This window comes from Sminthopsis crassicaudata, chromosome 6 (assembly GCF_048593235.1).
Source record: "Sminthopsis crassicaudata isolate SCR6 chromosome 6, ASM4859323v1, whole genome shotgun sequence".
NCBI lineage: Eukaryota > Metazoa > Chordata > Mammalia > Dasyuromorphia > Dasyuridae > Sminthopsis > Sminthopsis crassicaudata.
In genome coordinates this window covers 243697549-243817323 of record NC_133622.1, presented here as the reverse complement: position 1 = coordinate 243817323, position 119775 = coordinate 243697549, and the positions used below count along the sequence as shown (strand labels likewise).

General features: G+C 45.6%; 4 protein-coding genes across 15 annotated transcripts; 2 read left to right on the top strand and 2 right to left on the bottom strand.

Annotated features, from left to right (window-relative positions):
* Positions 1-5178: 5178 nt before the first annotated feature.
* On the bottom strand, positions 5179-21255 carry SMTNL1 (smoothelin like 1). Of its 8 annotated transcripts, none has more exons than XM_074274420.1 (9): positions 21185-21255; positions 19930-20024; positions 11242-12053; positions 10837-10930; positions 10652-10682; positions 9465-9623; positions 8386-8500; positions 8021-8172; positions 5179-5565 (listed from the first exon to the last, which is right to left on the bottom strand). In XM_074274420.1, the coding sequence occupies exons 3-9, from the start codon at positions 12049-12051 to the stop codon at positions 5421-5423; spliced, it is 1506 nt and encodes a 501-aa protein (XP_074130521.1). In that variant the 5' UTR covers positions 12052-12053; positions 19930-20024; positions 21185-21255; the 3' UTR covers positions 5179-5420. The 8 variants fall into 8 exon arrangements, with proteins under 8 accessions (XP_074130521.1, XP_074130519.1, XP_074130516.1 ...); XM_074274418.1 differs by having other exon boundaries at positions 11242-12098; positions 19930-20056; positions 21185-21254; XM_074274415.1 differs by having other exon boundaries at positions 19930-20056; positions 21185-21254.
* A 7474-nt stretch (positions 21256-28729) lies between these two features.
* TIMM10 (translocase of inner mitochondrial membrane 10) lies at positions 28730-32878 on the top strand. Of its 2 annotated transcripts, XM_074274412.1 has the most exons (4): positions 28730-28845; positions 29181-29333; positions 31748-31864; positions 32589-32878. In XM_074274412.1, the coding sequence occupies exons 3-4, from the start codon at positions 31794-31796 to the stop codon at positions 32788-32790; spliced, it is 273 nt and encodes a 90-aa protein (XP_074130513.1). In that variant the 5' UTR covers positions 28730-28845; positions 29181-29333; positions 31748-31793; the 3' UTR covers positions 32791-32878. The 2 variants fall into 2 exon arrangements, with proteins under 2 accessions (XP_074130513.1, XP_074130514.1); XM_074274413.1 differs by lacking the exon at positions 29181-29333 and having other exon boundaries at positions 28758-28845.
* Positions 32879-34487: 1609 nt separating this feature from the next.
* SLC43A1 (solute carrier family 43 member 1) lies at positions 34488-58381 on the top strand. 4 transcript variants are annotated; one of them, XM_074274408.1, is made up of 15 exons: positions 34488-34717; positions 36065-36231; positions 41879-42065; positions 44976-45031; positions 45265-45341; positions 48910-49002; positions 49430-49563; positions 51348-51526; positions 52204-52350; positions 52491-52526; positions 53165-53303; positions 53799-53940; positions 55895-55968; positions 57060-57183; positions 57655-58381. In XM_074274408.1, exons 2-15 carry the CDS (start codon positions 36078-36080, stop codon positions 57793-57795), a joined length of 1683 nt encoding a protein of 560 aa, XP_074130509.1. In that variant the 5' UTR covers positions 34488-34717; positions 36065-36077; the 3' UTR covers positions 57796-58381. The 4 variants fall into 4 exon arrangements, with proteins under 4 accessions (XP_074130509.1, XP_074130512.1, XP_074130511.1 ...); XM_074274411.1 differs by lacking the exon at positions 34488-34717 and adding an exon at positions 35218-35289; XM_074274410.1 differs by lacking the exon at positions 34488-34717 and adding an exon at positions 35351-35556.
* Positions 58382-72444: 14063 nt separating this feature from the next.
* On the bottom strand, positions 72445-90047 carry RTN4RL2 (reticulon 4 receptor like 2). The gene is made up of 3 exons (XM_074274406.1): positions 89614-90047; positions 83049-83530; positions 72445-73899 (listed from the first exon to the last, which is right to left on the bottom strand). Exons 1-3 carry the CDS (start codon positions 89642-89644, stop codon positions 73147-73149), a joined length of 1266 nt encoding a protein of 421 aa, XP_074130507.1. The 5' UTR covers positions 89645-90047; the 3' UTR covers positions 72445-73146.
* Between the last annotated feature and the right edge of the window lie 29728 nt (positions 90048-119775).

Genomic DNA, 119775 nt, shown 5'->3' with positions numbered 1-119775 from the left:
TTATTTTCCTGGCAGGGCTGAGGAGTTAGGCTGAACCAGTTTTGTTTTCCTCTCTCCTAACCCAAACGTGAAGAGAATTCCCATTTAGAGGCTTTATTAATATGATGTAAGATGCTCTATGAGATACAAGGTATTATTCATATAACACCTTGTGAGAATCATCTTTTAAGACTCAATTCAAATAAGTATCATCTTCTCCTCTCCTCATTTTACAGATAGGGAAACTGAGGCACAGAGGGGAGGAGGTACTTTCCTAGCTGCGATCGGCTAGTGTCCGATGCTGGATAGAACTTAGGTCTCCTTACTCCAAAGTCAGAGCCCTTTTGACCATATCACATGGCTCCTCTTAATTGGAGGAGGGAGAAATGCCCTGATGAGTATGAGAATGACTTTGGCAGTACATTTCTTCCAGAACCCAGATCTAGAACTGAGAGAGGCTGCAAGAAGTTATCTGGTCTAGCTTCTCATCTTGAAACAAATAAAAAGATTGTTTTCCCTGCCTGACAAAAGAAGAAACTGAAGTTCTAAGTGGTTGGGGTCAGATAGGGAGGAGTCTCCAGATCATCTTTCTCTCTTCGTTTTTTCCCCCTCAGGTTTTATAGGCGGCAATCCCAGATGTTAGCAATTCCACTTCTCCAGTCTCTGTTCCCTTTGCTTGCAACAGGCTCCATAACCATCTCCCTGGACTATTACTGTTGCCTCAATGGTCTCCACCCATGGATCCATAGACAGAGTAATGACAGTAATCTATTTTCTGTATAGATCTATTCGGGTCACCCAGGGCCATCTTCCTAGATGATAAAGTCCCGTGGATCCCTATCATATCCAGGGCCAAACACAAAATCTTTTGCTAGCCATTCTGAGCCTTTCATAAGCCAGAGCTCCCTCACCATCTTCCATTGCTCACCACTGCCCACTTCTTACTTTCCAACCCCTTCCATTCACGACTCCTCCGACTTCCTGGGTGTTCTATCTTTCTGCTCTGGGTATTTTAGGGGGAATTTTGTTTCACGCTTGCAATACGCCCATTTTTTTTTCCTCTCTGTCTCTTGGCTTTCTTGACTTCCTTCAAGTCACCTTATACTGGAAAGCTTTCCAAACCCCTTTTAATTCAAGTGCCTTTCCTCTGTTAATTATTTCTTATTTATCCTGAACTGAGCTTGCTTTGTATGTATTTGTTGGCTTCTTGTCTTCCCCATTAGATTGTGATCACCTTGGACTATCTTTTGTCCAACATTGAGCACAGTGCCTGGCACCTTGTAAGTGTATAAGAAATACTTTCTGACTGACTAGATCTGGTTATACCGCTCCTTTGCTCAATAATCTTCAATGGCTCCCTATCACCCTTCTGGGGAAATCCAAGGTCCTCTGATGATTTTTGCAAATTACCCTCCATAAGCAGCTGCCTTTCCTCCTTCATCTTCCTCTCATGGTATTCCTCCAGCTGTATTTGCTGATAGTTAGGAGGCATTTTTAGGAAGCAAATGGTCAGACTGCAGTTAGAGGGAACCTTCCAGAACTGGCGGCAAGAGGTTCTTCCTTGCCGATCTTTCTGGTGAGGTATTGGGGGATCTGGTCTTCTGTCTCCTTACCTGGGTCCTTATCATGAGCAAGTGTGAACTGGAGAAAAGGGGAGGGAAGCAGAAGGGAGCTCTGGGAACATCCCCTGCTTTTTGATGGTAGGGCAGGTGGCAGGATGGGTAAACAAAGTAAGGAGCTCTGATACTAGCTACGGTGGAAGGCCACCAGGAGACACAGGGGATAGGGTGCTGGGCCTGAAGTCAGGAAAATCCATCTTCCATAATTCAAATCCAGTCTCAGACACTTCCTAGCTGTGTGATCTTGGGCAAGTCACTTAACTCTGCCTGCCTCAGTTTCCTCATCTGCCAAAATGAACTGGAAAAGGCAACTGCAAACTACCCTACTCTCTTTGCCAAGAAAAACCCGAATGGGGTCTCAGAGAGTCAGACATGATCGAAGCAGGACTTAATAAGTTATAGTGGACAAGTCATTCTATCCTATAGAATCATAGATTAGAACTAGACGACCTTAGAAACCGAGAATGATTACTTTAGAGGTTGAACACGACTTCATTTTGGAGACCAGGAAACTGAAAGGCAGGTTAAGAGACATGAGTCAGGAAGTCATCAGTAGGTGACTGTGGTAGAATTTGCATTCTGGTCCCCCCACACTCAAACCCCATCATGCTTTATCTTTTTTGCCTCCTTTTCCTGATCTTTAAAATCTAGATACTGAATACCATTGCAGAATGGGATGACATAAGCATAGTGGGGGATGGAGGATGGAGTGACCCCTCCTCTGTTAATTAATCATTGGAGGCAGCTGGTCCAGTGACAAGAGTGCCAGTAGGCTGTCTTAGAATCTGTGGCCTATATGGAGTTAAGAACTCTGGTTTCCAGCCCTTGGAAGACCTTGACCTAGTGGCCACCTCTCGTTGGACCTCAGTTTCCCCTTCTGGAAAAGAAGGTTGGACTGGATGATCAGAAACTCAATCCTATGTTCCCTTTGGCTCTGCCCTTCGATTGCCTCTTTTCCAGGGCCTGGATCGAGATAGGGGCAACAGCTGTTCTTGCCTTATGCCTTCCCCCAGTCCTCAGTGGGACCCCTCCCAGTCCCAATCTTTTTCTGGAAAAGCTATTCCTCATCCCTCCCTCCTGCAAAGGTAGGGGGTGGGGAGACTACACTTGTTGTTGACACTCAGACCCTGACATTTCCCCCCTAGCTACTCATTGTTGTGTGGAGAGATCCCTTGGAGATCCAGGAACGTCCCACCCCGGAATGATGGAGAGTCACTGCTGCGGTCTCTCCCCTCCTCCCTAGGCCACCCAACCCTCAGAATCTCTCCTTGGGTGGAGGCTGCCAAAGTAACTCCTAATCCTCCCCAAGGAAGGCCTGGGGATCTGTTTTCTCAGTCCCATCCTGTCCCTTTATGGTTGTAGAAGAGGCTAAATGATGTCATCTCCCATAAGCAGCCTCTAGAAGCATCGAGAGAGCCGTGGAAAGAGGGCTGAATCTGGAGACCTGCCACTTACCACCTCGGGATCTCTGGAAATCATTTTACATATCTGGACCTTAGTTTCCTCATCTGTAATATAAGAGGCTATTTTTTTCTTGAAATCTTCAAGTTTATGATTTACCTGAGACTCATCTTTACAAATTTGTCCTCTGACACTTTCTAGTTAGGTGACCCTGAGCAAGTCACTTCACCCAGTCTACCTCAGTTTCCTCATCTGTCAAATGAGCTGAAGAATAATTATAAATCACTTTGCAAGCTTTCAAAGCGAAAACCCTATATAAATGGTAATTATAACCTATAGTGGACACATTATTCTACCCTATAGAATCATAGATTAGAACTAGAAGACCTTAGAAGCTGAGGATGATTACTTTAGAGGTTTAATTAATAATATTAATTAATATTAATCATTAATAATTATTATCTCAGGTCCTTTGCAATTCTAAATCCTCATGACTACTAGTTCAGGGATGGATAGGATCCCTATCCTTGGCACTTGAAGAACTGAAGGAATATGGAAGGAAGGTTTTAAAGAAGTTTCTGCCAAGGAAGAGTGGAGAGGGGGAATGTACCTCTTCCACTCCTCTATTGTTTCTACTTTGGAAAATCCAGTTTCTGATAACTGTCAGTGTAGAGCGCGCCATTTTCCTAACAAATACATAACTCGAAAAGTTGAAAGAATGAATGGCATTCTGTGATTTGGAAGGAATCTTGACCATTTAGCCCAACCCCCATCAGGAATTCCCTATTGCACCCCCACCCTCACGAAATGGTCATCTGATCTCTCCTTGGAAACCTTCAGGGGGAGATAATTACTAGTTCCCCAAAGAGCTCAATCCAATTTTAGGATACCTCTAGTCAGAAGAAAGTTTCCCCTTACATCTAATGATTCTGCTCATTTCCCCACAACTACCCATTACTCTGCCCTCTGGGGCCACACAGTTTCCTATATGTGAGTATGATTAGCCATTTTTCAGTCTTGTCACATTCTTCATAATCCCATTGGGTTTTTCTTAGCAGAGATGCTCGAATGGTTTGCTATTTCCTTCTCTTGACAATTTGAGGAAATTGAAGCAAATAGGTTAAATGACTTGTCCAGGGTCACACAGCTACTTCGTTCCTGAGTCAAGATTTGAACTCAGATCTTCCTGACTCCAGACGCAATACTCTAACCACTGCACTATCCAGCTGTTTCTTTTCCTACATAAGATCCATTCAAATACTTGAAGAGAGATATTAACTCCCTTAATAGTCTCTTTTCCAAATTAACCATCCTTATTTCTTTCACTGATCCTTCATAAAAGGGTCTTCCCTCCATTCTGACGCCTCTTCTGGATCCACTCCAGCTTGTCAGTGTCTTTCCCACAATATGGCAGCTCGAACAAGCACAATAGTCCAGACATAGCCTGGGTAGAGTACAGAGGGACCACTGTGCTCCTAGCAGTCCAAGCTCACACTAGTTTTTTTTTTGGCTGCCAAAAAAGATGGTTTCATATTGAATTTGCATTCCATGACAACTCTCTATATTTGTCAGATGAATAGTGAATGAATGGATGATTGATTGAATGAATGAATGAATGGATGGATGGATGATTGATTGAATGAATGATGAATGAATGGATGGATGATTGAATGAATGATGAATGAATGAATGAATGGATGGATGGATGATTGAATGAATGAATGAATGAATGCTCCAGAGGACATTTGTAAGTGGCTACAGAGATGTAGCCTAAGTTCAGATTGATGGGAAAGCAGCCATTTCCCATCTCACTTATTGTTGGGGGGGTGGGGAGGAGGGAATTGGGATTAAGTGATTTATCCAGGGTCACACAACTAGTAAATGTCTGAAAATAGATATTACATAATAGAAGTTCCCTTTCTTTGCTCCCAGAAGGTATGGTTCCTACTATGGGCTAAGAATCTATGAAAGAGCAGAAATGTGAAAGGTAAAGGTTTTCTTTTCAGACCCACCCCCAAATTAGCCGTGTGATCTTGGCCAACTCATTTGCCCCTTAGTAACGCTTGGCTCCTCCTCTGTAAATTGGGGATACTAAAACCTGTCCCACGGACCTCCCAAGATTTGTGTGGGATGGAATCGGCTAGAGAGACGATGTAAGAAGTTAAGCAGACAGGCAGGAACGTTCTCAGGAGTTTGTTTGGCCTGGGGGGCTGTTCCTTATCTTGGGGTGGGTGTGGGGTGCTTGAGGGCGTGTTTCCCCAGAGCTCCAGACTGTGACTCTGCTGTCCCATCTGCCAGTTTCTTCCCCGTGCCTTTAGTCTTTTCCTAAAGACCTAAGGGATGCCCAAGAGCAAGAAGAAGCCCCCTGGGTATCCACCAGCTGTCCTTCTGGGCTGCACCTGCAGGGGGTGCCCAAGTTCCTTATTTCTTCTTGGTCTTCACCAGTCCCTTCTGCACCAGGCTGCGGTACAGCTCCTGGATGTAGGTGTAGACGCACTTGGAGTCAGGGACGCTCAGCCGGACCATGTCATCAACTTCCAGCAGCTGGGCACAGTCGGCCAGGTTCCTGAAATGGAAGGGCATGAGAATCAGTGTGACGGTGGGCAATGGCTGCCGGACAGAGCCCCAGAGCGCTTGGCTCAAATGGCAGCTCTCCTCCTCCCGTTGGGGGGGGGGAGGAACCATGTCTCTTCCCTGTAAGCGAGGAGGCTGCACTGGGTGCTCTCCAGGGTCCTTTCTAGCCCTAAGGCCTAGGACAAAGTGCTACCCAGGTTACCTACAGATTATATGTGGGTATGTGTGAGAGAGAGGGAAATAGTGACAGGAGAGAGACAGAGACACTCAGAGAGAGTCAAAGAGAGGCAGAGAGAGAGACACAGAGAGAGTGACAGAGACAGAGAGAGACAGAGACACACATAGGGAAAGTCAGAGAGACAGTCAGAGACACACAGAGAAAGACAGAGACAGACACAGAAAAACCCTCCAAGTATTTTTTCTGCCTTTAGGAGAGTTCAGTTCCTCAGAGTTGTAACATAAGGCTTGTACACCTTATTGAATTTCTGAGATATACCTGGATTCATCAGTTATCAGAGAGTCAGAGATACATAGAGAGTGTTTGAGACAGAGAGAGATAGAGATGTTCAGAGACAGACAGAGATAGAGAAGCTCAGAGACAGACACATAGAAATAGAGAAATTCAGAGACAGAGAGAGACACTCATAGGGAAAGTCAGAGAGACAGTCAGAGACACACAGAGAAAGACAGAGACAGACACAGAAAAATTCTCCAAGTATTTTTTCTATCTTTAGGAGAGTTGGGTTCCTCAGAGTTGTAATATAAGGCTTGTACACCTTTTGAGTTTCTGAGATATGCCTGGGATTCATCAGTAATCAGCGAGTTGTCCATTTAGCAATTTTTAATTGTGTTTTTCTTCTGAGCGAAGTCTAATCAACAAAGAGGTGCGACAGGTCTAAGGGGCTGTGTAGGACAGTTCTGACATCTTGCCCAGAGTGTCCAGCAACAGCTAACAGTAATTATTCACTAATTCACTAGTATTCCTTTAGGCTGTCTCAAAAGTCATAAGCTTGAAGAGTCTAAAATTTTACTATTTTTAGGACATTTTGCATAGGCTTTAAAGTTCACAAAATGCTTTTCTTGTATTCTCTTATTTGGTCCTCACAACAACCCTGTGAAGTAGCTGTTATTTTCATTGCTCTTAAATGGATGATGAAACTGAAGCTGAAAAGTGACTTGTTCAGGATTTCACATTTACTAATTATCTGAGGAAGGATTTGAATTCAGTACCTCCTGAAGCCAAGTCAGGCACACTACCACACTGTCAGTAAGTTTGTTATACAATTCTAGAGCTAGAAGGGAACTTAGAATTCAGAATGTTAAAGCTGGAACGTAGAACACAGAATGTTAGATCTGGAGGAAACATTAGAATATGAAAAGTCAGCTCTGGAAAAGATATTGTTACACACAATACTAGACTAGAAGGGATCTTAGAACCTAGAATGGTGAATGTTAAAGCTAGAACATAGAACACAAAATATTAGATTTGGAAGAGACATCAGAACATGGAAGATCAGCTTTGTAAGGAACATTGTTACACACAATAACAGAGTTGGAAGGGAACTTAAAACCCAGAATGTAGAATAATGTTAAAGCAGGAACATAGAACATAGAATGTTAGACTTGGAAGAGACATTAGAATACAGGTTAGCTCTGGAAGGAACATTGTTACACACAATACTAGAGCTAGAAGGGACCTTAGAACCCAGAATGGTGAATGCTAAAGCTGGAACATAGAACACAGAATGTCCGATCTGGAGGAAACATTAGAATATAGAAAGTCAGCTCTGGAAGGGATATTGTTACACACAATAATAGAGCTAGAAGGGAACACAGAATATTCAAGCTAGAAAGGATCTTAGAATACAGGGTTAGAGTTAAGTAAGCCTTGAATACCATAGTATAGTGACCTTGTTGTGTATCTGCTTATGATAACTGATGTTTATAGAGAACTTTACATACTACACACATTTCTCATTTGGGAAATCTTGGTGTGTGAGCTTCATAAGATATTGTTACCTCCATTTTTATGAAAAAAAGGAAAAAGAGAAAAAAGGAAAAAAGAAAAAAGGAAAAAGAGAAAAAAGAAAAAAGGAAAAAGAGAAAAAGAAAAAAGGAAAAAGAGAAAAAGAAAAAAGGAAAAAGAGAAAAAAGAAAAAAGAAAAGGGAAAAGGAAAAGGAAAAAGAAAAAGAAAAAAGGAAAAAGAAAACAAAACAAAACAAAACAAAAAGAAAAAAAAAGAAAAGAAAAGAAAACTAAGGTAGCTCACTTACCCAAGCTAGTAATTCTCAGAAGTGGGATTTGAATCCAGTGCTTTCTGGGTCCAAGTCCTACACCATCTACTTGACACACATGAGCAACTGAAAGACCCCCCACTACTTTTTGCCTTTGCATCCTCCCATCCCAAGTGAAAGAACCCCATCCTTTTTTGAGTTCCCTGACTTACTCAGCTGTAGAGAAAGCCAGGGTGAAGTTTTCCCGGCGCTTCTTGGGATCGAGGGTGGTGTAGTCAAAGGCATCGGGGAAGAATTTGTGGATGAGGGCACAGAAGGCCATTCCACTGCTCCAGCTGGAGGAGAAGTTCTGAATGTCCACGTGCTATGAAATTGAGGAATTGGCTCATGTGAGTCCCTCGCTCCTCTTAGCCCCATTCAGAGAAAGACAATCCTGGTCTCTATTGCTTCCTCTGCACTGGCTCCTTCCACCTCTAACTCTCAATTGCAAGTACAGAAGCCATCCTGGAGAAGGGGCTTCCTGCCCTCCCCTAGGAGTCGGCCCCGATCTTTCCCCTGGCCCTGTTGTGGCTCCCACCTCATAGTTTCTGGTCATAGCCCGACACCACTCAAGCAGCATGTTCCTGACGCTGCCCACAGCTGCCCCGGCTGCCTTGGCATTCCGGAAAAGGGGGGCAGCACCCGTGGCTGCTCTGTTTGGAAGAAAGGAAGGTTAAAGGCAAAGAAGGGATCGAAGATCAGAGAGTAGTCAGATGGAGAGGGAACTCCGGCTCTCTAGTCTTTAGCACAAAGGACTCTGGGATTTAAAAGTGACCCTGGGGAGGCAGCTAAGTGGTACAGTGAACAAAGTTCCAGGCCTGGACTCATGCAGACTCATCCCCCTTGAGTTCAAATCTGCCCTCAGACACTTAAAAGCTGTGCACCTTTAAGCAAGTCACTTAACTCTGTTTGCCTCAGTTTCTTCATCTGTAAAACATATTTTCCCCCAAGAAATCCCCAAAAAGGGGTTAAGAATTGAACAACAATAACTAGGGAGGGCCCCCCCATGTTTTTCCATTTTACAGATGAACAAAATGAGACCAGAGTAGTGATATGATTTCCCTAAGATTATAAGGGATTTATAATAATACCATTTAGAGAAGTGCTTTGAGGTTTGCAAAAGGACTTTACATAAGTTATCTCATTTAACTTCACTATAATTGTATAAAGGAGGGTCTAGCATCTCCAATTTACACCCAAGAAACTGAGGCTGGGGGTTAGGGAACTTTTCCATGGTCACAAAGCTACCAAGTAGCTAAGCTAAGATCCTGACTCCAAGCTCTTTTCTCTGGATCCCTGGCTGCCTGAGCAGGGGTGGGGCTGCCATTCCAGGTTTCTGATTCCCAATCAGGGCTGCTGTTCTTTCACCACATTGCCTCCTGTCTTTCATTGTACAGAAGAGGAAACTGAGGCAGAAGGAAGAAGATAGCCTGCTTTAAGTCTTAGAGTGGTGCAGTTGGGACTGGAACCTATCTCTCCTGATTATATAAGTATCAGGGAGCTTTATCCTGGACCTCATTTCTCCTTTCATCAGTCCAACCCTGGCCCCCTGAAAGGAGATATCCTGGAAGCTCCCTCTGTATCTTGAGCTTGGCCATCTGTGGCCCTGTTTCTTACCCCCCAAATTTGTCCATGATGGCCTTTCGGTTCTGAGCCCTGGGTCCTCGGGGTCGAGCTGGAGCGGAAATTCTGTGTTCCGACGGTTTCTCCTTCTTCTTCTCCTCAGAGGGTGGGGGGCCTGTGGGACTCTGGGGCACATCACTGAGGGAGGACTCACTACAGACAGAAGGAAGTCAAGAATGAGATCTGAAGGTCTGGATCCTGCAAGCTGAGGGGACGAGAGAAGTCTCCAAGGTTAGAGGCTCTTGGGGGAAAGGGGGTTTGGGGAGAGGAAGGCTTTAAAAAAATCAACGAATCAACATTAAGTGCCTCTTACGTGCCAGTTATGGTGCTCACTCTTAGGGATATAGACTGATGGGAAATAACACCTGGCCTCAGGGAGCTTAAATTCTCTGTGAACACACTAGTCAAACTGTCCTTGCTATTCTCTAAACTCAACATGGCAGAGTCTGCCTCAAGAATCAAGGCAGCTACATGTCACAGCAGATAGAGCACAGGAAAATCTGAACTCATTAACTTACCACTTGCTAGCTGTGTGACCCTAGGCAAGTCATTTAACCCTAATGTCTTGAAGAAAAAAAAAAGATAGGGACTATCTTTGCCCCTTTTGTATCCCTAGAACTTAGCACACTGACTGGCACACAGTAGGGGCATAATAAATGTTGATTGATTGCTGCCTTCCATTCTTCAATAGTGGGAATGCTCTCCTTTTTACCCTTTGCCTCTTAGAATCCCTACTTCCCTTCAAAATTTAGCTCAATCTCCAACTGCTCAAAGCCTTTTGCTTTAAATTATCACCATGCTTATCTCTTTGTACTGTTTTACCTGCTCCCTCCCCAACAGAATATAAGCTCATTGAAGTCAGTTTGCGTTTGTTTTTGTATCCCAGAACCCAGCAAAATGTTTGGCATATAATGGGTACCAAACGAATAGTTGTTAGATTTATTTGGGACTCCTGAGTCCTCATTAAAAAAAAAATCCTCATATTTAAAGGGAGTGTAGTCTAAATTGTATTGTAACCAAGGGCAGGGGGGGTATTTGTCACTGGGGATTGGCATGATTTATGTCCAATCTTGGCCTGATGGACTTAGAGAGCAGGAGATGGAAGGCTGACTTATAAAAGACGAGCGAGAATCAGGGCTAAAGCTTTGCGGCTTGGAGACCACCCCAAGACCCAATCTTACCTGGCTGTTGGGCTCTCTGGACCAATAAAGTCTGAAAAAAATTAAAGGAGCCATCTGTGGCTGTTGGAAAGGTTCTTTACCTCTTCTTTCTGTCATTATATTTTCCTCCATCCTCCCCACCCCCTGCACCCCGATTTTGCCCTCTTCCACCCCACAACTCCATTTACCTGGGCTGAAGTGCTTACCCTCTCCAGTGGGGCTCTCCGGCCACTCTGGTGAGCTAGGAATTGCTCCAGAGCCTTCTTGCTCCTTCTCAGCGCCCTCAGTACCATCTACTTCCTGAGGACATAGCACATGCATAGGTGTAGCCAATTCCCAGGAATCCACCCACACAAGTTGTTTGGGGAGGGGGAGTTAAAAATTGTGTCCTTAATTAGAACAAAAGGTTTAGCAATTGTCAGTGTTGTAAAATTGCCCGTGCATATATCTGGTAAATAAAAATTATTAAAAAAAAAAAAAAAAAAGAAGAAGAAAAAGTTGTGTCCTCTCTCCCCTATTGTCCTGTAGCCCCCTGGACCAGATTACTCTCTCTTTGGGGCTGAGTGAGTGAGAAACAAGACCCCCAAAATGGAAAAACGGAGCTTCCTCACCTGGGTAATCTGAGTGTCAGAAATGGTTTCTGCCTCCAATTCTGAGCAGGAAGTCTCCTTATTCTCTTTCTCAGACTCCTTTGTTGTCTCTTCTATTGAGTCACATTTCACTTCTCTGTCAGCCTCTGTTTTGGTTTCAGACTTAGCCTCCTCTTTCCTTTCAGCCTCTTTTTTGGTTTCAGACTTAGACTCCTCTTTCCCTTCAGCCTCTTTTTTGGTTTCAGACTTAGACTCCTCTTTCCCTTCAGCCTCTTTTTTGGTTTCAGGCTTAGCCTTCTCTTTCCCTTCAGCCTCTTTTTTGGTTTCAGATTTAGACTCCTCTTTCCCTTCAGCCTCTTTTTTGGTTTCAGACTTAGACTCCTCTTTCCCTTCAGCCTCTTTTTTGGTTTCAGGCTTAGCCTCCTCTTTCCCTTCAGCCTCTTTTTTTAGTTCAGACTTAGTCTCCTCTTTTCCATCGCCTTCTTCTTTGGTTTCAGACTTGGCCTCCTCTTTCCCATCAGCCTCTTTTTTGGGTTCAGACTTGGCCTCCTCTTTCCTATCGGTCTCTTTTTTCAAGTTAGATTCAGTTTCCTTTCCCCCATCTGCTTCTCCCTGAGGTATGGGTTTAGTCTCCTCTTTTTCATCAGCCTCCTTTTTGGGATCAGATTTGGCTTCCTCATCATTCTCTATCTTGTCTTTAGACTGGGCCTCCCCTTTTCCATTTTCTTCCTTCTGGTCAGACATCTTCTGCTCCAACTCTTTGGCTAAGTCTTCCTCCTTAATAGAGGCAGTGGTCCCATCCTGAAGGGACTTCCCATTTTCCTTTTCCATCTCTAGAAGGAGACAACACACAGCAGGATTTGGCTACTTGCCTACCCCTGCCACGGAGCAAAGAATACAAATATTTATTAAGCACCTACTGTGTGTAAACCAAGATGTTGGAAAAGATTCAAAGTTTAAATAATAATAGTTAACATTTACCTAGTGTTTTAAGGTTTCCCAAAGTGCCAACCCCTGCCACAGAGCACGGAATTCAAACATTTATTAAACACCTACTGTGTGTAGAGCTCAGTGCAAGATGTTGGGAAAGATTCAAAATTTAAGTAATAATAGCTAACATTTATGTAGTGTTTTATGGTTTTCCAAAGTGCTAAGCCCTGTCACAGAGCAGGGAATACAAAATATTTATTAAGCACCTACTGTGTATAGAGTTCAATACAAGATGTTGGGAAAGATTCAAAATTTAAGTAATAATAGCTAACATTTATGTAGTATATTTTCAAGTTTCCCAAAGTGCCAAGCCCTGCCTTCAAGCAAGGAATACAAATATTTATTAAGCATCTACTGTATGTAAAGCTCAGTGCAAGATGTTGGGAAAGATTCAAAGTTTAAATAATAATAGTTAACATTTCCATAGTGTTTTAAGGTTTCCCAAAGTGCCAAGCCCGGCCACAGAGCAGGGAATTCAAATATTTATTAAACACCTACTGTGCAAAGCTCAGTGTTGGGGAAAAAATTCAAAGCATCAATTGTATGTAAAGTTCAGTGCAAGATATTGGGAAAATTCAAAGTTTAAGTAATAAAAGCTAACATTTATGTAGTAGTTTTAAAGTTTCCCAAAGTGCTGAGCCCCGCCACGGAGCAAGGAATACAAATATACTGTATACATATACTGTGTATAAAGTTCAGTGTAAGATGTTGGGATAGATACAAAGTTTAAATAATAATAGCTAACATTTAGGTAGTACTTTAATGTTTCCCAAAGTGCTTCACGTGGAATTATTTATTATCTCATTTGATTTTTATAGCAGTCCTGTGAGGGAGGTACTATTATTTATCCCTTTTTATAGATAAGGAATCTGAGGTTTCGGAAAGTTAAGTGCCCAGGGTCACACAGCTACTAAGTGTCTGAGGCTGGATTTGAACTCAGGGTTTCTTCATTCTAAGTGTAGAATTTCAGCACCTACACCATCTAGATGCTTCAGAGGGAAGGAGAAAGTCTTTGCTTTTTCAATGGTTACAACTTTGTAAGGGATATGATGTATACAAAATAACTATAATTGATAATAAGATGTGATTGGTGCACAAAAGAAGAAGTGTGGCGGGGCATGGAGAGATGGGGAAGATCCTTGGTGGCCATGGAGTCAAGGACTGCATCTGGGTTGAGCTTTAAAGAAAGCAAAGGCTTTCACCAGGGACAAAGGGAGAGGGCAATGGGATATTGGGAAGAAGGCTGGTTTTGGAGTTGTAGGTCCTGAATTTGAATCTGCTGCCTGGAGCAGTCACTAGTCCTCTAAGGTCCTCAATCTCCTCTACTATAAAAAGAACTGCACTAAGGAGTTGACCTCAAGATCTGTGATTTTCTGAAGGCATTCCAAACAGAGCGAACAGTTTGAGCAAGAGCCCGGAGAGAGAGGTAGGGAAGCATGAGATGGAGGAGAGAGAGAAGGGTTAGTCAGGGGGATCAAAGGATTTGAAGCTGGAAGGATCTTAGAGATCACCTAATCCAAGCCTCTAAATTTTGAAGATGAGGAAACGATAGATGCAAGTCGGAGCATCGGGAGGAGGGGAAGCACAAGCCCCTATGGGAAAGGCAGGTTGGTGCCAGTCTAAGTGTTCATACAGGTCCTATGGACCAGCCGTGACTTGGACAAAGTGTCTGGGGCTTTGGATTGAAACACATGATGTTTCAGTGTGAACCCAGGGCCCACATCCATAGTACGGTTAAGTTTAGTTAAAAAATTAGTTTCTTTGTAGAGTGAAAATCTTATCCTCTAGGGGCAGAGCCAAGTGGCAGAGTAAAGGCAAAAATAATATTCTCTAAGTGGGATCTCCAGTAAACTGCCCTCTTGAATTTTAAGACAGCCAAGAGCTTTACATCATTTTTATTGGTCGGTCATTTCACTTGTGTCCAATTTTTCGTGACCCTACTTGGCTCTTTCTTAGCAAAGATCCTGGAGTGTTTTTTTATTTGAGGAAACAAATAGGGTGAAATTGCCCAATTTCACAAAGCTAGGAAGTGTCTGTGGTGGGATTTGAATGCAGGATTTCAGGTCCACTGCTCTACCCATATATACACTGTATAACTGTCTATTCCCTTCCCTTCCCTTGATATAATATACAGAATATTGGGTCACCCTTAACATGATAGAGAGTTATCCCTTTCACATCTTCACTCTCTCCACTGAGGTTTTGATACAAGGACCGGCATAAGAAAGTAAATGAGAATTTGGGGGGCATGTATAGAAGTTTCAGATGACGTGCAAAGACCAACAGAAGACACAAAGTTTAGAAACTCAGAAACACACAAGATAGATCTATAGTAGTGTATAATATCCCTATATTTGATTTTTTAATACTATAGTAATTAAGACTTTTCTGGTATAAAGGGAGGGTCAAAAAATCTGATGGGGATTTTCCAGATTGATGGAGTGCCATGCCCCTAGATGTGGAAGGAATAACTGTCAAATGATAATAACAGTTAACATTTATAAGGTATATTTGGGCCAGGCACTATGCTAAGCACTTTACAATAATTATCTAATTTCTTCCCCAAATTGACCCTGGGAGGAAGGTGCAACTCTTATCTCCATTTTACAGTCCAGGAAACTGAGGCAAATGGAGTTTTCCAGGATCACTTAGTCAGCGTTAGAGATCAGATTTCAACTCAAGATTCATAGACACACACACGCACATGCACACACACACACATACACACGCACGCAAATATATACATATGTATATATTTTTAGTTTTATATATACCCATATATATATATATACAGATGTGTGTGTATATATATATATATATATATATATACACAGATGTGTGTGTATATATAATGTGTATATATGTTTTAGTTTTATATATATATCTACATAAGTATATATACATATATAAACATAAATATATACATACATGCATGTTTTATATATACCCACATATATACAAATGTGTATATATACATATGTATATATAAGCACAAACACACAAAATATATGTGTATATGTTTTAGTTTTATATATATCTACATAAGTATATATACATATATAAGCATAAATATATACATATATGCATGTTTTATATATACCCACATATATACAAATGTACATAAGTACACATAAATATATACATGTGTGCTGTATATATATGTACAAATAAATATAAACACATATGTTTATATGTTTAGTTTTCTCTATACCTACATACATACACATGTATATGTATACATATATAAGCACAAAGATATACATAGGTGCATGTTTTATATATACCCACATATATACTAATGTGTATATATATATGTATATATAAGCACAGACACACAAAATATATGTATATATGTTTTAGTTTTATATATACCTACATATATACATACACATGTATAAACATACAAAATATATACATTTGTGTTTATATATACATATACATACATACGCATGTGTATATACACAAACACATACACACATACCTATTATTCTAGGTCTGTCCAACTTCCAGTGTTCTGGTCAGTGCTAATGAGAATCCTCTAATTAGATTTGTGAGACACGAGTTTTCTTCCCTCAAGTTTTCCCGGGCTCACCCCAGCTGTGGGGTTAGTTCAGAACAAGTCAAAATAAGGAATACATACAATTAAGCTGGGGCCTATTTATTCGTGGTGTCCTGAACATATACTTACTGTGCTATCTATGCCTGGACACATGCCGGGGACAGTTTCTCCATTCCCTTGTCCCTCTTGGGGGTCATGTTACAAACAAAACAACTCTCAAGTAGGGTCCCTAGTGGTGTCTCAAGAGGAGGAGGGGCAGGCAATCACATCACTGTTTAAAAATACATCCTGACCTTTACAAAGCTATCTTCTGAGCTGAGAGCACGCCGGGCACCTGGATGTACGTATGAGCTGGAGATGGGAAACAGGAGGGAGGCTGACAATGGATTCCACCAACCACTCCGGTTCTCATTGCACGGAGGACCAAAGATCCCAGCTTGTTGAATGCTCGAATTTTACAGGAGGAAAAACAGGGCTCAAGAAGATGATATAATTTGCCAAGATCACCTTGCAGGAAAACTAGGATTTGAATTCAGGTCTTCTTTCTGAATCTAGCCCTTTCCCTGCTTACCTCACTCCCATCTAAGGATAAGGCCCATTGGGCTTAACTTTTCCTTTGGGTACCTTAGTAACCAAAGGTGTTTCCAATGCTCTTGGGCCTGCTTGCCTTCTGTCTTCAGTTCTCGATGGTTTCCTCGCCAAAAGTCTACTACTGCCTGCTCCTTCCTGTCTGTTCTATAATGGGGATTGCCCAATCTAGAAGGAGGACTGAAATGGCTTCAGGAGATGCTAGCACCAGCTTTGGAGCTAATTATTAGCTCCAAATTATTTTCCCTGAGCCTCTTTTTTTCCTCATCTGTAAAATGACAGGTTGGACTTGGGTACTTCTAATGCTGCAGTTTTTAACCTGGGATTCATGGTCTCTCACATTCTCAAAGGGGACCATGGAAAGATTTTACAGGATCTGTGAAAGTGAATGGGAAAAATATTGCAACTTTATTTTCACTGATCTCAAACCAAATGAAGCATTTCCTTTAATCATAAATGTAGGTAAGAGATCATTATTTTGAGCATAGGTCCCTAGGGCTTCCCCAGACTGACAAAGAGGTCCATGATACCAAAAAAAAAAAAAAAAAAAAAAAAAAGGTTAAGAATCCCTGTTCTAATTCCTTATCCAGGGATAATGTTACATTTTCATGATTTATCCAGGTCCGATCTTCTTTTTTTTTTTTTAATTTATAATTTTTTTTCAAAGTATATATGCATGAGTAATTTTTAAAATAATATTATCCCTTGTATTCATTTTTCCAAATTATCCCCTCCCTCCCTCTACTCCCTCCCCTTGATGACAGACAATCCCATACATTTTACATGTGTTACAATATAACCTAGATATAATATATGTGTGTAAATCCAATTTTCTTGTTGCACATTAAGTATTAGATTCCAAAGGTATAAGTAACCTGGGTAGATAGACAGTAGTGCTAACAGTTTACATTCACTTCCCAGTGTTCCTTCTCTGGGTGTAGTTGTTTCTGACCATCATGGATCAACTGGAAGTGCAGCTCCGATATTCTAAAGTCCCTTCCAGCTCTGCCATTCTATATTCTAAGCTCCCTCTAGACTCAGCCTTTCTTCTAAGGGATCTCCCAGCTCTGATATTCTATGTTCTGAGATCCCTTCCATCTCTGGAGTTCTAAGCTTCTACTTAGGGAGATACTACTATGTTCTAGACATCCCAGAGCCATATAGAAAAATATGACAGTTTCTGCTCTTAAGGAACTCACAGGCCAGGTGAAGATAAATCACATATGTGAAGCAATAAAAATAATATTCATTGATAAAAATAATTACATGCTATCAGTAAGAAATCCATGCATAATAAATCAACAGCTGGCAGTTTTCCAGGATACACCTGTCTGGTACAATTGCTTTTTTCTAATTCAGCCATCTGTTCAACCCAGCCATACTTGCCCTTCCAATCACTATATGCACATCTATGTATACATTGCATGCTCACACATATACTAATCCATTTCCACCAATGATTTTCTGAGATGCGTCTGATGAAGAGATTCGCTAAGCCTCTGCCAGCAGACGTTCCCCACCCTCCCAAACTCTGTTAGGTTCGTGGAACTCTAGAATGTGTTTGGGAAAAAAAGCATCCCATACCTGTTAGGAATCTCTTTCTGCAATACCCCAAAGTTTTCTTAAAGAACTTAGTGGTAGAAAACTCACCACATCCTCTTCTTCTTTGAGATACCTCTAAGTGGTAGAAGGCGTTTCTGTACATGAAGCCAAAGTCTACTTTTTCCCATAAGTTCTACCCACTGAATTACTTCTGCTTTAACAGGACCAAGCAATTAATTTTTCTTGGGACAGCCCTTCAAATACTTAAAGATGGCTACGATGTCCCTATTGAACCATCTCTTCTCTAAGCTAAGCCTCCTTAATGTTGTTGTAATTTGTACAACCCCTGTAATTTTTAAATGGCCAGATCTCCTGGCCCCTCACCTGGTTGCCCTACCCTGGATGTACTCCAGCTGCTCAATTACTACTTAAAATGTGGTACCCACAATTGAACACACCATTCTATATGTGGTCAAACTAGGGCAGATGACAACAGGAGTTCGGTGTTCTGGACATTTGGTCTCTCTTAATGTAGCTTAAGATCCCATTAGCTATTCTTGGCCGCCATATTGCAGTGTTGACTCATTTTGAGCCCAAAGTCTATAGATTATTTTGTATTAACCTCTGGTGAGCTGCAACTCCCCCACCTTCAACCCATGAGGTTAATTTTTAAAATCTAAGTATAGAATTTTGTATTTATCTCAATTAAATTTTATCTTATTAAATTCAGCTCATGAGTCTAGTTCATTAAGGCTTTCGCTTGTTTATTTTATCCTATCATCCAATATAGTGGTTTGGATCTGGTAATCAGTCAGTCAATCCACAAATATTTATTAAGCACCTACTATATGCATTGTACTAGGCACTGGAAATATAAGTACAAAGAATGAAACAATCATGACTGATCAAAAGCTTAAATGCTTACAAGAGAGATAAAAGACAAATATATAAGTGTGTATGACATAAATTTAAAGTTAATAAATGGAACTATCAACAAAGTAGCTGAATATAAAGTGATTAGAGAGGGGCACCTAGGTGATTTGATGGGTAGAATTCTGAGCCTAGAGTCAAGAAGATTCATTTTCATCTGGTCTCAGACACTTACTATTTTCGTGACTTTGGCAAGGCACTTAACTATATTTACCTCAGTTTCCTTATCCACCAAAAGAGCTGGAGAAGGAAATGATAAAGCATTCCAGATTCTTTGCCAAGAAAACCCAAGATTGGGTCAAGAAGAGGCAGACGGGACTGAAATGCCTGAACAACTATAAGAGCAACATTTTGAGAGGGAGAGACTCTGTAGGTCTGTTCTCTAGGGACCACCCTAGCTAAGAAGAAGGAGAATCACTATCCAGATTGGCTACAGGTTGATTGATTTTTGGCTACCAGAACTCTCAAAGATCATCTTCTATTATTATTATTATTTTAATTTTATAATTATAAAATTTTTTGACAGTATATATGTATGAGCAATTTTTTTATAACATTATTGCTTGTATTCATTTTCCCAAATTTTCCCCTCCCTCCCCTAGATGACAGGCAATCCCATACATTTTACACGTGTTACAGTATAACCTAGATACAATATATGTGTGTAAATCCCATTTTCTTGTTGCACGTTAAGTATTGGATTCCAAAGGTATAAGTAACCTGGGTAGACAGACAGTAGTGCTAACAATTTACATTCACTTCCCAGTGTTCCTTCTCTGGGTGTAGTTGTTTCTGTCCATCATTGATCAACTGGAAGTGAGTTTGATCTTCTTTATGTTGAAGATATCCACTTCCAAAGATCATCTTCTAAGTCATGGAGGGCCACAAGCTACAAGCCCCTCCAGAGAAGGGATGAAAATGGAAATCTTTGGGGATGTTGAAATGGCAAATATATGCACATACACAGACATATATACCAATACTCATACGTCCTTCTCCAGGCCCACATTTAGTGAATTTCCTTCCTCATCCTCCCCAGATCTGCCCACAGACTGACAAAAGACCATGAAGCTGCCCATCTAAGGATGTATCAAGAATACCTGGACAAAGCAGCGATATCTGGTGATGAAGATCCAATGACCCCTTCTGCTCTCCTCTTCACTGTAATTCTCTAAGCCTCTTCTATCTCCACAGTCTAGGATGAGATGTGGGGATTGGTAGCTAGGTCTAGATTTAGGAATTAAGGGGCTAAAGTTAACTTCCTATCTTTCTTCAAAGAAAGTCCTTTGTTCTCCCACTAAACACATCCTTGATACCAACCACTTCTCATCGCATCTTGGCTTCCTTGGAAGAACCCCAAGGAGAATCAAAGAATTTTTTTCCAAAGTCAAAGGAGCATAGGCCATCCCTTAGGATGCCAAACATCTGATTGGAGTGCAAACTTCCCTTTTATCTGATGAAGCTTCCCAGCTGGAGGCAATCTTGGGCCACACACCCTTTCTGATTGACCCATAGATGAGTTCTCTTTAAAGATTTTCAATGAGCAGACAATCAAGTGGGACTTAGGGGACTCTCTGCTTAAATGCTAGGTCCTTTAGAAGGCTAGAACACCATTGTCTCTGTCTAGATCACTGAATCTAGAATCTGTGTTTGCCTCAGTTTCCTTATCCACCAAATGAGCTGGAAAAGGAAATGATAAATTTCTTTGCCAAGAAGACCCCAGATTGGGTCACGAAGAGATAGATAGGACTGAAATGACTGAACAACAACAAAAACAACATTTAGAGAGGGAGGGACTCTGTAGGGGTATTTATTGATAGTCCCAGCATTGTCAATGATTAAGCACTCGGCTCTGGGACATTGACTTCCTCTCCCTAGACTTCCTCTACTGTAAAATGGAAAACTTAGACTAGATAATACTCTTCTTGACTGACCCACCGTTGAGTTCTATTCAAGGATTTTCAATGGGAAGACAATCGAGTGCGACTTAGGGGGCTCTCTGCTTAAGTGCTAGGTCCTTTAGATGACTAGCCCCTTGGAAACACCATTGTCTGAAAGACCACTGAATCTAGAATCTGAAAGATGGGGTATTGATAGTCCTAGCTTTGTCATTGATTAGACAATTGGCTCTGGGACATTAACTTCCTCTTCATAGACTCAGTTTTCCCTACTGTAAAATGGAAGTTTCCTTCCATGAATCTTCTCAGAGGTCCCTTCCATGAATATATGATCAAGTCTGTTCTGTTTGTATATCGAACCTCTGGACCTTGGGAGTTGACAAGAGATTGGAGTGGGGGAAGCAAGAAGAGAAGGATAGAGTTAGGGGGGGAAGGATGGGGCTGGTGTGCCTCCTACCTGCTGCTGCCCTAGTATGTGCCTCTGTCTGCTTCTTCCTTCCTTCCTCCAGCTGTACTGTCTCACTCCCCTCTTTTTAAGCCCATAATGTCTCTTGCTCTTAACTCTGGCAGAGGAGTCCACCTCCTGCCTCCTCCGTGATCCTCCCCCCGGGACTCTAGCCAGCCAGGGCTCATTGTTTATGGCTCGGTTGGTACAACACCCGTCTGGGCTTAGAGGCTCATATTTCCAACAAGAGACTGACAGGTGGCATCTCTTAATCTCCCCTCCCCCCTTTAGGTAGCCCCTCCTCTCTTCTCCCCTCACTCCACTCTACCCCCTGGGATGCCAAGCCCGGAACCACCTCTCCAGGAGGTAAAGAGAGCCAGAGGGGCAACTTCTTTGGATTCTGCAGGAACGTCCCCCCTATTTTCCAGTCAGTCCGCAGCCTTTCTATAGGATCCTGTCCATCCTGAAAGACTCTTGGCTTCTTTTCCCTTCCCAGACATTTCCCAAGTTTCCCCTTTCAATCCCTTTCTCCTCCCCAGAGAGAGGCAGCTGCACGAGGGTAGATTAGGGAAGGAAGTTAGAAGCAGAAAGATTGCTGCCAGCTTCAGGGATCACATCCTGGGAAATGATGGATGATATTAATAATAGTAACTGACATTTACATAGTGCTTTGTGGTTTATGAAATGCTTTATATAGATATTCCCTGATTTAATCCTCACAACCATCCTGTCAGGTAGGTTTTACAAGTGGAGAAACTAAGGCTCAGGAGATAAATAACTTCATAGAACCAAAGAAATCTAGATTGAAAGGGTCATTAAGGGACTTTCTCTTCCAATCCATATCCCATAGTTCCATTATCACTGGGGCAAGGGTCCCTAATTTCTTAATAATCTTCTGTTTGGCATCCAAAGTTCTTTACAAAATGGGTCCACAGTTCCAATGGTCTTGTGATCAAAAGATCCATCTACATCCAGAGAGAGACCTGTGGGAACTGAGTGTGGTTCACAATGTAGCATTCTCACTCTTTTTATTGTTGTTTGCTTACATTCTATTTTCTTCATCATTTTTTTTTTCTGTTTTGATTTGATTTTTCTTGTCCCGCAACATAATTATATAAAGATGTATACATATATTGAATTTAACATATATTTCTACCATGTTTAACATATATTGGACTAATTGCCATTTAGGGGAGGGGGAGGGAGAAGAGAGGAAACTGGAACACAAGGTTTTGCAAGGGCTAATGTTGCAGAATTATCTGTGCATATGTTTTGAAAAATAAAAAGCTTTATTTAATTAAAAACCCCCAAATGAGTCCAGTCCTTTCAGAATTTATTACATATTATCTTCCCTCATATATTCTATACTTTAGCCATAGCTTTAATGTCGATCTCTCAACTTTGTGCCTCTGTATTCCTGCCTGAAATGTTTCTTCTCTTCATTTTCATCTCTTGGAACTCTAGCTCCCTTCAGGGCTCAGATCAATGTTAATCTTTTTCAGGCTGAGGGACTATTTTCATTTGTGCCTCTTACAGTGCCTGCCTGGCACATAGTAGGTACAGAAGAAATTGTCAATTGATGACAGTATGAAAGTCCCTATCCCTAATAATTGCTCATCCAGTCTCTTTTTTACTCTCTCCAGTGATGAGGAACTCACTATTTCATAAGTCATACTAATTCGTTTCTGGACAAATCTTTTATTAGAAAGTTTTTCCTTATTTTGAGTTAAAACTTTTTCATCTTCAACTCTTCTTCCTGGCATTTCCCTCTGGGAGTTAATCAGAATAAATCTAATCTGTATATAGCCATTCAATACACTTCAAAAAAAATGTTGTGGTGGTTTTAGTTGTTTTTTCAGTCATGCCCTATAATTCATAACCTCATTTGGTGTTTTCTTGGTCAATATACTGGAGTTGGTTTGCCATTTCCTTGTGCAATTCATTTACAGGTGAGGAATGGAGGTTAACAGGGCTAAATGATTTATCCAGAGGCACACAGCTGATAATTGTCTGGGCAGGATTTGAACTTGGATATATGGGTCTTCCTGACTTTAAATCCCACCTTCTATCACACATCACCACCTAGCTGGTTTTTTTTCTTTTTTTCTTTTTTGTTTTTTAGGTTGGGGTTAAGTGACTTGCCCAAGGTCACACAGCTAGGAAGTGTTAAGTATCTGAGATCAGATTTGAACTTGGATCCTCCTGAATTCAAGGCTGGTGCTCTATCCATCGCGCCACCTAGCTGTTCTAACCAACCTAACTTCTTCAGGCTAAGTATCCCCAATCCTCCTCCTCCTCCTCTTCCTCCTCCTCCTCCTCCTCCTCCTCTTCCTCCTCCTCCTCCTCCTCCTCCTCCTCCTCCTCCTCCTCTTCCTCCTCCTCCTCCTCCTCTTCCTCCTCCTTCTCCTCCTCCTCTTCCTCCTCCTCCTCCTCCTCCTCCTCCTCCTCCTCCTCCTCCTCCTCCTCCTCCTCTTCTTCCTCCTCCTCCTCCTCCTCCTCCTCCTCCTCCTCCTCCTCCTCCTCTTCCTCCTCCTCCTCCTCCTCCTCTTCTTCCTTTTTCTCCTCCTCCTCCTCCTCCTCCTCTTCCTCCTCCTTCTCCTCCTCCTCCTCCTCTTCCTCCTCTTCCTCCTCCTCCTCCTCCTCTTCCTCCTTTTTCTTCTCGTCCTCCTCCTCTTCCTCCTCCTCCTCCTCCTCTTCCTCCTTTTTCTTCTCCTCCTCCTCCTCTTCCTCCTCCTCCTCCTCCTCTTCCTCCTCTTCCTCCTCCTCCTCTTCCTCCTTTTTCTCCTCCTCCTCCTCCTCCTCCTCCTCCTCTTCCTCCTCCTTCTCCTCCTCCTCTTCCTCCTCCTTCTCCTCCTCCTCTTCCTCCTCTTCCTCCTCCTCCTCCTCCTCTTCCTCCTTTTTCTTCTTCTCCTCCTCCTCCTCCTCCTCCTCCTCCTCCTCCTCCTCCTCTTCTTCCTCCTCCTCCTCCTCTTCCTTTTTCTTTACCTCCTCCTTCTCCTTCTCCTTCTCACCTAAACAGCATGCAATCCAATATAGGTTAAACATGTGCAGTTCTTCCAAACATATTTCCATATTCATCAAGCTGTGCAAAAAAAAAAAAAAAATCAGATCAAAAGGGAAAAAAACAAAACACGAGAAAGGAAAAAAAAAAGTGCATGAACAACAGTAACAACAAAAAGAGTGAAAAGAATAAGCTTTGATCTACATTCAGTCTCTTTAATTCTCTCTCTAGATGCAGATGGATCTTTTCATCACAAGTTTATCCAGTTCTCTTGATGGACACATTTTATGCCTCTAGTAGTACTCTTCAAGAGTAGAGTTGGCTTTTTGTTTATATCGCTGTATCTGCCTTGACTAGCACAATGTCTTGTGTACAATATGTTTTTCAAAATTTCTGAAGAATTTCAATTGAATTGTTGAAAGCCATCTCAGTATCCTAATCATATTCCCAACTTGGAAAAAAAAAATTCTTCCTAAAATGGAACCTCCCCAAGGCTACATAGTGAAGGGTGATGGAGCCAAGATCTGAATTCAGGTCTTTTTTTTTTTTTTTATGAAGAAATGCAGTGATCTCCCTCTCTACTGCATCAGAGAAGGCAAAAAGGAAGGGTTGGGAGGAGGAGGGGAGGAAAAGCAAGTTGTTGGCTTGTAAGTTGACTTCTTGTGCTTCTTGCCAACTCTGCTGCTGGCCAGCTCCAACAAACAGAAGACCAGAATCCACTTCAAGAAGACTAAACATTTATCCCTGCCTTTGTCCCTGGTAGAAAGATTATCATTTGCATTTTATAGATGAGGAAGAGAGGAGCATGTGATGTGCTGAATTGGGACTCAAAAGCCTGGTTCAGGTTCTACTTCTGACATGCATTAGCTAGATGACCAGAGAAACACTATTCCAGCTCTCAATCTCAACTTAATTCTAAAATGATGTAATAATGAGTTGTGATCTGGGTAGAGGGCATTCCCACAGGTCTGGGGTGTATTGACAGTTGAGGAAACTGAGGCTTCAAGAGGTTGTCATTTGCCTGGACACACACAATCGATAAGTACCTAAAGGCTCCTGCTCCCTAGACCTGTTGTCTCCATGTTCCTGTGCTCCCAGACAGAAAACTCTTCCATATGTCCCAAACTCGCCTGCTGTCATTTAATCACATCCCCTTTTGTTCTGCCCTCATTGGAGATGGAAAGCAGCTGGTCACCATCTTCCCTTCTAAGTCCAAAGATATCCACTTTTTAAACCAACCACCTGCTTTCTCATCTAAATACAATGCCTCTTTTTGAGTCCGATTCCTCAGTCTTTTCATCACCTTAGTAGGGGCTTTTTCTAGATCTTCTTCAATTCCTCCCTTTCCTCTTTAAAATACAGGGAGCCCATGGAGGCTGGATAAATGTGTGTGTGGGGGGGAGCTTGACCGTGATTCTTTGATCTGAGATGACTGTGTCATACTCTTTTCTCATCTTGAGCCTGGTTTTCTCCATCTAGGAGAGAACAATACTGACCCCTGGTGAAATACAATGATAAAACTTCCTTCCATGAAAGGAGAGAAGATGGAAGCATCTTTGGCAAAGTCAGGTAGGGAAAAGGAATCTGGACAAAATACAGGAGCAAGTGATTGTTTAGAGGGAGTGTCTGGGATGGCAAATGGTGGAGATTGAGGAGAGAATATTAGGTTCATAACTGGACTTCTGTCTGGTAAATCTCCTACTCTTTTTGAGCATAAAATTAGGAAGTTGGGCTAAATCATTTCCAAGGTCTTCTCCCCTAGATCTATGGATTCCATAAGAAATAAGAGCTGAGGAGAAACAAGACTGTCTACCTGAAAAGATGGGAAAGAGATGGAAGGAACAGGTTTGGGGAAAACATAGCAATTCCTCTCTGAACCTTTCAGAAACAAGGTGGTAGGAGAAAGCCAGTTGGCCTAGCCCAACCCCGTGAATCCATAGTAAAACATTTAAACTATCTGCCCACTGGAACTGGAATTTTAAGCTTGAAGGAGCCTGAAGTGATTGGTCCAATCTTAGATTTTACATATGAGGGAACTGAGACTTAAAGAGGTGAAATGATTTGTCTGTGATCACACTACATGTTGATGGCAGAATTAGAAAAAGAACTCAAGTGTAGCCTTGTGGCTGAGACTCAAGAGAAAGCCATGATGGGGAGGAAGTAATAGCTTAAAAATCCTCCCTTCCTCTCCCTTCCTGACCCTTCATTTCCTTTCCCTTCTCTTCCCTCCATTCATCCCTCCACCAAGTATTTATAAAGGACCTACTATGTGCCAAGAACTGTGCTAGGTCCTGGAATTATAAAGATTAAAAAGAAATAGTTCCTGTGCTTGAGGAATTTACATAGTATCAGGGTAGACATTTGCCACATGTACACATACAAGTATTGACACAAAAGTATATAAAGTAAAAACAAGGTGATTTTAGAGAGGTGTTTCCTAATTATGGTTTTAGATCATTGTTTAACACAGGGCCTGTTACATAGTAGGAGCTTAACAAATGCTTGTTGACTACCTCTCAGTGAATCAAAGGCAGTCATTTCTTTAGGTGTAACAAAGAAATCGGACTGTTTCTTTTTAGTTTACATTGTTGCCCTCTCTGTGTCCTTTTCTCCTCCAAGTTAGTAAAAATCCATCCATTACAATGATAGATTTAGAGCTGGAAGTGACTTTGAGCAGGCCTCTTCCTTTCATAGATGAGAGAAGTGAAGCCCAGAGAGTAGCAGACACAGTTAAAAAGTAGCAGAGTCGGGCTTCTAATAACCACACGCGTCAGTTTCCTCCTTTGTAAAATGAGAGGGCTGGACTATATGAGCTATAAAGTGCCAGCTCTTTGGTTTCATGTCATAAAAGACTCCTTCCAGGCCTAAGGTTCCATGGGTCTGGAAGGGGGTTTTAAAGAGTCAAAGGAAGGAAGGAGTGGCTGAGATCAAGTCTAGATTCGAATTCTTTGGAGAAACTAATACCAGAAATTAGGTAGTAAGTAATATTATTGCCTACTATTACTATCTGTGCTATTAGATGCTATTACTTGGTGCTATTATTATCAGCTCTCACAATTGGTCAGTTTCTCCCATATGGTAAACCATGTGGATGCAGTAAGGTAGTATGTTGTGGTCGGATCAATGATTTTTGTCACAAAAACAGGTTGGAAATTCGGAGGGAAAGTGATGTGCTCCACCAGGACCCAGAATCCTTTGGGCAACCTCTCTGACAAGTGCTCTTTCAGCCTCTGTTGTTTGTTTGAAGACTTGGTAAGGAGCATCCTGTCGTGTCAGTCAATAAGCATTTATATTATGTTATCTACATATATATATATATATATATATATATATATAAAATTATATTATGTTATTATATATATTATAAGCACCTACTGTACCAGACTAATGGCTCAGAGGATGGAGTACTGGGACTGGAGTCAGGAAGACCGGGGTTCAAATTCCACTTCAGATACTCACTAGCTCTGGGACCCTGGCATAGCATTTAAGCCACTGAAGAAGGAAATAGCAAACCACGCTCTTCGCCAAGAAAACCTCCTGTGAGTCATGAAGGATCAGACGGGACTGAGGAAACAAACCAAAAAAACGTGCCAGGTACTGCCGCTGATTCCTCCGTTGGCTGGCTGGCATCCACGCTAAATGTTTGTTTACATAAAGTCTAGATTCGCTTCTGCAGCTTGGGTTTTTGCCCCAGTTCTGTGTTCTGGGGACAAAGACAGGCCCGATTCCTTGGGTCTCAGTTTCATTGGAATAATTGGAGTCCGCAGTTCATTGGAATAAGCTGCCTTTTCAGTAAAGACGGTCGGGGTCACAAAGTGCTGCCCAGTCTGGGCGCGCTCCCCCTCTAGCCTCGGTGGGCTGGGGAAGGCCTGGGGGCTGGGGGCTGGCCTCTTCTCTTGGGCCAGGTCGCTATGGAAGGAAAGCTAACGGGTGGGAGGGAGAGAGAGAGGTGGGACTCAGAATTTTACAAAACGGACGTTGAGAACGCTTTACACGGAATGGGGAAAATTAAACACCATTGAGAATAAATGGTAAATTTAATTGAGTATCAGTTTTTTTTAAGAGTTATATTTTTGTTGGGGTGGGAAGGAGGAGAGTCGGCAGAGGAGAGTGTCAGGCTTTGCCCGTGATCCGTGGGAAGACGGCACCACCTCAACTTTCTGTATCTGTAAAATGGGTACTAGGATGAACTATTCATAAGGGGGGAGGGGAGGGCTCTTCTAGGCCGAGGTTGGCTTGTGCTACACTTTGTACCCGCAGCGCTTCGCCCGGCACCCAGTAGGAAATTAACAAATGTGCGTGCGGCAGCCGCGCGAGAGGCTGTAACCGCGGGGGGCCGTGGGCTCTCCTCCGTCCCGCCCCCGCCTCCCAGCAGTCAGGCGGCTTCTGGGCCCCGGCCCTCCAGCCCACGTGGAGGGCAGCAGCCCGAAGCCCCGCCCCTGTCCGGCGTCTGTGACGTCACAAAGGCTCGGTCACTTGCATCTCGCGCCTCTAGCCCCCAGCTTCCTGTCCTTCCGCCCGCCTTTCCTCTCTATGGTCGCGGCGCCTGTCTTCCTAGAGCGGACTCGGATCTTCCCCGTTCCCCCACCCCCACCCTCCTCAGGGGCAGGACTTCCTGCTTCTCCGGAAGTGACCCAAGACTTTGGCTGCCAAGGTCCCACGCTTCTCCTAGGTGAGTCCGTGTTGTTGCCGGGGGCGCCTGTTGGTCCTGGGCCCGTAGTGAGGGGACTCCGAACGTCGGGGTCTCCTGTGTGTCCTTCGTCACCCGCTTGGGGGTAGAGGGACGAGGACGGGAGGAGGCAGCAATGTACTGACTCTCACCGTGACCCATGACCTAAACCCTCATCGTGACCCCGTGACCCTCCTTCCTTTTCTCCCTTGACCAGCTGACTGGTCATCTCTTGGGGGGGCCTCCGTTCCACAGCCAGCCCCTAATCCTAACTCGACCTGCGCTCCCCGCTGACCCTGCAGCTTTACAAGTGGCTCCACTTCCCGGTTTGTCCTTAGGATCGGGAGTCTTCGGCCGGAAGCGACCCCAGAGGCTGCCGGGTACAGATGCGGACATTGAGGCTGGCTGCGGCCCAGTGACTTGTCCCAGCATTCGAACGCGGGTCATCTGCCTGCGGACACCGGGACCGGACGCCGCGGAGGGCAGAGCGGGTAGGGAGTTCTGGGCGGCCTAGCTCCGTGCCTCAGTTTCCAGATGTGTCCCGCTGGTACCGCTGGTGTCTTGGGATGTCGTGGGCCTATGTCCCTCTGACTGGTTTCCTTTGTAGGCCTGTGTTTATTTCCCCCATTTACCGGCGTTCAGCACAGGGATCCGGGGGCTGCTGGGCCCAGGGGGGCCTCCACACGCTCCCCTGGACTTAGAGAGCCGCAGGTCAGCGCTCTCTGTTTATTTTGTTAAACGTTTCCCAGTCGTGTTTTAATCCGCTCTAGGGCATACCTGCGACCCCCCAAGCTCTAGAAAGTTCCATGAGTATAAATTACAGGGAACCCGGGCGCTGGGGGCGATGGAGGGCGGGCCTCATGCTGATCAATCCCTGTGGCGGTGAAATCATTTCTCTAACTGGGCATGGCCTCCCTGCGGCGGGGGAGAGCACGGGCATGAGCGTGGATGGGGTCCGGCCTGCGTGCGGCCTGCTTGCGGGGCCTGGCAATACCGACCGGAGGCCTGCCCTTAGAGAAGGAAGCTTCCCCAGTGGGCCAGTACTGTTGTAAAAGTCACGTGGTCCTGATGGAAAAGTGTTTTCCCTGAAGGTGAGAGACAGTTTAAAGTTTACCAGGAGCCATGATCCAGCACATCGGCGCCGCCCCTTCCGTTCTATATGTGAAAAACCCAAGGCTTGTAGAGGAGCGACACTGACTCGCTCTAACTCTCCGGATGCTCAACAATCACAACCACCCTCTGCATTCGTACCCCCTGTTGGTCTTACTGCTCCTTGTTCACAACACTCCTGTCACCTCCCATTTCTGTGCCTCCTGACTGGCTGTCCCTAATGCTTCCTACCGCCGGCTGCCTCATCACTCAGCTCAGAATCCTGCGCTCTATGGCAGGCCTGTCATCCCTCACCTCTCCAGCTGCTGCCCTCTGGGTGTATCTCCTCGTGTTCATCTCCCTCATTAGATTGTACGGTCCTCTAGGAAATGGACCATTCCCTTCTTTTTCTCTGTGCACTCAGCCCCAGGCACAGCACGAAGCAAGTGCTTACTAAGTGACTTAACCCGTTAGCAGAGCTCGCACTCAACTGGAAATCTTTGAAAATCTTGTTGCCCAGAAATCATTCACATAATCTTCTGTTTCTCTAAATCATAGTTGTTCTCTGGGAGCAGATCCCGTGGGGAGCTTCAGGAGGCAGCCTTCGTTTCAGTCCAAATCCTTTATTGTGCCCTTCAAAGTCCTGAATCTTTTCCTGGGCCCGGTTCGCTTTCTTAGGGGCCTATCTCTCTCCTTGGTTCCAGAAAGCTCTTGTCCCAATGTCTCCAGGCAACACTAAGGTTGAAGTGGGACTGAATCAGGCTCCGCCTCCAAGAGTGTGGGATTGTGGGTTTCCCAGAAGTCAATCCTAGTTGTGAATCTCCCATGGTCCTCTCCGGAAGTTCTCTCCTTAACTGAATCCTGACTCTGAATCTCCTCCCACTGGGCTTGTCCTTTTATATGCTCTCTAAAGGTGTGAAGTCTATCTTGTGAACCAATGATCCAGCTCCTTTAAAAGTTCATAAGTACCTTATGAGAATTCTAACAATCCACCACCTAGTTGTAGTGGAAGCCCAGGGACACACTGTCCACCAGGAGTGTACAAGACCAGTCTTGCTAAGTGACAATGGCTCATCCCTCTGTTGCCCATGGAGTGATGAGCTTTTCAGCCTCAGCTGATTATCATCCTGTGACATAAAGGGATTACAGTAGAGTTGGAGGGAGTCAGTTATATTTTAATCTGGTTCCTGGTTTGCCCCTCCCTTCTCATAGATTGTGCTTGGGAATGGTCAGGGCTGGTTAGATCCTTCCAGTTTGGAAAGATAGACTTATGACAATCTGTTTGTCGATTGATTAACTTGTTAGGAGGCCAGTCTAATTAGGTTGGTGGACAATCATCACGGGAGGTAGGCCAGAATTTTTCTAGATGTGGCAGTTTGTGAAGCCATCTCCTTAGGGCAAGAAGTCACTGAGATCTCTGAGGTTAGGGTCGTAGCCCTAGGGATGAAATTATGACTCAATCACTAAGTAATAATTACACCATAGTTCTGCCTTTGGCGTAGTGTTTGACTGTTTATAAAAGACATTTTCTTTTTCGAGCCCTGTTGTCCCTCTTTTATAAGCAAGACCTGAAAGAGTTAAGTTACATTCCTGAGATGACCCAGGATTGTGACTAGACCCCAGTGCCTCTGACTCTGAGTTCACTATACTTTTTATGTTACAACACTTCCTAGTTGGTTTTAAACTGGGATGGAAGATGGAGGGAAATGGATCGTTAAAGATGGGGAACAAAGGAGGCCACACTCTGATCTTGGGGTGAGAATCCTCTAAAGGGTGAATGGGTGCTGATAAGTTATATTTCCCTTCCTTCCACCAGCCCAGGACCAAAGAAGCTGGGAACCACGGTGGTGTGAGAGACTGTGATGGATCCAGTTAGAGCCCAGCAGCTGGCAGCTGAGCTGGAGGTGGAGATGATGGCCGACATGTACAACAGGTACTGACGGAGATTCTTCTCCCCGACACACTAGGCTCGCCTGCTAGTATTTGCTAGATTTTCTGGACAAATCCAGGAATTCCTTTATGTTTCTTTAAGAAAGAAGAAACTTGCCTAATCAGATGCAAATTGCTCTTTGTGTGTCTGTAGGGAGGGGACCCTTCTCCCTTCCACCTCTATATCTGTTCACAGGCTTGTTTTAACTTAAATGCAAACAAAGCCAATCCTAGTTAGAATAAACTCACAAAACCTAAATTGAATCCTTCAAAATTCAACTGGAAATATATTCAGAATAACAACTTTGCAAATCACAAGTATGCACATTTGGTATCTGTGCAGATGTTAATATTTTTTTAAAAGTCACAGTTGGCAAGATGACATCTTTGCTTGAAAACATTTTCTAGAGTATGAGTTAGTGAGACAGCATTGAGTTAGAGCAAAAGAGAAAGAAAGAATGGGATAGAATTCAGGGAGTGTGTGGCCATGGCTGAGAGGGACGGGATGGGTAAGGAGGGAATGGCTGCTGTTTTTTGTTTGGGGAAAAAGGCAGAGAGTGAGTTCAAGGTTGAAAAAACTTTGCACAACTCAGTGGTATATGCTTCCTGTGAGCTCAGTTCTATGTCCCCGCCGGAGTGTATGACCAAGTTGTCAGTGGGCCCTCCACTGAGTGGATAAGGGGCTCTTGAAGCATTGCGGATATTGAATGGCCTCTGGCTTTCCCCAGGATGACCAGTGCCTGCCACCGCAAGTGTGTCCCTCCCCATTACAAGGAAGCAGAACTTTCCAAGGGTGAATCTGTGTGTCTGGATCGATGTGTCTCCAAGTACTTGGACATCCATGAGCGAATGGGTAAAAAACTGACAGAGCTGTCCATGCAAGATGAAGAGCTGATGAAGAGGATGCAGCAAGGCTCAGGGCCAGTGTGAAGGCCCTCAGAGACAGCACCCACCCAGCCCTGGACTGCAGCCGGAACCCTTTTGCACTTATCAATAAAAATATTGGTGATTGTATGAATTGATTGTGAGGAATGGGTTATTTCTGCTGTCCTCAGAGAGCCTGGGCTCATTGGGAACTTGCTATTGTTGGCAATCTATCAGACTGTTAACAGTCCCTTAAAAATATTGGCCAGGGGACACTGTATGTTTGACAGCCTGGATGAGCCTCAATGTCTGTCTCTGTACCACTGTCTTGAGGCATCTAGGAACAACAAAGTGTCTGGATTGTGACCAGCAGGTAACTGGATTCCATTTCTTTTTCCTCTGTCATGGGTGAGGGGAGCATTGTTCTGCCAAGTCCATGCAGACGCTGGGTGCAGGTTTCTGTCAGCAGATGGCGCTCTCAGCTCATTGAGAGCGTCGGCTTATTTACATCTGGGACAAGTGGCAGAATGGTTCTATTTCTCCCAGGATCGTTGGAGTTTTAAAACTTAGAGTAGCTTCTCTTCCTAGTCTGATGGGGACATGATGTGTTGCTTCCTTGTGTGATCTCTCTTGGGCAACTGATACAGTGAAATGGACCGATTACCCATTTTGCCCAAAATTCTGGGCTATGAATGGAAATATTAATAAGGTTCATAGGCTTTAGTACTGTCAAGGACTTAAATCTGTTCAAACCTGCCTAATATACAGATATAATTTAGGTCCACAAAGGATCCGTCTGAGTTACATTGGAAGTAAGTGACCAAGAACCAGGATGAAAATCCATAAATCTGCCCATTATACAGATATAATTTAGATCCACAAAGGATCCGTCTGAGTTACATTGGAAGTAAGTGACCAAGAACCAGGATGAAAATCCATAAATCTTTTAACCCCAGATAGATTCCCCCAGTTATCCCTGAAAGCACAGCTTGTCCTCGGGGAGCTTGCAGTCTGGTAGAGGAGAAAAAACTAGGAAAAAGTTATTCTGAGGTAGTCTGGGAACACTGCCCTCTTGAGTGACAAGCAAACTGCTATCAGGGGTGGAAAGTGAGCCACCTTCCATATATGTTTCTCTCTGATAGCAGCCCAAGTTGGCCCTCAGCACTGTTTTTGATGGGGTGTTTTGGAATATGACCCACCTGAAAGAGCAGAAGACTAATAATTATAGCTCGGGTCATTCATTCACGTGTTGAGATAGGAGAAAAGGCCTGTTCTCCTTACCCGAGAAACCCTAAGCACCTGGCCCTGGCAGTGGCCCTGAGATCCTTCCCATGTGAATTATATCGCAAAGTTTAAGGGATGATGGGAAGAGGAGAGATTCGGGAACTGAAAATGATGTTTCCTTAGTTCATGGAAGTAGAAAAGACTTCCTCAGCGGAGTGCCTTCAAGGTCTCGGCCACAGTTCCTGCAGGACCTTCCCCATCTGAGCTCATTTTATTTTGCAATGGGTGGAGCGGGCTGTTGACTTTCTTGGGGGCCCGGATTGAGACTCCTTTGGGGGGTGTGCTCGGAACGGGTGAACGATTTGGAGCTCCGGAGATCACGTGTCGGGGAAAGTGAACTAAGGGCGGAGAAAGCCTCGGAAAAACGAGCTCCTGGCCTCTGGGGGCAGGCTGGGAGGGGTGTGTGTACCCACTATCAATTCTCTGAGGTCCGATTGGTCAGACGGGGAGGCCTGGGGCCGGTCCGGCTCCCTGACATCACTTTCAGAGGTGGGCTCAGCGCTGCCCGTCCGCGTGCTGCCTACTTCTCAGGCCGGCGTGGACGCGACCCGGGGGTGCCTTTAAAGGTGGGAGGGGGAGCCGCTCGGCCGGACGCTCTTCACTGAGGGAGGGGCAGCGTGGCCGGGGAACTGAGGCAGAGCGCAGGCAGAGTGACAGGGGGCGTTGCAGGCGAGCCCCCCGCGGGGAGAGCGCCCGAGTGAAAGCCGAGGTGAGTGCGGGGAGTCGGGGTGGGCTGCGGGCTGGCAGGGGGCACTCCGACGGGGCCGCCGGACAGCCCGCCCCCTCTCTGCTCCGCGAGCGCTCTCCTGGCGCTTTGCACAGCCTCGCGGCACAAAGTCCGGGGAGCTGGATTCGAATCCCACTGAGGCTGGGGAGGACTTGGGGCGCTCCCCGCCCTCTCTGGGGCCGGCTGCCCGCCGTGCCCTGAAAGCGGGGAGCCCGGGGTGGGGGCGGGGGCGCCGGAAGGTCACTGAAGTCCCGCGACCCGCCGCCGCCTTCTTTCTGCGGCCCTCCCCGGGCCGTCCTGCCCGCTGAGCTGCCCCCCGTCCCCGCCCCCGCGCCGCCCCGCCGCCGCGTCCCTCCGCCCCGCACGGCTGCCCCGGCCCGGGGAGCCCTCCTCAGCTGGTTCCCCTGCCTTGCACACACACGCGCGCGCACACGCGCACACACACGCGTTATCTGCGCCTCTCACTAGTCCCAACACCCTTATAAAGTCAGCGGCTGACAGACTTCCTGCCCCGGCCCCAAACCCCCGGCCGGCCGAGTCGGATAGCACAGCAGGCAGGGCGGGCTGAGGGGGTGGGGGAGGGGGCGGAGAACTGGAGTGGGGGGAGGAGGAGAAGCCAACTTGGGTCTTCATCCACGTGGCAACTGCAGGCTCAGCCAGGGGAAACTTCACCGCTGGGACCCGGGGCTCCGAGGGGCAGCGAGGCAGAGTTTTCCGGGGGGAGGGGGACTGGGGGGGGCAGGAAGGCGCTGGTTGGAGGGGGAGGGGGCCCTCGGGTGCGGAGGGCCGACCTGGACAGGAGCGAACACACTTGGAGGAAGGTGCTGCAGCCCAGGGACAACAGGAAGAGGGGGCTGGGACCCTCCCGGACTTCCCTTTCCTTTTTGTACTTGCCTTTTAGGGGTGCTTCTGGGTGAGGGAGTGAAAGGCCCAGCCCTCTCTCTGTCCCCTGTTGACCCTTATGGACTGTTCCCTCACGAGGAGGGCCTCTGGGTTTCCAGAAGTTGGGGGGACTCCACCATTCTTCCGGGGAGGAGGGGGGCAAGTCTCCAGGGTCCTGGGAAGCCCCCCATCATTCCTGGGGGGAAGGGGATGGCAGAGTGCCAGAAACAGGCACACAGGGCTGCCTTTATCTCAGAAGGAGTCCTGGAGAGGTCCCCGCTCTGGCATTGGCCTGGCTGGGAGGCCCCGGCTCCCGAGAGCCAAGCAGAAGCTCTAGTTCTCTATCAGCAAGAAGCAGGCAGGATCAGCCAGCCGGGCCGCTATGATCGGGGGACACTCCCAGGCCGATCCCAGAGGCCCCGCACTCACTGCCCTGTTCCTTGGCAGCCTAGAAGCCAGCATGGCTCCCACGCTAGCCCAGGCCTACAAGCGGCGATGGTGGATGGCCTGCACGGCCCTGGTGGAGAACCTGTTCTTCTCCGCCGTGCTTTTTGGCTGGGGCTCCCTGCTCATCATGCTGCAGAAGGAAGGCTTCTATTCCCAACTTTGTCCAGGTGAGTGGTAAAATCACAACCGGTGGGGCCCGGCTCTGACCACGAGGACTTCCTGTACCTGGAAGATGAAGGTAAGGTGGAAAGATGATTGGATTTGGAGTCAAATCCTGGGTTCAAATCCCGACCCTCCTACTTCTTTCCTGTGTGTCACTTGGACAAGTTCTTTTCTGCTCACAAGCTCTAAACCTCTGATCTCCTTGAATCTTCATAAGATGACGTTTCCTAGGAGCTGAAGGCAGGGAGGCTGAAGGAAAACGGTAGAGAAGGAACATTTTGGAGTGGCCGGGGGATCCTGATGAGCAATTTAGCAAATGCGTGACCCTGAGCAAGTCACTTAACCTCTTGGGCTTCAGTTCCCTCTTGGGTAACCTTGAGGAGGTTGGACTTTATGGATTGGACTTTATGGACTCTTAAAGTCTCTTTTGATTCTAAATCCATGCTCCAATGAGGGGATCAGGAAGGAGGGTGTTGCAGTGGTCAGAGGTCCGGAAGCTCTAGCTGATGTTATATATCCAACGAATAGTAAAGAAGGTAAAGTGTCACAGTGGATAGAGTGGCCATCCGTGGAGTCAGAAGGACTGGAGTTCAAATCTAGCCTCAGACACTTAGTAACTGTGTAATCCTGGACCAGTCACTTAATTCTGTTTGCCTCAGTTTCCTCATCTGTCCAATTTGCTGGAGAAATGACAAACTGCTCTATTATCTTTGCCAAGAAAACCCCAGATGAGGTTGAAAAGACTAAGAGATGAGTAGAATCGGCTAAACAATAACAATATCCTGCTAGCACCCTTATGAGATTGTTGTGAGTGCTTTAGAAAAGCTTGATTCCAATATTAAGCCACCAGAAATAATCCCTCTTAGAGAAATAGGTTTTTGTTTCTGCAAGATTTATTCAAAACAAAACTAGAGGGCCTCATTTCTCTTCCCACCCCCACCTTCCAACTACCACCTTTCACTTTTTAGCTATGTGACCTTGTCCAAGTGACTTTTAGCTTTCTGAGATACCATGGCCTCATGAAAAATGCAGCGAATAACACTGTGCTACCAACCTCTTCCAATGCTTGAGTGGAGAATGCACTGCCTGGTTTAAGGATTTCAGAAATACCGATTGTTATTCTCTGTGTCTTTTGGATTCAGTGCCCAAATATAAGCTCCAAGGACTTCCCGGTAGCTTCAGAAGCCGGGGAAAGGCTCAGCATGGAAATTCGCTGTATTTCAGTTGAGAGAAGCTCAGCTAGGGACTGTGAATTTCAACACTAGTTAGCATAGGGAATTATGGGACATCTGGCTTTTCAGATGGACTTCGAGGACAAGGACTGGGCTAGGTGCTACCTGATATTCTAATCTATGCTCTAATAATTCTAGGAAGGGGAAGGGAATCCTCAGTGAGGGAGGGACTTTGTATATGGGCAGCTGGGTTTTGGAAATCAAGATGGTCTGTTGGGACTGGCCCAACCATCACCTACTTTGCTCCTTCCCAGCTTGGGACCACTCCCCAAGATACAGGAAAATGGGCTTGCTATCAGAAAACCTTGGTTCCCTTTCTAACTGTAAAATTTACAAACTATGTGAACCAGAATAGGTTGCTTTCCCTCTCTGGATCTGAGTTGCATCTCTATCGGATGATGGTGTTATGCTAGGGGATCTCCCAGAGTCCCAGATTCTCTAACAGTCTTTGGCCCTTTAAATTCTAAATCCTATGTTCATTTCCACACGCATCCTTTAGCCAGCTCTTCAGTGATAAAGCCTATAGCAGTGGTCCTCAAACTTTTTAAATAGGGGGCCTCAGACTGTTGGAGGGCAGGACTATAGTAAGGACTATACTAAAAACAAACACACTCTGTCTCAGCCCATTTGTCATAACCCTGCGGGCCACATAAAGGTTCTCAGCAGGCCGTAGTTTGAGAACCCCTGGCCTATAGATTTAGATCTGGAAGGAAAGGACCTCAGAGACCATCTAGTTCACTCCCTCTCATTTCCACATAGGAGGAAACTGAGATCTAGAGTCTTTAATGGGCTTGCCCCGGATCATGTGAATAATAATCATTCAAGATGGGATTATATTGTGGGCCAGAACTCTGAACTTGAAACAAAGGATTCTTACAAGGTAGTGGAATTGATGAGACAGTAGTTTAACATGGTTCAGTATGATTGATTTAATCTTACAACAAATAATGGTTTCCTAGTGATATGATATATAAGCCGGGAGCCTCAGCCAGGATTAATTGGGGGAGATTCAGAAGCCCCAGAAGACAGGCGGGAGCTCAAGCTCTTGGAACCAAGAAGAGAGATGGGCCTTTAAGAAAGCTAACTGGGTCCCAGGAAAGGAGATGAGACTTTGAAAGAGATAATAAAGGATTTGGACTTTACCCCCTGGCTACTCTTGTGGTGATTACTCTGACTGAAAGGAAAGACCCCCAAGAAATCAAACCAGAGAACATTACAGGATTGGAATCCAGATCCTCTGAGACCAGTCACATTGCTTTATACCCTATGTCTTCAGTGCAGTCTGCTATAACAGGGACTCTTGTCTCTTGTATGTTGGGGGAAAAAAATAAACAACTCCCTCTTCTCCCCCTGTCTCCAAGCTCCTGGAGAGAGGTGTGTGGGAGAGATAATCTTAATCTTCCTCTTCTAAGACCTCAACAGCTCCCACTCCACCCTGGGGGGTCTGATCTTGTTGCCCAACCACTTACTGGGGTTACACAAGGAAAGAGCAGGTGGAGAAGGGGTGGAGACTCTGACTCCTGGCACAAATTGCAGAGTGATAGGGGGAGAAGGAGGGATAGAGATTAACACTGGCTGCCTGCCTGCAGTGTTATTGCCAACTAGGGCCAGTGAAAGAGGGCAGATTGGACAGGGAGAGGTTAGGTCTGAATTGCAGAGATAGGGGCCTAGGGAAAAATTAGGGTGGCTCTGAGTTTCTGGGTGTTTGTGTTGTGTGTGTGTTTGTCTGTTAGGGAGAAGGTTAGTGGGAGAGTTTAGGAGGAGGAAGGGTCAGGGACCCGTTCCCACATGAAAGCGTATTCCCATGTCCTTGGTCCAAAGGGCTCTTCCCACCTGATGTTCCCTTGGGCTATCCAGATCAGGCCCTCTGGACCAGCTCTCCTATAGCTTCTCTTCTTCATTCTTAAAACATTTGAGGATCCCCAGAAGTGGGATGGAGGATAGAGCTACGCTGCTGTGAGGGGTGGCGATAGGAAAAGTAGCTTGTCTTCTTGTGCCACGGGGCCTGCTGGTAAGAGTATTCTTCCAGGCGCCAACAGTTGTCACTTTCCAGGTCTCTAACAAATCCCTTGTGTGCCCTCAGGCAAATTCATTCTCCTCTCTCCAAATCCGCTATGTGTAAAATGGAGGAGATACCATCTTATCCTGACTCACACCGAATGAATAAAAGGAGATATGAAAATACTTTGGTTAAAAAGTGGAAAGTAGCTTCTGAGAGTCACAGTCACTCATTTTACAGCTAAGGAAATGAAGACCCTAATAAGGGAAGTGGCCTATCCAAAATCACAAGACCGTGAGGGGTGTCCTCTACCTTGGAACCTAGGATTTTTCATTACATCTTTATCATATGATATTAGTTATCATTATTAAAATCCCTTAAGCTCTCTTTTTTATATATGTAATCTAGATATAGATATAATGGCTAGCTGTATGAGCCTAGGCAAGTCACTTAACTCCAATTGCCTCATTGTATGTATAGATCGAGTAATTGATTGATTGGAGGAAATCTAGTTTTATCTTAATGATTAGAATATACCCCATGGAGTTTGCTTAGCAGGGTCCATGGGTGTTCTCTAATCGGAATTGATGGGGTGATTATATTAGATACATAAATATATTAAAAAAAACCCCACCACCATTATCATCACTTTCCAATGATACCTTCCCCCCAGCTTCCCCAATGTGTTCTTCTTTGTTACTGTCCCTCCCTTTTTTCCATTTTTTTGCGGGATGGATGTTTTCTTCCTGGTGCAATACCATCATTCCACAATTGGGGTCCAAGGTAGAAGGTGACTCTGTTCTCAGAGTTTGGGAAGAATGGATATCATAAGGTTCAAAATATAATTCACCAGCCCTTTATTAAGCTCATGTGTGCCCAGCACAGTACTAGGTGGCAGAACAACATAGAAAAGATTAGACTAGTGTTCCTTAACCACAGAACAGCTAGGTGGCACTGTAGTGCATAGAGCACTGGGCCAGGAGTTAGCAAGACTCATTTTCATGAGTTCAAATCCAACCTCAGAAACTTAGCAACTGTGTGACCCTGGACAAGTCACTTAATCTTCTTTGTCTCAATTCCTTGCCTATAAAATAAACTAGAAGGGCAGCTAGATAGTGCATGAAGGGTCAGACCCAACTATAATGACTCAGCAACAACAAAATGAGCTGGAGAAGGAAATGGCAAACCGCTCCAGTAGCTTTGCCAAGAAAACCCCAAATGGGGTCACAAAGAGTCAAACGTGACTAAAAAAATGACTAAACAACAAACTTGACCTCAGCAGGCAAATTTTGAAGAACAGTGAGTGGAAGGCCAAAGCTACAGATTTCAGCTTGATGGATGAAAGGTAAAAACAGCCAAGAAATTAGAACTGGCCCAAAGTAAAATGGTTTCCCCCGGAAGTCTCTGTTCACTAGAGTTCTTTAGTCTCAGGCTTGTTGAAGCAGGGATCTCTTCTTCCGGCGGGTCTCGTGGGAATTGTGCTCAGTGTGTTCTGAAGTTCCTTTTCAGCTCAGTGATTCTGAAGTTCTGAGCTTAGAGTCTAGGGGAATGGGGGAGATAAGGCAGGAAAAAAAATACTAGAGGACATTTATAAGGCAAGGTATAGCTCTGTGTGTGTGTGTGTGTGTGTGTGTGTGTGTGTGTGTTTATGGAGGGAAGGAAAAGTTGGATCTGGCAACAAGTTACCTGGCTGTGAGATAGGAGATTTAGGTCAAAATCCCTGCTCTTTCTGTTATTGTTGTTATTCAATCATGTCCGACTGTTTGTGATTTCCTTTGGGATTTTTTTGGCCAAGGTACTGTAGTGGTTTGCTATTTCTCTAGCTCATTTTTACAGATGAGGAAACTGAGGCAAACAAGATTAAGTGACTTGTTCAGGGTCACACAGCTAGGAAATGCCTGAAGATAGATTTGAATTCAGAAAAATGAGTCTTCCTGACTCCAAGCCTGGCATTCTATCCACTTTATACCTAGGGTGAGGGTTGGGGGGGGGTCAGATTTGAATATTCTCTTTGGTTGCAACTTGGTTTGCTTGGCAGCAGTTAAGTTCAGGAACCCAGCTCCTTAATCTATGTCCCTTTGGGGTGGGGTAGCAGAGTGAAAGGGGGAGATATGGAATCGTCTAAATTAGGTTCATAAGAATCTGACTAATAAACCAAAGGACCGACATTGAAGTTAATGCTGAAAAATCTAAGTGTTGTTCAAATAGGAGAATAAGTCAGAGCATCTTCTCTCCCGTGGCAATAGAGAAAAGGAAGTCCAGTTGTCTTGTTCTTCTCTATTCTGAATACACAGAAAATGTCAACTTTGGGGCTTCAGGGACTCTTTTCCTTTTTGTCTTTGCTCCCTCAGTGCCAAATATTGCTTGTCAGTGCTTTAATGTTTCTTGAAGTCTTTGAATGGCTCTTCTTGTCCTTCCCAGAGAGGAACAGCACCAACAGTAGTGAGCTTCAGTTTCTGACTGATCCAGAGTGGCCCACCTGTGAAAGCCAGGAGGAAATGTTGAACTTGGGCTTCACCATCGGCTCCTTTGTTCTGAGTGCTACCACCCTGCCCCTGGGCATCCTCATGGACCGTTTTGGGCCCCGCCCCCTTCGTCTAGTTGGCAGGTAAAGAAAGGGAAGGGAAGCACCGTTGGGGGGAGGAGGGAAGGAGAGGCTTGAACCTTGAGCATTGAGCTTTTGTTCCCAAGACTTAGATTTGAGCCTTTTCTAGGTTATAAGATGTGTGATAGTGAACAAATCACTAACTCTAGGACCATTGTGTAGGACCAATTTTTTTTTTCCCTTTAGAATTCAGTTAACTCAGCTGCAAAGTGAGGTTAGAAGAACCCATGTCTAACATATGGATTTCAGATTTGGGTATAGCAGTAGTGTGTGAGTTGAAGATCAGACTAATGTATTTCAGGGAGCTGTATTAGCAGAAGGCTGGCTACCAGATGATTTAATCCATCAAATATTCATTACTTTGTTATTATCTTTAAGGATGTTATCACCTCCTAGGTGGGATGAGGCTTATGTAGAAATAATCCATAAAGTGGAAAATGCATAAAGGCAAAGGAAAAGTCAAAGAGAATTGCCAGTCTGACACAAGCAGGGAGGGGGCAATGAATTTTTGGCTTCTGCAATTCTGAAGGCATAAAAGAGTTCTAGCTGCAACAGGGACACCTGATGAAATCAGTCATTTTTATTTATTTTTTGAATTGTGTTTGGCACAATGAACAATTAAAGATTTACCAAATCTGTGGAAGACCCTGTTCTAGTTGCTAGAGATGTAAAGAAGTTAAGGAAACTTCTTAGTCTCAAATTGCCTACATTTTAATAGGAGAAATACAACATGTCCATGTTATAAATGCAATCTGAGGAAGGATGTTAGGTGGAGTGGATAGTGTTGGATCAGGAGACAGGTTTGAATCCTCCCGTTATTTACGAGCTAGGTAACTCTAGGCAAGTCACATAACCTTTCTATAACATTGAGATAATAAAATCACAGGGTTATTGTGAGGATCAAATGAGATAATATTGTAAAATACATTGTAAAGCTTAAAGAGATACATAAATACTATCCAATGATATGATGAGAATATTATATGCATATATGTATACATATAGATACATTATATATATACATATATATATATAAAAAATACATTGTAAAACTTAAAGAGATACATAAATACTATCTAATGAGGAGGAGGAGGAGGATCATGAAAATGACTACAATGAAGATAAATGTTCCATTTGAAGAGGGAGAGAACCCTTCCAATCTAACTTTAGAAAGGCAGTATGACACAGTAGATAAATAAGTTTGAATCTGGCCTCAGATATTTTGTGTGATTTTGTTACTTAACCTCAGTTTATCTCATTTGTAAAATGAGCTGGAGTAGGAAACAGCAAACCATTCCAATTTGGGTCATGAAGAGATGATCAGGCAGAAGACTAGAGTTCAAGTTCTGATTGTATCATTTATCACTTGCATGACTTTGAATAAGTCCTTTAGCCTCCTGGGGTCTCAGTCCCTCGTGTGATAACTGAAGGGGTTGGACCAGATCTATGATCTGATCTTTGTAGCCCTCAGTTTCTTCATTTATAAAATGGGAGAAAACTTGGTCTGGATGATCTCTGCTATCCCTTCCAACTCTAAAAAGTATGATCAAGTCATTGATGAACAGGCATTTACTAAGTACCTATTGTAAGGCACCATGCTTGCCACTGGAGATACTAAGACAAAAAGGAAATGCTTACATTGTACTGATGGGGAAAAGGAGAAAAAAAAATCAACAACACAGATAAGTCTATTCAAAATGATTTCAGGGGAGAGCACTAGCAATTGGGCAAAGGGGAATCAGGAGGTAGCATTTGAGCTCAACCTTAAAGAGAAAGGGGATTCCTAAGAAAAAGAAATAAGGAGAGAAAGCATTTCAGACATTGAGGAGAGTTTCTACCAAGTCACAGAGTGGGATATGGAATACCATATATAGGGAAGAACAAACAGTCAACTGCAATGTAGAATTCCTAAGGGAAATGTACCGTAAGTGACGTGTAGTCAGATGGGCTTTAAATGCCTATTAGAGAAGGTTGCATTTTATCCTAGGTGTAAAAGGGGGATATTGGAGGTTCCTAAATGGGAGGAAGGAAATGACATGGTCAAACCTTTAAGAAAATCACTTTGGGGGCAGCTAGGTGGCGCAGTGGAGAGAGCACCAGCCTTGAAGTCAGGAGGACCTGAGTTCAAATTTGGCCTCAGACACTTACCTCCTAGCTGTGTGATCCTGGGCAAGTCACTTAACCCCAAATGCCTCAGGGGGGAAAAATATCACTTTGGACATAGAAAGGATAAATCTGAAAAAAGGTGAGACTTAATTTAGGTAGATGGGAGCTATTAGAAAACTCATTCTTTCTAATGTCACAGGGAGAAGTAATGAGAATTTTAGGGACTCAATTTCATATGAGTAACATATGAGAGAGATGTAAAGGTAGACTCAACTAGACTAGGCATCTGATTGGCTGTGTGATGTGATGGAGAGCTGAAGAGGAGGCTATGAAGTTTCCAAGATTTTGAGGAATGTTGTACTCCACAGAAACAGACAAGTTAAAAAACTACTTGGTGGGTGAGGGGTGAAGGGAATGACTTCCTTGTAATTGTTGTGATTGTTTTTAAGGGATGAGAATGGACTGTTTATTCTCTTGGCATCTTTTCTTTGAAAACAAGCCATTTATTTGTCTTTAAATCATTTGCATTTCTAAATATTCCATCCCATCGACTTCCATCCAGAGAACTCCCTTGCAAGGATAAAAAAGGAAGAAGAGAAAATAGATAATGAATTGTTTTGGATAGCTAATGATGGAGGTGACCAGTAAGTAGGTGGAAATGGGGAGCTAGAGGAGGAGAAGGACTTGAGTGGCTAAAGTGACAAGAGTTGTATTGAGAAAAGCTTTTTACAAATGGTAAAGCATAATAGAAGGATGAGGGATTATTATCCTTCTCCACCATCTCTTATCATCCCGTGGTCTCCACAGCTCCAGTTTTGCAGCTTCCTGTGCGCTGATGGCTCTGGCCGCTCAGAATCGCTTAGGTGAGACAGCGCCCTGTGGTCTGTTCCCTCCATCTTCCCTCTCTATTCCCCGGGTCACAGTCCCACTCTCTCCCTTGCTGCAGCCCCCCACCTGGACCCTGATAGTGCAGATCTCTGGAAGGAAAGAAGCCTGGGGCTGCCAGGGGTGGGATGGGAAGCCCCACTCGTCCCTCCCCCTCCACATGCTGCTCAGACTTCGCTCTCACATCTGGCTCTCTATATCCGACCTCTAGTTTTGTCCCCACTCATCTTTCTGGCCTTGTCTCTGAATGGCTTCGGTGGCATCTGTCTGACCTTCACTTCGCTCACTGTGAGTTCTGGGCCCTTGCTGGGAGCTGCTGGTGGTGGTGGGGTATGGCCTGGAAGGGGAGCCCAGGGGCAGAAGGGAGCTGCACCCAGGAATGGTGGTGGCTGGGGGCTTCGTGTGTGTATGTGAGTGTGTGCACGGGGGAATGGGAGGAGTGGTGCTGGTTTGGGGCTGCATGGGTGTGTGTATGTATGTGCACATGGTAGGAGAAATGGTGGGGCTTGTAGGCTGCATGTGCATATGTGTGTGAACATGTGTGTATCTATGTGCATATGTGTGCATGGGGATGGGGTTGTAGGCTGCATGTGTGTGTGTATGGTGGGAGGAGTGGTGGTGCTTGTAGGCTGCATTTGTGTATGTGTGTGAGCATGCGTGTATGGGGGGATGAGAGGAGTGGTGCTGGTTGTGGGCTGCAGGTGTGTGAACATGTGAGTATATGTGTATGTGTGTGCATGGTGGGAGGAGTGGTGCTGCTTGTGGCGTGTGTGAGCATGTGTATATGTGCGTGTGTGAGTGTGCATGGTGGGGGACGGGAGGGAGTGGTGCTGGTGGGGGCTACAGGTGTGTGAGCATGTGTGTATATGTGCGTGTGCGTGCGTGAGTGTGTGTGTGTGTGTGTGGGCATGCAGGGGTGCGTGTGTGCACAGCGGGGGACGGGAGGAGTGGTGGTGATTGTGGGCTACAGGTGTGTGAGCATGTGTGTATATGTGCGTGTGCGTGAGTGTGTGTGAGTGTGCGTTAGTGTGTGTGTGTGCACGGCGGAGGACGGGAGGAGTGGTGGTGGTTGTGGGCTGCAGGCGCGCTGCAGGTGTGTGTGTGCGCATGTGAGTGTGCGCAGGGGTGCGTGTGTGCACGGCGGAGTCCGGGAGGAGCGGCGGTGGTCCTGCGTGCGGGGCTGGGAGAAGTGGCCCGCGCTCAGCCAGGGCCGTGTTTATGAGTGGCTTTGACTCCTCGGGGCGCGTTGGGCCGCCTTTCCCCCAGCCGAGGGGTAGCATTTCACTCCTGCCCCGGGACATTGCATAATTCTCGGGAATGAGAGCCGCGCCGGCCTCAGCTCCCGGGCGCGGGGCACCCAGCCAAGGGCGCCCGGATTAGCCTCCGCGGGCCTTGGTCTTCGTCCCTCCTTAGCTCCAGGGCACACGAATGGGCGCTTTTCTTTTCCTTCTCCCACTTTTCCCTTTTTCTTTCCCTTTTCACCCTCCTCCCCTATTTCCTCCCCCGCCCCCCTTACTGCTCTCTGGCTCCTTCCTCTCCCAGTCCACATCCTCTCCCCTCCCCCTTTCTCTCTTCAGTCCCGGCTCCTTCCCCCAGGTCTGGGCTCTAGGGGTCGAGCGCAATCCGGTATCCTCCCCCGGGGGCAGGAGGAGGAGGCCCCCTATCCCCGGCCAGGAAACGGCCCCATCACGGGCTCCAGCCCCCTCGGGCACACCCCCCGCAGGGAGTCGCTGACCAATGGAGGGCCTGGACGGCCCGCCCCACCCCTCCGGGGCCCCGCCCCCGTCTCCCCTCCCACCTCCGCCACTCCTCCCAGCCTCTCCCTGCACCGGCGGTGCTTTCAGGCTGTGTTGGGACAGCTTGTGCCTCCCGACCCGACCCTCTGTTTGCTAAAGCCCAGCGAGCGCCTGGAAGGCCGAGCTCCCTCCCCTTCCTGGGGAAGCTGGGGGAGATGAGGCCCGCCCGCAAAGAGCCTCCTTTTGGGGACCTCGGCCCCCGTCTCTGACTCCCTGGCAGCTGGTCCCAGGGAAACATCTGGCCCGTGGGGGCGGCCAGCTTGCCACCATTTCCTCTCTCAAGAGCCTGGCACATTTAGGCCAGACCACCTTTTCCCCTTTTCTAGGAAAGGCCCTCAGGGCCTGAGAGCTGGGGGTAAAAGGGAGGGAGAACAGATTGAAAGGACACCATGACTTTGCTCTCCCCTTCCTCCAGGGCCTGGCTGGCCCATTAATTATTTCTCTGGTGGTGAACCTGCTCTAAGGTCCTTCTCCCATTCATTGCCTCTTGGTGGCTTGGAGGTGACCCTGAGTCCTTGCAGGTTGTACCCCCCCACACACACACAGGGTGCAAGCTGGCAGGGCAGAGGGAAGGTGGTGAGACCTGCACAGGTAGAGGGAGTATCATCAGGAGTCCCTAAAAACTCTGGTTAAGTTTCCAGTGGAGGGAGGGCCTCCATCAGAGGCCTAGCCGCCTTCGCTGGTACCGCTAGGGGACCCAGTCCCTGAGGTCAGAACTCGGAGCCATGTGGCTAGAAGTGTCCAAGCAGCAGGCTTAAACTCCATGTCAGGACAGGCTTCCTAATAAACAGAGCTATAAAAAAGTCGGGAATGCTCACACTAAGGGCCCCTGGTAGAGGTCCAGTCATTCAAGTATGGGTTGTTCCCTATGGCCTTTCAGGCTCCTTCCAGCTTTGAGACTGAAATTCTGTGAGTTTTTCACCTTTTTTCCTAGACTTTATGAAGACCACCCCTTCCTTCTTCATCATAGAATAAACTTGTTTTTATTTTTTTTTTCCCCTGAGGCTGGGGTTAAGTGACTTGCCCAGGGTCACACAGCTGGGAAGTGTTAAGTGTCTGAGACCAGATTTGAACTCGGATCCTCCTGAATTCAAGGCTGGTGCTCTATGCACTGCACCACCCAGCTGCCCCATAAACTTGTTTTTAATAATATCCCTGATGCTACATTATTTCCATTTAGATTCATGGCTCCCTGATAAGGTTTGGGGAGTTGGCTCGCTTTTCTCACCAAAATATTGGGAAGGCTCCCTGTACTTGATCATGTGTGCATTCTCGTCAGTGCCGTCATCCCGACCTAATCTGCTGGGCCGGACGTGCAGGAGTATACCCTCTGGGACCAGCAGCATCTCCCTTTTCTTCCCCCCGTCTCTTAGCACTATGACTCCATAAATTCCCCTTCTTGCCATCCCATCTCTCCTGGGCCCTTTCACTGTTCCTTCTGTCAAGTTTGTGCAGGTTTGGCAGGTGGGAGACTTCTCCTCCAGGTTGGGCTCCCTGTGGCAGCAGGTGGGATTGCTGGTGTGTGTGTGTGTGTGTGTATGTATGTGTGTACGCGCGCCGCATCTTGGGACATGGGGTAGTAATGGTGTTCAGGCTAGAATCTTGGAATCTGAGTTGAGAAGGACCCTGAAGACTGCGTGGTTCAGCCCAACTTGAGAAGCTCCAGAATCCCCTCCATAGTTCCTTGGAGGTCTTAGGGACAGAGGTGTCCAGAAAGCAGATAGCGCATCCTTGAGGGGGGACATGAGAGACAGCATGATGCCTTGGAAAAACTCAGGTCTGGGAGTCGGAAGACAGATTATTCCAGCTCTGTCATCCCTCTGCCGGGTGCCATTTAGCAAATGATTGTATTTCTGGGAGCCTCTTTCATCTAAAGAAGGAGGCAGACTCAGGGACCTTTCAGGACCCTTCTAGGATTCTAAGACGGAAGGGACCCTTCCATCTTAGAATCCTAGAAGGGTCGGGATTGTCTGAGATCGCCTCCAGTTCTCCGGATCTGTGATTCTCCAGGTGGAGAGAGCCTCCAACAAACTGCTCCATGCATATATTTTCCCCTGCAGCTGCCCAACATGTTTGGAAACCTCCGATCCACCATCATGTCCCTGATGATCGGCTCTTACGCTTCATCTGCCATCACGTTCCCTGGAATCAAGGTAGAGGCAGCCACCTCCAGCAGCCCCGGTAGGGGTGGGTGGGAGGAACCTGGATCTGTACTTCCTGCCCTCTGGGAAGAGCCGGGATAGGGGCTGGTATCTCTGTTTACAGAACTTCTGGAGTTCAAAGGTCGGAGGCCCCCTCCACACACCATTTAGAGAGACTTTGGTTGGATAGGGGGAAAGTATCGAACTGGAAAGCAGGCAGTGTAGGCTAGTGGAAAGAACAGTCAGCTTGATGACCTTGTCATATACTGGCCATGTCACAGCCATTAGAAGTATTTTTCCTCATTCATAAAATCTGCACAGTGTGCTGCTGCAGGGGCTGTGTGCAGGCACTGGAGTGTTCCTCGGTGGAGAGGAAAGCATGTTCTAAACGTCTCTAAAGGTCTCTAACTCCTTGGTTGTTCTTTCTTCCATGTTGCAGCTGATCTATGATGCTGGCGTGTCCTTCGTAGTCATCATGTTCACCTGGTCTGCCCTGGCCTGTCTCATTTTCATCAATTGTATCCTCAACTGGCCCAGTGAAGCCTTCCCTGCTCCAGAGGAGGCCAGTTACATGTAAGAGTGTGTGTGTGTTTGTGTGTGTGTCTGTGTTTGTGTGTGTGTGTGTGTGTGTGTGTGTGTGTGTACAAATGGATAGAGAGGAAGAAGGACTCTCCCCTCTCGCTGTCCTGGACAGGACCACTGAGTTGGGAAACAGTGTTTGGGCACTGGATTCACAGCACTACACTGGACACCAGGATGGAAGGACTGTTTCTGCCCCTTGTTGGCCGAGGGACTCTCAGCGCACCATCTTCTCTTTCTGAACCCCAGCGTTGGACTAGATGACTTGAGAGTCCTGTCCAAATGGAAGGGAAGAGAGCTCTTTCTGAAGGGCCAGCCAAGCATAAACATAGAAAAAGACTTCATTTTAATAATGTGCTCTCTGCAGAATCCTGGGGGCCAAGTAAAGAGGCATCTGCCATGGAACGGGTGGCTTAGTAGGTCTACAAGCTCAGTAGGCGTGATTATGGTTGGTGTAAGCTCTTTGAGGACAAGGACTGTTGTCTTTTTGCCTCCATATCCATAGTGTCTGTCGCAGAGCGAGAGTTTAATACATACTTGTTCAGTGAATGAATGAATATGGCAGCCTCCCAAAAGCTAATGTGATCTCTGGTTGCATTAGGAGCAATTTCGAGGAATCGAAGGTGATGTATGACTCCGAATGCCTCCCTGGTCAGACTGCATCAGCACTGTTATGTTTAGTTCTGGCTATCGCGCCTTAGGAAGGATGGATCATTGATGAGACGGAAGATGGTCAGGTGGCAAAGGGGCGGAAGTCCATGCATATGATGGACAGTTGAAACAATGGCGAGGTAGTTAGACACAAAAGAGAAGACAGTGGAAAACGGATAGCCATACTTAAGTATTTGAAGGGTGGTAGAAATGGAAAAAGGTAGGTGCAGGGGACACAGCGCCAGGTCTGGAGTCAGCAGGACATGAGTTCAAATCCAGCCGCAGAAAGCTGTTACTTTTGTAGCTGTGCAATTCTTGGCAAGTCATTTGAGAAAGGAGACACAGAGACAGAAAGAGAGAGAGAGAAAGAGAAACAGAAAAGGGAAGGAAAGAGAGAGGGAGGGAGGGAAGGAGAGAGAGAGAGAGAGAGAGAGAGAGAGAGAGAGAGAGAGAGAGAGAGAGAGAGAGAGAGAGAGAGAGAGAGAGAGAGAGAGAGAGAGAGAGAGAGAGAGAGGAGAAGGAGAAAAGAAGAAGGAGAGAAGAAGAAGAGAAGAAGAAGAAATGGAAATGGAAGAGAGATTGGAAATGATCCCTTTGCTTTCTAACGCCTTTCCCCTCCTCCCCTCTTCATTTAGAGGTGTAGAGATAAATTTATTCTTGATTTAAAGAAAAATGTCCTAACCTATAATACTGTCCCAAACTGAAAGAAGTAACTGTCTAGGGGTAGGAAGATCCAGATTCAAGTCCTGCCTCTTGACTGTGATCCTTCACCAATCACTTAAACCTCTTAGGGTCCTAGACAGTGCTCTAAGAAGGATAATAAGTTTCAGGGAAGGCGCTCACCTGCACTGGCACAAGGAGGTCTAGTCTCTACCCCCACTGCAGATTGGAGTTGGAGGGTTCCTCTTCACTGAAGTTCTTGAGGTTGGTTGGATGACGACTGGTGGAAATGTGCTGCTGGTAGTGATTCTTTGTTAGGCTTGGGTTTGACCAAATGGCCTCATGGCTGCCCACTTCCCTTGGAACTGTGTGAATCTGTTCTAAGGGATGGTTTCTTAGAGGAGTGATGTTCCAGATGCCTCAAGCTCGAATCTCCCATGTTTTCTGTTCCCCCCCCCCCAATTCAGGAAAAAGATCAAGGTAAATGGACTGGCCTTGGACCACAAGGTAACTGGCGATCGCTCTTTTGTCCATGTCACTACCACAAGTCAGCAGCTGAACGAGAAGACCCCAAACGTAGAGGAAGAAAGGGAGTTTGATTCACTATCTCAAGAGGTGGGAAACACCCTGGCTGCTGCTCCCGAGAGTGAGTATCAGATCCCACGTGGAGGTGCAGGTTGCAGGGACCCACGGCTGGCCCACGATTGTGTATGGATGTTGGGGAGGGGGTTGGTGGCAGGGGTCTCCCCGATGCTGAGACAAGGCCTTTGGGCGTCCTGGGTCTAGCTCTTGACAGCTGCCACTTTCCCCACCAGCTGCTTCGCTTCTCAGCCCCCTGCAATCCCAGAACCGCTTGCATCACCGTACTCTGGTCATGGGCTCTGGGAATGGACACTTTAGTCACTAGCTTGATGGGTCCCTCTGCTGGTAGGCATAGGAGCTGCACTCGTTCCAGTCCTGGTTTCTGGGCTGGAGTGAGATGGGAAAAGGAAAAAATCCAAAATGCTAGAGGAATATTGGAGGAGGGAGAAAACACACACACACACACACACACACAGAGACACACACACAGGCACACACAGAGACAGAGACAGAGACAAAGAGACAGACACACACATATACACACAGAGAAAGAGAGAGACATGCAGACAGACAGACAGACACACAGAGACACACACATACACAGACAGACACACACACATATACAGAGATAGACACACACACACACACAGAGAAAAAGAGAGAGAGACACACAGAAAGACAGAGACAGAGAGAGATCCTACTTTCTGGGTTCAGGGAGGGACTTCCCTCTTTTTGTTGCAGAATCTGTCCCCTTCCGGAAAAGCCTCTTTTCCCCCATATTCCTCTGGAGTCTTCTTACCATGGGTATGACCCAGCTTCGGGTGATTTTCTACATGGCTGCCATGAACAAGATGCTGGAGTTCTTAATAACCGATGGCCAGAAGCTGGGTAAGGATTTCTTCTGGGAAGGAGAGGGGCTATGGAAGACATGATGGGTGAGGGGAAGAGTGTTCTTCAAATGGCCTTCCCTCTGTTTGCCCCCCTGTGTTTATGTTTCTCTATCTTCTCTCCTTCCCAACTCTCCACAGAAACAGAGAAGGAGATAAGTTATATGAAGGAGCAAGGTATGTGGTCCCAGGTGGGGTAAGAGACCTTGGGGGTATCATGAAGCCACAGACGTTAGAAGTGGAAGAGATCCTTAGACCCTAGAAAGTCAGATCTAGAGAAGGGAATCTTCTAACATTATATATCAGAACTGGGTGGGACTGTAGAAAGAAAAGGTCAGGCATAGAAGGGGCCTTCTCACTCATCCTGGGCAGAAGAGGGTGCTGAGCTTGCTCCCTGTTTCAGCTGCCTTGACTCTCCCACCCAATTCTAGGGATAATCGCTAAGTCTTAAAAGTCCCTCCATTGGGGGCAGCTAGGTGGTTCAGTGGATAAAGAACCAGCCCTGAAGTCAGGACAACCTGAGTTCAAATCTGGTCTGAGACACTTAACACTTTAAGTGTGTGGCTAGGTGATCCTGGGCAAGTCGCTTAACCCCAATTACCTCAGCACATTAAAAAAGAAAAAGTCCCTTGAAAAGAACCTTGAGATATCCTGGAGGATTTTGGCATTTCTGTTAAATCAGAGAAGCTGAGATTTCTTGCCCCTTCTCCTGAGGAAAATCGCTTTGGGCAGAGCAGACAGCACCTGGGTGGGTGGGGCAAGGAAGTGCCCCACCTTCCCCTTCCCCACTTCACTTTTCCTCTTGCTGGTACCAGTGGCGTTCTACTCGTCCGTCTTTGGGGCCCTGCAGCTGCTTTGTCTCCTCACCTGCCCTTTAATTGGCTACATCATGGACTGGCGAATCAAGGAGTGTGTGGATGATCCCAGTGAGACCAGCGCCCTGGAAGAGGCCAGGTGACCCCGAGAACGCCAATCTTACCTGCAGCTGGGGCGGAATGCGCTTGACTGCAGAACTTCATGTAGTTTCTTGTTCTGCCAGCAAAGAGATTCTATCCTTTATCCCTGGACCACTCTTGCAAAGGACTGGTCAGGCAGAAGGCCCCAAAGGAAAGGCCCCCAGGGCGGAATGGAGCTGGATAGCTCAGCCTTCCTGAGGGCCGGTGAAATCTCTGCTGCCCTTGCTGGTGGGCTTCCATTTTGTGGAGGGCTTCTTGCTTTTACCCAGCTCCTACTGCTTTCTCTGGGTAGGATCCTCCCATCCGGGGCTCTGCCCTGACAAGGCCTAGGATGGAATAGTGGGGAGCCAGCTCTGGGGGCTGATCAGGGAGAGAGACCCTGATAATAGAAGCCCAGAGGAGAGGATGGGGCGGCCATTTTTGTTACTCTCCAACCCCCACTCAATGAGCTAGCTGGATCTCCAGAGCCCAGAGTGACTCTTTGACTTGACAGGGATGGTATTGCTAAGAAGGGGACCAGAATTCGGTACAGAAAGATCCAGAAACTCACCAATGCTATCTACGCCTTTCTTTTGACCAACACTCTGCTGGTAGTCTTTGGGATCACCTGCCTCATTCACAGCTTACACCTGCAGGTAATCTCAGCCACTACCCTTGTCCTGCCCGGTCCACGGGCACATTCCCTTTGCTTCCTGCGTTCTCCATGAATGCTCTGGGTGGACTTCTTACGCTTCCTTCTCTACCAGGGCGTCCTGGGGGCAAGCAGGTGTTGGGGATCCCGAGAAAACCCCCCAATCAGGGAATCCAGATTTCCTTCTGCTCTTGTGGCACATGGCAAACCACTGAGGCAATATAGACCTCTATTTCTTTATCTGCTAAATGACCGACATAAGCATGACAAAGATGGGAATATGTTCAGAAGAACTGCACATGTTTAACCTATATTGAATTAATTGTCTAGGGGAGATGGAAAGGGAGGGAGAAAAACTTGGAACACAAGAGTTTGCAAGGGTGAATGTTGAGAACTATTTTACAAAAATAAAAGGCTATTCTTAGAAAAAATGGAAGGGAAGAAAATAATTGAAAAGTCACTGAAAATATGATAGACTAGATAAAGATAGCATTGATAGCAACAATAATAATAACTATTGTTATTATTATTATTATTGTTATATATATTATTATATTATAATATATTATTATATTATAATATATTATTATATTTTATATTTAATATTATATTATATTATAATATATTATTATATTATATATATTATTATTATTATTGTTAATCCTAACAAACTATAAACACAAACCTCAAAGAGGGGATCGAAATCATATGGGCACCAGATGAAGTGCACAAAAGGTGTGTTAGCTCCTGGCTACCCAGGTTTAAAAAAAAATGTTTCCAGGACACACTTTTTTACATTTAATTTATATGATCACTTTCTTAATCTTGACACGAAACAAAACAAATAAATCAAATGCCGATTTCTAAAGTTTGCCCATTTCCTAAGTGTAAATGCTCACTTTGAAATTTAACAATTGGCTCTGAGATCTAGCACACCCTTGTCTGCTACTAGAGAGCAAAAGGATGTTTTCAGTGAACTTATAGAGAATGAGTTTCCATTAGAAAGGAAGGAAGGAAGGAAGGAAGAAAAAAGAAAAGAAGAAAGAAAAAAAAGAAAGAGGAAGGAGAGGGGGAATGAGAGAGAGACAGAGAGAGACAGAAAGAAAGGAAGGAAGGAAGAAGGGAAAGAGGGAGGAAAGGAAAGGAGAGGAAAGGCGAAAGAAAAAGAAAGGGGAAGAAAGAAAAAGATAACACCCATTTTATACCTCGTGAAATAATTTCTAGAGAATTAAAAGAATGACAGAAAAAATGACTTGTCCCAAGACCATAGTTTATGTAACCCCTAGCCAAAAGGGAGAGGAAAACCTTAATTGGTCAACAAACATTTAAGTGCTCTCTAAGATGCCCTCCGGAGCTTACAGTTTGGCCCCTCTCCCACCTAAACCACCTAGTATTTATTTCCTGTAAACTTTGTATTCACTTTCTTATGCATATGTTGCTTCCCTCCAGGCCTCTCCCCCCCCCAAACTCTCACCAGCCTTTAATCACCAGATTTCCACTTCATCCCTTTGGTGGCCCCCCATCCATGGGGGGGGGGAGGTGAAACTTGCAGCACGAAGAACAGCAACAAGAATAATAAGAGTTAGCCCTTATGTAGTGCAGCAAGATGTGCACGGCAATTTACATATAGTAACTCATTTAGTTTGCTTAGGAGATCATTGCAAGAGTTCAGGTGGGAGGTGTTGAAGACTGGAACTAGAGTGGTAGCTGTTTCAGTACCAGTCAGTATTGAGTCATTCTAAGTCATTCTAAGACTAGAGCGATCATCCACTTACCCTTCCCAAAGAGGAGATTTCTTTCCATGCCCCTTGTCAGTTCCAAGGGGAATGTCTCTGTGGACTTGTTTAGGCTAGCAGCATGGGCAGAGTGATTGTCCCACTCAAATCGGGGTTCCTGTTTTCCTCTCCCCATCGGATCTGTTTTAACAAACTCTCTTGTTCTCCATTTCTCGTTCACAGCTCTTAACCTTCATTCTACACACAGTGATTCGAGGCTTCTTCCACTCTGCCTGTGGGGGGCTCTATGCTGCTGTGTAAGTCACTGGGGAGGAATCCCTGGGCTTGGGGATCTGGATTTGGCTCTTTATCATACTTATGTTACTAGGCTGCTATTTTCTGTTTCCTGGGTCTCAATGTCCTTATCCCTTCCAAAAATGGCTTTCTCAAAATCTAATGTGGATCATCCCACGAGTTGGGTTGAATTTTACTACTCCCTGTTCCCCTGCAGACAGAATTTTAGCTTAGAACCTGCTGGTATTTAGACCTTTTAATTCAGGGTTCTTAACTTTCGGTGAGTGTCATACTCTGTTTAGACAAACAGTTTAGTGAATTCTAGGAACCCCTTCTCAGAGTAATGTTTTTAAATGGATAAAATAAGATACATAAAATAGAATAGAGGATGATAAAGAAAACCAATTATACTCAAATACATACAGAAAAAAAAAAACCCATTAAAAACCAAGTTCATTGAGTCCCTAGGTTAAGGGCCTATCACCCAGAGCAGGAATGGTTCTCCAGCATTCCTGACTGCTGGTCATTTACTCTCTGCTAGAACTGGGAAGCTCACTACCTTTTTTTCACAACCCTTGCTCAATAGCTGGAGTTCATACTTAGATTCTGTCCTGAACCTAAATCCTGCATCCTGCTTGTTCTGTCCTTATGCACCACAGTTCTTCCTTCTGGAAGAACACTGACCAAAGTCTTCTTTACAAGTTTTTCAGATATCAGAAGACCATTACTCTACCTCTAGTTGCCTTCTCTTCTTCTACTGTTTGTTCTATCATTTCCAATTCTTTTTTACTTTATTTATTTAGGGTTTTCTTGAGAAAGATACTGGAGTGTTTGCTTCTCAGATTATTTCACAAATAAGGAAACTGAGGCAAGCAAAGCTGAGGTGTCTGATTGTAGGCTAGCACTCTATCCCCCTAAGCCACCTAGTTGTCCTAACCATTCCTACCTTTTTCAGATGATCATAATTTAGCTGCCATTCTCTTGCTATGCTCCTTTATATTGGGGTGTGTGTGTGTGTGTGTGTGTGTGTGTGGAGGCATGGGAAGGGGAAAAGAATTCTGTATAGGAGGGAAAACTGCATGAGTTTGGGGCTTTGGGCCCCTTTAATTGACAGGTTTCCTTCTAATCACTTTGGGACCCTGACTGGCCTGCAGTCCACCATCAGTGCCATATTTGCTCTTTTGCAACAGCCTCTTTTCATGGTGATGGTGGGAAATCTCCATGGAGACCCTTTCTGGGTAAGAGTGGGCATCAGGTCACTGAAGGGAGGTGGGCCGTTGATGGGGGTGGGGTAGAGGATGGTTGAGGAAGGGGAAGGACCAAAGAGCTGAAGGCTTTGCACCTCTTCTGGCCCTCCTCCCCTTCAGGGGCTGAAGAAGAGGTTCAGGTATTGCTGAGTTTGGTGATATAGCGAAAAGAGTTCTGGGTATGGAGTTCAAAGACCTGAGCTCCATCCCTACTGCTTGCTTTATGTGAGGCATGGGGCAAATCATTTCAGAACAAGCCTTTAAGCCTTACCAAATAGTCAACCAGTCCAATCACTATTTCACTGTATAAATAAGAAAATCGAAGCTCAGAAATGAACTACCCAAGATGATGCAGAGGGAGAGTAGCAAGAACTGGTTTTTGAAGCCAGGACTTCTTCAGTCAAGTCTCATCTCTATCTTACCTCTGTGCCTGATGATTGCCACCTCTTTCCCTTTCCTCAGGTGAATCTGGGTCTGTTCTTCTTCTCCCTTTTGGGATATCTGCTACCTTCCTACCTCTTCTTCTATCGAGCAAAGTTACAGAAAAAGTTGTCCTCCTCCAAAGCTCCAGAGATGTGCAGTTTGCAGGAAACAGTTGCCTAGTTGGGAGGAAGGAGTGCCCCCACTCGGCATGCCCAGGGAGAGCAGGAGAAATCGCCCCAGCTTGGAGTGTCTACCTGCAACATATGCACATAGCCACGGGACATGGATTTATAAATACATGAGTTCTATTTTTGTAGGAACTTGCAAAAAAGTCAAAACCAAAAAAACCCCACAAGAACCCAAACCCCCAAAACAAACTACCCCATAACAAGCACCAAAAGAAAAAAGAACACAAAGAAACGCTCCATTGATGAAGACTGGGTATGGGCTCCTTTGGCAGATCCAGAGTAGAAAGACTTGTCTTTTTCTCTTGAAAACACAAGACTGCCTAGGGCCAGGACTACCCATTGTTCTTTGTGGGTAGAGGTGCCAGCCTGGTGACAGACATTTCTGGAGAAGACACCCATAGGGAGCCCTCCCTCCCCCCCACAGGGACTGTGGGATTGGACCCAGGATGGGTATCTGGGCCAGAGCTAGAAGGGAAGCCTGACTTTGAGGGTGGGAGGGCAGGTTCCCTCCTTGTTGCTATTGCTGTGGCTGCTGCCATGGTAGTTGCCACAGTGGAAATAAAAAGGGAAGCGAGAGATACTTGTGTCTGTGCCTCAGGGCAGAGCTGCTACCTGGGAGCCTCCCACGCACAGCCCTCCCCTCCTTTTTTTCCCACCACTCTCACTCCCCACCCCCCAAACTCCTTGGCATTAAATGGGACACAATGCCAGCTGAGCCCTGAATTCACTGTACAAATGCCTCGGGTGCCAGCCTGGGCACCCCCCCCCAGGGCTCTGTCTGGCTCCTCCTCACCTTGTTCTCTCCCCATCACTCACTGTAATAGGGGCAGCTTGGAAAATTGCTCAGCTCCTAAGCCTTTCCCTGGCAAGTAGGAAGAAATGCACTCCAGACATGGAAGACTCCTGGAGTTGGGAATGTCATAGGGAATAATCATCCAGAGGCCAGGTGGAGAGTCAGGACCCCAGAGTCATGAAAAGGAGTGAAGAATAATAAGAGAAGTGGGCCAGAAATGTCAAGGCTTGAGGTTTGTGTTTTCTCAAGATCCAAGATGGAGCCACTGATGGTGCTCTTTGGTTAGGTGGGAGACATGATCTGGAGTTTGGGAATATTCATTTGGAAGCTATGTAGGAGATAGGTTCGAAAGGGGAGGGACTTGAAGTAGATAAATCACCCAGGAGGCCATTGTAAAAGTTCAACCTAGAGCTGATGAAGGCCTAAAAGGGGGTGGCATCCAAGTGAGTGGAGATACAGGGAGAAATGGGAGAAGTAGTGAGGGAGACTGGACACGATTTGGCAATTAATTGGGGGAAGGAGAGGGATGATTCTCTACCCCCAGGGATGTTTAGGTTCCACTAAGGGATGTGACATGATTGATAAAACACAGGGCTTGGAGTCAGGATGACCTGAATTTACATCCTACAACATATATTAGCTTTGTGTCTCCGGGACACTTCTTCGCCTCCATTTCCTCATCTGTAAAATGAGGGAATTGGACTTTATGGTCTCTAAGGTTCCTTTCAGCTCCAAATCTTTGAGCCTATGGATGAATATATACATTATGAAGACATATAAAATGTAATATGACACATAATTTTAATTATACACACACACACACACACATGTAATTTGAGGATGGAGAATTACACTGAAAAGATTTCCTGTTGGAGGTGGCACATGAGCTGAGCCTTGAAGGTAACTATTCTAAGAGGATGAGGTGAGGAATCCTGTTTTCCAGGAAAGGACCATAATCTGTGCCAAGGTTTAGAGATGGAGTATAGTTAAAAACCAACTCGCTTAGTTTAGTTGAAGGTACAGCCTGTAAAGGGGGTGGAGTGAGGTGGGGAGGATGGAAAAATGGTCAGGAAGTTGTGAAGGGCCTCAAAGGTCAAGATTAGGTAGATTTTTTAAATCTTAAAAGCAGTAGGGACCTCTTCTTCCCCTTCCCCCACAAGAGGTGACATTAGATCTCTGGAAGGTAGAGATTTGAGACAGGGTTTGAAATTATATTCTCTGTGCATCACTGCCCATTGGACAGCAAATACTACTGCTACTAGGAATGAATATTAATATAGCTCTTTAAGGTTTGCAAAGTTCTTTACCAAACTTATCTCACTGGATCCTCCCAGTAACTCTAGGAGTTTAGTGCTACTATTATCCCCATTTTACAGATGAGGAAATCTAAACAGCTTAAGTGCCTTGCCCAGTGTCAGTCAATACACATTTATGCAGGACTGCTATAGGTCAGGCACTGTGCTAAGGATACAAAAAGAGGCAAAACACAGTCCCTAACAAGTTCTATGAAAGATAAATTGGGAATAGAAAAAAAGGCACTAGAATTAGAAAGGGTTTCAAAAGGCTTCTTATAGTTGATTTTTTGATTGGGACTTGAAGGAAGCTAGAGAATGATGGGAGAAGATGAGGAGGGAGAGCCTTCCCAGCATGGGGAACAGCAAAGAAAATCAAGAATTGGAAAGTATCTGGGGCAGAATTTGAACACAAGCCTTCGGGTCTCCAATCCCAGCATCCCTTTCACGATATCTAACTACTGAAAATGAAGAGATTGGATGCCTCACAACTTGGATCTCATGGGCAGTAAAAATAAAATATCTTGTCATTCAAATATGCAAATTTCCCCTTAGAGAGTGGACCCCTAGGAAGTCTCCCTTCTTGAAAATCCCTCCTGCCTGCTCAGGTGGGAGGTTCTGCTACTTTTATTTATTCATTCGTTCATTTCTTTGTTCTTTCGTTCACTAACTTCTTGGCGAATGTCTGTATAGCGTTTTAAGGTTGGCAAAGCGCTTTCGTGTGTGGTCTCATTCGATCCCCTCGACCACCCTAGGAAGTCGGGGCGGTTTATCTGCTTTTCACAAATAAGGAAACCGAAGAAATGTAAGAGATTGTGTCTGCGTCCCGGGTGACCGCTGGCCCTCCTGAGGGACCCTGTGCGCCCAGCGGGCGGCGCTGCGGAGCCAGGGAGGAGGGCACTCTCTAGCCTTTCCGAGACCCTGGGGACCCACTCCTGGAGCCCAGCTCTGCGTAATCCTGGTTTAAGGAACAGCTCTTCCCCTTTCCCCACTCTTCCTCAGGCGGAGAGAATGGAGGGACTCAGCCTTTCTCTATTCATCTGCCCTCGGAGGGGAAGGGAATTTAGAGTGGAAGCCCAAGGAAAAGGAGGCAACCCTCTTGTGGGGAGGGGGGTGTCTCCCTCCCCACTCCCAAATCTTTGGAGTTTGGGGAGGGGGCTGAGCAGGGGCGGGATGGAGCGAGAGCCGTGTTTGTCGCTGCGAAGAGGAACAGATGGCTGGGAAGGGGAAACTGTGCGTGGGGAGGGGGAGAGGGTGCGGGGGCCGGAAAATGAGGAGCGCGGAATTTCGACGCTCAGAGTCTCCCAGGAGAAGCCCCCACCCCCCTCCCCAGCCTCCCTGAAAAGATGAGTGGGCCGGGCCGGCTAGCATCCTCCTAGAAAAAGCGCCTGCCCCAACCGTTTGGGATCCCCCCCACCCTACCCACACGCCCTGAGGCCTTGAGAAGCAAACCTGTTCTCTGCGGAAAGGTTTGGCACATCTTACAAGTTTAGCTCCGTGTGATGTTGGGCGAGTCATTTCCCTTACTCAGTTTCCCCTTTTGTAGACTGGGAGGGTTGGATGAGATCATTTCCGAGGGCCTTTCTGGTTCTAAACCCTCTGATCCCACCGCTATCGAGACGCGCCCCCGCTCAGCGAAGCCAACGGCGAGTTTAAAGGCTCGGGACCCGAAGGGTTAATGGGGCCGGCCTGGGAGGTGGGGGTTGTGGGTGGGAAGCTGGCTTACTGAGACTGGGAACCAGCTCAGGGATCCAAATAGCAGAAGCAAAACGTGTTAATTGGAACATTATGCAGATGAATTGGAGGGGGGGGAGGCAGAGAAAAGATGGGGATGGGGGGAGGTCACATGGGGGCGGGAAGGGGCACGTGAAGGGGGCTTGGATCTCGCCCCGAAAGAAGGGAGTCTGAAGGTGGGGAGGAGTTGCAGTCCAAGGGGGAGGGGGAGAGAGAGACACAGACACAGACAGAGACAGAGAGAAAGAGAGACGGAGAGACACAGAGAAAGGGAGGGAGAGAGACAGACAGACAGAGACAGAGAGACAGAAAGAGAGAGATAGAGAGACAGAGACAGAGAAGGAGGGAGGGAGAGAAAGAGAGCAGAGAGAGGGAGGGAGGGAGAGAGACAGAGACACAGAGAGAGAGGGAGGGAGGGAGAGAGACAGAGAGGGACAGAGATAGAAAAACAGGGAGACAGAGACAGAAAGAGAGAGAGAGAGAGAGAGAGAGAGAGAGTGTGTGTGTGTGTGTGTGTGTGTGTGTGTGTGTGTGTGTGTGTGTGTGTGTGTGTGTGTGTGTGTGTGTGTGTATATGCGTGCGCGCGCGCCCCGTCTGTGAGTCTGTAGACACATAAGCCTTGGCTGGGGACGTGTGATACCATACATATACATAATAAATGAGATTATGGGAAAGCGGTTGTAAACTGCAAGGTGTTATGCCGATGCAAATTAGCTCCCCGTGTGCACAGTGTGACCACGGGCGGTGTGTGAGAATGTGGATCTGGGGCCGGGGCTCACCCAGCAGCCCTTTCGGAGCCCTCCGCCTCTCCTGCCGCAAGACCCAGTGACTGAATGGCGCTCTGGCTCCAAACCTCGCCGGCAGCCGGCAGCACCCCCCCTCCCCGCTCCTCCCTGGCTCTTTCTTGTCTCCGCCACCACGGCTCTTCTTCATTTCTGCATCCTACCTTCCCCCCTCCCCAACGACTCCATTTCCTTTCACTTCGATATTAACGGTCCCTTGGTTCTTCAACGGCCCATTTGGGATTTTCTTGGCGAAGATACTGGAGTGGTTTGCCATTTTCTTCTCCGGATCATTTTACAGTTGAGGAAACTGAGCCAGACGGGGGTAAATGACTTGGCCAGAGTCACACAGCTAGGAAGTGTCTGAGGTCACATTTGAACTCGGGAAGATGAGCCTTCCTAACGTCAGACCTGGCGTCCTCCCCACTGCAACACGTGGCTGCCCCCCATGGTCCCTAAAACATTGTAAACAGGACACCAGGAATGCTTGTACTTTTTTTTTTTTTTTTCCTGGTCTCCGATTCCCTATTAATCCCACTTTTGGGACCATGGACGCAATCAGCCTAACCTTTCCAGGAAAGGATCCAAAAGGGCATCTAGCCCAACCCATACCCGATAGCACAGCATCAGGACTTGTACCTTAGAAGGAGCTAAAAAGATCATGTAGCTCACCTCTCATTTTACAGATGGGGAAACTGAGGTCCAAAAAGGGTTGTTACTTGCAAAAAGTCACACAGGTAGCACGTGGCAGCTGCTTCTTACCTTTTTCCTCTTGGCCCTATCCTAGCATTCTCCTTCCCCTGTTTCCTTCTAAGCCTTGCCTGCTGGTGACTGTCTGTGTCTGCTTTGTGGTGTGTCTGTCTGTCCCTGGCTCTCTGTTCTTTGCCATCTGTCTCCATGGGCCTTCCCCTCCTCCCATTCTTGCTTTCTTTTTACTCTCCAAACTCCCCTCCCCTGCATCTCCTTTTCTTCCTCTCCTTGCCAATCCTTCCTAGCTTTCCCTAGTTTCTCCTTTCTCCTATTCTAATCGTCCTCTTTCCGAATCACAGAATATGGGGGGACCAGAGAGGTATGCCCTGAGCTGTCTGCTAGGCCCTGGGAGCATCTTTTGGGGGACACGTCACCCCCCTTCTTCCCTTTCCCAGAGGCCACCTTTAAAGGAGGGAGACAGGCAGGGCTCGAGCAGGAGGTGAATAGAACAGCAGACATTAGAGAGTATTCCAGAACTGAGAGGGAGGGAGCGAAGGAGGGTGGGAAATCTGAAAGGCCACATCTCTTGTCATATCCAAAGCAGGCCTCCTGAAAGTCCTTCATTTTAGGTCACTAGATTATCCTCAAGGTCAATTCTGCTCCCTCCTCCTTTCCCTGCCTGCTTTCCTTTCCTTCTTTAAAAATATGTACTTCCCACCTCAAAGTATAAGTTACCCAGTATACCCCTGGGCAGATGTCTTCTTGTCCTTAGAGGCTCCTCCCTAACCTCCCCTTCCCCCCATCCCAGATATCAAAGGTCATACCTATACAAAGACACAGAGATGGACTCAGGTTTCTGGAACATCTGACAGATCTTCATGGAAGAATGAAACATTTATGTGGAAAGATAACCCCAGTCTAGCCCCAGAGTCACCACCTGTGCCGGTCCCCACTAGTGTCACCTTTCACAGCAGAAGCAGAAGCTTCCTTCCATTGATAATCTGGGAGCTTCAGCCCCTCCCGCTGTCTTTGGGTTTCTGAGTAGACAAGGGACGTTGTGTGTGTGTGTGTGTGTGTGTGTGTGTGTGTGGTTCTTTATGATGTGTGGCCCTCAGCAGCCCTCTATTCTCTCAGAAATCTTTTTTTCATATCTGTAAAATGGGTAGTCATTTTATTTAAGTTGTTGTGAGACTGGATCCATCTGAAGGCTTACAGAGTTGGGAAGTGATGGGCATTTTTCAGCTTTCTGGGAGTAAGAGTCTCAGGAAAAAGACTAATGGAGGCCCTTCTCTCTGTGGATGTCTAATAGCCTTATAGGTTTAAAAGCTCAACCCAGTAAGCTGGTTTATCTCTCTCAGTCCTGACTTCTTTTGCCCTGGATGCCTCTGCCAGATGTTCACCCTCAGCCCTAGAGTGTCTGTGAAGGAAGAGGGGTCTGGATTCTTTTCTTGAGGCTGCAGTGGGGAAGTCAGGAACACTGCCAAGGGTGTGTGTGTGTGTGTGTGTGTGTGTGTGTGTGTGTGTGTGTGTGTGTGTGTGTGTGTGAGAGAGAGAGAGAGAGAGAGAGAGAGACAGAGAGAGAGAGAGAGAGACAGAGACAGAGAGACAGAGACAGAGACAGAGAGAGAGAGACACATAGAGAGAGACAGAAAAACAGAGAGACAGACAGAAAAAGAAGAGAAACACACACAGGTATGGGGGAAGAGAGAAAGAAAGAGAAAGAGACACACAGAGAGAAACAGATACAGACTAACAGAAAAACAGACACACAGAGACAAGACACACACACACACACACACACACGCACAGAGACAGGAAGACACAGAGAGAGAAAGAGAGAAGCAGACAGAGACAGAGAAGAGGGAGAGAGAGGAAAGCGGAGAAAGAGAAACAGAGAGAGGGGGAGCAGAGGAAGAAAGAGGGGGAAAGAGAGAGACAGGAAGACAGAGAGAGAGAGAGAAGCAGACAGAGAGACAGAGAAGAGGGAGAGAGAGGAAAGCGGAGAAAGAGAAACAGAGAGAGGGGGAGCAGAGGAAGAAAGAGGGGGAAAGAGAGAGACAGGAAGACAGAGAGAGAGAGAGAAGCAGACAGAGAGACAGAGAAGAGGGAGAGAGAGGAAAGCGGAGAAAGAGAAACAGAGAGAGGGGGAGCAGAGGAAGAAAGAGGGGGAAAGATAGAGACAGGAAGACAGAGAGAGAGAGAGAAGCAGACAGAGAGACAGAGAAGAGGGAGAGAGAGGAAAGCGGAGAAAGAGAAACAGAGAGAGGGGGAGCAGAGGAAGAAAGGGGGAAAGAGAGAGACAGAGAGACAGGAAGACAGAGAGAGAGAGAAGCAGACAGAGAGACAGAGAAGAGGGAGAGAGAGGAAAGCGGAGAAAGAGAAACAGAGAGAGGGGGAGCAGAGGAAGAAAGAGGGGGAAAGAGAGAGACAGGAAGACAGAGAGAGAGAGAGAAGCAGACAGAGAGACAGAGAAGAGGGAGAGAGAGGAAAGCGGAGAAAGAGAAACAGAGAGAGGGGGAGCAGAGGAAGAAAGAGGGGGAAAGATAGAGACAGGAAGACAGAGAGAGAGAGAGAAGCAGACAGAGAGACAGAGAAGAGGGAGAGAGAGGAAAGCGGAGAAAGAGAAACAGAGAGAGGGGGAGCAGAGGAAGAAAGGGGGAAAGAGAGAGACAGAGAGACAGGAAGACAGAGAGAGAGAGAAGCAGACAGAGAGACAGAGAAGAGGGAGAGAGAGGAAAGTGGAGAAAGAGAAACAGAGAGAGGGGGAGCAGAGGAAGAAAGAGGGGGAAAGAGAGAGACAGAGAGACAGGAAGATAGAGAGAGAGAAGCAGACAGAGAGACAGAGAAGAGGGAGAGAGAGGAAAGCGGAGAAAGAGAAAGAGAGAGAGGGGGAGTGGAGGAAGAAAGAGGGGGAGAGAGAGAGAGAGAGAGAGAGAGAGAGAGAGAGAGAGAGAGAGAGAGAGAGAGAGAGAGAGAGAGAGAGAGAGAGAGAGAGAGAGAATTCAATTTGTGTGGTTTGAAGTATGGAGATTGTTTTTTAAGAACTGCCTTAGTTTTAGAGATCTGTTGTCAGAAAATAGGGAGAGAGGAAGAGTCCCCTAGCAACAGGGAGTGAGTGGGTAGTTGAGGAGCTTAGTAGGGCTTTTTGGGGAAGGGTGAAAGTTTGTGGTATCTATGGGATATTTGGATCTATACCAAGCTTTTCTGACTAGAACAAAAGAGAAAGGCAGATGGTATTATGTCCTTGAATGCCAAGGTAAGTTTGGGCTTTGAGTTGCAAGCAAAAGGGAATCATCGCCATGTCTTGAATGACAATGAAAATGTCTCTTTCAAAAGTCTGTGCCTGGGGCAGCTAGTGGCACAGTGGGTAGAGTTCTGGCCCTAGAATCAGTAGGATTTGAGTTCAGATCTGGCCTTAGACATCTGACATTTACTAGCCATGTGAGCCTGGGTAAGTCACTTAACTGATTGTCTTGGGAAAAAAAAAAAATTGAAAAGAAAAGAAAAGAAAAAAAAGGAAATTTATGAGATGTAAAAACAAAAGATATAAATAAAATCTATTTTAAAACACACACAAAAAACTGTGACTGATGCTTCTAGAAGCTGAATCTGGTCGGAAGAGTTGGGGAAATACACTACCATCATTTCCCACATAGACAATTGGTTAATGTGTTAAATAGTGCACCTCCCTGGAATCAGGAAGATATGAATTCAAATCCAGCTAGCTGTGTGACCCTAGGCAAATCACATGACCTTTGTCACACTTCCTCGATTATAAAGGAGATAATAATAGGTCCAACCTCTTTGGACTGTTGTAAGGATCAAATGAGATATTTGTAAAGTGCCTAGTACAGTGCCTGGCATAGAGTAGGAGCTTCATAAATAATCCATTAAAAAAAAGTGAGGAATCATGGGTATGGAGTGTTGAGTATATCAATATATCTGTTTCACTTAACTGTGATTCCCCCCCACTTTTTTACAAAAGGAAACTCATAGTTGGAGTAGGGGGAGATATAGGGGTGTAGCCAGAAGTTATTTTGATGTGAAAATGAAAGGCGTTGCATTTTAATTTTAATAGAAAAAAGAATTAATCTGGTTATTAGTTATTTGTTTTTATGTCTCACCTCCCAGCTTGAGCGGGAGCTCCTTGAAGTCAGGGACGTTTTAGCTAAACATTGGCTATCCAATGGGTTAAGTGACTTACCCAGGCTCATATGGCTAGTAATGCCAGGCCATTGGCACCCCAGTGCCTAGTATAATGTCCTGAACACTCATAATGCCAGTGAATGAGTGAATTAATCTCCCACCCCACCCCCTGGCTAGGGTTAAGTGACTTGCCCAGGGTCACACAGCTAGGAAATGTTAAGTGTCTGAGATCAAATTTGAACTCGGGTCCTCTTGAATTCAGGGCTGGTGCTCTCTCCACTGCGCCCCCTAGCTGCCCTGAATGAGTGAATTAATGATGAACAGGATGGAGACAGGATCATCTGCAGGTGGACACAAGGAGACCAGTAAAGGTCCCAGATCAGGGTGGTGGAAGTTTTGGAGCAGAGGAGATGATTTTAATGTGCTGATCTTGGAGTTGGAAGATCTAGTGTCCACTCAGTATCCATATAAATCTGGACAGCTCACTTTCCCTCTTTGCACCTCAGTTTTCCTCAGCTGTAAACAGAAGGGGGGAAGGGAAGATAAGAAGGTGGACTAATGAGCTTTCTATTAGATGCATGCTTCGGTGCTGGGGGTTATGACTGGGAATCTTCCACAGGGCTGGGGGTAGGGATGAGGATATGGGTGGGACTAGGAAGCCCAGAGCCTCTGCGCTGTCAGGGAAGCTCTGCACGTAGATTGGGGTGCAGTATCTCTGGGTGTGGTTTCTTCTTGAATAGGAGAGCAGCTGGTGGGGTTGGGCATGTGTGTGATTTGGGGGATGTGTGTCTCTTGTGTGTCCTGTTGGGGGGTCTATGGGTTTGCACACATGCTATGGGTCATCTTGGCGAGCGCTTCTCTGGGCACATAACGGGTGTCTATGTGTCCGTCTGTGCTGGTTGTGTGGGGGTGAGCTGGGGAGCCAGTGCCTACAGCCTCCTTCCTGAAACTGTCTTGCTCACTCATCTTGCTCGCACGGCTGTTCTGAAATAGCATCTGGACTGAAGGCCCATGAATTTTTCACAAGGATAATTACATGGCCTGGGAAGGCTGGCTGTGATTTACCAGCACCTGCCCTCCCCTGGTCCATGGTGCAGCCCATCCACCTCATACCTAGCTGTCTCCATTTTGAGCTCTCCCTTCCCCAAAACCCATTCTCCCCTGATCCATAGTGTAACCCCCTCAACCTCATATTTAATTTTCTTCCCCCTGAGCCCTCTCTCCCCCAATACCTGCCCTGTCCAAGGTCCTAGGTTCAGGCTTCATTTCCATTCACAACCCAAAGGCAACCTCCTCAGAGAAATCCCTGGGAGGGGGGGGCAGTGGTAAGACCTGGCTTTTCTGTCTCCAACTCACTGTGTGACCCTGTATATGTCATTTCCCTTCTCTGGCTTCAATTTTCCTATCATTTATAAAAGAAGGGGGTTGGACCAGATGATCTCCAAGGTCCCTTGCAGCACTTATTTTGTTTTCCACTTGAAAGTCTTTTCTACGTCTGCTATTTCATGTTCTGAGTTTCCTTCCAGCTCTAACATTGTAGGTTCTTTGTTCAAGAGTCCTTTCTAGCCTTTATTTTAATTCCACACTCGATATTCAAAGGTTCCATCCAGACCTGACATGCAGGGTTCTGTGTTTGAAAGTCCCTTCCTTTTTGTAACATTCCAAGTTCTAACGTTCCTTTCAGCCCTAACATTCTGGGTTCTATGTTAGGAGAACTCTCTCATCTCTAATATTTTGTGTTCTGAGACCCTTTCCAGCCTTGACATTTTGGGTTCTATGTTTGCCCACTGTGTATTCCAGAAGCCCAATGAGGGTCTAGGACATGAAGATCTGAGCTAGGGACCCAACTTTGATCTACTCCCCAAGGCTAAACTCTCCCAGATATAAGCTTCTTCCATTTCTAGGTCCCTACCTTATCCTTAACCATTCTTTTTATCTTAACCTCACAACATACAAACCCATTAAGTTGTATTTTTAACCTCTGTTTGGCTAAATTCTCGTCTAGCTGCAACAATTGATCTAGGGCTACAGCTCCCTAATCCTCCTCCTCCTCCTCCTCCTCCTGGTCCTCTTCCTCCTCCTTCTCTTCTTCTTCTTCTTCTTCTTCTTCTTCTTCTTCTTCTTCTTCTTCTTCTTCTTCTTCTTCTTCTTCTTCTTCTTCTTCTTCTTCTTCTTCTTCTTCTTCTTCTTCTTCTTCTTCTTCTTCTTCTTCTTCTTCTTCCTCCTCCTCCTCCTCCTCCTCCTTCTTCTTCTTCTTCCTTCTTCTTCTTCTTCCTTCTTCCTTCTTCTTCTTCTTCTTCTTCTTCTTCTTCTTCTTCTTCTTCTTCTTCTTCTTCTTCTTCTTCTTCTTCTTCTTCTTCTTCTTCTTCTTCTTCTTCTTCTTCTTTCTTTCTTCTTCTTCTCCATCATTCAGAATATCTGACTCCTATTCTCTTAAATACTAAAAGTCTCTCCTCTCTCTCTTCCATCCTCTAAGTTCAAAACTTTCTGGATTAGGAATTTCCTCCATGAGAATATTCCAATCTCTTATTCACTGACACATAAATCACAGCTTCTTCATACAAAAATTTGAATATGAAAGACAAGTTTATGAGGGAGTCACAAGATGTCTAGTCTTGGTTAATTGCTGGGGCCCCAAAAATGCCTCGTCATTCTATAGCCAATCTTGTAATAGGTTCCTCTGAATATAGCCAGCCTAGTTCTGCCCTGGAGGGCACAGAATCCTTAACTAGAGTTATTCTAGTAACTTTCCCATCTTAGTATAACTTGCCATACATGATCTAGTGCTAGGAACCAATGGCCACTTTCATGTCATCTAAAGGATATTTCATGGAATTCCCCCAAACCAAGATCAATTCTTAAAGATAGACTAAGTCTAACCCTAACCCTCTAACCTAGCCTTTCTAACCAAGGCAATTCTCAATCCTTATTCCCCACCCCCCAAAAAGAGACCTCCTTATCATAGGGTATAGGGCCCTAATTTCCTTCCCAATGATGTCCCTAATACCACACACATTGATACCCCCAAATCTTATACCATCCATGGTACCATGAATTCCAGAAAGCCAAGAGGAGCCTGGGCCATTGTCCAAACGTGAACTGCTCCCCAATCCTTAGTCTGCAGGGGGAGAAGGATCTAGGGCTCTCTTGCTCTTTTTTTCTCCCAAGGAATTTTAACCTGGGGTGGAAACATTTTGGTTTTAAAATATTTCAATACAATTACATTTCATTATAATCCTATATATTTTACTTAACAAGTATGGTCCTGTGAAGAGATCCATAGGCTTTTCCAGACTGGTAGACAAAAGGAGTTTATGAAAGTGAAAAGGTTTAAACCTCCTAATGTAACTTTCCTGCTAATAGTTCATCCAATCTAGTCTTTTAGGGCTACCCACCATCCAAGAAAGCTTAATTAATCATGGCCTAATCAAGTGAACTTTGCAATCAACTCAAAGCTGTCTCCGCCCTCTAGACTTTTCCCTGTAGTTCTTCAGTATTACTAAAAGGACAGCCCCTAAAAACCACAGGATTCAGCATAGCAGTGCTCCAGACATTTCAGGGCCTTCTTATCTTTGGGATAAAATATGGACTCCTCTTGTTGTTTGTCATGAAAGTCCTTCATCACCTGACTCTAACCTAGCTTTCCAGACCGATTATATTTTCCTCTTCCCTTCACCCTTGTACTCTGCGTCTGAGCTAAAGTGCCAGACTTGCTAATCTCTGACCATGGCCTTCCATTTCCCAGTTATGTGCTTCCCTATACACAGGCTGTCCCTTAGCCTGCTCTGTTGCCTTCCTTACTTTGGGTTCTTGGAACCTCTTGCTCTCTTTATGGGTCAACTGAAATGTCACCTCCTGCAAGAGGATTTGCCAGATCTCTTCAGCTGTACTGTCCACCTCTAAAATGCCTGTGTATTTGTTTTCTATGTGTATCAGATGTACTTACTCAAGTACCTGGGGTTTTTCCACAGTCAAATGTAATTTTCTTGAGGGAAGGAACTGTTAAATTTTAGCTTCATAATCCCATTACCTAGCATAGTGCCTGGTATACAGAAGGAGATTAATAAATGCTTGGCTAATTGTTGAATGGGCATTTCTGCCCATACTCTATTATAGAATATTTCTTGTGTGTGTGTGTGTGTGTGTGTGTGTGTGAGACAGACAGAGACAAAGAGAAAGAGAGACACAGAGACACACACAGACAGAGACAGAGAGATAGAAAGAGAGAGAAACAGACACACACAGAGAAACAAAAAGACAGAAAAACAGAGGGAGAAACAGAGAGGCAGAGAGAGCTACGCACACAGAGAAAGAGAGAGAGGGAGAAAGAAAGGGAGAGAAAGGGAAAGGGAGAGGGAGGGAGAGAGAGAGAGAGAGAGAGAGAGAGAGAGAGAGAGAGAGAGAGAGAGAGAGAGAGAGAGAGAGAGAGAGAGAGACAGACAGACAAAGACAGAGAGAGACAGAGATTTAGTTCTTGCTTATAGCCAAAAGGTCAGGTATTGGGATATGAGAGATTATTTTCAGCCTTACCTCCCAGATAGAATACAAGTTCCTTAAGGGCAGACATGACTTCTTCTTTATGTTGTCAGTGTCTAGTAAGGTGCTTGGCACACAGTAGGTACTTAATAAGCAGGTATTTCCTGATTATTGATTTGTGCCAGCTATCAGGGTCTGATATAAGACTTTGTCTACTTCAAATCAATAAAGAAGAAGGAGTCATATTTTAAGGAGTAAGCTTCCCGTGTTTGGGAACAGTACTCTGACTTTCTCCCCCCACTGGGCAATACATTTGTCTCTTACAGCTTCAGTTCCTACCATTTTGTGGACACTATCTCCTCAGTCACCAACCAAGTTCAATGTCTAAGACTGTCTTCCCATTCTCTAAGTCTTCCTGACCTTTCTTTGCTTGGAAGGATTCTAGGCTTTGGATAGAGCACGTGGATGGCCACGTATGTGACCCTAGCTCTAAGGTGGTCTTTACAATCGTTCTAGATTCTTAGAGGACCCTGGCAGGTCCTGCCTCCACTCCTTACCAGTTGTGAGGGCGTGAATAAAGCCCCTTGCTCTTTCTGCCCATTTGTGTATCTATAAGATGAAGGGGTGAGAGTAGGTGATGTACAAATGTCTTTGTAGCTCACAATCCTATGATTCAAGGTTCTATGACCACTTGGGGACTAAAAGTGAAGGAGTCCCATAGACATCTCTAAAATAATATAATTTTTTTAATAAATTTGTTTTCAAACAATTTTTTGTCCTTTGCCGCATGGGGGCATGGTGGAGAAGAAAGGTCTCCAGGGGGCCCCTCACCCCCAAAAATGTCCAGAAGAGATGGATGAGGAAAATTTTCCCTCCTTCTCAGGGGTTTGGGGAGGGCCGGGAGAAGCTGGGGCCTTAGAGCTCATCACTTGCCAGGCTTCGAGTGGCCTTCTTTGGGGTCCTACCCCGTGGCGTACTTTGATGGGGATGAAGGACGGGCGTTTGTCCAGGAGTTACTAAGAGCTCTGATCCGCTGGACGGAGACAGCTCTGAAAATGGAATATTCCTTCTCTCAAGTAGCATTGTGGCCCCTGAAGGGCACGGAGGCGGATTTGTGAGCAGCCTAAGCCCAGCCCTGGGAAGAGGGGGGAGGAGCTCATGGCTGAGGTTAGGAGTAAAGACAGAAGAGGAATGCCCATCCTAAGCATTCTGGGGGTGAGATAGGGAATGGAAGAATGAAGATGTCCCTTGGAAGAGTGTCCTAGGAGGGGCGGGGACAGGAAATGAGTCAGAGCCAAAGTAGCAGCGGAAAGCAGGGTAGCAATCTCAGAAGGGATGGAGGCAGGAGGTCATGGAGACCCACATCACCTCTCAGTCTCCATCCTCAGCCTTGCTCCCACTCGCTACCCTCTCAAGTACCAACCTGCCCATCAGGGGCCATAGGGGACCAGCAACAAGAGGCAAAACAAAGGGCTGGGTAGCCCATGGTACTGGGAAGGGCCTCCGGAATCCAGCGAGGTGGGGCAGGCCGGGCCAGGGCAGACCTCCCCCCTCCTCCGGTCCTCACCCCCATAGCCACCCCAATAGTCTTCTTCTGTGGGTGCGTCGCCACCTTGGGGACCCCTGGGATCTTCAGCCGGCAAGTCCCGGTATAAGGTAGAGGGATCCACAGGGGGAGCTCCTCCGGCTTCTCCCACCCCATACAGGTGGTTGGAGGAGCTGTTGCCACGGGCACGGCCACCCGGCCGGGTCGGAGCAGCGGGGGGACAGGCCTCAAAGTCAGACTCCCGGAGGGCCCGCAGGTCACGGCCCTGGCGCTCGGGAGGGGTGGCACAGGTGACATCCGAGCTGGAGACCCGGGCCCTTTGAAACCAAGCCCAGAGAGGGCGGGCACGGCAGTCACACGCCCAGGGGTTGTCATTGAGCCTCAGGAACTCCAGGGAAGGTAGGTCGGCCAGCGCCTCTCCCGGCAGGGACGCCAAGCTGTTGTTGAACAGGTAAAGGATGGTGAGACGGGCCAGGCCCCGGAAGGCCGCTCGGTGCACGCCCTGCAGTCGGTTCCCATGGAGCAGTAGCCGATCCAGCCCGGCCAGACCCCTAAAGACGTGTTCGGTGAGCAATCGGAGGCGATTCCCATGGAGGAAGAGGTGACTCAGGTTGGCCAAGTCGGCAAACAGATCATCCTAGAGTGGAAGGAGAAAAAAAGTGGGTGCAGGAGCTATAACGGGGGGACCCCTTTTCAGATGGGCCAACGGGTAATAGGGTGCTGACCAAAACCTAGAACTGGAGGCCATTACTAGAGGGAAGAAGTGCTATTTAGTTGTTCAGAAGTAATATTGGCTCAACGCAGAGACCAATGGATTGGGAGTCGGAGGTCCTGGGCTGAAGTCCAATTACAACTCTGCCATTTACTGTATGTGACCAAGGGCAAAAGTCACTTTATCTCTTTGGACTTCGGCTCTCCAGTGAAAAATGAGGGGGCAGGATGAGGTGATCAGTCCCTTTGCTTCATCATCTAAATGCTTTTGCTGATGGATGCAAATCCCAACTCCTCCTTTCTAACTTTGGCCAAGTTAGTTAGCCTCAGTTTCCCCATCTGAAAAATGGCTGAAAAATCTTGGTACATTGAGACAGATTTGAAATTAGAAGTCCTGGGATTGAATGGCTGCCTTAGCACTCCCTACCTGTTTATCCTTCTGTCCTTGAGGAGGAAGGGGACATCTCCCTGTTTATGGCCCAAGAACTGTTATTCTATTGCTCTGGACCTCAAATTTCTCATTTGTAAGGGAAATGAGGTCAGGCGAGATAATCTCTAAGGTTCTTTCCTGCCCTAAATCCTATGATCCTCTGATGCTCTTGGCTTCTCACCTTCTAGCCATGTGATAGCTTTTCTTCTAGAGAAAAGAGGTGGGAAGAGCCCCAAGCCAGCTCCTTGGTATCTCATGAGGATCCTTAGGTAGGAGCCCAGAGCAAGACGGAGTCTGGAGGGAGTTGGCTGGGGAGGGGCTCAATCCAACAATGGCCCATGTGCCCATTGTCATGGGTGCCTAGCTTTAGATTTCAGAGGCTCTCAGAGACTTTTGAGATTCCTCATTTTCTAGATGAGGACATTGAGGCAAAGGGAGATTCAGTAAGCAAGTGAGTAAGCAAGCAAGTAGGTAAGTAAGCAGGTAAGTAGGTAAGTGAGTAAGCAGGCAAGTAGGTGAGTAAGGAAGCAAGCAATGGGTAAGTAAGCAAGCAAGTAGGTAAGTAAGTAATCAAGTAGGTGAGTAAGTAAGCAAGCAATGGGTAAGTAAGCAAGCAAGTAGGTAAGTAAGTAACCAAGTAGGTGAGTAAGTAAGCAAGCAAGTAGGTAAATAAGTAAGCAAGCAAGTAGGTGAGTAAGTAAGCAAGCAAGTAGGTGAGTAAGTAAGCAGGTAAGTAAGCAAGTAGGTAAGTAAGCAGGTAAGTAAGCAAGTAGGTGAGTAAGTAAGCAAGAAATGGGTAAGTAAGCAAGCAAGTTGGTAAGTAAGTAATCAAGTAGGTGAGTAAGTAAGCAAGCAAGTAGGTGAGTAAGGAAACAAGCAAGTAGGTGAGTAAGTAAGCAGGTAAGCAAGCAAGTAGGTAAGTAAGCAGGTAAGTAAGCAAGTAGGTGAGTAAGTAAGCAAGAAATGGGTAAGTAAGCAAGCAAGTTGGTAAGTAAGTAATCAAGTAGGTGAGTAAGTAAGCAAGCAAGTAGGTGAGTAAGGAAACAAGCAAGTAGGTAAATAAGTAAGCAAGCAAGTAGGTGAGTAAGTAAGCAGGTAAGTAGGTAAGTGAGTGAGTAAGCAAGCAAGTAGGTAAATAAGTAACCAAGTAGGTGAGTAAGTAAGCAAGCAAGTAGGTAAATAAGTAACCAAGTAGGTGAGTAAGTAAGCAAGCAAGTAGGTAAATAAGTAAGCAAGCAAGTAGGTGAGTAAGTAAGCAGGTAAGTAGGTAAGTGAGTGAGTAAGCAAGCAAGTAGGTAAGCAAGCAAGCAAGTAAGTAGGTAAGTGACAGTAAGTGTCTGAGATGGGATCTGAAAGCAGCTCTTCCTAACTCTAGCTTTAGGCCCTTGCCCTTCTATCTCCTATGCCCTGCTTTGTTGAGATACAGGCACAAAGTCTCTGCACCCTGAAGCTTATGCCTATTATTTGGGCATCAAATTTTGCCCCTCTACATCTGGTGGAAGCTTTCTCACTCTGTCCATTCACACATCCGTATTTGCCCAGCCAGCGCAACGGGCAGAGAGCTGGACCAGGAGCTAGGACAAACCTGAGTTCTGCTATTACCTCATCCATTCACCAGTGGGATGATGATGTGATAGCTGCCACATGCACCATGCCTACTATGGGCCACGCACTTTACAAACATCATCTCATTTGAGTCTACCATAATTCAGTGAGGTAGGTGCTATTACTCCCATTTTACAGCTGAAAAAACTGAGGTGGAGGTGACTTCCAAGCTAGTAGTATTTTGTAGTCAAATTTGAACGCAAGTTTTCCTGACTCGGACCCAGTGCTCTAATCACTGCACCACCCCACTGTATGACCCTGGGCAAGATATTTCACCTCTCTGCCTCAGTTTCTTCATGTGTAAAATGAAGATAATAATAATAACTTGCTTTGGGGGGTTGTGATTAGGATTAACTGAGATCATAAACATAAAGAGCTTTGCAAATCTTGAAGAGCTATATAAATACTAGCTAATATATGTATATATATGCATACATATATATCATATGTATGTCATTATGTATATATGTATATCTGGAATTCACATTTTCATTAGGCTGTAAGCTTGAAAAGGCAATTTCCTCCCAGCAATCCTTCAAGCTAGACGGAGCAAGGATGAAGACCCCCATTTTATAGGGGGGAAAACTGAGGGGTCAGTTAGGATAAATGACTTGCCAAGAGTAATATAGTCAGTTAATGTCAAGCCAGCTCTCTCCTGACTTGCGGTTCTGTGTTTGACTTTATTCTGTAACAGCTCTGACAAGGGACTACTAAGGAGAGAAGGAAGTTGGGGTTTTTTCTCCCAAGTATCCAAGATAGAACAAGTCCGATGATCCCAGTTCAAATTCTACAACTACTGTTTATTATGCTGATTCCTTAGCTTCCTCGTCTGCAAAACGGAAGGGAGGGGGCCTTTTCCAGTGGAATACGATGATCTGGGGGAGCTTGGAATGTTCTTTGGGAACACAGCTGTTAATAAACACACATCTGGAGGGGGCAAAGGATTCTGGGTCTTTAAGAATTAGATTGGAGGTTCTCCAGTAAAAGTCAATGAGCCTTAATCTCTGGGCTTAAATCCAACCCCAGCCTAGCTAGGAGAGGTGATTCCTGGGGAGGGGCAGAAATTCACAGCCTACAGACTTAATTTTGCTTTTAGGGAAGACAATCTTTCCCCCCAAGAAATCCCAGCTCCCTGAAGTCTGGTCTGAGAAGTTTGGGTGGGGAGAACCTCGATTCCCAGCCTCCACTTCCTGTCCTCCTGCTTTCTCCTCGCCTCCCTCCCATCTGGCTGCCTCCCTCTCCTCTCTACAGGAACCAAGCTTGCCAAGATCTCCTCCTTTTAGCCACATCCAACCCCCTCCCTTTCCCCCTCTCTCTTGCCTCTGACACTACAGAGCTTTTCTCTCACCACCCTTGGAGTTTTCCATGGCTCTGTCCCCTTCTCCCCTTACACCTGTGACCTCTCTGTTGTTGCCGTTCAGTCTTTTCCGACTCTTCGTGATCCCGTTTGGGTTTTTCTTGGCAAAAAATACAGGAGTGGCTTCCCATTTTCTCCTCTGCTCATTTTATGATGAGGAACCTAAGGCCCAAGGGTTAAATGACCCATCTAGGATCACATAGCTAGGAAGAGTTCAGAGGCCAGATCTGAAGTTAAGAAGATGAATCTTCCTGACTTCTCTGCATCTAATCTATTCTCTATTGACTTTTTTTTTTCTGACTCTTCTCTTTATCCACTTTTTCTTCCATCTCTCTCTGCCCATTGAGCTCACCCCATGAATGATTACTGCATCTCTTGCTCCATGCTCCACCTTCTATTAAATTAGACAGTTGTATTATCTCAGATCACACAGAGAGGCTGGGTGATGTTTTTAGCAAAGGACACTGGGTATGGGGCCAAGTCTGGTTTAGAATTCTGGCTCTAGAATTTAGTAATGTGGCCTTGCGCTCTGTCTCAGGTTCCCCAGCTGTAAAATGGGATAATAATACTAATGCTAGCTGCTTCCACACCTGGCAGTCACACCAGAGAAATTGCTTTGGAAACCATAGAAATAGGAGACAGGATTGATCAGGCAGTGGATGGGGAGAGGTATGAAAGAGCCTGAGCTCCTGGCAATTTTGCCAAGTCAACTGGGACCAAGGGACTCCATAGAAGGGTTTTGGGGGTAGTTTCCCCTTGGGGGGTCAGACCAAATGGAAAAGGGGTGCAACAATTCCTAATAATCTGATTCTTCCCTGTCCTATTTGTGTGTCTGCAAGGGACCAGCCTCCATCCAACACATAATCTTGGGGTCTGAAGTTGGAACATCACCCCACCCCCCATTCAAGCTGTTGCCCAAATCCTGTATCTTCTTCTACCATGCCTCTAAAACCTGCTCCTTCCTCTCCCCACTGCTAAAACCTCTCTGTGCATTAATCAGCTCTTGACTTTCACAGCCCTCTCTTCCCCATTCCTCCCCCCTTCCCCCTTCCACCTCCTGGCTTGAAAGCTTTCAATCATCTTCCATTTCTACAACCACATTTTCCTGATCTCCCTCGGTCCCCTCCCCCCGCCGGTTCATTGTTTCCCACATCCATTTAAAGTCTCCATTCTGCATCTCTTCCTCTCTGGCTAACGGTTCCTTCCCCCACCTCCAGCTGAACTGTTTGCTGCTTCCCAGCTCCAGTCTTTTCTACCCCATTTCAGCTTCTTCCACACCTGAAACACCCTCCCTGCCCCCATCTTTGCCTTCCTCAAATAGCTCCTTTCAACCCACTGCTGTGGGGAGGAAGGTGTCCGTCCTAAGCCACACCTGCCCCCAGTGGGTGTCACCCCTGCTCTCCAGCTTCCTCACCTGCCACTGGCTTGTGTTGCCCTAATTCAGACACTCAGTTCCCAGGAAGAAGCTGCCTTTCTCTTTCTTCCCCATAAAGTCAAATGGCAGGGTTTGTGTCCCTGAGGTCAAAGAGCATCATCTGAGGTCCCAGGGAGCACCCTTAAGCTCGAGGATGGAAGCCTGGCCTGGTGTTCTAGGGACAGACTTTAAGCATTAAACGTTATATAGGAATAAGGATGAAGACTAGACCTGTGATTGTACTGGCAAAGGGGGTCTCCCAATCTCCAACCAATCCAGAGGGTATTTTCCCTGTAACTACACTCTCCGAGCCTTGCTTAGCATATTGGAAAGTTAAGTGACTCATCCAAGGTCACACAGACCATGTATCAGAGAGAGAAGCATAATACTCTGTAGAACTGCAATATAACTCCATGGGATTCCTACAATAACCCTGGGAGATAGGCGCTATGCTTTCGATCCCCATTTTATAGATGTGGAAACAAACTGAGGCAGAGAGATTAAGTGACTTGGCCAGATTCACATAGCTACCAAGAGTCTGAACTGCAGTCTTCCCGATGCTCTAGCCACTGCACCATCCAGCTGCTTCTGGGATCTAACCGCTTCTGCTTTCCTGGCCAGCACCCCATGCTGCCTCTCGAGACACTATATCACCCCAAGCTCATTCTTCATATCTTTTCTGGTGGCTCAAAGACAGAAATGTTCCCAGAACACGTCATCGAGCTGCCATCCTTCTTTTGTATCTAATGTCCGCACGGTATTTTGCAAGTGTGTAAAATGCCATTTTTGTAACTGAATAAAGCTATTAAGCTATCGGCTTCTGTAGCCTTACTGGAAGCATATCAGGTTTACTATTAGTAGAATAGCTGGGGAGTTGGCCTTGGAGCAGAGAGACCTGGCTGGGAGTCCCGTCTCCGATACCTCTTGGCTCCCGAGGTATTTCAGTGCTTTGAGCAAAGCAGTTAATTTCTCAGTCTAACTCTAAAATAGTCGCTTGCTCAGCGGGTGCCAATCTGTCCTGGTGGATGGAATTTCTGCACCTGGAAGTGCCTTGGACTGCTCAACACCACTGATCTTGGTAAGAGAAGCATTTCGGGGGACTGTGATTTTGTCCCTTGCCCAATAGAGAGCAGCCAAGCTGGCAGTGAGCCTCCGTGAACTTGGCTGGGGTGCCTGCTGGAGGACAGACACTCTTGTTTGTCACCACGCCCGTGCTGGAAGCCTTTCCAAGTTGGGAGAAAGGGCCATGGTTTGCCCTACACTGACCTCCCCTTTGAGAAGCTAAGGGCGAGGCCGGGTTCCAGTGGGGCATCAGGGAAGGTCTTCGGTGGAGGGGCCTCTTATGGCTGCTTTCTGGTTCTCATCTTGTATGATGTGCTTCCTAGAGAAACGGTCTGAGGATCCAGCCTTGTATATTTAATGTTCTTGGTGCTGTTGCCCAGTTTGATAAAAATAACCACTTTTTATAAATGTTTTAAAGCATTGGGATCGTTGTCACTATCATTATTGGGTTTTGGTTAAATCTGTGATTTCCCTGGCAAAGGAAACCCTCCATCAATTCAGAGCAGCCACTCATAGGCCCAGAAAGTAGCTAGGAAGGGGCAGTGAGGTGGTCCAGTAGATGGAGTACCAGCCCTGAAGTCAGGAGGACCTGACTTAACTCACTTAACTCTTCCTAGCTGAGTGACCCTGGGCAAGTCACTTAACCCCAACTGCCTCAGAAAATAAAAAGAAAAGAAAAGAAAAAAAGAAATATAACATATTTAACATGTATTGGTCCACCTGCCATCTGGGGAAGAGAGTGGGGGGAAGGAGGGGAAAAGTTGGAACAAAAGGTTTTGCAATGGTCAATGCTGAAAAATTACCCATGCATATATCTGGTAAATAAAAAGCTATATAATAAAAAAAAGAAAAAAAAGAAAAGAAAAAGAAAGAAATGAAATTGGAAAGTAGCTAGGAGATTAAGCCATTTGGGGAGGCTACACAGCAGGTGATTAGAGAGGCTGGACTACAACCCAGGCTTTAGGATCATAGATTTAGAGCTAGATAGGACCTCCCAGACCCCTATTTTATAAGGGAGGGGTGTTAGGTGATGAGGAATGTTGGGTGACATTTGTCCAAGGTCATGCAAGCATCAAAGGTGGGATTTCAGGATCAGAGTTCTTTGTATTCTCTCACACTCCCTTCCTGACTCGGAGGACAGCTCTTTCTCATTATGCTAGTCTGCCTTAGTGAGTATTAGAACAATAATTATTCTAATTAATAATTTAGTTGGATATGAAAAATAATTATGTGAGATAGCACCACTATTAAAGTAATTACATATGGAGAGATCACAGCAGGACCCATATGGCATAGTGAATACAGAGCTGGCTTTAGAGTCAGGGACACATGGGTTCAGGCCCCAATCTTACCCATAAGGGCTATGCGGCACTAGGCAAGACATTTAGCTTTTCAACGATCTGGGCGGCAATCCGAGGCTGCCAGTGGTAGATAAGTAGAGGGGTAAAGGGACTTTCCCCTTTGGGGTGCTTCCAATATTGACAAAATCCTAGATCTGAGCCAAAAAAGAATCCCGATGATCTGAGGGAGCGGGGAGGTGGCGTGTGTCAATGGTTCCATTTTGGACCTGAGTACAGAATTCTGACTTGAGTTTTCATGGTCCGGGAAGGAGGTGGAAGCCTTCAGGTCACTGAATCCCCTTTTGGGAGAGCGCCTGTAAGAATATCTCTAGAGAGCCGCTAATCCGAGCCCCTCGTTTTTGAGATGAAGAAACGAGTAGGGGGGATATTGCGTGACCTGCCTCAGATTCGCACAGAGCATAAGAGGCAGAGCTGCCGTGTAGACTCGAAATCCAGAAGCCTGATTTACTCTCATCACAGCAAGCCTGCCTGACAGAGGAGGCCCCTTCATATATCAGAACCAACTTCCCTTGGAAAGAGTCCAGGGCAAGCCCCGCGTTCTACTAAGTGATGCTCTGCGGCAGCCTCCATTATGGCAAGATGGCCAGTGTGGTCACTGATGGCACCGCCTCTTTGATGCCCCAAAGATGGGAGGACAGGCCGAACCCTTTGTGGAAAAGCCCTTCATGGATTCGTTCAGTCCTGGAATGATTCAGTGTTTCCTTCCCCCAATTCCCCGGCTGCCAATACACCCTCAAAAGCAGCAACCTTTCTGAGTTTGGTTTCCCTGGGCGTTGTTTTAGAGGGTGTGTTTTGACTTTGGGGGGAGGGATGGGGGTGGACAGAATGGGGGGGGATCATCTTGAAAAGAAACATTAATCATTCTTGATAATAATATTAATTAAAATAATAATAGTTGTCATTGCTTTTCCTTCAATGTCCATAGCACTGTTTTCTGAAAGAAAACTCGGCATCATTCTACTTTTAATTCTTAATTCTAACACCGAGATGGATAGGATGCAATCTGGGATGATTCCCTGCGCTTTTCACAGGAGTAAAAACGGAAGTGCAGGAAGGGTAAAGATTTGTGTATCCACCCCACTCCCCTTCCAAGCTAACCAGCAAATCTAGGGTGGGAAGAGGCCTTGGATGAGATCATTTTTTCCATTTGCTCTGCCCACCTCCCCACCCTACCCCCATACTCCATGTGCCCGTCCCAGGAGGAGAGAAAATGTGGAAGGGTTTTTGTGATGCAATCAGAGGAGAAAGAGAGAATGAAGAGAAGAGAGGGACAGTAAAGCAGAGAGAGATCCAGAAAGAAATAGGAAAGGCAAGAAAGAGTGTAGATAAGAAGAAGGTGGAAGGAATGGAAAGAGGGGGGAAATGAGGGAGGGGAAGAAAGGGGAGAGAGAAAAGAAAAAGGAAAGGGGAGGAAAAGAAGGGAAGACAGAATAGAAAAGGGAAAAGAGGGAAGAAAAAAAGAAGGAAAGAAGAAAGGCAAAAGAGGGAACAGGAAGAAGGAGAAAAGAAAAGCCAATCAAAAGAAAAAAAAAGATCTGAAAAGGAACAGAGAGAAAAAGATGCAGAAAGAAATAAAAAGGACAAAAAGGAAAGGATGGAAGCAAAGGGAAGAAGTGGGAAGTGGATGGAGATACTAGAAGAACAGGCGGGAAAGGGCAGAAGAGCTAATAAATAGCAGAGACAGATGAAGAAAGAGCCAGAAAGGGAAGGTCAAGGATGGAGAAAAATAGTCAAGTTATAGAAACAGAGACCAGGAGATAGCAAGACAGGGAAGAGGATCAATAGGACAAAAAGAGGGGATGGTGGGGATGTAGGGGCCGGGCCGAGCAGGGCAGAGGGGGCTTACCTGGAGGTGAAGCAGCTGGTTTTCCTGAAGATAGAGGTACTGGAGGCTGACCAGCCCCCTGAAGATGTTGCTGGGCAGGCTGCTGAGCTGGCAGCGGTACAGGTGGAGGGACTGCAGCCGTTCGAGGCCCTGAAAGGTGTCGGGGTCTAGGGAACGCAAGTGCCGGTTGTCTCCCAGGTCCAGCTCCTCTAGGGCCTGCAGGTGTCGGAAGGTGCCAGGGTAGATGGTAGAGAGGTTATTGGAGAAGAGCCAGAGGGTGAGCAGGCTGCTGCCGAAGGTGCCAGGCCGCAGGGAGCGGATGAGGTTGTTCTGGAGGAAGAGGCGCTGGGTGTGGGGGGGCAGTACCAGGGGCACGGCCGAGAAGTTGTTGGCCTGGCAGCTGACGGTTGGCGGGGAGAGGTAGCAGGTGCACAGCATGGGACAGGTAGGGGCCACCAGAGGCAGAGCCAGCAGCAGGAGCAGCAGGCAGGCTGAGGCAGGACCTGTAAGGAGAGAGAGGCAGGGACTGGTGGGACTACAGAGAGATCACATCCCCGGGCCCTGCAGATGCTCACAGAACACCTGAGTTCAAATCCCACCCTTTCCTTAACCTCAATCGGCTCTCCCGGCTTCAGTTTCCTCATCTGGAAGGTCCCTACCATCTTTAGGTCCATGATCCCATTTTCCAGGGCTTCCTGGACTGAGGTGTGTCCCACCCACCATCATTCATTCAACAATATAGACTATTCCATCACTCTTTCACTCCCCAAGGGTTAGTGGGTGCCCTTACCCATGGACCTAGAAATGATATAGAACCCTTTACCCCAACAGCTCCATGAGGAAGGGTAGCACACCGAACTTGTACTTAGGACCTGTCGTCAGGACTTGGGCAAATCCCTCCATTTCTCTTCCCAAATCTTTAAAGTTGGAATGATGGAGATAAAAAAAAATAATAATAGGGGTCTCTGGGTGGTGTCAAGGAGATAGAGCCCTGGACTTGGAGTCAGGAAAAAGCCATGACCTGCTTATTAGCCATATATTAAGTTACTTAAGTTCCCTTCCATCTGTGAAATGGGGGTAAAATATTACCTACTTTTTAGACTTGTTGTGAAGATTAAATAAAACAACATGTATTGAATTTTTCCATAGGAAAATAAAGTGGCTAGTAGACCTGCTTATTAAGCTATATGTTGTCACTTAAGTTCCCTCAGCCTTCCCATCTGTGAAATGGGGGGAAATATACTACCTACTTTTTAGACTTGTGAAGATTAAGTAAAATAACATGTATTGAATTTTTCAATAGGAAAATAAAGTGGCTAGTAGACGTGATTATTAGCTATATGTTAAGCCACTTAAGTTCCCTCAGCCTTCCCGTCTATAAAATGGGGGGAAAAATACTATCTACTTTTTAGACTTGTGAAGTTAAGTAAAATAACATGTATTGAATTTTTCAATATAAGGTAGCTAGGAGTAGGAGGAGGAGGAGTAAAAAGTAGTAATCACTGAGGCTCTCAAAGTGTTTTTCATCTACCATCTCATTGGATGTTTATCTTCTGAGGTAGTGCTGCAGGGAATGAGTCCCCATTTCTATATTTCCTACTTCCCAGGGCTTTTGTAAGGATGAGCTCATGTGTGTAAAACTTTTTACAAATCTTGAAGTTCTCTTGCTATTCTCTTGCTCTCTCTCTCTCTCTCTTAGTTTTATGAAGGCACTGAGTCACCAGAAAATGAAGTGGCTTGCCTGTAGTCACACAGGATGCGTGTTTCGGAGCCGGGACGCCAATCCCCCTCGATGCCCGGGGAGGCTACGTGGATTGCCATGTGTCGGATTTGTAAATGTCTCCCTCCCGATGGAGGAAAGATGTTCCCCTCAGCAGCACCCTCAGCAGCACCCCCACCACAGCGGGACACGCGGACGTGGGACAGATCCGAAGGGCTCGAGTCGCCACTTTGTACGCCCAGACGCGTGATCTCTCCTGGCTTACGTGTGCTCCACGTGGAGGTGTGCTTATTTGCCATTTCTGACGCTGCCGGCCTAGCCAGATCTCTATCTATGGCATTGCCCACCCCCAGTGTAACATCCCAGGGAGTCGTCCAGTCTCCTCAGTGCTGGTGGAGCACTATGGGACAAGGCGTTCTTGGGCCATCACCGCTCCAGGCCCGTGGACCACTGAGAGTAGGGGTCTCTGACCGTCGGCCGGGCCCCTCTCGACAGAGTCCCAGCACCTGTCTTGGTGCTCCGGGAGGGGTCCGAGGCCATACATGAGTGTGCATGTTCTGGATGTCCCCCGTCGTCCCCCCTCGTGTGAGCGAGTGCTGGGCCCCGTGCGTGTGTAGGCAGGGGTGTGATGTAATACTCAGTGACACAGGCGGCGGCTGTTCCATTCGTTCACACCACCTCCGCGCTTCTCGGCCCTTCTCACCCCTCCCCCGAGCAGCGTTTCACGATCACTTTCTCCTCCCCAGTTCTCCTGAGCCGTTGGGGTGACTTGGGGGGGCAAGTCTCTCACCCCCTCTCCATTACTCCTACAGCGGGGAGGCTAATCCCCCCCAGTCCAACATGGGACGGGGGCCTGTCTTTTCTCATTGACCCAATGGAGACAACCCCTGTTTTCTTTTCTGCCCCCCCCCAGTGCTGCTTCCCCTTGGGTTGACACTCTAGGAAGCCAAATTCTTTTCCTGATCCCTTAATCCCACCCAGATCTAGAGGCTTGCCAAGGCTCTCCCGGATTAGAAGGCCTCTCTCTCTCTCTCTCTCTCTCTCTCTCTCTCTCTCTCTCTCTCTCTCTCTCTCTCTCTCTCTCTCTCTCTCTCTCTCTCTCTCCTTCAGCCTCAAAAGCTGTCAATCGTCACAGGAAGGAGGAAATAAAGGGCATGTTCTTGTCAGCTCTCGTCCTGACTGCATCCAGGATCTAAGGGCACGGTTGTTAGGGGAGAGAATCATGCTCGTCTTTCCTTTTCTCCCTCATCTCATATATCCCAAAGCCAGCTCTCTCCCCCTCCTCCCTATCTCTTCTATTCTTCTCCCTCAAGGAAAAAAAAAAAAAGGCAAAAGAGGAATTCCCTATCCCCCCAGTCTCATAGAAATAGGTTGGATTTTGAGCCGAAAGAGACTTCAGAAGCCATCTAGTTCAGTACACTCATTTGACATCTGAGGAAACTGAGACTCAGAGAGGGCCAGGTCAGAGAGCAGCACGACTGGGATATTCCATAACCGAGATTCCTTGCTTAGATCATGGGGCTTCTTGGCCCAGACTTTCCCAAAGAGTAGCCACACCCTCGGCCCTTCCCAAAGCATCACTTCTCATGCAGCCTGAGAAGGGACTGGGTTCAGGGAGCCAGGGCTAGGCTGGGAGAGGGAATGGGAGGGGGAGGATGGGTTAGAGGTTGGGGGAGGGGGGGCCTTGGCTGCCGCTGCAGAGCTGTGGCTGATGCCATTTCTAGTCCTTGCCCGTGTACAGTGGCTGTAACCCAAGGAGCTTCATCCATAATTCAGTTTGCGGGCTCTCACTGGAGGCTGGGTGGAGGGAAAGGTGGGGGCTTCGAGCGCTTCTGCCCCCGGGGCCCATCTCAACCCAGCTCCTGGTTAGAGACAGCTGATGCTTGGGAAGTGCCCCCTTCTCCCCACTTTGCTCTTGCTCCCTCCTTTTCTGAGCTTCCCCTCACCCCAGAGTTCCCTTCCTTTCCCACTATCCTTTTATGCTTACATTTTCTCTCCTCTCCTCTCTCTTTCTCTTTTTTCTCCTCTCCCCTCCTGCTCCCTTTCAACTCCCTCACCTCTACTCCTTCCGCTCTCAGCTCCTCTCTCCAAGGACCTCTATGATAATTCTGTCATTGCCTTAGTGTCATGGAGAATCCTGAACACGAGACTGCAGGGAGCACGGTGTGTGAGAGGTTAGCCTCTTCATCTTTTCCCGGCCAGGAAAAGCCCTTCCACAGTCAGCCCTCCTTCTTTTCATGTCCCCATTCTGGGGGGAGGGAGAGGAATGAGGGATGAAGGGGGTGGTTATTAGATGGAGAATAAGGATGAGAACCAAGAGGAAGTCTGAATGGGGGAGTAAAAACCTAGGGCTCCAAGTCAGGATGCCTTGACTCATGTCTGAGTTCAATAATTGTGGGCTCACTGGACCAATTAGAACCTACTCCACAGGCCTCAGCTTCCTCATCTGTAAAATGAAGAGACTGAAGTGGTTGCTCAGTCAGGTTTCTTCCTGCATTAAGTACTATGATCTATTTCTGGTCCTTTCAATGGAGACAGACCAGCCCTGAACTGGGATGAACAATGCCCATGGAGACAAGGGGGTGCAGGACTTGGGCTCTACCACGGATGGGGGGAAGGGGGGGCAATGCAAGCCTCCATAATAAGCTGAGCTGACAGAGCCGAGGAAGAAGGAAGGGGCCGAGATTCTGGGAATTTCTTTGATTGTGTATCTCTCTGGGCTCCAACAGCCAGACAGGAGCCTCCGGGTCTGGTACGGGATGGCCAATTTGGGAATCCATAGCCTCCCCTCTGGGAGACTGTGAGAATGGCAGGTGTGCCCTTGGTGGAAGAGAGACTGTGACAATGGGCAGTACAACAGATTGGAAGTCAAGAAGACAGGTTCAAGGGTTATCACAGACTCTCCCTAGCTGGGGGATCCTGGGAGTTCATTGTGCCTTAGTTTCTTCATCTGTAAAGTGAGACAGTTTAACTCAATGGCTTCTAAGGAGCTTTAAATCTAGCAAGGGAAACCTGGATCACAAATGCTTAGTAGATCATGGAGGGGGCTGGAAGATCCCAGGAAGTAGAGGTATAAGGAACATGGCCATCCCAAGGAGCACCCAGATCTCAGGTGGATCTCAGACTTGGAGGCAGGGAAGAGACTGAGAAAATCCTACGATGCAGATAGATCCCAGAAGCACGGGATGTGGCATCATGGAGGTGAGGAAAGGACCTTGGCTAGAAGAAGAGCTCAATTTCAAATATGGTGGAAGGGAAGCCAGAGATGTTGAGGGGGAAAAAAGGAGACAAGTCACTAGCTAGTGACTCCAGAAAGGGGCTGGAGGAAAGATGCCGAAGAGGATTTCCATTGAGACCCTGAGCCTAAAAGTGAAGAGCATGGGGTCCTGATGGAGTGGCTTCAGAAGCTCCCTGTTGGCTGCTGAAGGCACTGAAGGCCCAGTTTCCAGGGAGAGGCAGGGGGTTAAGGGCACGGGCTGCTGGCAGGCAGATGCTGAGGGGGCAAAGGAGGTGGGAGAGGAGTGGGGACGGAGGTGGAGGTGGTGGCGCTGACGCATCGACCCAGGAAGGCAGTGACGCTGGTGCGGGTGGTGAGGTTCAGAGTCACCGCGAACGCTTTCTCACTCTGCCAGAATAGAATACCCCCAAATAAGCAGCCACCCCAAGTCCCAGATAGAGCCTAATGTGCTGAGGGGCTGGGAATAAAAATGGCAGCCCTTCATCCACCAGGGCTCTATCCATTCATGCTCCTGCCCAGCTCTGGGCTCCAGCGCCCTATCCTGCTTCCCACTGCCTGCCCACTCCCAGGCCCCGGGCCTAGCTGGCTCCCCACATCCTGGGATAAGGAAGATGCAGAAGCAGATAGTAGCAGGATAGCTTTAAGTGCACAAGAGTTTGCGTCCCCTGGGAAGCAGGGAGACCTTCCCAAACCTGCCATGAAATGGCACTCACTCACCTGCTTTAAAGGCTGACTCGTTTATTTCTTTGGTTATTTATTTATTTTCTCTGAGACTCTCTCGTTTGGCTTCCCGGCCCCTGGCTCCCATTGTCCCTGCCCTGGTCCCAGCCTCCCGACCCCTCTGCTCCAAGCCTGATCCCTCCGTCCCAGCCCCTTAGCTAAGCTCCCTCCTCTCTGGCTCCGTCCCTTGCCTCAGTGGCTCTATATGTCCGTGCTCTCCAGTACTGTCCGGTCTCGTGAGTCCGTGCGTCTCCTCTCTCGGTCCCCGCGACTCCTTCCTCGTCCGCTGCCCCCACCACCCTCCCAAGCTCCCTTTCGGGTGGAGCTGCCCCGTTGCTTCTCGCCAGTTCTCACGCGTCCCTCGGATCCCCGGCCCTCGGCCGCTCGCTCCCGGGTGACGGAAGGTGCGGAGCGGGGAGGACGGCTCCACGCCCGCCGCCCTGGACTCGCTGAGTCGGCGTTTTCCCGGCCGGAGGAGCGCTCCGAGCCCCCCCACGCTGCACTGCCCCCACCCGCACAGGCGAAGCCGGGACGGCAGAGCCCGATCTCGCCTCCCTCAGCCGGGCCAAGCCGCCCCGGCTCCACGGTCACGAGCTAGCTCCCCGCCCGCTCGCCGCTGCGGCCGGCCCAGCCCCCAAACCCGGCGGGGCGGCCCGGAGCCGAGCGAGGCGGCGGCGGCTCGTGCCCTGTCGGCTCCCGGAGCGAGCTCGGGGTCACCTGCCACGCGGGAGCTCACCCCATCTTCCCCTTGGGCTTCCGCGGCCCCTTTCCGTTCGTTCCCCTCCTCTTTCCCATCCCTCCGGTCCTCCTCTGGCCCCCTTACCCTTCTGCCCTTCGTCTCCTTCCCTCCCCCTCCGCCCGGTTCCTTGGGGTGTCCCCCCCGGCCCCGTCCGAGCAGGGGATCTTACCTTGCAGCAGGCGCCGGAGCCAGGCGAGCATCTTGTCTCGGAGCTGGGGGAGGGGGACGGGGCGGGGCAGGGTGGGGAGCAGTGGGGGGGGGGCTCCCACGCGCTCCCTCGTCCCCTTCGGAGTCTACGGCTTGGGGCGAAGGGTGGGACCGGACTCCGAACCCCTCGACTGGGGGGGTTTCTGAGCTGTCCGCGGGCTCTACCCTGCGCCCCCCGGACTCCGCGGCTCAGGGGGAGCCATCAGCCCCGACGTACAGGACACAGGAGCGGACGGGACGAGACGGGACAGGCGGCGGCGGCCCGGCGCTCGGGTCCCCACCCCCACCCCGAGCAGGGCAGCCGGGTCCCGGGCTCCGTGTGCCCCGGCCGCTAGCCCTGGGAGAGTGAGGACAGCAGGGAAGCTCTTCCCTAGCCCGCACCCCACCCCCCGCTTCCCCTTCCTCTGGCTCCTCCCTCTCTCTTCTACTTAACCCTTTAATGACAAATGGGGGGGGCGGGAGCAGGACCCCCCTCCCCACTCTAGCCATCCCATCCCATCCCGCCGCCAAGTCTAACCTCTCCCACAGCTGCCGGGCCCGAGGGAACGGCTCTGCTCTTATTGGGAAAAGTCTCCGAGGGGAGGGGGAAAGGGAGGAAACCCTTTTTTCGGGCGAACCCCGTCAGATTCAAATCCTCCCCCGCCCCACCCCCACTCACACACATCTTGGGCCCCCGAGGGCCTGTGGGAGGGAGGACGGAGTCCTAATTTTCCCGTCTCTCAGCTTTCTCCCCCTACCCCGTTCTAGGTATCCCCTCCCTCCTCCTCTTCCCACCCTTTCCCCGGAAAGAGCTGCCTGGGAGAAGAAAGATAGACGGCCGGGATCTTGTTTTCGGGGACCCCCCTATCTCGCTGCCCCTCTCTTAGGAGCAGGGTTCCAGGGTGTGTGCCCGCCTGCATTCTCTTAAAAAATTGGGGTTCAGAGCTGAGGGAAGCCTCAGAGATCGTTAGTGTACATTTCCTGATGTTTGCTTTTGATAGAACTGAGACTTAAGGTGGCGACGTGACTCGGACAAGGTCACTGGGAGGAAGTAACGGGAGCCAGGGTTCGAGTCCCAGTCTCTGGCTCCAGAATTCTTGACTCTGCACCGTATGTCGTCCTGTCAGTCGGGCCCCATTCGATTCCCTGCTCCTTTTTGTTATGGTAGAATAATGAGTATTAATTAGTATTCATTCAGCCGCGTGGATCTCCGGTCTCCCTCCCCGGGTCCTGGCGGTCAGTTTACCAGAGAGTTCTTTTCGCAGTCTCTCTGCTCCTGGAGGGACGGATACCTGAGGGGAGGGGGAGGGGGAGGGCCGGGCAGGCCGACTGCGACCCCGAGGCTCTGCCAGCCAGCTAGGGCCAGGAGCACAGAGGAAGGGCGCGAGCTCCCTTCAGCCCCCACCCCCTCCCCCCACACACCAGGGGCCCAGGCCAGCCAGCCGGCAGCGCCCGGGAAAAGGCGGCGTTCGCGCGGGACGGGGAGCCCGGGGGGGGGGGGGAGGGGCGGGAGAGGAACGGGTGCCAAGCGGCGCCAGGTCTGGGCACGCGCTGGGACCGCCAGGAGCCATCTGCCGCGCAGCCCCGGGCCCCTCACTCAGGGAGCCGCCCAGCCTGGCTGGCCGGGGTGCGGATGGGAAACTCCCCCCTCCTTCCGCTCCTCACTCCTTCTCTTCCCTCTCTTCTCTACCCTCTGTCTCTGTTCTTTTTTCTGTCTGCCCACTTCCTGTCCTTATCTCTTTATTTATTCTCTTTCTCGTATTTTTTTTTTTTTTCATTTTCTAATTCGCCCTTTTATTCTCTCGGTCTCTCTGTCTCTGTATCTCTCTATTTCTCTATCTCTGTATGTCTCTGCCACTCTGTATGTCTCTTATCTCTGGCTGTCTCTCTGCTTCCGTGTCTCTCTGTGTCTCTGTCTCCATCCTTGCCTTTCTCCGTCTGTCTCTTTCTGTCTCTCTTTGCTTCTCTGCTCTGTCTCTCCGTTTGTCTTTATCTCTGTGTCTCTGTCACTCTGTATCTCATCTCTGGCTGTCTCTCTGCTTCTGTGTCTCTGTGTCGCTGTCTCTCTCCTTGCCTTTCTCCGTCTGTCTCTTTCTGTCTCTCTTTGCTTCTCTGCTCTGTCTCTCCGTTTGTCTTTATCTCTGTGTCTCTGTCACTCTGTATCTCATCTCTGGCTGTCTCTCTGCTTCTGTGTCTCTGTGTCGCTGTCTCTCTCCTTGCCTTTCTCCGTCTGTCTCTTTCTGTGTCTCTCTTTGCTTCTCTGCTCTGTCTCTCCGTGTCTTTATCTCTATATGTCTCTGCCACTCTGTATGTCTCTTATCTCTGGCTGTCTCTCTGCTTCCGTGTGTCTCTGTGTCTCTGTCTCTATCCTTGCCTTTCTCCGTCTGTCTCTTTCTGTGTCTCTCTTTGCTTCTCTGCTCTGTCTCTCCGTGTCTTTATCTCTATATGTCTCTGTCACTCTGTATATCTCTTATCTCTGGCTATCTCTCTGCTTCCGTGTCTCTCTGTGTCTCTGTCTCCATCCTTGCCTTTCTCCGTCTGTCTCTTTCTGTGTCTCTCTTTGCTTCTCTGCTCTGTCTCTCCGTGTCTTTATCTCTATATGTCTCTGCCACTCTGTATGTCTCTTATCTCTGGCTGTCTCTCTGTGTCTCTGTCTCCATCCTTGCCTTTCTCCGTCTGTCTCTTTCTGTGTGTCTCTTTGCTTCTCTGCTCTGTCTCTCCGTGTCTTTATCTCTATATGTCTCTGCCACTCTGTATGTCTCTTATCTCTGGCTGTCTCTCTGCTTCCGTGTGTCTCTGTGTCTCTGTCTCTATCCTTGCCTTTCTCCGTCTGTCTCTTTCTGTGTGTCTCTTTGCTTCTCTGCTCTGTCTCTCCGTGTCTTTATCTCTGTGTCTCTGCGTGTCTCTGTCTCTGTCTCTCACCACTCTCTGCCCGGCCCCGCAAACTCAGTCTCCCGGCGCGCCCCCTGTTGGTGCCCGAGGCGGCGGCCTCCATCCCTTTCCTCCTCCTCGGGCTCGGGTACCTAGTTTAACCCCCGGCCCGCAGCCGTCCAGTGGCCTCTCGTGGCTACAAAGAAGTTGAGGTGAAGTCAGTGGAAGAGCCCCTCCCCCCTCCCCAATATCTTCCGACAGCGAAGCTGAGACCGGGGTCGCGGGAGCTGCAGGGGCGGGGAGAAGAGGGGGTGGCGGCGGGGGGGGCGAGGGCTGGGGGCGGGGGGATTTGGCGTCCTTCCCCGGAATGAGCCACGCCGCAATCTGTCGCCGGGTTTGTTTGCCGAGCTGCCTCCGGAGCGCAGCGGAGCGGGCTCCCGGGAAGCGAAATATCACAAGATGGGCAGACAGACGCTGAGGGGCGGGTGGGCGGCGGGCGCTGACTCAGGTGTGCTTGTCATCGGCTCAGCTGGCCCAGCGCTCCTCAGAGGGGGGCGGGGGGTCCTCCGCCCGCCCCCCAACGTGGGCTCGGACGCGTCCAGACTTGCCGGGGAGTCTGCCCCGCTTCCCCCCAAGGCATTCCTGTGCGGCTGCATTCGGGGCGCCTTGGGGGCCTCTGCTGCCGGCTCCCCCAATCCCTGACCCCTCCTCTTGGGTCACCCACCCAAGTCAAACAGGAAGGGACGGACGGGACGCCAGTATCTGGGTTCAGATTCCTACCACTTCTTGGCTGCGTGATTCTGGGCACGTCCCAGCCTTTCTCTGAGCCTCAGTCTTTCCATCTGCAAAACGGGCGGATCGGACTAGCTCATCGCCCAAATCTCTCTGCTGCCTACCTACGTGCGCGCTTGCTTGCTTGCAGATCCTGCGAGTAGGGGTGCTCCCATATTTTGCAAACGAACACATTTAAAGTCGAGGAAAGCGTGAGGGAGGAACGCAAGAGTCGTGGGCCACAAACGAGTGCCGGGACTCGGGCAGCAGTAGGAGAAGGGCTCAGCCTGGCCAAGGAAACTCCCTTGCTTCAACTTCGGGTGACCCAGTGGCAGCCAGCAGCTGCGGGGCCGGCACTCCCTCTGGCGGCCAGAGGAAGCGCTGCGTCCCCGAACAGCTCTCCTGACCCCGACCCCTGGCCATGGTGGCTCGGACATCGGGCTAGCCAGCTTTGACGCATTGGGGTGGGGGGGACAAACTCCTGCTGGGAGACATAGTCCTGGGGTTGAGCACAGGTTTCCGGGGCAAAGGTCCTGGAGTGGTGGAAAGGATCCCCTGCCCAGGCTGATCTCACAGTGGCACTAAACTCGGGCTATCCCAGGCCTTGTCTCACCAAACAAACCCCTCATCCTCACGCTAACATTTGTTTGGCTTTCACTTGGAAGGCCTTCCCTCCCCCTCTTCTCCCGTTGGATTGAAACTCATCCCTTAAAACCCAACTCAATGCCACCTCCTCCAGGAAGCCATCCCAAGGGTCCTGAGAAAGAACTCCCTTCCGTTCAGTTCCATTTTAAGATTTAGTGCAGGGAGGGAGTGACCTCAGAGATCAATGGGTCAAACCTCATTTTACAGAACAGGAGCCGGAGGCAGACCTTACTTGCTCAGGTCTCTGTCTTAATCCAGACCCTTTGACTCCAAATCTGGAGCTCGTTACACTATGCCAACACAATCCAATTGAAATCAAATCAACGAACATCAGTGTCTTCCATCCAGCCTCCTTTTTTTCCACTTCCAGGTCACAAGCCCAGTTCAGGTCATCTCTGTCTCTCCCCCGAATGACTGCAGCGATTTCTCAATTGATCTTGCCTCCGATCTCTCCAATCCAGCCTTCCCAGAGCTGCCAAAGTGATATTAGAAAAGCAGATCTGATCATGTTTCTTCCTTGCTCAAGAAGCTTCAACAATTCCCCATTGCCTGTAGGTGAAAATACAAACTTCACAAATCTGATTAAAGCCTCCTTTGCCAGGCTTTCTACACTGTACCCTGCCTCACAAACTTCAGGGCCAGAGAAATCGGATGTCTAGTTTACACTGCAAAACCTCCAGCTCTCATTACCCTTATTCTGGCTAATCCTAATCCTAATAATCCCAATTCAAAGCAGTGCTGGAGTATTAAGTGGGAATCCCAGCCACAGGGTCCCCAGCTCCTCACAGAGCTAACAGGAGCATCATGGGATCTGGAGAGTGGAGAGTGGAGCTTTCTCCATTGGAGATTTGTGCTTTATCTCTTGAAGGCACTAGCTAACTGTGCCTGGGATTGTTCACAAATGGGCAGCAGGGGTGTGATCTAGCACCCCGAGCTGGGAGTTTATCCCACCTTTTGGCATGGAGCATTAAGCTTCCAATCAGGAAGACTCATTTTCATGAGTCCACACATGGCCTCAGACACTTATTATCTGTGTGACCTTGGCCAAGGCAAAGTCACTTCACCTTGTTTGCCTCAGTTCCTTAGCTGTAAAATGATCTAGAGCAGGAAATGGCAAACCGCTCCAGTATCTTTGCCAAGAAAACCTCTAAGAAGAGTTCACAAAGAGTTGGACAAGACTAAGCAATAAAAACAATGACAAAAACTGAAGCTTCTCTTTTCCCAACCCCCAACTTTCTGTCTTAAAGGAACAGGACTTGATTCCTGACCCCTTTTAAAGGAAGAGGAGAAGGGAAAGGAGGCAAGCATCAAAATAGTTTCAAAGGTCCTCCTTCTCTTTAAAAAAATTAAGATTGCTTCAGTTCCTCCTAGTCCATGACATGCCTTTTCATTATCCCGTTGGCCCCTCAAGTTTCTGTTTCTTTATCCATAAAAACAGAATGTTCAGTCTTTCCTGAGGTCAGATGAGCAGAATGTGCTGACAGAAGTAGAAAGTGTGGTTAAGCCAATGCTTTTCTCAAGGAAGGCTAAGGATGGGGGGGGGGGGTAGAGGTGGTGATAGTTCGATTCTCCAATTTATACTAAGGTCCTAAGGGTTGCTGCTTTGGAAGCAAGATGAATGATGAAACCAAGGACAAGGAACATTGACCAGTGGGTATGAAAGAGTGAGGGCATAGGGTGAATATGAGGCTGGGAAGCAGCAATCATCCTAGAGTTCTTACTTTTCCCACTCCCCCCCCCGCCCATCTTTGGACTCTTCTCATATTTCTCATCTGTAAGATGGGCTGGTGAAGGAAATGGCAAACCACTCCAATATCTTTGCCATTTCCTCCCCCCACCACGAGGTCATGAAGAGTTAGAAAGAAATGCACAAAGAGAAGAATGCAGCTAGAATGCACATTGACAGCATGTTGAAAGCCCTGAATCAGAGTTCTGAGGTCAAATTCTGCAAATCACTTAACCTGTAGGGCCTCAGTTCCTACTTATAAATAAGGATAATTACAGCACTAAATTTTAGCACTTCAGGATAAAATGAGATGTGCAAAGTACTTTGAAAACCAGAGTTTTTCCAATTCCTAGTTATTGATAATATTATACTTATTGTCCACATATTGTCCATTATACAGATTGTCCATCTCCAAGTATAGCAATCTCTCCACTAACCACATTTAAAGGAGGGGCAGAGAAACAGAGCAAGGGGGACGCTTTTCCGAAATAGGCGTGCATTTAGACAGGATACAGATACACTAACAACTAGACATAAACTTCCAAACTAGCCAGAGACAGTCACCCTTCCCCACAACACTCAGGGCTCCACCAAGAATCAGCTATGTCAATGGGCACGTCTTTCCACGGATGATTCTAATTCTCTTCACTGATCTGGGGATATCCATTTAGATATGATCTGGTTAATCTTAAATTGTATCCCAATAGTAAGTGACTGGAAGCTATTTTGCTTAGCCATTATACAATGGTCAAATTGTGTTATATGAACGTAGTGGGATGGTATTATATTCTAAGAAATAAAAAAGAATCACTACAGAGAAGCTTCAAAAGAATTATATGAACTGATACAAACTGAAGTAGGTCAAGAAAAACAATTCTACATAAAGACTCCAGCAATGTAAGTGACAAGACAAAAATGAATGATACAAAATTACAAAGACTATGCATGGCCCCAAACAGGAAACTGGAAAAGATACCTTTCTTCAATCCTATTTCAAGGCAGGAGTGGGTTTGGAGCACTATCAGATATTGTCAGATTTTTTTTTTTTTTGGGTTTGGTGTATTGATCTTTTTTTTCCCCCTGAATGTTTTTCTTCTTGTTCCTCTTTTTCTTTTAAAAATCATTCTAAAAAATAAAAATAAAAATGCTTTTGGGAGAGAGGGGGAATATTTCAAAGGGAAGACTAGTCAGTGTAAAATATATGGAAATGAAAATCAATTTTCAAAATGCATTATGCAGAATTGAACAAGATTTCAGACCTCAGATTTTCACTCCCCCCATACTGTCAGTCTCCTTTTCATTCTTATTATTTGTATTCTTTCTATACATAATCTCGCATTTCTTATTAGTGTACATATTCTAAACTCAGTCAGAAGCTCCTTGAGAACAGGGATTCTCTCTCTCTCTCTCTCTCTGTCTATAAATCTCAGTGTCTAACATAGTGCCCAGTACATTTTGTATTGTTGTTGTTTAGTAGTTTTCAATCACATCCAACTCTTCCCGATTCCATTTCTCTCTCCAGTTCATTTTACAGGGAGCAGATAAATGGCACAGTGGATAGAGTGCTGGCCCTGGAATCAGAGGGACCTCAGTTCAAATTCAGCTTCAGATACTCAATGGCTGTGTGGTCCTGGACAAGTCATTTGACCTTATTTGCTTCAGTTCCTCCCCTGTCAAATAGACTGGAGAAGGAAATTGCAAACCATTCCAGTAACTTTGCCAGGAAAACCCTTAATGAGGGGTCACAAAGAATGGGACACAACTGAGAAATGACTCAAGACAGTTTACAGATGAGGAGCTGAGGCAAAAAGGATTAAATGATTTGTTCAGATTCACCTAGCTATTAAGTGGTTGAGACTGGATTTGAACTCACGAAGATGAGTTTTCTTGGGTTCAGACCCAGTAAGTACTCTGTTTACTGTACCTAATCTGGCTAAGCATCCAGCAAGTGCTTAATAAATGTTTAATGAATTAAACACAAGTCCACAAGCACTTATTAACTGCATTACAATATTTCAGAATTAGTCTGATCAGCCGAGAGGACAGCATCCTGCCTTGTAAATGCTATATATCTATTAATGCAACCTCAGATCACATTAGCTGGGAGCCACTTCACACTCTTGTCTCATATCGAACTTTCAGGCCACTAAAACCCCTGTCATTTTTTCCCCTCACATGAATTTCATTTAAGCCATGTATCCCTCATCCTGTGATGGTTCAGTTCTTTCTTTTTTTCTTTTTTTTCTCTTAACCCAAGTGCAAAATTTTATGGCTGGCTACATCACAGAACATCAGGATCTTAGAAGAATCAAAATTGCAGGTAACCCAAAAGGTCATGAAAAGAGAGAAACTCTTTCCTTTGGGGGTGATAAGCAGACTGTAGTCTATTGTCAATGATTACTTATACACAGCAAGAAGTGTCATAAAAAAAAGGTACCATCAAGGATAATTATGTTCCATAAAGCCGTTGGATGGTTGAGCTACTTAGGGGGTGAGAAGAGGTATAGAATCTGGGAAGCCCAAGCATTGTGCTCATATCTACAAAATATTAGAAGAAATCAGAGGAAGACTTCCAAAATGTTGGGTAAATTTTCCCTGCAGGATTAATGGACAGATCTGGATGAGACCTGGGTGATGAGAAAACATGGGTGGATTTGGGAGCAGGTGAGATATCAACATCAAAGAGATTGAAGAGCAATCAGAAGATAAAAATAAAGTGGGGTCTGTGTAGAAGGGAGTAGGGCAGGCTGATGCATGGCATACTGGAAAGAGCAATGCCTCTGGAGCTAGAGAAACCCTGGTTCAAATCTCAATGCCATAGACTTTACTACCTGTGTGACTTTAGATGAGTTATGTAGACTTCTAAACCTATAATCCTTTTTGGTTTTGTTTTTTGGCAAGGCAGTTGAGGTTAAGGGACTTGTTTAGGATCACACAGTTAATAAGCATTAAATGTCTGACAGTCGATTTGAACTCAGGTCCTTCTGACTCCAGACCTGGTACTCTATCCATTATGCCATCTAGCTGCTCCTAAACCTATCATCCTTAGGTTTTTCAGGATGCTGATTCCAAAGCATTAGCTGCTGTTCTCAGCTTTATGTCATCCATTGATTTAGTAATCACATCATTTCTGTCTTCATCATAGTCATTGATAAAAATGTTGAACATTATAGAATTGAGAGCAGAGCTTTGTGGTGAATTAGTAGAGATTTCCCTTTAGAAAGACATTGAGCAACTCTCTGAGTCAGGTTAGTCAATGGGCTGTGAATTTATCTATCATTCAACTGACATTTCCCTACTTTATCCATAAGAGTTATCATGAAATGTTGCCAGATTTCTTGCTGAACTCTAAAAATAGTATACATTTATATATGTGTGTATGCATGCATGCATGTGTGTATGGTATATGTGTGTGTGCATGTGTGTGTATGTGATTACAGTATTTCCCTTTCCCACTCTTGCAAACCTTTCAAAAAAGGAAGTGAAGTTGGTCTGGCACAATTTCTTCTTAGCAAACCCATGCTGTCTTCATATCATACTGATTCTCTGAATTGTGCAAAGGATTAACATCCAGTTTCTTAGCAAACCTATGCTGTCTTCATATCATTACTGAATCTCTGAATTGTGCAAGGGATTAATGTCCAGTTTACCTGTCTATGATCTGAAACTGCCTTTCCCTTCCTTTGTGAAAGGCTAGCTATTTGTCCATGTCCAGGCTCCTCTCTATCCAACATTTCTCTATTCCCCATAATTCCAAGATTCCATAAAGATTCCTGGGAGTGACTCAGAACTCTTATTGGGCAATAGGCTGTAAGTCTTAAAAAAGGTTGTTTTTCCAACTGTTTGGACATGTATACATATATTGTATTTAATTTATACTCTAACATAATTTATACTCTAACATGTATTGGTCAACCTGCCGTGGGGGATGGGTGATAAGGAGTGGAAAAATTAGAACAAAAGGTTTGGCAATTGTCAATGTTGTGAAATTACCCATGAATCTATCTGGTAAATAAAAACTATTAAAATATATATTTTTTAAAAGTTGTTTTTTGCCTTCTCCCCTCTGCCCTCCTCCAGAATCTGGTAGGCAGCTATGTGTCGCTGCAGTGGAAGAGTACCATGCTTGGAATTAGGAAGATGAGTCTTTCTGGGTTGAAATCCAGCCCCAGACACTAGCTGTGTGACCCTGGACAAGTCACTTTACCCTATTTGCCTCAGTTTCTCAAGTTGTCAAATGAGCTAGAGAAGAAAATGGCAAACTACAGTCAGTAATCCTTTGCCAAGAAAACCCCAAATGAGCTCATGGAGAGTCAGAGATTACTGAATGACAAAAAAAAATGCCTACTGGCATGTATAGTGTTTGCTTAATAATATTTGTTGCACTGATGAGTTTGCTTCCTTTCATTCCTTCTGGATGGTAGATTTCATTTAGTGACTTGTGTGCTAAGCATTATATAGAGTCTACGTTTTATGATTTCTCTCTTCCCCCATTCCTCCATTAGATTACAAACTCCTTGAAGAAAGGGATTACTTTTGCTTTTTTTTTTTTTTTTTTGTATACTCAGCACAGCATTTGGCTGTCTATAAAGTGCTGTGTGCATAGTGTCTAATAAGTATTGTCAAATTGACAAGATCTCTGTTTTTTAGAGACTGAACTCCAATTGAGAACTTGCAAACCAACATGTTATTTTCTTAATTGGAGCGATAGAAAGAGTACTACTAGCTTTTGTTTCAGGAGGTCAGAGTTCAAATCTAAACTCCAATGCCTATAAGTTCTACAATCATAATTAAGTCGTTGATCAGGATGCTAACATTATTGTTGTTGGTTAGTCTATTAGTCACATCTCATTCTCTGTGACCCCTTTTCTTGGCAAAGATACTAAGGGGTTGGGGCAGCTAGGTGAGCAGTGGATAGAGCACCAGCCCTGAAGTCAGGAGGACCCAAGTTCAAATCAGACCTCAGACACTTAACACTTCTTGGCTGTGTGACCCTGGGCAAGTCACTTAACCCCAATTGCTTCTGCCAAAAAAAAAAATTAAAATTAAAAAAATTAAAAGATACTAGAGGATTTGCCATTTCCTTCTCCAGCTCATTTGACAGAGGAGGCCAACAGTGTTAACTGATTGCCCAGGGTCATCCAACTAGGAAGTGTCTTAGACCAGATTGGAACTCAGGTTTTCCTGATTCTGCGACTGATGTTCTATTATGATTCTATATGACTATTACCATAATCATATAACTATGATTATAGAACTCTAACCCTAAATGTATCCTCTCAGGTCTCAATTTCCTCCCCTGAAAAATGGGAATAATAATGTTGCCAGCACATACCTTGCAGGATTATTATGAATAAAGAGCTGTTTAAGATCTAAAGTGCCGCAAAAATGTGATTATTTAGGGGTATGGAATGAAGCAGACTTACTTAGATCTCCTGATTTTAGGGTTTTATGATGAAATGGTTTGTTCCAACAAGTTGATGGACTTCCTATTTTGTTAGTACCGAGGGCAGGAAAGAAATACAGGCAGCCCTAGTCTGATAAACACAGGATTTCAGATCACTTTAATAAAGGAAAAACACAATTTTCATCCAGTTTATGATAAATCTTTGCCCTGTGGTGGAGAGGTGAAGCTGTCACTGGTGCTCTCCCTCCCATGAATGTGACCTTCTGTCCTGCTCTCACCATCACCTTTGTATCTTGTTTTCTGGGTAAAAAGTGACTTCAGTCATTGCCTCTGGGCCTGGGTTATTGCTCTTCTCCATAACTGCCCACTCAGAGGATGTCAGCCCATGGTCCTACACAGGTGTGACATTCTTGAATCGCTCCATCAGATGAGGTCACTCAGAGCTGTATCCGTATCCCTTAGCTCAGCTGAGCCAGAGCCCAGTGCTAATGAGGTCAAGGTCAGTGGCTCTACTCCCCCGCCATTCAGCTTAAGTCTAGTCTATGGTCCCAGCATGCTTTAGTTTGGGCATCCATCTCTAAAAGTCCTAAGGAAGAAGATGGGGTGGAGCTATCTGAAGGTGATTTAAATCTTGACTTTGACATACTGTGAAATGAGGGACAAGTCACTTAGCCCTCTGTAGAATGGGGAGATGGGTCCCAGAATTAGCTCCCACAGCAGCTTGTAAGGCAAGCTTTTTGCAAACCTACTATTGAACAAGAGCTGTTATTACTATTTTAGGAGCTGTTATTACCATTTTGTAAGTAACACTCCCAAAATTGCCATGTGTTTCATTTATATAATTATGTATTGTGCCTAATTGAATGGTTTCAGTGTATATTTAAGGATACTTTTAAGGAAGGAAATAAGCATTTATTAAGCACTTTCTATATGCCAAACAAACACTTTACAAATATTATCTCATTTGAGACTCACAAAAATCCTGTGATTTAAGTGCTATCATTATCCTACTTGATAGTTGTGGAAAAGGCAAACAGATTGAGTGACCAGCCCAGGATCACACAGCTAGTGTCTGAAGTCAATTTTAACTCATGTTTTCTGACTCTAGGCTCAATCTTCTGTCCACTGAGCCACCTATCTGCCTTAAGTGAGGGCATGGATAGCTAGGTGGCACAGTGGATAGAGCATCAGCCCTGAAGTCAGGGGGACCTGAGTTCAAATTTGGCTTCAGACACTTAACACTCCCTAGCTGTGTGACCTTGGGCAAGTTACTTCATCCCAATTGCCTTGGGAGAGGGCGAAGAAGTGAGGGGAGACCCTTTTTTTTTTGCCAAATTACATTTTTAAAATTTTATAAACAATTCTTATGAACAGTAGAAAGATGATAATGATTGTCATTTAGAAAGGAAAATCACTTTTTTATATTCTAGCTTATTTGAGAGTCATAACTCTGGGAGGTAGATGCTATAAATATTCCCATTTTAGAGAAGATAAAACTGAAGCTGAGAGAAGTTCCATGTGGCTTGCCAAGGTCTCACAGTTGAGGTACCTGAAGCTTGACTCTAATTTAGTTTTTTCTGACTTCTTTGTGCCACCTTGTTGACTATTAATAAATGCACGACGCCCCTGTTAACAAAATTACACTGCTTTTGTTATTTTCTTATAATCTTTACTATCTGTAACACCAGCTAGGACCTTTATTATGCATTGCCTTGTATCAGGACTATTTGAGCACTTCTTATACCACTTACTGGGATGGAAAGAGACATTAGGCAAGGATCTTTTAAAAAATTTATCTTTGTTGAGACCAGAGTGCCTAGCAATGGACTGGACACACAGTAAGTGCCTGATGAATACATGTTGAATGAATATAAAGATCTATCCTACTGAAGGAGGCAATCTGATGTTGGATACAGTGGGAATGAAATCAGGACTCAGGTCCTAAAAATTGGGTAAAGCAATTTTTCTGTTTTCTTACCTTACAGAACAAAGGAGTTGTGTTCAATGATCTCTATTGCTTTATCCCCCTCATTTTCCCCTTTATTTTTCTAAATATAGGTAAAAACATGTAGAAATAGTTTTGAGTTCCAAATTTTTCTCCCTCCCTTTCTTATCTCCCCCTTCCCAAAGACACAAAGCAATCTGATATAACTTAAACATATACAATTCTTTTAAATATATTTCCACATTTGTCATGCTGTGTAAAAAAAAATCAGACCAAAGGGTGGAAAACCATGAGAAAGAAAATGCAAGCCAAAAAGCTGAAAACATTTCTTTCGATTTGCATTCAGTCTTATGATTCTTTCTCTGGATATAGATGACATTTTCCATCCCAGATCTATTGCAATTGTTTTGGATCACTGCATTGCTGAGAAGAGTCAAGTCTATCACAGTTGATCATCACTTAATCTTGTGATTATGTTACTGTGTACAATGTTCTCTTGGTTCTGTTCATTTCACTCAGCATCAGTTGATGTAAGTCTCTCCAAGCCTCTCTGTATTCATCCTGTTGGTCATTTCTAACAGAACAATAATATTCCATAACATTCATATACCATAATTTATTCAGCCATTTCCCAACTGATAGGATCCACAATTTCCAATTTCTCACCACCACAAAAAGAGCTGCTACCCACACTTTTTTTTGGTACATGTAGCTCCTTTCCCCTCTTATAAGATTATCTCTATTTCCATTCCTTCTAGATTTAACCAGCTGTATTCTAAATTTTAAGATTTCCACCCCTTCCCCCCACTTCAGGTTTTCCCTTTTATATTTCTATATCAAAAGGATGCTTTGATATCTTATATTTTAGAAGCTTTGATAACTTCTATTCCAAAAGTAGGGGCATTTCTAGGGACATTCAATGTTCTAAGGTCTCAACGAGATCTGCTCTTCTAGTTTACATTCTATATTCGAAAATTCCTTCTATCTGTGACATTGTTTGACATTCCCTTATACAACATTGGATTCCTCATCTTTGGGCTTTTGCACAGGCGGTGCTTTATGCCTAGACTGCTTTCCCTCCTCAGTTCTGCCTCCCAGAATCCCAAGTTTTCTCTAGAACTCAGCTTACAAGCCACCTACTCTATCTGACCTTTCCTGCTGGGTCTCCATCCCCCACCATCTGCTAATGTCTCAAGTTACTTTGGCTTGTCTTTGTACACATTTTGTGTGTGAATACTTATGTATCCTTGGGTTAGAGAGGTATCCACTTGAGAGTGGGAACTATTTGCTTTTTTCCCTTGTGTCTCTATCCTCCACAACAAAGCCTTGTTCTTAGTGGATATTTAGAAACTGCTTATTAATTGACTGATTCTAAGGTTCCTTCTATCTCTGGTCCCTTCTAGCACTGACATTCTATGCTTTAAGGACTTTTTTTTAGGCAATTGGGGTTAAGTGACTTGCCCAGGGTCACACAGCCAGGAAGTGTTAAGTGTCTGAGACCAGATTTGAACTCGGGTCCTCTTGACTTCAGGGCTGGTGCTTTAAGGACTTTTTATGCTCCATGGTCAAAGGTCCATCTTAGCTTTGGCATTCTAAGTTCTGTGTCCTGAGGTCTCCCCCAGTTCTGACATTTCCTGCCTATGTTTAAGGTCTCTTACGGAATTGCCATTCTATGCTCCGAGTCCCCTTTCAGCTCTGACATTGTGTGTCTTTGGCTAAGGTTCTTTCTGGCTGTGACATTCTGGGTTGATATTCTAAGCTCTGACATTCTCCTTGTCAGAACTGCAGGTCAGTAGCAGCATCTTCAGCTATAAACTACACCACCATAGTTATTTTCCACTGTGTTGTGATTCCCACCCTCTGAAATGTTCCTTATCTTCTGCTCTTGCACAGTCACACCCCACCCCCTTTCTGTTCAGTCAACAGCAGCAATGGCAGAATTACCCTTTCTCCCTATGCAGTTAGCCCTTTTGTACCTGTGTCAAGAAGAACCTAGCTTTAATAATCAAAGCTACCATTTATAGATTACTCAAAGCCTGCAAAGTTCTTCCCATGCCATCTCGTTTGAAACTCCCAACAGTCCTGTGAGTTGTTATGTCCATTTTATAGATGAAGAAACTGAGGCAGACAGAGCTTTAGGTGACTTGTCCAGGATTACACAGCTAGGAAATGTCAGAGGCTGGGTTTCATCTCAGCTCTTCCTGATCTCAACCAGAACACTCTATACCAGAGCCTGTGGTTTCATTGCTCCCAAATCTCATTACTGAGCATTTGGTTTTTTTCCTCAAGGGGAAGTCTGGCACATGATTGAGAGGGGGAAATTCTATCCATCCTGGTTCATGCAGATTTCAGGGTCAAGTTCCAGCCTACGAGACAGGCTCGAGAGCTCTGTCCCAAGGCAGTCCCTAGACTGATGCTGCTGAAAATTTTGTGGAATCCTTCCTCATTCTGAACAGTTCTTCTAATGACTTCTCTATGAGTGAGAGAGAGAGTGTAGGGTAGGTGGGAAGAATGGCGAATCCGAGTTCAAATCTTGACTCTCTAGTTTACTGTGTAATTCCCCCCTTCCCCGAGGCTGGGGTTAAGTGACTTGCCCAGGGTCACACAGCTAGGAAGTGTTAAGTGTCTGAGACCAGATTTGAACTCGGGTCCTCCTGAATTCAAGGTTGGTGCTCTACCCACTGCGTCCCCTAGCTGCCCCTCTAGTTTACCGTGTATGTGATCCTTAGACACCCTACAAAGTCCTGCTCTCGTGCTCCATCATGGCATCAAAGTGAGAATGGATTCTTGAAGGTTAAGTCAGTGGTGTCTAAGTTTTTAAGGCTCCTCCATATTGAGGTGGCCCATGCACATTGTGAGGAGGTTAATTCCAACTTCTGTCTCATAGATGGGTCTCCAATTTCAGAGCAAGGTTCCATCTTTATATCAGAATTCTAGGAGTAATCCTGAGAAATCAAGGACAGGGGGAGCTGATTCTCAATGCTATCATCTCAGATCTTTACAGTATATTTCCCCAAAAAACTATTAGTTGAGGATCTGTTTATTCAGCCAGTGACCTGTACCAAGTATGATAAAAACAGTTGGTGGGGGCAGCTAGAAGGCGAAGTACTAGAACATCAGTCCTGAATTCAGGAGGACCCGAGTTCAAATCTGGTCTCAGACACTTAACACTTCCTGGCTGTGTGACCCTGGGCAAGTCACTTAACCCCAATTTGCCTCAGCAAAAAAAAAAAGGGGGGGGGAGTACTTAGATAAAAACAATTGACACGAGATATTACCTCAAATATTTGTGACCCACTTTTCCATATATATGCATATGTGTGTACATGTATCTGTCTATATATCTTCCTATAGATATATAACATATATATATACATACATATTTTTTTAACATAGACATACACATAATTCAGAGGACAGTGAGCGCCACTTTAGGAATGCCATATTGCAAAAGGGTAACTCACAGATCCTGGTTGCTAGAATTTCTTTCTTTCCACTCCTAAGGAAAACAAGAAATTTCCCATAGGCATGATGGAGCTCCCTTTTTTTTTTTTTTTTTTTCCCTTGGGCTCCTTATGAAGCCATTAAATTTACAGCCAGGCTTTCCTGGGCTCCCAATGTAGGTACTGCTGAGATTTGATCTGGGGAAACCACATGGGAATTCCAAAATTCTTTGATCACTAAAGGTTGCAAGTCCTTCCCTTTGGCCAAAATAGCAATGGGGAGACAGAGCACGGCCTCTTCTTCTCTCAAGCATTCCCTTCCCAGAAGGTTTATCTGACAGGCCAAATTTACTCCAGTTTCTGGGATGACTGATTCTAGAACTAGCTTGCTAATTGTATAGACGAATAAATCGAAGTAAACAGTATTGAGTGACTTATCCAGGGTCACACAGCTAGAAAGTGTCTGAGGCCAAATGTGAATTCAGGTATTGGAGTCTTCTTGACCTCAGGCATTTCTGTCCACTTTATTGTCTAGATGGCCCTTCAGAATCTGTAAGACAGTTTTTTAGAAGCAATGGAAAGAATTTAGAGCCAGAAGACTTGATTCCTAAAGCCTTGCCTTTATCACTTTGAGCAATCGCTTCTCTCTATGCCTTTTTTTTTAATTGAACTTTATCTTAGTTCCTACTAGAGAGTATGTTCAGTACTCAAAAACTCCAGTAGATTTTGGATCTCTACAAAGGAGAAGCTTCCTCCAGGAAGGGGTATTTCATCCCATTTTCTGTGCTTGCCCATCCCATGTGAATTTTGTCCATGTCTACAATGAAATGTGTTTCAAAGACAAAATGGGATTGAAATAATTATACATATGCATTTTGTCATATATTGACATATCTGCCTCTTATACATGTAATAACAAATATATATTCTATGTCCTTCAGTTTCATCAGTAGAGAAAACGTCCTCTGTCAGTACAAATGCAAATACTTGACAAACCATTAGAAAGTTACCTGGAAGGGCATCTTGGTGGCGCAGTGGATAGAGCACCAGCCTTGAATTCAGGAGGATACGAGTTCAAATCTGGTCTCAGACACTTAACACTGCCTAGCTGTGTGACCTTGGGCAAGTCACTTAACCCCAGCCTCAGGGAAAAAAAAATGAAAGTTACCTGGAGAAACTGAGACATGAAGTGAATTGTCCAGGGTCACATAGCTATATGAGTCAAAGGCTGGATTTGAATTCAGCTCTCCCTGGTTCTCAGGCCAGATCTCTCTGTGGTAAAGCTCAGGCCTAGTGAGGTTATCCCTCAGGATTACCCCTTGGAACTCTGAGGGAGAGATGTAACAGCCTGGCACTGATAGAATAGGACTAGAGCATAAATATTACATGGATGAGGAGCTTAAGGTTCACAGAGAGGGAAGTTACTCCTCCAAGATCAATCAGATTATAATAAAAATAATGGCTAGCATTTGTGATGCACTTTAAGGCCTGGTTTTACAGATACTAGCTCATCTGATCCTCTCAACAATCCCGGAAGGTAGATGCTATTATTATTTCCATTTTTACAAGTGAGGAAACCGAGGCAAACTGAAGGTAAGTGACTTTAGCTATGGTTACAGAGCTAGTAATTATCTGAGGCTAGATTTGATCTCAGTTCTTCTGGGCTTCAGATCCAGGACTCTATTCACTGAACTATGGAGTAGTGGATAAGAGGAAATCTTTTCTTTTCTTTTCTTTCTCTTTAAACACACACACACACACACACACACACACACACACACACACTAAAAAAATTAGATCATAAATACACTTGTAGAAACTATTATATTTTCAGCCCTACAATTAGTGCTCTAGAGATAATGCATTTGTATCTGGACTTAAGGTGTTTATGGTCCCCATGGGGAGATAAGAATAACCCCCATGCCACACTTTGAAACCACCCAGGGCTTAACTCATGAACCGAAAGGCAGAACTCAGTGAGGCTTCATGGGAGTACCTTTTGTCCTGAACCAGGAAGGGAAAAAGATTTAATAAGAGAAGGAGGGGCTGGCCTTTGGCTTGTGGGGAGTTTGTCAGAAAGTCCCCAGAACAAACTAGCCTTTGGAGCATAGGAAATGGAGGAAACTGGTTTAGAAAGAAATTTACAGACACATTTTTCCTGCAGGTCAAATCCCGTTCTCAAGACACATAGTGATGATATATGGCTCATCTTTCTCACCAGAACAAGGAAAGCCTGCAACTCAGCTGTTATTCTTGTCCTCCAAGACCAATAATGTGCTACTATTAATAACACCACACTTAGAGAGCTATTTACAGTTTACCTAGTGCCTTACTCGCTATATTTCTGGGAGATAGGCAGAGAAAGTATTATTATCCCCATTTTGCAGAAGAGGAAACTGTGGCTTAGAGAGATAAAGTATTAAGGGAGAGGGAAGTGACTTTTTGAGGATACACAGCTAGGAAGCAGCAGAGCAGGCATTTGAACTCAGGCCTTTGGTATTTTTTTAAATTAAATTTTATCTTCTTCAATGAACAACATTTTATTTCTTCTCTGCCACTTTCCCCTCTCCCATTGAAAAAAAGAAGAAAGGAAATCCTTGGTATAGACACGTAAAGTCAGACAACACGAATTCCTGCATTGGTTGGTTCAAAAGGTGTCATTCTGCATTTGAATCCAATACTTATCTGTCAGGAAGTGGGTAGAATGTTTCATCACCAGTACTCTGGAATGACGATTGATTACTGCACTGGTGCAAAGATATTTTTACAATTTTTTTTTTTCTTTTTCCTGAGGCTAGGGTTAAGTGACTTGCCCAGGGTCACATAGCTAGGCAGTGTTAAGTGTCTGAGATCAGATTTGAACTCGGGTCCTCTTGAATTCAAGGCTGGTGCTCTACCCACTGCGCCACCTAGCTGCCCCCTATAATTTTTTTTATAAAAACTGTCCTCCTTCAGCTCACTTCACTTTGTATTGATTCAGACAAATCTTCCCAGGTTTCTCTGAAACCAGTTCTTTCATTATTTCCTATGGCACAAAATAGTCCTTCCCATTCATATGCCATCATTTCTTCAGTTGTTGTTTAGTCATTTCAGTCGTCTGTTTTTTCGTGACCCCATTTGAGGTGTTCTTAGGGAAGATACCAAAATAGCTTGCCATTTCCTTCTCCAGCTCATTTGAACAGATGGGGAAATGGAGGCAAATAGAATTAAGTAACTTGCCCAGGATCACATGGCTAGGAAGTGCCTGAGGCCACATTTGAACTCAGGAAAAGAAGTCCTGGACTCCAAGCCTGGTACCCTGACCATTATACCACCTGATTGCCTGGAATTTGTTTAGTCATTTTCCAGTTGATGGGGTCCCAGGTCTCCTAATCTGTCTCACACTCCTTTCCCTTTTGCTGATTTGTCTAGTTTGATAATTACCAGAGTTGAAATTTACAATTCAAGTCTCCTGATTTTTAATCCAGTTTTCTTTCCATTATCTTGTATGGTCTCTCTCAGAAAGAGTTTGGAATAAAAATCTAGAAATGTTTGTTTTCCTGTAAGTCAATGCCTCATTTCGTCCAACCTAGATAACTCAGCAGCTCTGTCCATGTGCCCTGTCTTGATAATGTCTGTCTGAGATTCAGCAAGGGGAAACCGCTTCCTTTTCTATCTGCCTTTGCCTTTTTTTTGTCCTATGACTGAAGATAACATATTTCTTGGGCCTCTGGTGGCAGGAGATTGGCAGGCCTGTGCAACCACTCCCAAATAGCTCTGAGAGGCCTCAGACTGCTTCTAGAAGGAATCTTCTTTCACAATATTCCCCTTCAGAAATTCTATATTCTAGCCAACCCAGATTATTAGCCATTTCCTGATTTCTTCCTGCCTTCTGTCACCTCCTAGTCTCTGTATAGGTTATGTCCTCTGCCCCTGGTGTGTACTGCCTTCTCATCTCTACTTGAAATTTTCCTCTTGCTTCAAGACTCAATTCAGGTGCCAACTCCTCTGGGAAGTATTCTCTGCTTCCTCTAGTTGATAATGATCTTTCCTGAATCCCAGTTCCCTGAGTATTTTGTTTGAAGCTGCCCTCATTACATTCTAACTTCGATCACAATTTATTTGTCTAATTCTTTCTAGTAGATTGTAAGTTTTTCCAGGTCAGGGACTGTGCCATTTTCCATCTTTGTATAGAACTGGAAAAAAAAAAAAAGAAAGAAAGAATTCTCTCAAGGAATTTATTAACTAAAGGGGAAAGGGGTTGGAGACAAATAAATAAATAAATAAGCATGGGCCAAGAGCCAGTGAGAGCTTTGCGAAATTTGAGGAGCTTTTATCCAGCAGTATCTCTACTGGGCTTATATCCCAGAGAGAGCATAAAAGAGGAAAAAGGACCCATATGTGTAAAAATATTTGTAGCAGCCCTTTTTGTAGTGGCAAGAAACTGGAAACTGAGTGGATGCCCATCAATTGGAAAATGACTAAATAAGTTATGGTAGATGAATGTAAGGGAATATTATTGTTCTATAAGAAATAATAAGCGAGATGACTTCAGAAAGGCCCAGAGAGACTTACACAAACTGATGTTAAGTGAAATGAGCAGAACCAAGAGAATAGTATACACAGCAACAACAAGATGATGTGATGATCAACTGTGATGGACGAAGCTCTTTTCAACAATTAGGTGATTCAGGACAATTTCAATAGGCTTGTGATGGGAAAATGCCATCCCTATCTAGAGAGAGAATTATGGAGACTGAATACAAATTGAAGCATATGAATTTCACATTTTTTATTGTTGTTGTTTGCTTATTTGTGTTTTTCTTTCTCATTTCCCCCCTTTTGATCTGATTTCTTTGATGTAGCATGATAAATATGGAAATATGTTTAGAAGAATTGCACATATTTAACCAGAAAGAAAGAAAGAAGAAAGGAAGGAAGAAGAGAGAGAGAGAGAGAGAGAGAGAGAGAGAGAGAGAGAGAGAGAGAGAGAGAGAGAGAGAGAGAGAGAGAGAGAGAGAGAGAAGGAAGGAAGGAAGGAAGGAAGGAAGGAAGGAAGGAAGGAAGGAAGGAAGGAAGGAAGGAAGGAAGGAAGGAAGGAAGGAAGGAAGATTTGAAGAGGGAGAAATCACTTTTACTGGAAATAGGATCACTAAAGAAACTTTCAGGGTAGAGGTGGTTCCTCTTGGTTGGGTCCTGAAGAAAGGAAGTGACTTCCATAGACGCAGGGGCTGGCTTGGGATATAGTGTGAACAGAGGCTTGGGATCTGGATATGATAAGATAAGGCTGAGTACTCATTAGCTCTCCACTGAATTACTGAAATAGACTTTTCATTGTTTTCCCAGCCCCAACATATTCCCCACTCCAACTCAGCCTCCATTCAGTAGCCAGAACAATTCTTTGAAAGCTCAGGTCTGCCCCTTTCACTTTCTTACTCAGTAAACCCCAAGGCCTCCCTATTAACTCCGGCATCAAAAATACAATCCTCTCTTCAGCACTGAAATCCCTTCAAAATCCAGCCCCTTCCAGCCTTTTCAACATTCTTCGACTTCACTCCTTTCTCCCCAGTCTGTGATCCAGTGACACTGCCTTTCTGGATGTTCCTTTCCCATGACATCCCATCTGCTCCACACTGGCTCAACCCCATGTCTGGAATGCTCTCTCTCTTTCACCTCCGCCTCTCAGTTGCCTTGGTTTCCTTCACAACTTAGCTCATATGACACCTTCTGCCGCAAGCCTTTCCCCGTCTCCCCAGCTGCTAGTGCTTTTCTAACTTATTACCGTGTGTCTGCTCTGAATGTGTCTTGTACATACCTACATGTACGCCAGTTGTGTCTCCCATTAGAATGTAAGGGGGGGCAAAAATAATGTAAGGAGGTAGAAACTATATTCCCCCCCTCTTTTTGGGATCTTCAGGGCTTAGCATACATAGTACCTGGACTATAGTTAGCAGACAATAAATGCATTTTGATTGATTGAAGAGAGTTGGCACTTTCTTAATGATTTTTCATTCATATATGCATAGTCCAGAAGATAAACAATGTAAGAGTCAGGACCAGGTGGTCAAATTTGAGAGAATTTGGACAGAGCACTAGGATTTACCTTTTACTTTATTCAATATATAGTAGGAAGTCATTGAAGGTTTTGAGTAAAAAAAAAAAAAAGTTCTGGTCATCTTTTTCCTCATCATCTGGTCCAAAGATCAGAAGACCCAATTTGTGTTCCGGTTCACGTGTTTGTGTTCAGGGGATTTGATCCCCTGAGTTGTCAAAAATCCCTCAACAAGTCATATACTCACTCCCAGACTCCTTTTCACCTATTAATGGCCACAGGATGATGTGTGTTTTGGGAAAGTTAGGGGAAAGAGCACACCATGAAGAGATACCTTAAGGGAAGGAGTTGGGTAGGAGGTCAAGAAGAGGCTGGGTTCCTTCCATTCGAGTCCCTGTCCTCAGAGCCTGGAGGTAATGGAGTTCATATAAGGAAGACTGGATGGTGAGCCCCAAGTAGCTTCAGGGGCTTAATTTTCACTTCCCTTTCCAAGTTCCTTTTGCAGGCCAGGGACTGGTGCTCTAACTGAATCTTCTTCCCTAGGGTATCCCTTGCAGATAGATGTGGGCTTAGAAGACAGCAGCCAGTCCTTCCCCAAGGGTATTTGCAATACACTATTCAGCTTTAAGCGGGTGAAAAGCCTCCAGGCTTTAGAAAGAATGAATCTTTAAGAGGCTGTGTGTAATCTTGTAGGTAGTGAATTCACCTCAATCAGGAAGTCTGGTAATGGGACTCTGAACAAGTATCTAAACTCACTGCCTCCAGTAGTGACTGTTTAAGATTACGAGTTGTAATGGGTACCAATTTGTATCAGTGGAAGGAGTTCTCTCTCTAGGAGTTCCCTACACCAGTGGGATCACAGGTGTGGGCCAAAACAAAACAAAACAAACAAAACCCTTCATATCATAGAACTTGAGCAGTCTGCCAAGTTGAGCCACCCTTATTTGTAAAAATGAGGAAACTGAGGTTAAGGAAAATTGATTTACTTGCTCCTGGTGGTACTGGTATTTATAGGAAAGTTGGACTTGATTTCAAGTACAAGCATGGAGATTTGCTTTTCCCTATACCACAATGCCCCTCTCTCTTCACGTCTCTGAGTCAGGTGAAAGTGTTTTGTTTCCCTGATGCCTACCAGGAGTGCTACAAGGAAAAAGGAGCTGGAACTGGTGTAAGAAGACCTGGTCAAATCCTAGCTCTGTCATTAACTACTTGTTACTTTGGATGAGTCACTTAATCTCACAGGGCTTCAATTTCCCTCCCTGTAAAATGAGGAATATCAGACCTCTAAGGTCCCTTCTAGCCCTAGATTTTTGATCCTATGATCTGAAGCAACAGTATCGATCCAGCCTGGGCTGAGGCTCTTTTTGTTCTCAGTTTAAATCTCTGGGTAAAGCCTTTCAGCTAAGGGAGTGGAGTCTGTGATGTGTGAAAATGTTATTAAGGGCAACCCCCCCTCAAATTCCTAGCTGTTCCCAGGTGAATGGGCTTTGGAAAGAGGGAACCATTAACTTGTTTCACATGTTAAAACCAAGGGGCTAGTTTAGGAGAGATTAATTTTATGAAAGCTACCTGGAGCTTTGCTAGGTTAGGTTCCCACACCCTGGCCATCTTCCTGAACAGAATCATCCAATGTCAGAATTGGCAGGGACTTTAGGATGTGAGAAACAGAGTATTAGAAATGGAGGGACCACCTGCATTTTGGATTTCCTTGTACACTATTTCAAAGTCTGATTCTTTTTGTACAGCAAAACAACTATTTGGACAGATATACTATACTGTATTTAATTTATACTCTAACATTTAACATGTATTGATCATCCTGCCATCGGGGGGGGGGGAAGAAGGGGAAAAATTAGAATAAAAGGTTTGTCAATTGTCAATGTTTTAAAATTACCCATGCATATATATCTGGTAAATAAAAACAATTTTTAAAAATAAGGAAAAAAAAGGAAAAAGAAAAAAAAAAAAGAAATGGAGGGACCTTAGCACATGGGAGCTGGGGGGAGATCTCAGAATATGGAATATCAGAACTGGGAGGATCCTTCAAACAGTAGAATGCAAACTCCAAGAACTCAGAGAATACCTTGATTTTGTATCCATGGGGTCTAGAGTAGAGTAGGGTCACCACATAGTAGATGGTTCCCCCCTCCCATAGTAGATGTTTGGCAAATGCTTATTGATCGATAGAATGCCAGAGCTAGATTGGCTTTAGAACATAGAATAGAGAATGTTAGAACTAGGACTGCCTAAGAGATCTAACCTCTCTCCTTCATCATTCTGTTGAGTAACTGAAGGGAGGGGAAGCCCAGGGAAGGGAAGTCATATGCCCAAGGTTTGAGAAAAGAATTAAATCTACCTCTTCCCCCCCCAAAAAGTAATAAGCTCTATATAGTTCTGAACAAATACAAAGAAAGATATTTTACATATTCTAGTAAATTATGATACCTATTGTCACCAAAGGTGGAAAACACACACACACACACACACACACACACACACACACACACACACACACACACAGGAAAACTTTAAATATATTTATACTTATTCAAGCCATATGGAATTATTTAGAATTGATCCTTAGAACAGAGAATGTCAGAACTAAAAAAAGGACAGATTAGTGGAGAAACTATAGAATGGATGGATTGAAAGGGAAATCAGAATATAGAATATGAGAGCTGAAAGGGACCTTAGAATATTAGAGATGGAAGAAACCTTAGAATTTAGAATATCAAAACTAAAGGTTTTGTCAGTTTCAAGGGTGACAAAGGGAGGAGCATCATCTCCCACCAAAAAAAGCAAAGATAAACCCAGTTTCTCTCCCCACACATCCACAGCACACACATACCACTTCTCACTTGCTGTGATTCATACTTCTCAGAGCCCTCTCATCTTTATCATCCCACTGGGTTCTTACTATCTGTGAGTGAACTGGTATTATTTTTCTCATTTTACAGATAAGGAAACCGAGGTATACAGAATTCAAGTGCACACAACAAAGTAACAAAATATGCCCTCGTTATTCTATCTGGAGGAGGTAGACTATGAACTTGAGGGAAAACATCTTCTCCCCAGAAAAAAGTAACCTTATTGATCAAAGAAACAGACTTATAGGGTCATGTAAATTGGGACAGATTCTCAGGCTGGCAAGGACAAGAGGAGACTTAGTGATTTCTATCTTGAAAGAGTTCTACAATGTTAAAAGAGACTTCTCGCTAGAATATCTGATAGGACAGAGAAAACATCCCACTAATCTTAATGAACACCTGAGGATCCAAAATTAACCTGTTTCTCCCCGAAATATCTGACATTTTGTCTCTCAATTCAGCTTCCCAAGTAAAGAAAGTGGTTAAGGAGCTTCATGTGATAAGCTTTTTTTTTTTTTTTTTCTTTTTTTCTTTTTTTCTTTTCTTTTTTCTTTTTTTTTTTTCCTACCTGTAATGTCAGTCCTAAGGCTGTGTGAATCTATAAATATATGTGCATATCCCTTCTAGGCTTTGTCATCCATTTATCAAACACCCATCAACTGATGCTAATTAAACTTTTGTTCTTTTAGCATTGACTTGCTTCATTGACTTCCAAGCAAATAGATTAAGTTGGGAGAAATTGCTTTCTATGAGGATCTTAGGACCTCTGGGTTGAGGAATTCCTCAATATGTCTGAGTTAACTGATTAGGACAAAATGTTTTAATTGCCCTGGGATCACTGAAAAACTTATACAGAATCTCCAAATTAGGAAATACCTCAGAGTCCATCATGCGCCCAATCCCAAATCCCAGCTATAACATGCCTACCAAGGGTCATTCAGTTTACTTGAAGACCCCTTTAGAAGTACTTTAAACTTCAGAACTTTTATCCAATTTCCCTCTATTTTACAGAATAGGAAGCTGAGGCTCAGAAAAGTTAAGTAACTCCTCAGACATACGGTAAGTAAATAGCAGAACTAGGACTAGAACCTTAGTCTAAAGTTTTCTTCACTACCCCAATCTATTCTCCACTGATCTGGTCCCATGCTGTATTGCTTAGGATGTAACCCACTGTAATATTGGGATAATATGGCCATGACTCTTAAGGGGATTTAATATCTTATGAGATGAAGGGCTCAGACAAGCAGGAAAAAGGCATTTCTGGTCCCAGAGCTGCCACATCCTCTCCTTGTGGATTCTTTCAGCTCATTATATTTTGCTGCTTATTTCTTAGAAAAAAGAGTTTCCTTATTATTGTTCTGTAAGAAATAAGAAATGACCAGCAGGAGGAATACAGAGAGGCTTGGAGAGACTTACATCAACTGATGCTGAGTGAAATGAGCAGAATCAGGAAATCATTATACACTTCAACAATGATACTGTATGAGGATGTATTCTGATGGAAGTGGATATCTTCAACATAGAGAAGAGCTAATCCAATTCCAATTGATCAATGATGGGCAGAATCAGCTACACCCAGAAAAGGAACACTGGGAAATGAGTGTAAACTGTTAGCATTTTTGTTTTTCTCCCCAGGTTATTTTTACCTTCCGAATCCAATTCTTCCTTTGCAACAACAACAACAACAACAACAACAACAACAACAACAACAACAACAACAACAACAAAAACAAAATTTGGTTCTGCACATATATATTGTATCTAGGTTATACTATAACATATTTAATATGTATGGGAAAGCTTGCCATGTAGGGGAGGAGGTGGAGGAAGGAGGGGAAAATTCAGAACAGAAGGGAGTACAAGGGATAATGTTGTAAAAAATTACCTATGCATATGTACTGTCAAAAAAGGTTATAATTGTATTTGCCATTCAATTGATTTGTCTTACACTTTTTCTTTTTTTTTTTAATTTTTTTTATTCATTTTTCCAAATTATCCCCCCCTCCCTCTATTCCCTCCCCCCGATGACAGGCAATCCCATACATTTTACATGTGTTACAATATAACCTAGATACAATATTTGTGTGTAAATACCATTTTCTTGTTGCACATTAATTATTAGCTTCCGAATATATAAGTAACCTGGGCAGACAGATATTAGTGCTAACAATTTACATTCGCTTCCCAGTGTTCCTTCTCTGGGTATAGTTATTTCTGTCCATCATTGATCAACTGGAAGTGAGTTGGATCTTCTTTATGTTGAAGATTTCCACTTCCATCAGAATACATCCTCATACAGTATTGTTGTTGAAGTGTACAGTGATCTTCTGGTTCTGCTCATTTCACTCAGCAACAGTTGATTTAAATCTCTCCAAGCCTCTCTGTATTCCTCCTGCTGGTCATTGTCTTACACTTTTTCAATAAAAAAAGAAAAAAAAAGTTTCTTTTTGTAATTTAATTTTTATTTTTTTCTTAATTACATGTAAACAAAAATTTTAATATTCATTTTTTTAATTTTAAGTTTCATATTTTATTCCTCCTTTCTTGGGAAGGCAAACAAATTGATATCAGTTATATATGTATATGTGTGGTCATGCAAAAAAAAAAAAAGTAGACAAAAATTCCCCAAACCAAGACTAATATAGAAAGGGTTTTTGTTTGTTTGTTTTTGATATGCTTCAGTCTGCATTCAGACTCCATCAGATCTTTCTTTAGTGGTGGAAAGCATTTTTCATCATAAGCCCTTTGGAATTGAATGTATTGGTGTATTACTCTGAAAAGTCATTCACAATTGATCATTGTACAGCATTGTTGTGTACAATGTTTGCCTGGTTCTACTCATTTGCTACAAGTCTTCCCAGATTTTTCCTGAAAGCATCCTGCTTGTCATTTCTTACAGCACTATAACATTCCATCATGATCACCATACCACTATTTTTTCAGCCATTTCCCATTTCATGAATATCTCCTCAATTTTTAATCCTTCACCAACACAAAAAGAAATGCTATTAACATTTTTTTAAACATATAGTTCCTTTTCCTTTAAAAAAAAATCTCTTTGACATACAGATCTAGTAATGGTATTGATAAGTCAAAGAGTATATACAGTGTTATAGCCCCCTGGGCACAGTTCCAAGTTGCTCTCCACATCCATTACACTTTCTAATGGTTTTATTGTGTCCCTGGACCACTTAAAAGCTTACCCCAAGTTATTGCCTCTAAGCTTATAGGGAAAAGGAGTGGAGGTGGGATGGTGTGGCTGACTCTGAAGTTGCTCTGTCTTTTTAGCCTTATCCTTTATTACTCCCCTTTTGGGACTTTATCTTCCCCTATATATCTGCACTTTTCCATCTAGGGATTTTTCCTATTCCTCTACCTTTATGTCCCTTTTCCCAGTTCTTCCAGTTTTAATTCTGATTGATTCTTAAAAGTTCAACTCAAATGCCACCTTTTCTTTGATTATTCCCAGTCAATAGTGGTATGACCTCTCTACTCTCCTCAGCTCATCTACCACTCACACAGCATTTGTCATAGATTCTGTGCTTTCTATTTTAGTTGTTTGTAAATTTTTATGGCATTTTCCTACTGGACTTAAAATTTACAAGGAAGAGCAGGAACTGTTTCCATTTTTGTGTTTGTAGCCCCCCAGCTTAATAGTGTTTTGCTTATTTTTTCTTTTGACTCAGACCTATGATTTTATAGAGATATAAAGAGTTTGCAATAAGGAAAGTCCCTTTATTATTGAATATTGGCTTTTTGTTTGGTCGTTTTTCAGTCAGTTTTCTTGGCAGAGACACTCGAGGAGTTTGCCATTTCTTTCTCTAGTTCATTTGACAGATGAAGAAACTGTAGAAAACAGAGTTAAGTGACTTGCCCAGACTCACATAGATAGGATGTACCTGAGGTCAGAAAGATGACTTTGATATGGAACATAATTAGGGGCCCTGATAAATGCTTGTTGATTTATTATTGTTATTTTTCATTCATTCAAATATTGTTAAGTGCCTACTGGGATTCTAAACTTCTCATCTCCAGATATTAGGTGCACTATCTCACATAAAGCACCTACTATGTATGATGTACATAAAAATGATCTGTGTTGATGTCTAAGCCCTTTTTTAGATGTCTGTGCTTGAATGAATGATGAAATGTTTATGGAGTGGAGTCACTTAAGGGCTTGAAACAGACACAGACTGCCTTTTGTAACCACTTGGCTCTGTTGCTTATTAAGCTTTTCATCGTTTCTTTACTTTTTAAAAAACCTGTTTTACAAATTTCTTCTTTAAACTTTAATTTTATTTTAAATCTCCTTTCGTCCAATCCTTACACCAGCCATGGAGAGGGTATTTCTTCCTTTAATTTTCTTTTAAAGCCAGAGATTTAATTCTCATGGCTCAGGGAAGCAGATGATTTGGGTATTCATGACACTGCAGCTTAGG

What these genes read in the sequence shown, in the direction of transcription:
- SMTNL1 (XM_074274420.1), bottom strand. Translation starts at nt 12,051, where the DNA reads ATGGAAAAGGAAAATGGGAAGTCCCTTCAGGATGGGACCACTGCCTCT. An exon ending in CTGACACTCAGATTACCCAG is followed by an intron (nt 10,931 to 11,241) that starts GTGAGGAAGCTC and finishes CTATGTCCTCAG; the next exon opens with GAAGTAGATGGTACTGAGGG. An exon ending in GGAGAGCCCCACTGGAGAGG is followed by an intron (nt 10,683 to 10,836) that starts GTAAGCACTTCA and finishes AATTTTTTTCAG; the next exon opens with ACTTTATTGGTCCAGAGAGC.
- TIMM10 (XM_074274412.1), top strand. Translation starts at nt 31,794, where the DNA reads ATGGATCCAGTTAGAGCCCAGCAGCTGGCAGCTGAGCTGGAGGTGGAG. An exon ending in ATGGCCGACATGTACAACAG is followed by an intron (nt 31,865 to 32,588) that starts GTACTGACGGAG and finishes GGCTTTCCCCAG; the next exon opens with GATGACCAGTGCCTGCCACC.
- SLC43A1 (XM_074274407.1), top strand. Translation starts at nt 36,000, where the DNA reads ATGATCGGGGGACACTCCCAGGCCGATCCCAGAGGCCCCGCACTCACT. An exon ending in TGACCTTCACTTCGCTCACT is followed by an intron (nt 45,342 to 48,909) that starts GTGAGTTCTGGG and finishes TTTCCCCTGCAG; the next exon opens with CTGCCCAACATGTTTGGAAA. An exon ending in AGCGCCCTGGAAGAGGCCAG is followed by an intron (nt 53,304 to 53,798) that starts GTGACCCCGAGA and finishes TTGACTTGACAG; the next exon opens with GGATGGTATTGCTAAGAAGG.
- RTN4RL2 (XM_074274406.1), bottom strand. Translation starts at nt 89,644, where the DNA reads ATGCTCGCCTGGCTCCGGCGCCTGCTGCAAG. An exon ending in GCTCCGGCGCCTGCTGCAAG is followed by an intron (nt 83,531 to 89,613) that starts GTAAGATCCCCT and finishes CTCTCCTTACAG; the next exon opens with GTCCTGCCTCAGCCTGCCTG. An exon ending in ACCAGCTGCTTCACCTCCAG is followed by an intron (nt 73,900 to 83,048) that starts GTAAGCCCCCTC and finishes CTTCCACTCTAG; the next exon opens with GATGATCTGTTTGCCGACTT.